At 42.3% G+C, this 143,328-nt stretch overlaps 11 protein-coding genes across 14 annotated transcripts; 7 read left to right on the top strand and 4 right to left on the bottom strand.

Annotated features, from left to right (window-relative positions):
• Positions 1-20,832: 20,832 nt before the first annotated feature.
• gata2a (GATA binding protein 2a) lies at positions 20,833-30,160 on the bottom strand. 2 transcript variants are annotated; one of them, XM_080026164.1, is made up of 6 exons: positions 30,106-30,160; positions 29,453-29,881; positions 28,127-28,675; positions 25,132-25,277; positions 22,722-22,847; positions 20,833-22,015 (listed from the first exon to the last, which is right to left on the bottom strand). In XM_080026164.1, the coding sequence occupies exons 2-6, from the start codon at positions 29,679-29,681 to the stop codon at positions 21,719-21,721; spliced, it is 1,347 nt and encodes a 448-aa protein (XP_079882290.1). In that variant the 5' UTR covers positions 29,682-29,881; positions 30,106-30,160; the 3' UTR covers positions 20,833-21,718. The 2 variants fall into 2 exon arrangements, with proteins under 2 accessions (XP_079882290.1, XP_079882291.1); XM_080026165.1 differs by lacking the exons at positions 29,453-29,881; positions 30,106-30,160 and adding an exon at positions 28,793-28,844.
• Positions 30,161-43,209: 13,049 nt separating this feature from the next.
• rpn1 (ribophorin I) lies at positions 43,210-49,004 on the bottom strand. The gene is made up of 10 exons (XM_080025721.1): positions 48,667-49,004; positions 47,895-47,959; positions 47,448-47,754; positions 47,148-47,357; positions 46,867-47,059; positions 46,231-46,330; positions 45,998-46,136; positions 45,431-45,550; positions 44,581-44,826; positions 43,210-44,193 (listed from the first exon to the last, which is right to left on the bottom strand). The coding sequence occupies exons 1-10, from the start codon at positions 48,904-48,906 to the stop codon at positions 44,011-44,013; spliced, it is 1,803 nt and encodes a 600-aa protein (XP_079881847.1). The 5' UTR covers positions 48,907-49,004; the 3' UTR covers positions 43,210-44,010.
• A 3,894-nt stretch (positions 49,005-52,898) lies between these two features.
• On the top strand, positions 52,899-55,374 carry LOC307249677 (uncharacterized protein). The gene is made up of 4 exons (XM_080026521.1): positions 52,899-52,965; positions 53,875-54,082; positions 54,236-54,400; positions 54,495-55,374. The coding sequence occupies exons 2-4, from the start codon at positions 53,912-53,914 to the stop codon at positions 54,774-54,776; spliced, it is 618 nt and encodes a 205-aa protein (XP_079882647.1). The 5' UTR covers positions 52,899-52,965; positions 53,875-53,911; the 3' UTR covers positions 54,777-55,374.
• A 1,917-nt stretch (positions 55,375-57,291) lies between these two features.
• On the top strand, positions 57,292-62,670 carry rab7a (RAB7a, member RAS oncogene family). 2 transcript variants are annotated; one of them, XM_080026432.1, is made up of 6 exons: positions 57,292-57,610; positions 59,235-59,297; positions 60,399-60,525; positions 61,203-61,421; positions 61,903-62,031; positions 62,146-62,670. In XM_080026432.1, the coding sequence occupies exons 2-6, from the start codon at positions 59,245-59,247 to the stop codon at positions 62,239-62,241; spliced, it is 624 nt and encodes a 207-aa protein (XP_079882558.1). In that variant the 5' UTR covers positions 57,292-57,610; positions 59,235-59,244; the 3' UTR covers positions 62,242-62,670. The 2 variants fall into 2 exon arrangements, with proteins under 2 accessions (XP_079882558.1, XP_079882559.1); XM_080026433.1 differs by having other exon boundaries at positions 57,332-57,394.
• A 140-nt stretch (positions 62,671-62,810) lies between these two features.
• hmces (5-hydroxymethylcytosine binding, ES cell specific) lies at positions 62,811-66,170 on the bottom strand. Of its 2 annotated transcripts, XM_080026431.1 has the most exons (7): positions 66,058-66,170; positions 65,717-65,934; positions 65,260-65,403; positions 64,910-65,134; positions 64,407-64,561; positions 64,133-64,325; positions 62,811-64,018 (listed from the first exon to the last, which is right to left on the bottom strand). In XM_080026431.1, exons 2-7 carry the CDS (start codon positions 65,903-65,905, stop codon positions 63,839-63,841), a joined length of 1,086 nt encoding a protein of 361 aa, XP_079882557.1. In that variant the 5' UTR covers positions 65,906-65,934; positions 66,058-66,170; the 3' UTR covers positions 62,811-63,838. The 2 variants fall into 2 exon arrangements, with proteins under 2 accessions (XP_079882557.1, XP_079882556.1); XM_080026430.1 differs by having other exon boundaries at positions 65,717-66,165.
• A 2,537-nt stretch (positions 66,171-68,707) lies between these two features.
• Positions 68,708-76,067, top strand: LOC307249752 (tubulin monoglycylase TTLL3-like; the record flags this gene model as incomplete). Its single annotated transcript, XM_080026605.1, has 11 exons — positions 68,708-68,879; positions 68,979-69,034; positions 69,194-69,322; positions 69,425-69,539; positions 69,636-69,740; positions 69,828-70,014; positions 70,120-70,268; positions 70,349-70,592; positions 70,908-71,167; positions 74,938-75,113; positions 75,198-76,067. The coding sequence occupies 11 exons, from the start codon at positions 68,708-68,710 to the stop codon at positions 76,065-76,067; spliced, it is 2,463 nt and encodes an 820-aa protein (XP_079882731.1).
• A 585-nt stretch (positions 76,068-76,652) lies between these two features.
• On the top strand, positions 76,653-84,453 carry uqcrc1 (ubiquinol-cytochrome c reductase core protein 1). The gene is made up of 13 exons (XM_080027033.1): positions 76,653-76,882; positions 78,133-78,273; positions 78,405-78,491; positions 78,872-79,001; positions 79,208-79,406; positions 79,585-79,664; positions 80,672-80,787; positions 81,013-81,156; positions 81,823-81,983; positions 82,074-82,159; positions 83,558-83,646; positions 83,789-83,864; positions 83,960-84,453. Exons 1-13 carry the CDS (start codon positions 76,820-76,822, stop codon positions 84,022-84,024), a joined length of 1,437 nt encoding a protein of 478 aa, XP_079883159.1. The 5' UTR covers positions 76,653-76,819; the 3' UTR covers positions 84,025-84,453.
• A 3,555-nt stretch (positions 84,454-88,008) lies between these two features.
• On the top strand, positions 88,009-88,377 carry LOC307249876 (uncharacterized protein; the record flags this gene model as incomplete). Its single annotated transcript, XM_080026763.1, has 1 exon — positions 88,009-88,377. One exon carries the CDS (start codon positions 88,009-88,011, stop codon positions 88,375-88,377), a length of 369 nt encoding a protein of 122 aa, XP_079882889.1.
• A 6,721-nt stretch (positions 88,378-95,098) lies between these two features.
• cidec (cell death inducing DFFA like effector c) lies at positions 95,099-101,620 on the top strand (the record flags this gene model as incomplete). Its single annotated transcript, XM_080025647.1, has 5 exons — positions 95,099-95,151; positions 95,268-95,421; positions 96,168-96,317; positions 100,619-100,809; positions 101,437-101,620. The coding sequence occupies 5 exons, from the start codon at positions 95,099-95,101 to the stop codon at positions 101,618-101,620; spliced, it is 732 nt and encodes a 243-aa protein (XP_079881773.1).
• An 18,402-nt stretch (positions 101,621-120,022) lies between these two features.
• Positions 120,023-121,567, top strand: LOC307249836 (G-protein coupled receptor 22-like; the record flags this gene model as incomplete). The annotated part of the gene is made up of 1 exon (XM_080026702.1): positions 120,023-121,567. One exon carries the CDS (start codon positions 120,023-120,025, stop codon positions 121,565-121,567), a length of 1,545 nt encoding a protein of 514 aa, XP_079882828.1.
• Positions 121,568-131,501: 9,934 nt separating this feature from the next.
• LOC307249751 (uncharacterized protein) lies at positions 131,502-132,591 on the bottom strand (the record flags this gene model as incomplete). Its single annotated transcript, XM_080026604.1, has 3 exons — positions 131,502-131,984; positions 132,079-132,243; positions 132,397-132,591. The coding sequence occupies 3 exons, from the start codon at positions 132,589-132,591 to the stop codon at positions 131,703-131,705; spliced, it is 642 nt and encodes a 213-aa protein (XP_079882730.1). The 3' UTR covers positions 131,502-131,702.
• Between the last annotated feature and the right edge of the window lie 10,737 nt (positions 132,592-143,328).

Genomic DNA, 143,328 nt, shown 5'->3' with positions numbered 1-143,328 from the left:
ACAAAAGCAGGGGAAAAGGGAGCCCACATTGAGGACATGATGACAGGCAGAGGGAGGAGCACTGATAACCTTGGTGGCTTAAAAGCTTCCTCCCGAGTCTAATCAGGCATCCCAATTACAAAGACGAGGCCCCAATGTCCCCCCTCCCCCCTGATAAACGGCATTATTAATTAAAAGGCTCCAATTGAATCTGTGTCTGATGGACGAGCCTCGGGATGATTAGCTACAAGACCTGACAGAGCTTATTCCTGCATGATGGAGTCTGTCGATAAAGGCTCAGGGACACCTCAACACAGCGATACAATGTCATACACTCTGAGAGGTGGACAAAACACACTGACAAAGCATTCGCTACAATACTAATGCTCCATGTGATATCTGGTATCACAGATATCATGAATATCGCATAAGAAAGTATAGCTTTTGAGAAAAAAAGGGGAAGTTTGTTTTTTCAGTCGTCACGTCTGAGGTCAGTAGTAAGTAGTTGCACAAGATTAGGCTTATTTTTTTGCCACTTTTAACCTCCATTTGACAGCTGATGGCAGAGATAAACGGGGAAAGAGAACAAGGAAGATTATATGTCAGAATCACACAGGGGACTTTGCAAATTATTGGTGTGTGTCTTAGACTACTAGGCCTCAGGGACGCCCCCAGTTCAGCTTTTAATAAAGTTATTTTATCAGTAGTCGGCCAAAGGTTGCTAGCTGTGTACTGTGTTGCAGATATACAGTACATCGCTCAAATGTCTAAAGTCACATCATTTCAAAGGCTCACTAATGAAAATACATGAAGGAAAATTTCTCAAAGATCTCATAAAACATCTTGTTTAAATATGTACAATTCTATGACAACTGGGATAACTCCATCTACTGAAGAGGATATATGTGCTACATTTGAACAAAATCTCAAAATCTAACCTATAGTAGCTGTTGGCTAATAGCCAAAATAAACTACTTCCCTGCTAATGTAGCAGTGTCACGGTCATTTGATACATCTGATGCATTGAATATTATGTTACCTGTTTCAAAATGCTTTTGAATGTTTCTAATATTTTATTATTATTTATCAAAAAGAAGAAAACTTATTTTTTTTAAAGACTTTGTATAATTTTATTATTGTCATAAATAAAATTTATATTTTTTTAAACTTTTGAAGCAGCAGATGATAGCCAGTCCTCTAATTAGAACCAACATCCATAAAAATAATACCAGGATCCATTAACAAAATACCAGGACTGTATCATTCTATCTGTGCTTTATACAGTACATCATAATGTTTTCACTACATGCTAAAGAAACACGCTAAAGACAAGTTCGATTTTGAGATCCTGGGAAGGTCAGGGATGTAATGTAGCACGGTATAACTTTTATGCTCTTTGCTTGAGTATTTCCATTTTGCGCCATATTTTGTTCTTACTGTTCAGAGGGAAATATTGTACTTTTAGCTCCACTAAATTTATCTGACAGCTGAAGTTAGAATTTATTTGGAAGGTCATTCAGTCTGCTCGCCTTATAAAATATGACCATTTATATTCAGTCACACACTCATGCATCAGTAATAATGTCATGTCATAATGTAACTGACGGGCCTATTTTCTGCTTATTGATCGTTTTCACTGATAATTTAGCTACATTTTGTTGCTAATACTTGCATTTTGTTGTTTTCTAAAGGAGGACTTTTCCTGTAGAGTACTGTTAACTTGCTACTTTTACTTGATTGTAAGTAAATCTAAATGCTTAGCCCTTTATGATATAAACAATCTTAAAACTGGTTAATCATGGCATTTTATGGTTAATAGACACAACTGGCTAATGGCTTCAACATCATTGAAACCCATCTGAAGACCCTAACAGGTTGTATTTCTGTGTAACATTCATACATTCTCACGGTTGGGTTGCACCTCTATGTGTGAAAGTTAAGCAGTAGCGGTTTATGGGGACGTATGCAGACATGGCTTGGCTTGGCTTGGCTGGGACGCCCAACCTCTACTCCTCATGCCCCCCAGGGAGCCTTGGGGGATCAGATAAGACCTGGTTCCCAGATCAGGGTCAGATTGACAGTTGAGTGCCAGAGGAAGAGTGATGGGTTTGGGATTGATATTGGGAGGAGGGTCCCCTATACCAGAGGGCCCCTTAAGGGACCACCAGAGCCAACAAAATATGTTGACCATAATGAGACAGATTACATGATTGGCCAAAATCACTTCACTTTGACGATTTAATAATAAAACATAATAAAAAAATAAAAATCATAATTACTGCATTGGAATTTTTTCAGAGTTTGGCTGTGTCTGGATTCTGTTGTGAAGCCGAGCTGTGGTTTTAATTTTTGCTAATTAGTTTGATTGTATCCAATTGGCTTAAGCTTGTGAATGTGAGCAATAGGATATTTGTTGCTGATGAGATCGGAGCTTGACAAGAAAACTGATTGTAATTGAAGTCTCCGGGGACCCTTCCTCTCCTCCTCCTATTCCATGATAGAACAAGATAGTTAGATAACGAGAGCTTTTTCACACATGCAGGTCCTTCTCATAATTAGCATATTGTGATAAAGTTGATTATTTTCCATGATGTAATGATAATAATTGAACTTTCATATATTTTAGATTCATTGCACACCAACTGAAATATTTCAGGTCTTTTGTTGTTTTAATACTAATGATTTTGGCATACAGCTCATGAAAACCCCAAATTCCTATCTCAAACAATTAGCATATCATGAAAAGGTACTCTAAACAAGCTCTTAACCTAATCATCTGAATCAACTAATTAACTCTAAACACCTGCAAAAGATTCCTGAGGCTTTTAAAAACTCCCAGCCTGGTTCATTACTCAAAACCGCAATCATGGGTAAGACTGCCGACCTGACTGCTGTCCAGAAGGCCATCATTGACACCCTCAAGCAAGAGGGTAAGACACAGAAAGAAATTTCTGAGCGAATAGGCTGTTCCCAGAGTGCTGTATCAAGGCACCTCAGTGGGAAGTCTGTGGGAAGGAAAAAGTGTGGCAGAAAACGCTGCACAACCAGAAGAGGTGACCGGACCCTGAGGAGGATTGTGGAGAAGGGCCGATTCCAGACCTTGGGGGACCTGCGGAAGCAGTGGACTGAGTCTGGAGTAGAAACATCCAGAGCCACCGTGCACAGGCGTGTGCAGGAAATGGGCTACAGGTGCCGCTTTCCCCAGGTCAAGCCACTTTTGAACCAGAAACAGCGGCAGAAGCGCCTGACCTGGGCTACAGAGAAGCAGCACTGGACTGTTGCTCAGTGGTCCAAAGTACTTTTTTCGGATGAAAGCAAATTTTGCATGTCATTCGGAAATCAAGGTGCCAGAGTCTGGAGAAAGACTGGGGAGAAGGAAATGCCAAAATGCCTGAAGTCCAGTGTCAAGTACCCACAGTCAGTGATGGTCTGGGGTGCCATGTCAGCTGCTGGTGTTGGTCCACTGTGTTTTATCAAAGGCAGGGTCAATGCAGCTAGCTATCAGGAGATTTTGGAGCACTTCATTCTTCCATCTGCTGAAAAGCTTTATGGAGATGAAGATTTAATTTTTCAACAAGACCTGGCACCTGCTCACAGTGCCAAAACCACTGGTAAATGGTTTACTGACCATGGTATTACTGTGCTCAATTGGCCTGCCAACTCTCCTGACCTGAACCCCATAGAGAATCTGTGGGATATTGTGAAGAGGAAGTTGAGAGACACCAGACCCAACACTGTGGATGAGCTTAAGGCCGCCATCGAAGCATCCTGGGCCTCCATAACACCTCAGCAGTGCCACAGGCTGATTGCCTCCATGCCACGCCGCATTGAAGCAGTCATGTCTGCGAAAGGATTCCCGACCAATTATTGAGTGCATAACTGAACATAATTATTTGAAGGTTGACTTTTTTGTATTAAAAACACTTTTCTTTTATTGGTCGGATGAAATATGCTAATTTTTTGAGATAGGGATTTTTGGTTTTTCTTTACTTTTTTGCCAAAATCATCAATATTAAAACAATAAAAGGCTTGAACTACTTCAGTTGTGTGTAATGAATCTAAAATATATGAACGTCTAATGTTTATCAGTACATTACAAAAAATATTGAACTTTATCACAATATGCTAATTATATGAGAAGGGCCTGTACATATCAACCATGGACGCACCAACGTGTCATCGAAAGGGTCAAAGGCTACATGCAAGGATTTTATCTTAGGAAAACCATTCTATATTGATATTGTTTTCTTTTCCCACATTACCATTCACACACACATTCATACACCGATAGCAGGCTAACTATCAACATTCACACAAGGCAAGGTGGGTGAAGTGTCTTGCCCAAGGACACAACAACCATGACACAGATGGCAGGGCAGGGATCGAACCTCCAACCCTTTGATCATCAGCCGACCTGCTCTACCAACTGAGCCACAGTCGCTCACAAATACTAATGGTTGATTCTAATCAACAACAATTTAACACTTAAGTCAATCTATAAATGTCCTCTTTAAAAAGTTGTGGCTTTTTTGAATAACTGCTTGTGTATGGTAGTTTGCTTTTGGTCAAACAACTTGTTTTAGATAGTAATTTATTGGCAGAAGTAGCTTTAATCAGCTTGTAAAATTCATTTGTACGGTATGTCATCTGATAGGAAAATGTGCTCTGTTATATTTAAAATGGAAAAAAAGAAGAAGAATATTCAGGGTTCCTAGAGAAAGAGGCGATGCGCTCTCAAGGGCATCAAGGACTCCTCCAGGGCATCTGACTTAACCAGAGAAATAATGTTGCTGCAGACACAGACTGCATTATTGTTCTTAGCCTGCAGACAACCTTTCACATATTTTCGCTTTGGGTTGATGCAGCTTTGAGACTCCATGTCTCTGCTAGACACACACACACACTCGATTATATACACACACCCATGCCCCTTACAACCGTGAACTGACCTATTAACCCAGTACACAGCACCATTGACTTTCAGTCACACACACTCAAGCATGATCACACACAGTCATATATTGAACCATGTATGCGGATGGAATTTTGAACGGGCACGTACTGTTTCTGTGTGCCACACACACAAGCAGAAGGGCACACGGTGTTGGTCAGTCAGACTAACTGGCTCTTGAGCTAATTGAGTAGAGTGTGTGGCCCTGTGTGGCCTCGGTCTGACCCCTCTGTAGCCAAGGACACCACTGAGCCTCTGCTTTGATACATTTGATACGGTTTAAGTGAGGAATGAAGACCTAAGCCTGTTTACATTTGAACTAGATTAGTGTTGGGGTAACAGTGCAGTAAGAGAGAGATGAGGGTGAGAGTTGGGAAAAGCAGAAGGATTGGAGGACTTGAAAAGAGGAATCAGTTGCCATTAGCAAAAATCTAACAGGTGGTATAGTGCCTGTTTGCCTTTGTTTCATATGCATTGCATTTAATCCAGTTTGTGTTCATGGTACAGATAGAGAGCTGTTACTGCAGTTTTTCCACACTTCAGTTCAGTTGCTCTCTAAAAGAAATAACGTTTCTGAGGTTTGTGACTTTATTACAAGTATAAGCAAGGCAAAACTTGCCTCTTCAGGACATGTATGTTGTTGCATCCAGCGCAATAACCCTTTTGGTCAGTGATTTTGTTTACTGTTTATTATGGGTAGCATTCCATTATGTATTAGCAAAATGGCTCCCTGCACATTATTGTAATTGAGTGACCGAGAACGGGAGAAATCTGATATCGCTGTCTGTTTCAGTGTGTGTCTTTCTCTTGTTCGTTTTCTCTCTTTGGCCCCCTCCGCTCCCCTCCCCACGCACCGCACTCCCCCCTTTTCCTGAAGTAATGATTTGATGTTGCTAATGGCTTCCTAAATTTTGTAAAAAGGGCAGAACCAGCGCCGTCTAGAATTTCAGACGTTGGAGGTCTGCCAGACGAGGAGGGAAAGTGAGGCGGTGTGGTGGGGGCGAGCCGAGGCTGGGGTGGATCCTGTAGGTAAAGAGGTCGAGTAATGAGTATGGGGATCAACTGGGTGTTATCCTTATAATAGCTTCCTTTCAAGATATCAATATTTCCTGTGAGCTGATGTCCATATGTCACAAAATGGTGAAATCCCCCCAAATAAATCAAAGCATTTGAAGCTTAAACCGTCTTTTTTTCTCAGAAATATTAATGGCAATGGAAAGTGTCAAGGGACAAACCATAAAAATACTTTGGATCGCTCTGATTCATCGCCAGGGTAAATTAACTTGTCATATGAAAAAGACCAAGTAACAAATCCTAGATTTGGCAAGAGTGTAACTACACTAAGTGAGAGATAACATTTTGCCTCAAGGTGCGTCTGGCCACTGCCGGGACTAACACACATGGACACAGCCCTGCCGCTGCTAGTAAAAAGGATCCTATTGTTGGAGCGCTCTACTGCTCATTCAACTCTGCCCACATGAAAGAAGTCAATGGAAGGGAGAATGACGAATGAATGTGTTGGCGCTTGGAGTTTACATGCTTGTATGTCTGCTGGTGTGTGTGTGTGCCTGTGTGCGAACTCACTGCAGTGTGTTTGTGTGCGTTTGCTTGTTTGTCACATGATGTCCTGTGGCAATCCCTAACTAACCGTACAGGCGCCAGTAGAAGGTGGGGTGGGGGTGAGAGACGGGCATGAGAAGATGCAGAGGAGGGAAGAGGAGCTATGGAGCCGTGGAGAAGGGGGGGGGGGGGGGGGCACTCTGGCTGACTGCTGTCACATGATGGGCATATAATGAAGCCAAACTACATTCAAACTGTTGAATAACTGAGCAAATGACTCATGACCTGACTTAACACTGTGTAAACATGAGGCTTCAGCTCAGTCTTCTGAATAAACCCCCATATCAAAGGACACACTTCTTTCCACCACTGAGAACAGAATGAGCTGGTGTGAGCTGAACACTTACAGCAATTAGAAGAAGTTGAATGCAAAATGGAAAAGCTTGGAGGCATATTTTGCTCATGTTCTCACTGTCCATTGATACTGTGTGTGTGTGTGTGTGTGTGTCCTCGAAACTGGGATCTGCTGCTAGTATTCAGTATAGAGCCTGTAAAGTGTAATGGAGGTATTAAAAATACTTCGCCGAGGCAGAGCATTTCATCACTAGCCCCTTTTACACAGAGATTGCCGCATATTGACTGAACAACATCACTCCATTATGCCGGCTTTGCTTTCTTCTGTGTTATTTACACAGAACCAAGCAACGCCGGCATGTTGGCGCATCAGTAGCCTCTTTTACACAGCGTTCCGGAATGAAAGACGCTGTAAACAGCGTCAGGTGTGATGTAAACATTTAGCGCCCAGTCCAACATCACTGGGACTGTTAACCAAACTGACAAAATCAATCCGCTCACTGCTTCACCTCTGTGTCTGTGTGTGTGTGTGTGTGTGTGGGTGGGTGTGTGTGTGTTTGTGCGACAGGTTGGCTGTGAGCGAGTCTCTTTGTGAGGGCAGAGATCTGCCAATCGGACATAAACATACACACAGTGTGTGAAGTCACGTTACTGTAGACAGAAATATAGTGTGGATATACGCTCAGACTTAGGATAATAATAGCGGCGGCGATCCGGTCGCAGCCTAGCTTAGCCTAGCCTAGCTTTCCCATTGTACAACTTCCCCCGGGCAGAAATAGACTCATAAACTCCGCAAAATGAAGCATGGGGGTTTGGATTGAGCAGCGGACCTTATGACCAGCTAGATTATACGCCGTTCCTTTTATTTGGTGATTTTTACATGACATCAGGCCGCCGTGATTAATGTTAAACACACGTCCTTCAACTGCTAACATGGTTGCATGTTTAGAACGTAGGCTATGGAACGTCAAACACCCCCCTGTTCCGCAACAACAAGCTGGCCGCATTTATACAGAGAGGAGGAACTGATTGTGTCGGCAATCTTACTACCCCCCGAGGTAGTAAAATTCCCGGAACAATCTCGCGCACCTTTCTTCCCTCGTTCCGCAACGGACGCATTTATACAGCAGGGCGGAGGGCCGAAATTCCGGCATATTCCCGGCTTTCACTGGCTGTGTAAAAGGGGCACAGTCAAATTAAAAACTATACATTATGCCATGTGGTATTTCTGAGCAAAATGCATAGCTGGCTTGATAGGAGTCCCGAGTCAGCGAACGGACAAAGGATGGACACAAGCGACAGCCACAAAAACAGACGAGAGGAAACGGATTGGCTGTGTGTGGCTCTTTATAACAGAGGCTTAGTAATGCTGTCATATCTAATGCTCACACTCCATTAATCACACAGCCTGTATGTGTGACTGCGGCTGCGTTTTGGATGGCACTTTGGGAGGGTGTGTGAGACTGCATGTAGCCGAGGTGGTAGTGTTTACCCACTGCACACGTAGCGGTTGGCCGCAGGCCTGGTGCGCCTGGCCATGATAGGCCACTGTGTAATGTGGCTGACAGGCGGCCTGTTGCCCTCTCCACTGTTATTTTGTGTGTGCCTTTGTGTGTTTTATATATAGTCTGCTGTGTCTGTGCATTAGCATGCAAGTATGTATCCAACTTATATGTATTTTTCTTTCCCACACAGTTGGCATGGACAGATACTCTGTGTCTTTAATTTAAATATATATGTTTATAATGTACTGATCTGTATGTCATTGTACAGAGAGCAACCACTTTTATGATGCTGAAGGAAACAGTAGCCAAGTAGCTAATGGTTTTAGTTACAGAAGAGAGGAAAAGAGAGAAACAGGGAATGGTAATAGGGTGGGAAAGGGGAAATGAATCAGTGGAGGGCCCTGCCATCCTGGCTTATTCAGCAGGCCTCTCTCCCCTCGTCTTTCGCCTATTTTTTCCCTTCTTTTGCTTCTTGAGCTCTTGATCACTTCTCTTTCCCCTCTCCGCTGCATTCCACACAGTTTTGTCATTCTGCCAAGGAAACGAATCAGAGAGCCCTCTCTCAGCCACCACACTTTTCCTTCGTCTCATTCTGCCTTTGTCTGCCTCTGTCCGCTCATAGTTTGGTCTGCACCCTACTGTCTCAGTACGCTTCACTTTGACTCCCCCCGCGCCCTGCACCGCGGCCTATGATGTCATCCTCGGAGCAAGGGTCGAACTAGCTTGCGTCCAGCTAGCATTTTCTGCAGTATGAAAAGGGAGTCGTAAACTGCTCATTCTTCCCTTTCAGGAGAGTGCTTCCCTTGTTTGGAGAAAGTGTCTCCTGTTTCAAGAAGTCTGTCCTGCCCTTTTAAAGAGTTTCAAAGTGGCTCCCTGATTCCCCTACTTTTCTTACAAGCTAATTTGATGTGCCTGTACGTGCCAGTTATTATGCTACAGAGCTTGTTATTTGCACCAATAATTGAATGAAGCCATTTACATCGCTGACTTTTAATTAATTTCCATGTGTTGTTTCCTTTTTTGAGATGATCTCCAGTGAACCATGGCAGTGGCGAAATGTTTCAATCAGACGGGTAAATGGAATAATTCCATCAGTCAATTTGGTCTTGTCTTTATTTTTACATGGGTGATTAACCATGTTACCAGTTGTTCAACTGGCAGGGTGGATTAGCTGGATTAGATGCTCTGTATTTGTGTGTGCCTATGCATCAGTGCGTGCGTGTGTGTATAGTGTGTGTTTATGTGTGTGTGTGTGTGTGTGTGTGTGTGTGTAGAATGCCAATTATTGATGGTTTGGCAGGCTAAAAGTCAATCAGAGGCATAAACGTAGCACAGAGAAAGAGACCCAACTTTACCAGAGGAAAAGAGCAGATAGTACACCTGCACACAATACATTTGGTCCCTTTAGCATCCTGACCTCCCAGGAGGAGCAAATGGGAAGTCTGAGATGTTAGAGAGGATCACTTTGAATATTTGTCGTTCCTTGCCTGCATGTTCACCTGTGTGTTTTATTCAGTAACGGTGTAGCCAATGTAATAGCTGTCTATGATACTTAAAGCCTCTCACCATCGACTCTGTCTATGTTCCTTGCAACCTTTAGTGCCGTGAGCAGCTCAGTGGTGTACGTGTCACTCTGCTGTCTCTTTCCCAGCTCTTATCAGGCCAGATAGTCCTCAGATAGACACTCGTACCCGCACAGTCAGAGGCTCTGCTAGCCACAGCAACTGATGGAGCTGATGCAAGGCCGCTATGACGACAAGAGGACAGGGCTTTATCGGTCGTCATGGTAATGGCCAAGATGGAATGATGACAATCTGCTCGTGGCTTCGTATTTTCTTACAGGACAGCACGACTGCAAAAAAATGTACACCTGTGCAGGCATGTGTGCACAGAATGATCAGGTGTACTGCAATGTCCACACGGCTGCAAGAAACCTGCAAAGACAAGCGCGTGACATCGTGCGTCCGTAACCGTGTTGGACGTGTTTGTCTTCTCGACCAGGGATTCGACGCAGACAGGAAAATGATCACGGTCATGCAAAAACCTCAGAGGAGCGAGTGTATGTCGCTGGTCCGTTTCTTTGACTCATCGTGCTCTCACCGCGGTGTCTTTTCTTTCCGACAAATATGACAGATGCATATCAAGCTGTGCAGTCTGCTCAGGGGAGATAAGGGCCAGTTAGGCGCTGGGGTTGCAACATCCCACTGAGCCAATGAGTGAGCACAACGCCTTTTTCATAGCGATCCTCAACAGATAGGCCTGCAGTGCGTGCGTGAATGTGTATGCGTGTGTGATGCCCCTGATAATTTCTGTCTCCACTGAATTCTGGCATCTACTGCGTAATGGTAGCAGGTATGCACACGTCTCCTGTCCTGACGCTGGTTTAACGTCAAACAAGAATTAAATAAGGAAACAAAATTGAAGAACAGTCCAGTACATGGATGTTAAGGTTATTGAGGTAATAAATACCACAGTGACAGTAGTCTTACTGACATTGCTTATTAAAAAGAAGAGGTGTCAATTGCAAAGTGCTACACTTCTGATCACTCTTACAAAAGAATAAAACCTTTATACATATAATAGTTATCACAATCGTTCTTTCTTCCTTTTTGATCTGCTGGTTTGGTCTGATAGAGCTCTTTATATCCACAAGTTTGGCCCTTTTGGAAATAGCACTTTCATCTTTCTCATCTCTCTCCAAAAAATGTGCCTGTGGTCCTTTAATGGTTTAATCATATTACCCTTTTTTTAAATGAAGCACACTGTGTTTCATTGATTGTTCCCTCTTTAAAAAGGGCCTGTGTGTGTCTCCGTCTGCTATCTGCATATCTGTATTAACCTGACAAGTATGGCATAAACAAAGCCAAAGACACAACAAAATCTGGCACTGACGATGAACACTAAGAAAAGTCGTCTAGGAATGCCCTCACCTCATGCAGTGTTCCTGCATGAGTGGCAAAATGAGCGTGGCTGAAATGAGGCCTGACTGGCTGGCTCCTTCTGTGGGATTTGGCATCATGTCAGCATTTCTCTGGTGTACCTCAGTCTGCATACAGGCAAACTTGTGTATTCTGCAAGCAAGCATCTAAAAGCACGTATTCCTCAAAACATTGAGGGGACTTGCAGACTTGCCTTGTTTTGTTTGATTGAAACAAACTCTGGTATGTTTCAAACTTTACTGCGGTTTGTTGCACAGGTGAGAACAAACGTTTCCAAACTAACTCTGGTGCGGTCTGTTTATGGTGAGAACGTAATCGGAGTCCAACCCAACTGCAGGAGGCACTGAGTATTTTTGCACATCCCATAACATAGCGTAGCCAGCCACGCTATGTGTTGGGATTAGGAAAATGATCTACTTCCTTTAGTTTCTTTCTGTAGTTTTTAGGTAATTCTGACCAGTTGTAATACCCTGCAAATCCAGACTTACCGCTAGCAAATTTAGATTTTCTCCGCATACTCCGCATACTACTCTGGGCACGAACATTTGGAGCTCATTAACTATGACCAGTGCTGCGCCTGCGCCGTTGAAGTAGTGTTAGTAAACAACAAAGATGGCTGCCGCCGTATATGTTGTTTGAAACAGGTTTACCAAATTTTGGTATGGAAATGTCCAGAATTGGGATCAGAGGTCACCTACATAGACTTCTTTTTAGTAAGACAGCTGGAGGTGAGCTCCTCAGTATTTTTCTTTTAGGCTTTTACACAATGGGTTTATAACAAAGCACTTGTTACCCTTAAAAAGTGTGAAGGGAAAGCTATAGTTTAGATTGTTGTTAGCTAGCTTACTAGTTGTTGGACGGTTGTAAGCCTTGATGCTAGCAAGAAAATCCAGTTGGGGCTGGTCGTCACATTTTCTTTGGGGTTGGTTGTCACCAGTGTTGGGAGTAACGCGTTACAGGAAGTAATGCATTACTGTAATGCATTACGTTTTGCTGTAACGCGGTAATGTAAGGCATTACAGCAAAAAAAATGGTAATATGTAACGCGGTACATAGCTCAGAAACGCGCGTTACAATGCATTTTAAACCCGAAATTGACTGGTTTGGTTTGTTTTTATACAAATTGGCCAACACCGCGAGTTTCGCAGAGGAGAAAAAACCCACGCTAATGTTACTGCTAGAGGAGGAGAAAACTCGATTTGCTGCTACAATTGATTCCAAAGATGCGCTAGCCTACTGGCTTCCATCTCACTGCCCAAGTTATTGAAAACTTTTGTAGTGTTTGGAGACTCTGTGCTCAACGAGCAGCGGGTGCTGCCGCGAGCCCCTCCCCGTCTAAGGGCACTCGGAGGCTGTCAGTCTCGGAGCAGCCCCTCGGAGCGAGTCCCAGCCTGCTGTCAGAGCAGAGAGGTGACACACCTCCGCGTACAGGCTGCAAATGAATCGCGCTGTTGTTAGGTGCAAAATCGGAGATAGTGTGCTACGAAGCTATTTATGCTGAAGCGGTATTGCTGGATTTAGGAGTTATTTAGAGATATGGCAAGCAAAAAGTTGACGAGTAGAGAGTTGGTGTTCACTCTTTCTACGGCCCCGGTCACGGTGCGTCCATGCGCAGCAGTGGTGCAGCCATGCGACGCAGCATTATATATATATTAATATTATCATATTATAATGATAATAATGATGATAATAATATTAATGAAGAATAGAAGAAAAATGAAATAAAAATGGTGGTGGGTAAAAAAAAATCATAAACGCCTACTGTTTATATGAGTTTTGTGGTGTGTAGTTCTAGTTCTAGTTTACAACTGTTGGCTTACAACAAAGTGGACATCATTACAAATGGATGGAGGGGTGAATCTGATTAAATAAGTTCAACTCTCTTTCAAAATATCAGGTATTTCATGGAAATTACATAATAGCCTACAACATGGCTTCCACCATATGACGTCATAATATGCTAATTAGATGGGAAAATTTAATCCCCAGATAAACTTTAGGTCATTCTCAATATTTGTCTCATTTACACTTTGTCTCTATCTCAAACCACTTTCAATCCAGAGCCTTCTGAAATTTAAGTGTCAAAATCTAGTATTTAAAAAAATAAAACCCGGCGCCTAAAGGGTTTGCTTTGATGCAAATTATGAAATGAATAACGGCGGCAATGATGGTGCGTAAAGGACAGCGCAGTTGGCAAGCTCTCCTCAGCACTAAAAGTGCTGCAGCAAAAAAGTCACAATAAGAGTTGATCGCTTTGTCGATTCATGCCTCTGACACACACGTCGACTCCCAACATAATGAGTGGATGCTTTGAATTAGCAAAGGAGATATAGGCCTATATTTAGGCTACTATTGTTATTATAAAATGTCACGCAAGAGAGACGATAAACAAACATAATGGGCTGTTATCCTTTAGATTAGATGGCAAGATGATAAGGCAGATTCTTTGGAACAACTAAAAAAGGCAGAAGTTGATGATGATGTGAACAACTTGTTTGTGCTTTTAAGTCGCCAGAACGCAAGAAACAAATCTTTGAGGCTCAATTTACTTTTTCAATCTACAGTAGTAGGCTCTAGCTCTATTGATATTAATATAGGCTAAACAAATACCTAAAGATGCAGTATTTCTATTATAAAATGTATTGCACCATGAGCCATAACTGTGACCATTATATTATATAGCATAGGCCTACTTGTGTTAGCCTTAAGCCTAGCTCAGTCATTATGCCATACCATGTCACCTCCTGCTGTGTAATGAGCTGCATTGAACACAAGAAGATCTATTGAGAACACCAAATCCATATTTCATGTTATTTTGGTGAAAGTAATGCAAAAGTAATGTAAAAGTAGTGTAATGCCTTACAATTCAAAGACAGTAATATTGTAATGTAACTAACTACTTTGAAATGCCAGTAATAAGTAATAAATACCGCATTACGCTTTTGAAGTAACTTGCCCAACACTGGTTGTCACATGTTATCCAAAGGCTCCAACCAGGAAAGGAACCCAACAACGAAAGAACATGTCAAGCTGTATCCTCACTGACACTCCAGAGAAGGAGAGAATAATGCAGGAAAAGGCAGCTAGCATGCAAAAGAAAAATAGGGCAACAAAATCAAAACAACCCAGTGTATCCCAATTTAGACCAGCTGCCAAGGCTACTCCACCCCAGCTGGGGAAGAAGAAACATAAGAGAAAGAGACAGGAGGAGAAGGCCTCATCAGATGAAGAGGATAGTTTTAGTTTGGTTCGTATGGAAACATTCTCCAATAGCCTTTCAGGGGAGGTATGGGAGAAGTGTTGGATGTTCAACCAGTGGGCACACAAGCTCAAGTTGGAGTGAGCAGACCCTACATTTGCCATCACTGTAACTCAGATAGTGAATGTGCGTAGCCTAGTTGAGTAGGCTATTATTCTTAGACCTATTTGTTTTGTTCTTCATGTCGTCAACTTGACAATGCAATTAAAATTTCAAATTTAGTTCTGCTTTCTTGCCTTCTTTTTAAGATTTTTTCCAGTTTCCATTTTTAAGATACCATTGTGACAAGCAACCCCTTGATGGGGTTGGTTGTCACAATGTGTCAGAGTGTCTTTGATGGTCATTAACGTTTTCATTACAATGAGTAGGAAAATGAGAGGGATACACATTTCAAGCCAACACTTTAAGCTTCAATTTGATGTAGGAATGACTATTGAGAGATGTTTTGTTGATGAGCAATTACAGTGAAAAATGTGCTTACTAACCCCATTCTCCCCTATCCTTCATTGGTAAGAAAGAAGTATTTAGGGCGTGGGGGTGCTCGTGGTGTAGTGATCAGAGCGTCCCCCTAGAGGCCTATGCCTCGCAACGGACCTGGGTTCGAATCCGACTCGGGCAGTTCTCTGCATGTCTTTACCTCTTTGCCCCATTTCAACTCTGTCTCTCTAAACTTTCTAATAAAGAACAAAATGCCAAAATATGTATTTGCTGTTTTGCCAACTGGATACGGCAAAAGTTTAATTTGCTCTGAATACCTCACCTTGTTCATTGCTCTGATTGATCATAGTCGGTAGTGCTATCCAATTGTGTGCAGTGGTATTTTGTAATGCATGTTTGTGCTGCCCCTTAAGTTGGGAAGGTCTATTGCCATCGCCTAACCCTGCATTGTTCTAGATGTGGGTCTGGATTTCAAGGCTATAGTTGTAGAGCAGTTGAGGAACAACATTATTGCCCCCCTACTAGACACATCAGACCAATGAGTGAACAGAGTTCCTTATGTTGCTTATGCTGCTGCATTTTGGTTCGCTTGGAACCAGAGGGAACTAAAGGTGTGAAAGAGAACCCAACCTGTTAAAAAGCAAGGAAGCAAACTAGAAGCAAACTAACAGGTGTGAAACAACCCTGAGAGAAGCTATGCTTTGTTGAGAGGATAACTTGAATTCAGTGAATTCAGGGCAGCCACAGAGCAGCTCTGTCACTTAATCCACCACACCAGCAACCATGGTTAGTCTACAATAGCAGCTGAACAGCTTGGTATTCTGAGCAGTGCACAGCAGGTCTCTGTGGGCTTCTACTGTCCTCCACAGTCCTCCTGTTCTCTGTCTGGTCATCAGTCCCTGTGGGAGAGTCCAGAGGAACCATCTAGGGGTAGGCACCTGGGTCTCATCCTCTCACTCCTGGCCATTGGCCAATGTGCCCTCAACTCCCCCACTCATGCCTTTCTCCAGTTACCTGCCAGTGAAAGCGAGTGGAGCAGGCGGGGGCTGGGAATAGCCAGGGACATTATATGGGCGCGGAAGAGGATGGCAGGTCCAGACGCCCTCTCCCCTGAGCCCTCCCAGGCATTAGTACTGTACCTACCCCCCGGTTTGTCAATGGGAACCTCCGAATGAATGGGCTCATTTGTCCTCAGACAGTGGGGATGAATTTGTCTGTCGGAGCAGGTGAGCATGAGCGCCTCAGCACAGCAGAACATGGTATGAATGAGAGCTGAACACTAGTGTCCCAGGTGAACATCCTGAATGCTCCCTGTCCCAGGTGAGAGGAGACTGACCTCCTTTTCAGGGTGAGTGGAGGGAGGGGTGCTCTGCATGTCCACACCCTCTTTCTGACAGCTACTTTTTTTTTTGCAGATTACACCCTCGACTGCCGTAGAAAAGATTGTGTGAACTGATCAGTATGGGGAAACCGTCAGGTGACTGATTCATAATGGTGTTAGTTTCAATTGCAGCAAATTTGTGTGGTGAGGGGAGTTGAATGGTGTGAGGATTTTTTCATCCGCCTCATTTCAGCAGGGATTGTGTGCAAACAGAAGAACCCAGACACATTAGCTTGGCGGCAACATCCCCGTCAGAGTGAGGCAAGGGGATACCAAGAGGGGATAATCATTTGGGAGTACAACATGGCAACCACAAAGACCTGTAACTCTATGCAGTCATGACCCTCTTTCATAATTACCACACTCTTCTCAGAAACCTTTTCAAAACCACAAACAGTGGCAATAAGTTCTATCTCCAGCCACCGATGAATGATATGAAACACTCTCCCTGTCTTTCCCTCTTTCACTTCTCTACTTTCATAATAACAAACTAATCCATGAATACTGGTGAAAGTAGTATTCTTTCTGAAGGTAAAACCATTTTTAAATTAAGTTGACATTTTACGTAACATTTACTTATTTTTTAAGCATTAGCTGGTGTAGTAAAACAATTATTATTGTTTTTTTTAGCAGTGGGCGCTCTTACTGCAAACAGGAAGTTACCCTGCAGAGAATTACACTTAAATACTGTATAAACCTTGTGCCCCTCGTAATCAATCTCTTTTTACTGTCTCTGTCAGACTTCTAGGGTCTTAATTGGTCTTAATAGTACAACATAAGTATTTCCTGTTTGAACTTCTCACTTCCTGTTTTTCCATTTTTCTCCACTGCTTTGAAAAACCATGCCCTCAGTCAAGCTGGGTATGCAGCTGTAACTAACTACTACAGCAGCCTCTTCATTTTAGGTTTGAAGTGGTAATAATATTTTTTCTTAAAATGAATTTGATGAAACAGTCCAGGGTCACAACGGAAACACTTTTGACTTTTTCTGACTCACTTCTGACATTTGGAGAGATCATGATTGAGATTTTGGCGTTCTGGCAGGTCAGGATGCGGTTGTTTCCTGTCAACAGAGGTCATCAGTGATTATCAGCTCTGCTTCTCACTGAGTGACAGTTATCACTGTCAATGCTTTGCTGGTCACATCATTGCTTCGTGGAATGGTTGATTCATTTTCAAAGTATTCAGAGTTGTTCATGCATCAAATGATGTATCTGCGGTGGTTTCTATGAAAAGTGCCCACCAGGTGTTTTACTGAATATACACACTTTTTTCCTGTCAGAGGGGTATTTCTATGATTTTCTCTTGATCCATGAAAAGAGGAAGTTCATGTGTGGGTCCTCTCATAGAGCACTCACTTTGACTCGGTACCCATTACAATTTCAAGCAGTTGAGAGCTTAGTCAAAGCTTCATTGATGCATAGCAAAATGTAACTTCTGTTTTTGCTCAGGTCACCTATTATGCAAAATGCACCTTTTAATGGTTTTTCAACACATATGGGTCCCCGTTGCGACAAGAGACTCCCAAAGTATGAGATAAAAAACGTCCTCTCTCTTATTCTCCACCCCCTTTTTGAAAACCGGTGTTCAACCTAATTTAAGACTACCTCCACCTATGATAAGCACACCTCCAGATCGGCAGTTGGATTCAGGGCCAATCAAAGCCGACGGGCTTTAAAACGGAGCGTTTTAGACAGAGGCTGGAAAGAGCAGATTCAACAATGGCTCTGTGAGAAATATGTTTTAGTGGTCTCAAGTTTCGAGTAGAACCCAAATTACAGATTTTATTCTGAAAATTAACATAATATCTGACATTTGCTTAACGTCAACAAACCAACAACTTAGTAAGTGACTGAACCTTACGGCAAATGAAAGCAGAAATATTTGCCATGTTTTTACTATCCAAATACTGTCCCGTCTTGCAGCCTTAATATCCCTCTAGGAGTCTAAGGAAGGAGCGATGCTTTTTTTAGTTAGGCCCAGGCAAAGGTCAACCCCCCCTCACAACACACACACTCAGAGACCTGCATCTGAACTGCGCTCCACTTCCTTTCATCTTCTGTGTCTCTCTCTCCCTAACTCAACTTTGCGAGGGGATGGTCGGGATACCTTTTGATTCCGCTAATTCAATTTGATGGAAAAACAAATACACTTGGGGGAGTAGGAGACAAGGAAAGAGTGGGAGTAGTATGGAGGGTGGGGGTTGGAGAGGGGGAAAATGAAGAGATGGAGGGTTATATGGAGCACAAGAGAAGGAATGAGCGTTGGTGGTGGTGGTTGGGGTGAGGACAAACGGAAGAGCGCAGAAGGAGAATTAAAAGGGGGGTAGGAAGTTGAGATGAGTTGAAACATCCAGTTCCAGGTTGAAGTCGTAAACCTACCCGTGCTCTGATCTAGGTGGCCGCCATGTTCACCCCCCGCCAACGCATCTGCGATCTCTCCTCTTCACTTCTATGGAACTCGACTTTGATAGTGAAGATAAGTAACATCCTATTTTACAGCTCTTTTGGTGTCACATAACTCATGATGTGAGTTAGGAGGGGATGTCTTGTTTAATGCAGCCGGTGGTCTAGAGAGGCCTGGTGAGTTTGTATGAATTTAATGAGCTAGAAGATGGAGCAACGGTGGCCCATGCTGACATAACACCAAGGAATAATTTCGAGTGCAAGTGTGCATGTCATGCGGCTGCTACCTGCTATGTCTTCTCAGTCTGGCCTGATTCCCACAAACACAAACTGTGCCTCTGCGTCAGACATGAGAAGCTTTGTCACACAACCATCCCTGTATGTGTGTGTGTGTGTGTGTGTGTGTACACATGTCTCCATGTCTGCATGTGTGTTGCGGATGTGTTTTCAGGCGAGGGCTGCTCTGGGAGTCGCTGGCCTGGCAGACTGCTGTATTATTTTTGGGAGCGCTGCCCTTTCCCTCTGGAGGGCCTCATTGAAGAGCGCTTGCTCTCTCTGTCTCCCCCTCTCAGGCTCCAGGAGTCCGGCCAAGCCCGGCCGAGCACACAACCTGCTGGAGCTGCGGTCTGTACACACGGCCCAGCACCCACAGAACTACGCTACACACAGATGGCTAGACTTCTTATTGGCAGTCGAGCGTTATATTTTCACTGGTGTTTCTGCAAGTGGATCAGGGGAATCCCACCCCCTCTCTGAAAATGGACACTCACATACAGTCAGCCAGTCAGTTTTGTGGCTGCTATGATGTTCAACAACACAGTGCTCCAGTTTTACTGTAAACAAAAAAGCACCTACATGCATTCCTGAATACATCTTATTTCCAATTTGAACTGATCTAGCCTGTGGGAAACCCCAGCAGATATAACCTCCACAGCAGTCCAGCAGATGTGGGTTTGGTGTAGGGTTCAGGGAGGGGTAGTAGTCCACTTTTAGCTTGGACTGTGTAATCGGATGGTTTTGTGCCGTGGGTGTGTGAGGGTATGTTGAACTCAGTGATGATGACCTCCAATTGGCCCTAATCGAGTAGACTCATTAGTGGCTGGCTCTGCTTAAAGTCTCCTCAAACCGCTTTATTTTACACTAATCGTCCAAATGGGAGGGAGGGACCGAATGACAGAGAGAGAGAATAAAGGAGGATAAAAGGCAAACAGAACAAATGGTAGAGCAGAAAGAGAGAGTGTAAAAAACAAAACAAAGAAGAACAAAAAAAGAGGACGAGATGAGGGGGCAGCAGAGTCGACGCCTGCTTCCTGGCAGCCTCAGCTGCGTGCACATCTGTGTGTGAAGGGTCTGAGCAGACCCCCACGTGTTTGCTCAGGTCGCCTGATTGCCTTTCCTTCCTCCTCTCTCTCTCTCTCTCCCACTAACCACCCACTGTCCTTCCTCTCACTCCAATCACCGCAGCCAAAGACAGGGCCACTCCGACAGACACAGGGAGCTAGAAAAGCTCCCGCCAAACAGCACTCATGACTCAGTAGAAATTGCTAAAAAAAAATACTAATAAAAAAATATGCCTGTTAGACATTATAAAAGAGAGACCTTGCATGGTTCATTGGGGGTGTGAATTAGGTTTTGTGTTTATTTTTTCCCCGAGCGTGTGTGCTTGAGCATGTGGGTTTTTGTGCATATGTATGACTGTCTGTGACTCCGGAGCCCTTCGCTGGAGCCTGCTGTCTGGGGTACAATGGTCCAGCCCGGGGCCTCTGCTCCACAAAGAGGCCTTCTCTGAACAACACGCCATCACAGATAGAGGAGGGGCCTGACCAAAGCATTACCACGCTCAAGGGATCACAGAGCTTCCCTCGATGCATCTGATATCACTTATGAATTTAATAATCAAGCACTCCTCATTAAAAGGAGAAGTTGTAGGCTCGTGCTTTGTGTGTGTGTGTGTGCGTGCGTGTGTCCGTGATAGAGGGACAGACAAAATTTACGAGGCACGGAGAGACTCAACTTTAGTATTAAACTTTATTTCCTTTACTTTTGTGAGACGGACAAAATGATAAAAACGTACAGCTCAGGGACTTTTCATCTAAGATAGGTCAGTGTTTTTCTTTTACGTAATAACCATGAAATCAAAATCATTACAGTTTCCATGTGTCTTTGACGAAAGCTTAAAGAGTGAAAATAAATTATCGTAGCAATAATTATAACATCAAATATAACAACAATAATAGCAATTAAGCATTTATAAACACTATTTACTGTGTCTTTTTTCAATAAAAGTCCATTATTAAAAACAGGTGAGCATTGTGGTGATGTACAATCCAGCATGTGAGGAGGAGAGCACTGGTTTGTGGGTACTGTAGTCTGCGCCTGACTGGTTTCGTAACAGAGGTGTTTTTCGGCTGCAGTAGCTGTCTCAAGACTTGCAGCACTGAAGAGTTTGTCCGTCAGTCCACAGCAGTTGTGGAGGACAGCCTGGGGGGATGGACAGGGTGCACGTTATCTCAGTATATAATGAGATGGCCGTAAGGTGAAAAAACAGCGGTTCTTTTTAAGACCTCTTGTGAGTCTCCTCTTACAGGGTCAAGGAGAGGTGGGTACCAAAGTGACTTAGTAAAAATAAGCAAAAAGAATGACAAGCGTCTCCATTCACTCCATTCCTGCAAGCCTCAGTCACCCGGGGATTAGCAAACCCCTCGTCGCATTAGCTCTTCACAGAGTTCGCTCAAGTCCTGCTCTGCAGCGTCCCACCAGTGAGGTCAGGCATGACGCGACCTGCAGTCATTAAGTCCAGTTGAAAAGTCTCTGCCCTCTGACCACTGTACATGACGCAATAATGTATCGCTCAGCTTTTATCGACGTGATGTGGAGGCCATTTAGTGTTCATGGCGATGCGGTGGCTCCTACAGGGCGCGGGGGAAGTCTGGGGTCAGGAGCGCTCTCAGTGAGGCTCGGCCCAGACCGGCGAGCGATTGGAGTGGTGGGGGTGACCGAATGAAGGGTGGATGGGCGTGGGAGTAGGCAGCATGTGTCCGGAGTGGCTGAAGGGGGGCAGGTGACCCATGTGGGCCATGTGGCTGGTGAGGCCGGGCGCACCGCCAAAGTGAGACGTCTTGTCCTGCATGCACTTGGAGAGCTCATCGAATCCGTCCCCCCCTCGCTTCCTCTTGGACTTGCTGGACATCTTGCGGTTGCGTGTCTGGATGCCTTCTTTCTTCATGGTCAGGGGTCTGTTGACCTGTGGAGAGCAGCACATTATAGGTCAAGGCAAGTCGGACAAAAGCTGCCCTGACAGTGTGAATGGTACATTATAGTGGTTAAAGGTTGAGGCTGCTGTTCACTTAGGCTTGTTTACCAGCTCATGCTTTAGAAATTGAAATCTAACATACTTGTCTTGTTATTTCAATAAAGGATTCATATGCGTTTCTTCATAGCTAGCCCAGTAGCCGATCATGAGTTACACCAGTGTGCAATAGATGCTATAAATATTGAGCAGCTGTTTTGCATACATAGCTCCATTATTAGACCAGTCAGGGGCGTTTTTCAGCTTTTGTCCAATTTTAAACCAAACAGAACCTTGCTGGTCAATATGAATACATGGGGATGAGGGCAGGCTGGAGCTGAAAAGAACAGCTTCAGACAAATCCTCATCAGTGTAACCGACGCCGTTACACTGAATGACAGTCCCACCCTGCAGCCTCTCCGGGGAGTTACGCCCCCCATTGAAACAACGATGGATTAATAAAAAAGAGGCGACTGGTGGGTTCTGCTCGACAGGGTGAGCAGGCTTTGCCTTCACACTTTCACAGTTTCTCCGCTCCTAAATCGATACGAGCTGTCCGCCCACTTGACCAGTTAACGACCAACACTGCCCCCCCCCCCCCCCCCCCAACAAAAACCGCACTTGAGCTTTTTGGTTATGTTTTTTTTTTCAGTCTACTTACATTGTGCAGTTTATAGTAAAGGCCGCAGGCGTTACACACCGGGTCTCCGTTCCCGTTGCGCCTCCACAGGGTGGTGGTGGTGGTCTGGCAGTTTGCACAGCAGGTGCCGGCACGTCTAGCTGCGGACTAGAGGAAGCAGAGAAAATGCATGGTGAATAATGACCCATTCACGTGTTGTAGTGAGGTCAGCGCGGACAACGAGCTGCACAAAAAAAACATTGTAAAATATCACGGTTCTTTAGTCTCCTGTTGTTGGATAATCATTTCGCATCTGCACGCAATGACTTTGTTATTTCTGCTAGGAGAGATTTTTCTTAGATTAAACGGTGGCACGTGGAATTTCGTGATGTCTATATAGGCTACTTTAACCGCAAAACCATGCGCAGAAAAGCATCAAAAGAAGCGACAGTCGGAGCGGAAAAAATACTTTACCCCTCTATTAAATCAATTGCATGTAGCCTGCACAAAGCTCCAACCATGATCACATTTTCTATTTTGAGCAATAAGATACGGGAACATTTTTCTAGTGACTGCCTGCTTGTGTAGGCTACACGCCTGCTGGCATTTATCATATTTAATTAATTAAAAAAGAAGCACGGTGGTGTTAACTGTTTATAAAAGCAGGCCTTGTGTAAACCTTCTTTGTATTCTGATCCAGGGAAACGGGTCTACAAAGTCGTGTAAGACCCGGTGTCCTGCCTGGCAACGTGCTCCTGCGTCCATTGCGGATCAATTCTTCACACATAATAAGAAACATTAGCTTTACATGCAAGACCCCTGCGGCTCTTTGCTTTGCTCCAGCATCAAGCTCTTTCTTTTAATTAATTTCAGGTGGACTCGTTGCCGTTTACCTGGGGAGCAACAATAGCTCTGGTCATTTTTGAAGATGAAATAAATACTGTGTAGGCCTAACCTTTACATTTTAAAATAAAAAGCCGCTGCGCATTGAGACCGAGTAGCCTACAAGAGAAGCACATAAATCCATTTATTTTCCAATGGCCGCCCCTCGCGGTCTGTCTCTTCACACATAAGCGGCTCCTCCAGTGTTGTGATAATCTCTTTACAGTATATGTCAGTGTGGCCACAGAGAATGCAGCGCGCTGGTTGAAGGCGGAAACAGCCGGGAGCCTGACTTCCTTATCTGAGCCGTGCAGATATCCGGATAGGAAACAACTGGATGCCCCTTTGAACACAACTCTGAAAAACACTTGAGCTGAAAATGCAAAAAGCTACCGCCACATGGGCCGGCCCAGTGGAAAATCTTATGGACGTTTGACGACGACGAGGAATGATGTGGAGGTGGCCACTGAACTTCACCATCTCAGACCGCATCAAAAAATATATAATAGGCTTTAATAGGCTATTCCTTTTTTGGAACGAATGGTCCATCCACAATGCCTTACCGATCGTTTGATGGCGGCCAATTTACTTAAAAGTCAAATTATCAGCCAATATTAATTAAGACCATTAGACCCTGTATGCAGCCTCCCCTATCATAATTAGCCTTGGAAAATTAGAAGATAAAAGGTAACACCAGTTGGCTACTAAACATTTTATTATTAATATTATTATATTAACATAATTATTATTATTAATATTCATTAATTGGTTATAATTTGGCCTTTATTCTTACTCACCTTTTACTTATTATTTCTGACCTTATTGCAATTTATTTCATTGCCAAAACACATTAAGTTAGAAATGGCATTCTTGTCTTAATTTTTATGCTAAACAATTAACCATTCACAGAGACTAAAGTTTACATTTGTATAAACGTATTTTTATTTGGGGCTATAACTGAATTTATGTTCTAAAGTTTGTTCTAAGGTTCAAAAGAAAAATACGTTAGTTTTGCTAAACTATAAAAGAATCAGGATTGTCGGAAAATAGCAAACCTTAAAAACAATAATACAACAAGGCTATAAAAAAGAATAACATTTATGTTCAGATATCGATTTTAGAAGATGAAGATTAAAAAGTTGTTATGAATGCCGCAAAATAAATAAAGGATGACACAGAGTGCTGTGAGCTGCTCCAGTAGGGTTAATGTCAGAAGTGGATGTGCAGCTCTGGAGCAGTGGTACACAGCCAGGACAGGAATGTTATGTGTCCACGCTGCTTTTCATTTACTCAAGCATGGTGTTAACTAAAGCAGCATGGGCATTGGTATCAGTAACAGTATCAGAAGTACCAGCAATAATGATAGCAGGAACAATGGCAATAGTAGCAGTATTGTAACAGGCCATGAAGGCGGATCATCGGGGGGTGAGAGGCACAAACAATACCAGGAAGATCATAGGGAAAATATAACTTTCCTGGAATTGTGCTGCCGGCATCTGCTTTGTGCTCATATTTGGGGACCTTCTCTCAGAGCAGAAGAAGGCGACGGAGGGAGAAGTGTGGGACTCACCAGTCTGCGCTTGGGCTTGATGAGTGGTCGGTTCTGGCCGTTCATCTTGTGGTACAGGCCGCAGGCGTTGCACAGGTAGTGGCCGGTCCCATCCCGTCGCCACAGTGGGGTGGAGGTGGCACCGCAGTTCACACATTCACGGCCCTCTGCATAGAGTTCAAGAGGGGGGAGAAGAGAAGAAAAATTTATATAATTAAAAAATTCACCCTCTGACAGAAGCAAAACAAACAACACAGCAGCTGTCCAGCCTGATCGGGGGGAACCGACACAGTGCCTGGTAACCCTTGACGGCCCTGCCTGTAACGTGAAGTCAGAATCTGTCTTGCGATGGTTGACAATCCATATCAGAGTGCAGGTGTACCAAGTGAGCACGGGCTGTCATGGACACAGACACCTACGTGTAAAGTGATCCAGAGCGAGGAGGCCAGATACAGCCAGAACATGTCCAGAGGTGTCCAACATGAAGAATGAGACACACCATCAAATTAGGTCTACATTATTCATCGACTCAGTGGGCACCCATGAGAGGAAACATAGGTGTGTGGTGGTGATGGTATTAAATTTGGCAGACATTGTTGCAGTCTTTAATAAGAAGCTTGCTTGCCAGTTGGCTGCAATTAATAATATGGAAATGGTGTTCAATGAGGTATTATTTAGATGAACGTTGTGTTATTCCTAAATGGCTGACTGAATCTGAAATCATGTGCATTTTAGTGCTGGTCTACAGAAAAACCTGCTTTTTCCCCCCATTGACTCCCATGCGCTTTCCTCTCCCATTCAAGTTTGACTGACTTCAAACAGCCCGTTGCTAAACCGACCAATTCATTTAATTCAAGTATCCCTCTCTCCCTAGAGCATCATCTCATTATTCCTCTTATAAAACCACCGACACCCACTGTCCCACCCTCGCTCTACAATGGAATTTGACCTGAGGAAAAAGCTATGTTCCTTTTGAAATGCATCTCACCGCTTGCCCTTTTCTTTCTTTTTTGTAACTCCCTTCTCTTCCTCTCAAATGTTTAGCACAGCAACCACAAAAAGGTGGTTCATTAGCACTTTGAATATTCAACAGCAATGACTGATGTATATCATGTCTTATGCAATGTTTAGTGTTGAAATAAGAAAGAATATATTTTTGTGAAAGGTAGTTTAGAGGAGGAATTCTGGTTTGAGGCTAGTTCAACAGAAAGCTACATTACAGTATGGTATATGTGCTGACAGCTGAAATGTCATTGTGGCATTTTATACAACAATCAATCGCCATTACTGGCACTGGACACAGACTTTGATATGATAAGAGTCCTTTTTAATGCCGTGGCTGATATGTTTGAGCTACTGATTCCGGCCAAGTCTGGCCAGCTTCTTTGAAATGTCACAGTGTAACATTTCTCTGCCACATCAGCTTACATTCACTCAGATTATCAGCCAGTGAGCATTCCCCAGGTGTATTTAAAAAAGCATGGGGGACAATGGATGACAATACTGGTCATTTCACAATTTACCTTTGGAGCAACTTGTTAACAGCCTACTGATGTCTGCTCTTTTTTCTTTTTTTCCTTTCTTTTTTCTTGTCCATTAATTCAAAGAACAGCAGCTGGAACAATGTAGGGAAATTACCAAGCCATTACCAGACCGAGTTGTTTTTCAAATGTCTGCACATAATTGTCAGACATAAAGTCTAAATTTCCCCCCTAAATATTACTCCCAACACATGCACTCTATTGAATCAGGTGCTTATCCAGACAGTCAGATAATAGAGTTAGTTTTATTATAAACAGCTTTGAGATTATTGAGTCAAAGGGAAAACCAATTAGGTGCATTGTTAATCAGGAGTTTTGAGATGATGCACATCGCAGCAGTGTTAACACTGTTATTAAATACACTGTCACATGGGAGCCGATCCATTGTGGACCCTTGTTGCCTGCACTCCATGTCAGTGCACTGGGCCAAGGCCACGCTTAAAAACACAAACAGCAGGGCTCTGTCGCCTGTGCTTTGTTAGTACTGGGGAGAGCTGTGGGCGGGGTGGAGGTCGTGATTTGTTCACTTGGAGGTATACAGGATATGGCAGGAGCCAGGGCGTCGTGACTCTTTCATTTTTAAGTGCAATAAAGGCCACATTTAAAAGAAAACAAGTCAGTGGCACGAAGAAGCCGTTGTGACTGTCTGAACTTAGACCTGTGCTAATAAGGCTAATTGTCGATGTATAATTCTCGTGACAGATTATATATTATAACACTGTGTCACATTATTTGAACTCTGTTGAGACTATGATCATTGCATTCATACTTTTTTATAACAATAAAAATGTTTTATATGAGTAGCCTAATTGATTGGTTTAATTAGGCCCACATCTAATCTCGCCTTTCTTTATTTTAGATCGCCCCCAGAAACGTTTCATCATGCGCACAATGGCCCTCGCTGGACATATAGTGAATAGTTGACCCCGATTAGTTTTATGAGTTTCATCGAAAGCCTTATTCCTCTCTAAAGTGAAGCCATTTTAAGTGGACGGAGCTTACAAGTGGCGAGGAGTGCGATGGGACAAGGATAAGAGCTGTCAGGACACGTCTGGAGAGGACAGAAGTGTCCGATATATGAAAATGATGATCACTCTTTTTCTAAGTGATCCACTACTAGAGCAACAAGTCTTGCTCATAAATGTACCGTAAGAAGTGAGAATGATCGTCCTGTAAGACAGAGCAGACTATTACAAATGACTAAAATTTAGAAAGAAAGTATTGTAGTCTTATATGGATGACAAATCAACAGCAGGCTATGATAATATTAGCACACGGTGACAAGTGAAAAAAACATTTATCTGGATAGTGAGTGACTGGGTAATCTATAGTGTGTAACGCTTCACGGCTCTGCTGAATAAACCATAACAATTTAATTAGGGCCTTATCCATTTGATCTGCCATCTGACGTGCGTAAGGGAGAAACTCAAACACACACACACACACACACACACACACACACACGTGAGACTCACCTGAGCACGACCTGGCTTTGCTTTTGCATTTGGGCGTAAAGCTGGAGGAGGATCCGCCGAGCAGGCTGCCAGGGTGGAAGAGGCTGCCGCTGTACTCGTGTGGTTGCAGGGAGTAGGTCGGGTAGGTGGGGATGGGATGGTGCGTGGCCTGTCCGTTCATCGATGCAAGGCCGCTGCGGAGCGGACTGCAGCTCTCCATTTTCATGCCGTCCGTCATATGGTACTTGAGCGACTCCTTCTCGTCCATCCTGGTGGTCGGAGACGTGGGGCCGGGGTCCGGGGACACGTCCTTCGGAGGGGTGGGAGGGAAACTGTAGAGGTGCGGGCTGGAGTGGGACGCCGGGGTAAGCGACGACACTGGGGCCGTGCCGGTGCTGCTGCTGCACGGGTAGCCGGAGCCGGAGTGCAGGCCTGGTTTGCTGAAGTGGCTGACCGCCCATGCGTTGTGGTGGTGGGCAGCGGAGAGGGCGGCTTTCCCCGGGTCCAGCCACGGAATGCCGGGGCTGTGGATGAGGTGTGGCCGGCAAACCTGGTTCCCAGCTAGGCGAGCTGAAATCCAAAACGATAATGTATTCAATATATAGGCCTATGTTTTATTTTAGAGCTTCTTTTTTGACACACAAGTCCTGCCACCAGTTTTCAAAAAAGAAAAAACCTCCCCCTTACCTGTTAAATACTCTGATCTATTCGATTCCGACATTTAGTTCCAGCTGTAGCCTTGATAATATACTATAGTTTAGTTAAATAAATTTGATAAGATTTCTTACCACCTTAGATAAAGAAATAAAGGCCTGTTGCCTGCACAAAAAACAACAACACAAAAAGTAGCCTGTCGTCGGGGCAGTATCTTTTCATCGACTGCAGATCTCGGACTAAAGATTGTTATTAGTACATTTGCGGTTTTTATTTTATATCCGGGAAGTGCCTCTCTCTCTCTTTTCTCTCTCTCCCTCCAGAAACCCCTGCCCCAACAGAGAGGGGTTAAATGACATACTTCCCTTTCCTCTCGCTGTCATTTGCTAGAAATTCCTTTTATGTTTAGGTCCAGAAAAGACAAGACAGACTTTTGAAGCAAATAACTGTTGCACACTGCATGAGGTATTAAGCTGATATTTTCACCACTAACTTAAAATACAATATTCCACAGCCACACAAACACACACTCGTATAAAGCAGACTGTGTTTGGTCATTAAATAGCTACAATTAGGCTATGAAATTTATATCAAATCATTCCTAGTTCTTCAATACATTTTTATTTATATATTACGTGATCTCCATCTCTCATCACACTTCCCAGTCACTGTAAAAGTCTGAGCGCATCTCACCGTGCGCTTGGCTGTATGTGACCCTTGCCCGGGAGTTGGTGTAGTAGGGGTTCCCTTGAGAGTCCAAGTGGTTCAGAAACATGTCAACCTCGTCCTGGGGCAGTAAAGGCGCCATGGGCTCCATGTAGTTGTGGCTCAGACTGTGGTGGTGAGAATCCGGGTGCTGGCCGTTCAGCACTGCGTGATGGTGCGCCATCCACCGAGACTGATCGGCCGCTGCGACCTCCATGACTGAGCTGGCCGTCTCCTTTCCTCTCAAGGCGGCTCTGTGTGTTGGGATACTTTTGGCGCTTTATGTTTACCTCCAAATGGAAGTTAAATCCTCCTAACAGTATAGTTCCTGAGCTGTGAAAGTCTTTCGCTGTGTTTATTTAGGGCAGAAATAGAATCCGTAAATAAGCAGATCTCCTTCTTTCTCCCCAGTTTTACCTGCAATGAGACGAAAATAAATTGTTAAAATATGTCAGATAAAATCTCCTTCCCTGCGAAGAACAGGCATACTTTTGTATTTGACCCAATCATAGCAGCTTTTAAGTGAAATCAACTCTGCGGTCTTAATGAGTAAAGGTTGAAAACAAAGCTGTCTCAGTGTCGAGGCAACGCATCCCATCTCCGCATAAAGAAAAAAACATACAAATGTTTCCAATGGATACCTGTTGCAATTTCGATCAGCTGACGGCAAATGCAGCTTGGATGTGTAAACCTCCTGATCCATGCAGTGCTCTCAGCCTCATTAATGAGATGTGGCGCAGACTGATGCGGCTGGCGCCAGTAAATTCCCATATCAAGACACGTGGGGGCGGGGACTCGGTGTGAGCCAATCACAGCCAGCCCTGCCACAATTGGCTCGCTGCATCCCTGCTCCCCTTCTTTCAATTTCCATTTTCCATGCGCCGAAAAACTAAAAGACTTATCAATCAGCAGTGTAATTTCTCGGGAGTCTTTCTCTCTCATGAAGCTCACACTGAATGAGCAATCGGCCCCTGATAATCAGCTTTTTTTAGCGGCAGCCCTAAGCCTAAAGACAGACATCTAACGTGAAAGGAGAACCATGTCTGCACAATACACGGCTTACGATATGATTTCGAAAGATAAATCTATTGCAAGTCGCCTTCACCTGGATATCCCCATTTGCAAAACATTTAAAAAATTAAAATTGATTTCAGACACGTTTAAGACTGTTAGTGTTTTTTGATTGTTGTTACTACATTGTATTTTCTTTCTCTTAACAGTCAAAGTGGCGGCTTGATCTTTGCATTACTTACTATAATTGTGAGTGTTATTTAATTGTCGCATATAGCTTACTGCTGTTATGTAAATAAACAGCGTTTTTAGCACCTCTAAAACCAACAGAGGAGGAGTCGATTTATGACCCCGAAATTGGCCCCATTGTTAGGAGCGCCTAATTGTCTTTAATTAGTAGCAGAGCATTCCTCTTGTGAAAACAGTGGTTTTGTCTCGGGGACAGGGCAATCAAACACAGTTTGAATACTAATGGTGCCTTGTTCTCACTTGGTGACGCCAGGGATGGGCGCAATAGGCCTCACCTATGAAAACCAGTTCGTGGTCATCAAAGCGTCTCCGAACCCCCTCAGACAAATCTAATAATACAAATCTAACCCTAAATACTGTAAAAGTATATTGATTTATATGTATTATCGTTAATATTATAATATTATTATTAGCTGCCTCGTATCAAGCATGTTTTTGCCCATGTGGATTTAAAAAAAAAAGTCTATTATAGCGGGAAAACATTTCTTGCTCTAGCAAGAAGTCCGTGCGCACAAATCTGTTGCTGTGCCCATGCAATATATATTTGTGTGTGTGTGTGTGTGTGTGTGTGTGTGTGTGTGTGTGTGTGTGTGTGTGTGTGTGTGTGTGTGTGTGTTGTGTGTGTGTGTGTGTGTGTGTGTGTGTGTGTGTGTGTGTGTGTGTGTGTGTGTGTGTGTGTGTGTGTGTGTGTGATTGACAGGAAATAATTGGTGGGTCCTCGGAGCCTAGACTGGCCGCGCCACACTGACGCCTGGGCTTGACGTCAGAATCACGGGGGGTGGGAGTTGGCGGAGTGTGTCACGTGAAGCCGATACCTGGACAAGTTCCCCAGGTAAATGACCCCTCATATCTCTGACGACATGTTATCCCCGATGCAGGTCAATATGATGACAATCACTCTCTGATCTGATGTTATACCTGCTGTGTAAATGCCTGTGTGTGCGTGTGTGTGTGTGTGTGTGTGTGTGTGTGTGTGTGTGTTGTGTGTGTGTCTACGTGCGTGTCAGTCATCGGTCATTAAATCACTGGCATGTTGCCAGGGGCAGCGAGTTGATGAGCCCTTTGAGCTTGTCAACTCCTAAAATCAACAAATTAGTGCATGTGGGGAAGCAGAGGACCAGCTACCTGAATAACTGACATTCCTGTGAATAGGAGCAGCACAGTGGGCAGGTGGAGTTAGAACTTTACCTTAATATGCTTGTTCCTTGTCCTTTCAAACATAGGCTATAGTATTAATCCACACTGGACAAATTATCAATAAATACACTATTTGTGTGTGGCATAAAGAGATGCTATTTTTTACTGTAGAATAATTGCTGTTACACATTCTTGAACCTGGAGCAACAACGACGCCCTCTGTTTGAGCATGAATAGATGACCAGCCAGCGATGCTCTTTTTTTCCTGAGGCCAGTAGTGAAAGGACATTTATTTCTGCACACTGTAACATGTCACGCCTGTGTTTCTGTGCTCACCACTGAGAGAGCGAGAGTGGGTCATGCTCAGGCTAGCTGCTGCAGCATGCCCCATTGTTGTTTGCATGTTTGCCAAATGGATTACTCAGCAGGATTTAGCCCTCTGTAATTTATACCTTCATTAATCCCATTTGTATCTGTGCTGGAACAAAAGATGGGAGAGGGGGACTGGGTTAGTGGAGGGTGTGTGTGTGTGTGTGTGTGGTGGGGGGGGGGGAGGGGCTGGGTATGTTTCTTTCCCTCTGTCTTTCTCAAGGACACAGCTGCATTGTTTCAGCCAGGGATGCTATCCTAGGCCAGAGAACACGATCCCTCTCACAACACCTCATGCACTGGGTGAGAAGAACTGTGTGCAACAACTGTATCGCTGGGCAGCCGCACAGTGGCTAATGAACAACAAGATTATCATTCCGATCCATGCTGTTATTAAACGGGATTGGCTTTATCTACCTGTTTGTTCCCATTGAGCACGGTCATCCATCATTATCCACAGTGGAGGTGTGTGACGGTGCAAATGTGTGCGTCAGACTGTGTGTGTGTGTGTGTGTGTGTGTGTGTGTGTGTGTGTGTGTGTGTGTGTGTGTGTGTGTGTGTGTGTGTGTGTGTGTGTGTGTGTGTTATGTGGAGGGGGTAAAGAGCCACATAGGGGCTTGTGAAGATAAGCAGAGCCAGAGAGAAGAGAATGACACAAACCAGCTGAAGCATTATTGTCCCCTTTACTCACGGCTAATTAGATCGAGCCAGGGCACTGGGGGGCTTTATAGACCCAAACACCCAGACACAAGACCATATAACTGCTAAAGGGGCCTGGATGCTGCTATGAGAGCAGCACTCACTCCCCTTTAAGCAGTTTGAGCTCAGAATAATAACATTTCAGAATAGGGCAGCAGACAACACACGGACTGCACACTTTCCAGAAAAAGGTCAGTGATTCTGGAGAATGCTTTTGATGAATATCAGTGCATATCCTCACAATCCGCTGCCTGTCCGTACTGCGTGTGCGCTGAAAAAAATTCAGTATTAAAAACACATCCTAGGCTATGTAAATGGGCATGTTGTAGGCCCCCTTTGTTTACAAACCTGTTTACAGAGCCTTGGCTGTGTATTAACTCCAGATTTTTTTTCCCAGCGCACACACAGTATGGAAAGGTAGCGGATCTTGAGGAGATATTCAATGATTTTGACAAAAGAGATTTTGACAACAAACGTTCTCCAGAATCACTAACTTCACCTTTAATGCAAAATCCCCTTATTGGAGCTATAAATACAGAACAGGGAAAAAGTATCTGGCACAATGCATTAAACGTTATATATATAAACTGCTTGATATGAAGTGCAACAGCTTCAGATCCATTCACTGAAAATAACCTCAAGTAACTTTTCTTACTCTCCTTGCATTAACCTACACATCTATGCAGGCTGGTCACACTCTGTATCTGTGACTTACACAATGCTTCACTTCACATCATTTGAACTAAGAGTCCATAAAGCATCATGCAGACAGCAGCATCACAGGTAAGACAGAGAGACAGGTCGGTGTAAGAGAATCCGTGTATTCACTGCAGCTCCTGCATGTCTGTGGAGACCCCCAGCCCGCCCCTGTCTATGCTCCACCATTGTAGCGATGTGATTGCTCTTTCTGCTGCTGAGGAAAGATTCTGGCTCAAGTCATTTATGCGTTTTAAAGCGTGACAATTGAATACCTTTGTCGTCACTAATATCATGCTGATGATTCACTAATCCATTTCGTGATCGAGTTTTTTTTTCAGGAAGAGAACACCTTGCCCACGGCAACATATAGTGATAAAGTGCGCTGCTCTAAAAATGATTACTGAAGTATTAACGTGATCGCATGGATTATTTTAAATTTGAGAAATAGCCCATTGATAAGAGCAATCAGTTTCTGTTTTTATTATTGTTCACGTATTAAGAAGGTTCGTCTATCTAAACAGATGAGAAGAGAAGCACTCTGTGCCAGTGAATAAAGTATAGCCCAATCTTTACAATGGAGGAAACTGATGTGCTGTACAGGTTTAATTCAATCTTGTGCTGCTTATAAAATGTTATGGAGGTTTATAAAGTTAATATCCGAACATATAGTAGTCTGAATGAAGGTCAATTTAAGCTGCAATAATGCACAAATCAAAACCAGCAAATGCCATTCCTTAACAGTCATTAAAGCTTTAGCTCATTTTTGTAGAACAATTACTTTATTTATGTTTTTATTTATTTAATTGTATTTATTTATTTTACATTTTTAGTAGGCTACAATGCATTAATGTTTTTAAATAATTATTAGAGCCTTCCTAGGCTAAAGCCTTTGGGAACGTATTATTTACATTTTTAAACGCAAAAAACAAAAACAAAAACAAACAAACACAAGATGTACGGATGGCAGAAAAATATGAATAATTCACTAACCTGCTCCTATGTGATTAAAGTAGCGCTTTACGAGTCAAACCAGAGAATGTGGGTCCATCGGACTCCCCGCTTCACAGCTTCGGCGCTTCTCTCCAGAATAACGGCGCAAAATAAAAGAACAATGCGGGAATGTGTCCAGGCGAAACTTTGCTGCCTTTTCAAAAATGCTGTTGATAAAACAGAGAACACACCGTGCTCTCTGTCTCATCACCCGGCGGAGTTCGGAGTGTGTCTGCGCTCAGCGTCTCCGTGCTCTCTGGCTCTATCCAAACCTCTCTGAATATGAGCAACAAAAAAAACTTGAGTGGCCGCATGAGAGGCTGCAGCAACATAGAAACGTAATGGCACGTCAGCCAAGCAGCCTGTCTTCCGGGTCCCGGTTAAACGGACAGAACCTGGCAACAGTACCTGCTCCTTAGAGGTGATCAATAACTTGAGGGTGCCAGTATTTTATAGTGTGTCTTTCAAGGACTCTGGGTTACACTCAGAACCTGTCACTGCAAAACTCATTGAGTTTTGGTGCTGGTTATCAGTGAATGCACATTTGCGTAAAGGCCTACAAGGTGATGACATTATAGCCTACATATTTAACTCCATAGGACCTTGAGGAGTTAAAGATGAGTCTAGGTAGCCTTTATATAGTTAAATAAGATTTGAGGACTCTCTGTCTTTCAAGGGCCAATGGATGTTCCTAACCCCCACTTATCCCTGGTGCAAGATAACGCACGGGTAGTTTAGAACTTTTGATACACTTTCACATCTTGTAGCCAACAGTGAAAACGCTGTGGCTGAAAGAGAAATTTGCATTGATATTTGTCCAAGACAATACACAGCTATATGCTACACGTTCTTTATAATATATGTAAATCTTTCTTTCTTTTTTCAAATGTCTGACAGCCTCGGTCCTGATTGACTTCTCCAGATTTTTGCTTCATGACCCCCCGTCCCCCCTCTCCCCCTGTGATAGATTTGTTTAAAAAAAAACACACATCTCCCCTTCTCCCCTTTCTTGTGCTTTATATCCCACATAGTAACAACAACTTTGTAAAACATGCAAAGCTCCTCAAATCTCCTGCACGCGACCTGGGCTCGTGCGCGGCTCCGGAGCCAGGCAGGTGCAAGGGGCGCGAGGACCCTCTGCAACTCAGGGCTCGTGCTCCCCAGAGTGCACACGCACACAAAAAGGAAAGAGAGAATAGCAAAAGAAAAGAAACAGAAATGTGAAGTCTGACTGGATAAATAACAATTGTTTCAATGTTTGAAATCAGCAGAACGAAGATGTGAGGGCTCAAAATATCGATGTTTGGCATCCATTGGTCGTCCACGCAAATATAACTTTTTGAATAACCAGCCTAACAGTTTTATGGCTTCTCAAGATATTTTGAAATAAACATCCTACAATAGAGGCTCTATTTTTCGCTTTTTCAGGGTTTTTACAGTATTTTGTTATTGTCTGGACGGTGAAAGAAATCCATGCTATAGAGCATCATTTTTGACTTTTGATTATTTGGTTTAAGAGCTTCATTCTTACAAAGGTGTAGACTAGTCTATGTACGAAATAATTTGCAATGACAATACATTTGAGTCAACATTTATGCCTTTTAAAATGAGCGGTTCATTAGAATATTCTTATAGTTGAGGTTTATGACGAGTCAGACTTAGTTTTTTTCTTTCAGATGCGACACACATTCACCACATCAATCAGGCTCAAAGCACACGGCCAAATAAATAAATAAATACAAGTTCATACAAATGCTGCATTAACCATTAAATTAAAAGGACTGCAATAGAATAATTATCACTTGAAATGACAACAACTATTCTATTACGCTATTATAATTATTATTGTTCTTGTTATTATAATTAGTGTTATTATAGTCTATTATTATTTGAATTCTTGTTATTGCATGTAAAAAAAACAGACCGAGTATCTCTATCAATAAATCAGATTCACCACATTATAGCTTAATGTTATATTTGCGTCTACTTTGCAATTGTTTTGTTAATACATTTTCAGCATATTCTGCACGAGACTCCGTGCGCGTGCAATGTTTTCGCCAGGGACGATATAATATGCACACTGCATAAAATGCCAGGGCCCCTCTCCTTCTGATTATTACCAGGGGTAATATTTCATCGGCACCGCGCAATCTTTGTTCTCTGTGAAGATAATAAATGGCCTAATCGTTATCAGTAAACTGCTGGGGGTGTCAGCACCGACCGAGGCTGGGAGCGGGGTCCAAAGTGCTGCTGAATAAATTGGTGTTCCTTATCTCTCACTCCCAGATTATCGCCGCCTTTTCAAACTTGCACAACAAATACATTCAATGCATCTAATGCATCATTTGTGGAGGAGTGGGGGCGGGGGGTCCCGCAGGTTGATAGAGACAGATAGGCGCACGGAATGAGAAATATTTACACGTTTTACGCGCTACTGCGGTGCTGCCAATATAGGCTCTATTTGGCATTAGATGGAGTTTATTGGCCAGATTATTGGTAGGCTATACACACTTTACATATCAATACAAGCTATATAAGATCCGTGCGATATGATGCCTATCTGTCTGATTAGTCCCATTACTGCTCGAGGATGTGCGGCCTCTTTTAAATTTGCACCACCTTTTGGAGATTCAAATATGTTTTATGAGACTGCTCGTTTTGATTTTTTAAAACCAGAAAGAAAACCCCTATTTCAAACATTTACCAACTCAACAAACTCACGCCTGATTAAGATACATTTTTAAATTGTTCTTTTTATATTTTTTAAGGCTATCTGTAGATAACAGCATAAAATACAGATAACGCGATAAGCTCCATTTCCAACTATAATTGCACTTGTGAAAATGATCCCCTCCTAATGAACGCATCGCAACATGATAGCATTATCTTCAGCTTCACAACAGACTAAGCCGCTTAACATGCACCGTTAGTTTTCTCTGATTTGGTTTGCTCTGGTCACTGGGCCTACTTCTCTCCGGAGTAAACAGGCCTCACATTAGGCCTGCATTATCATTTAAATAAACGGCTGTGGTATTTGGCTACGGGTCCATGTTTGCTACAATGTAACACATAGAGTACCTAGGCGACTACATTTTCTCTTAAGTTTTCCGGCGAGACTAGTGCAGTTAAATTTAACGAACAACGAGCCGAGCATGTCCCTCTCATTCACTGTGCTCATGTGTGACCTTTTTCTATTTGTTCAGGATTTAATTTATTATTTCTACATGCTGAAAAAAAGATAATGCAGGTCAAACGTGGCAGAAAAAAAGGTTGTACTTCCATAATGCTGTATTTATGAGTGACACAAGAAGAAAAAAATCTAATACACACTCGCGCACAAACACACATAGGCCTGCACACACACACACACTCGCGCACAAACACACATAGGCCTGCACACACACACACACACACACACACACACACACACACACACACACACACACACACACACACACACACACACACACACACACACACACACATTCTCTCCTTTTAATACCGTGGCATCTCCACCGGCCCTGGTGCACTGATGGTCTCCTAGACAACCGAGATAACGGTGCAGCAGTTTTCCATATCGGTCCCGGAGTCTATTATAGCTCGGGATTAGCTCTCTTTCCGAAAAGGTCACACACAAAGTCACCAAACCCGCTTTTTCCACCCCATATGGCCCCTGCGTCAAGGCACACTTATAAACATGCATGTGCCATTTCATTTGATGCCATTACCCTAATGGCACAGATGATTTTCCTGCGCTAAAAAAAGCTAGTTATATAAATGAGAGCCTCCTCGGGAGATGGAATAGCCCAGTAGTATCCCCCATCACGTAGGCAGAGTTTCACACTGCAGGAGAGACGCAGTCACTTGGCACGCAGGAGAAAATATGCTGTTATGTATTGCCCCCTGGCGAGGAGAGGAAGCAACAACACTAAAAGAGTAGAAGTCCTGTGGGTCTGCGTTTGCTACACACAGTGTATTTGTATGACTGACTCTTGAGGGATTGTCTAAGTGAAATTTTGAGATAATCATTGCTATAGATGCTTGCAAACAGCCCACAGAGGGAGGGAGACTGCACAGCTGGAATGTTCCAGCTGGGATTCCCGGTGGCTGAACAGGAAGTTAGAGGAGCTGGGACAGGAAGTGTGTTCTCAGTGAGGGCCAGCTTATGGTGAAGAGAGAGAGAGGGTGATGTTTCCTGTTGGCTCTCTCCACATGTTTAGACGCCTCACTTATTCAATCCCCCCCTTTTTTTCTGTGTTCTCCTCAAACCCAAAACGAAGACATAGCAGTGTGGCAGATGCTTGTAGCAGCAGCAGCAGCAGCAGCAGCATCCGCCTGTGCTCGTAGGCAGGGTCAAATTATAGGAATGCTATTAGGGAACAGTGGTAAGCCAAAGCAGTAGATCATGTACACAGGGTAGGATTGTGTCACAGGATGCAGATGTCACCACATGAAGTGAAGTTTCCTGCCTATCAAAGCAGTCGGTGCCAGTTTAATGGACTCACATTCAGCAGCCCACAGCAGAAAGGGAGTACATGATCATGGAAATATGGCCAGAAAATTCAAGAGGGAGAGACGGAGGAGAGGACGACGGAGCAAGTGGAGGAGGGAGATCGTTGGTGCAAAGATGTGATGGAGCGATATGTGGATTGCAAGAGGAAAAAATCTCTTTGTCTCTCCTGAGCTCAGTGGACAATCAAAGTTTCCTATCAGCTCTGGAGTAGGGGAAATTGGCTGCCCTGGGAAGGAGAGGGCCACTCTCACAGCCAATGGGAAGTGCCCCTGTCACTCTAATCAGGGCCAATGTAGGAAATGTGCGTGTGTGTGTCTGTGCACGCGCTCAGACAGGAGTGCTTTTTACCGAGAGAGAGAGAGAGAGAGAGAGAGAGAGAGAGAGAGAGAGAGGAGCTTTGTTTTCACTCGCCTTCATGTGATCCAAGATGATACAAAGTCTAAAGTAGCGTTAGACCTTCATATGCTGCTTATCCCCTGCACTGAGGGACATATATGAGCCAAAACTTGCCCTGAGAGGCATGACCATCAGTGCTTTGATAGAGCGCCATGTGGCAGAGATCAGTACAGGGTTTTAGTGGGAGCTGTGGACAGTTGCACACAAGGCCAGCAAGGGAAGAGGATTACTGTCTCATCGATACAAATCCATACAGAGAGGGAGGTTGACATCAATATGCACACACACATAGATATAGGCAGAGCACAGAGGCCTTGAGCAAAAGTGTGCGCGATGTAAACATCTGCATGCGGAGGAGGAGTAGGGCCGTTGGACTTTGATGCTTGTTTTTTTTTTATGTGCCGCCTCCTGCTCTCCCTATCCACCCCACAGTCCTCCTCAGTGCCAGACAAGAATGTGTCTCTCTGCACCCAGGGCCCAAATCCTCTGTTTGAAGTCCCATCTCCATCTTTGCGCTCTTCCCCTACGCTGTCCAATGCCTTCCTTTCGTCTTTCCGTCTGACCGTCTTATCTGTCAGCCCTGCTCCTCCCCCACAGCTGCAGTGTATAGGGCCACAGACGCCTGCATTGTCCTCCTCTTCCTCGCCCTCACGCTTCTGCACCCGGCCCGATCACACCTGCCACCTGCAACAGGACGCGAGGGTCTCGGGACCTTAGCTGCCGCATGCTTTCATCCATCCCTCACAACTCTCATCCCCTCGTCCCGGCAGCCTGTCACTGAGGAATGGCCGGTGCATAGGGCCAGCCAGCAGGGCAGAGCCGGGAACACAGAGAGGGCTGTTGTGTTGTGTGAGGATGTGTGTGTTTTAAGCTGAGCCAGAGGGAATCAACACAGGTGAGGTGTGTCTGTGAGGGCCAGTTTTTGGAGTTTAGATTCGAGTCATATTTCGCCTTTTGCCGATGACATCCTTTTTTGGCTGGGCTAGAAGGAGGATTGACTGAATTGAATGAGCGTGTGTCTTGAGGGAAAGGTGAACCTCAGTTTGTCTGTGTGTGTACTGTTTGTGCGTGTGTGTGTGTGTGTGTGTGTGTGTGTGTGTATGTATGTGTGTGTGTGTAATAATATGACAGTGAGGGTGGGGGCTCTGTCTCAGTGATTTATGAGAGTGTGCTGTGAAGGGTCTTCTGAGCAGGATATTGTTCCCTGACTGGTGACTTCTGCCTCTCTCTCTCTCTCTCTCTCTCTCTCTCTCTCTCTCTCTCTCTCTCTCTCTCTCTCTCTCTCTCTCTCTTTGTGTATGTGTGTGTGTGTGTGTGTGTGTGTGTGTCATTGTGTGTTTATCTTAGAGCAAGAAAGATTAAGAGGGAGAGGTACTGCAGGTGAGACCTCACTGCAATCAATCACCACCACGTCACACGACCCTACCCCTTTAACTGATACCTAGCTTGACTCCATTTTTTTTTGCTTTTGCATAATCATTCTTTTTCTGGCTGATAAAGAAAGAACACACTCTGCATCATTGCAATACTTCAGAAAAGGAAGATAATAATCAACTTCATGCCTGAGGGAGGAGGGGGGATGAGGGGTACAGCTCAACCACATGGGCACAACCAGTCCAGCACCCTGCACTAAACCACCTCATACACCCCGAGCACACACTCACTCACACACATACGCTTTGCCACATCAGGATACAGTGTTGCACACGAATTCCGGTTCAAACAGTATTCTGCTCGGCTTACACCAACAGATAAACCGCAGTCCTCCTGCGACCGGTAATAACATCCTGGGCCCGAGCACAGGCCCTGGAACTGAAAAGGCTGAAAGGCTAACCAACCAATAACCAATATCACACAAGGCATTGCATTGCCATGGTAGAACAGACAAATGTCTTTGCAAAAAGCATGCATGAAGAGTTTAGCCTCAAGGTCCAGCTACTCAATGATGACCATTCACTAAACAAGGTAATAGGGACCCTGAAGGGCTCTAAAAACTCATTTTATTCTTGTGATATTGTTGTTTACCAACTCCAGTAGCAATGAACAAAAGAGCTAAACAGTATCTAATGTAATGAATGGAAGGGGGGAGGGGGGTGCTGCTGAAGAAAACACATCATAAGGGTAATGTAATACCACAATGACAAGTGTAGACAATGAATACGCATGGGAAGTGACAGCTACCAAAATCAATGCCAGCTTTACTCCTGTACTAGTTTTACATATTGATCACTATGACCAAAATGATATTGTAGTCATTCAGAAACATGTCTGTCTCTGGACGGCAGCCCTCTACTCTTAACTCTCAACTCAATGGACTCATGAACCTGTCTTGAATTTAACTTTGAAAGGTATTTGATAAATAGCTTTGACTTACAAACTTAAACGGTAGGGTTATGATTAGTCCAAAATCTTAAAATACTTTGGGCTGTCTCCTTTGCCCTCCCTGGGTGACATCGACAGCTCTCTATGCATCTCCAGAACATGTAAGATCATCCGCGACCACCTGGCTCAGCCTGCTGTCCTCTGGTAGGAGTTACAGGAGTATAAAATGCAGAACATACATTGCATACACACTGAAATACAGCTTTTTCACACTCAGCACCCACATGTGACATTAAACCGACATTTGAATGTGCAATACCTCAAAATTCAACATGTGCATTATACCCATGGCTCTTTACCTTTATGTATTATCTATTTTTGTCTACTTGTCCTGATTTTTGTCATAAGTGTTTTTCTTGTAACGTCTGCATTCTTACTTTTTTTTTACTTTATGTCCAAGGCACTTTCAGTTGGCACTTCCAATTTTGTCCAACCTCACAACATTCAACCTCACAGTGACCTTATATCATTCCTTAACGGCCAGCAGACATTAGTGAGCTCAGTGGTTTGTTGGAGGTGGACGTGTGCGAGCAGCAGACGTCCGTCTGCTTTGCTCCGTGGTGGGAATGAGACTAGGCGGCTCTCCGAACTCTCACTGCTCGAATCGCCACTCTACAAGTACAAACACACAAACAAAAATTGTGCCATTGTGTGGCCTTTCACCAGCACCGAGCATCAGTGCTAACAGACATTGTCTTTGCTTTCCCCCTGCTGTGTATTTTCAGAATGATTATTGTATGGGACATACAATATGTTAACATTATCATTGTGAGGGGAATGAGGCCTGTTATTATGGAGCAGGAAATGACCTGCCAGGACCCCTGGTGACCTCAGAGGGAAAGCGATGACCTCAGTCTGACCCTGATGTTTGTCCTGGGCGCAGACTGTGATGGAGGCAGATCGGAGGCAGATCGGCTGCTCTGCTGACTGGGGAGGATGATAGGTGGGGTTATTCTGAAACAAGGAACGCAACAATGTGCTGGAAATTCCCTCTGAAGTGCCAGTTTTAAAAAGACCCGTCATAAAGCAAATATAGATGTTTTTTTATTGGGATGCTGGGAAAACGTGATTTTATATGTATGTCAGCAGAGTCTTTAATGGCACTGACAAATAGCACAATTTTTCTGTTGAGACAAAAAGCCTCAAACCTGATTGATTGTGGTCCTTGACACAAGTGCGCCCTCTTTTGAATAAACAAGGGTAGTGCTTTCCAAAATCACACCACTCAAAAAACAGAAATGATCTCTCCCCAATTCCTCTGCTGTTATCTAAAAAAAAAATTAAAAAAAATTCTCAACGATGAGTTTCTCACAAGTTTATTTCAAATTTGACAGCATCCCACATTATTGCCCATATGTGTTCCATCCCTCAATGTCTTTTCCCACATACAACGTAATCTCATGTATTCACTAATCTCATGGTCAAAAAACACCACACAAAAAAAAGAAAATCATACAAAATGTAGAAAATACGACTGATGAACATAAACAACAAGCGTTTGGGATGATACAGAATCAGTGCTTCAAATTTGTTCACATATAAGCATCAGTCAGGGGCGAGTAGAAAAATGTTGTAAGTGCAAAAGAGAAAAGAGTGGAAAAAGACTTCCACCTTTGTACTTAAGAACTAGAAATGACCAAATCTTAGAATACGGCATATGCGAGTAAAGACATGGGACCGAATACACTTGGGCCCTTCAACTATTCATTCAAACAAACAAAAAAAAGTCCCATAACCATACTGAAGAGTGAAAAAATAAAAAGTCTAGATTTGAAGTGTAGCTCAATAAACTAAAAAATACAGACTAAAAAGCCGAAAGATGTGACATAACTGCTGTGTGGCTGAGCACGCAATGACCTCGAGTTTATCACAAGGCACAAAGGCACTTGTTTTGATAAACTACCAGAAGATGAGATGTTAACAGTCAATGTCCGGGTTCAACGATGGTAAAAATAAAAATAAAGAAATGTGAAAGGATCTGTCACATTTAATTTAATTCTCATACATACAAATAGTCGGCTGTATGTTGTAGCAGGGGGTGGTGTGTGTGTGTGTGTGTGTCTGTCTGCCTGCGTGTGTGCTAGTGTGTGGCAGGAGTAGTTTAGAGGGCATCCAGCAGACTGTCGATGCGGCTGACGAGCTCCTGTCTCTTTCCGGTCAGAGTCTTCTCGCTCTCGATGTAAGCCTCCTTCTTGACCTTACCGGCCACCAGACGCTCCGCCTCCTGGCAGGAGCGGCACACCAGCTCCTTCACCTGGCCGTCCAGCTTCTGCACCTCCCCGACCTGAGAGCATAGAGAGAGGGGGGGTGGGGGGATAATTCAGTTCATTTCATTTCACTTCACAACGATTCACTCTCACACTTGGCCCAGTTGATCTGTACCCTGTTTAAGTGCTATTGTACCCCCTCCTTCCTTCGCCCCTGGCCAAGTCCCGGGCTGCACTCACTATATTCTTGCCATATGTCACCATGTCTTAATTAATACGTGCGTGTTTGTATCTGATTGTTTTTGAATATTTTCATCCAGCCAAATATGATGCCAACATTCCACTTCCACATCATACCAACTCGAACCCTTGGGCAACATGCTCGACTAGACTTTATCCGCCAATCTTTTCGGGCACGGTACTAATGCCTAGTGTAAGTGCGCCCTCAAACACACGTCACTCACCTTCTCAGCCAAGTCGGAGCCCTCAGCTTTGAGGCGTGACTGCAGTGAGGTGATCTCGTTGGTGAGAGCTCGGTGGTCAGCCTCCAGAGTCTTGCGGCCGCTGTTCAGCGCCCCGGTGTCGCGGGACTGCTTGTAGCGGTTCACCACCTCGTCCATGTGTCGGTACAGACCCAGGCGCTTGTTGACCAGAGTCAGCACCTGCTCCGTGATGGAGGCCACCTTCATACGCACCTCAGCCGCAGGATCCTGAACACAGAAGAAATACATAGAAACAGATTTGAAACTGGTTCACAACACACTTAAAAGGTGAAGTAAGCGGTTTATTTATGTTAATATAAGTGTAAAATCGCTCTTTATTCATACAGTGATCACTTACATAATGTGCGCATTTCATAAAGCCGATCTCTCAGTCAGCTGCTTTGCATGTAATCGGCAAATAAACTTATTGGAGTATCCCGAAATTTTTATCCTATCAGAAGAGAGAACGCTACAAACCGACACTTGTCTCAGTCATATATAGTATATACACTCCATGGTCTCACTGTCGGTGCACGCCAGAGCAACAGATGGGTGAATGTGTATGCGCCTACAATGGCGGAGCAGGTAAAAATCCTTCCCAATGTCTGTTTTGATGGTTTTTATCATGTTTTATCACACTTATAGATCTGAGATGATGCTAGATAACTTGCTGCTTGAAGACCGCAGTGCATTAATGTGGTGACGTAGGGACGAGCGAGGGGACTGCTAACTGCAGTAACTGACAGGAAGTTAGCTAAAAGAACCATTCCACTTACAGCAGTAAAAATGAAAAGAAAACCAGGCTCCCTTCATAGAAAATATGTTGTCATACCTTTGTGATTGCAAAGTCCAGGCGGACATAGATGATGACTGTGAAGAAGAGGATGTAGAAGGCTGCTACAACCAAGAGAGGCTCCTGCAGCATCAGGATCTTATTGAAGTTATAATGAACCTGGTAATCACAGAACAGGTTTATTAATTCAGATTGTAATGCAATTTCACAGCTCGTGTCAAAATGAAGCAAGTCTTGTGAGGAAGTTTACACAGTACTAGAACAAGGGACATTGGTGTTAATAGTCTGTGTATTAACTGATAAGCTATGGGGGCACCCTCTGAACATGGACTTAAGAGAGCTACATGTCCCAATGTGTCGTGCTAAAACAATAATTGTCATAATTTGTTAGACAATAGAATCACTCATTTGATTATTTATGGATCAAGTCTTTGGTAGATCTAGATTCCACATATCTTGCTATGTGGTGAATAACACGGCAGTAGCTACATGTTATGTTAGTCAAAGCAATCTTCTTCAAATCAATAACCACTGGTAAATAATGCACATAGAAGTATACAATGCAGCATGCCCACATTCCCCTTCCTTTCCGCCCACTCGCCTTACCACAACATCCTGAATGTGGTGCTCCACCAGGTTGTTCTTGGTGGCAACCAGCACTGGTCGGCCAAAAGTATCCAGGTATGTATAGTGCAGCTGGTTGGGCAAGCGATCAATTTTGTAAGGGGTATCCACGTGGATGTTTCTGATAAAAGAGGACAGCGGAAATATGCAGAAATCAGCATCAAGAACATCAAACATCTCAACCTAGCACTGTAGATCTGCTTGAAAACACTGACCTGGCCCCCTCTGGCAGGATGATTTTCACAGTCAGGGAGTCGATGACCTGGTCATCATACACGTGGTCAACTAGTCTCATCTTCAGTGCATACTGGTCACCTGGAATAAGAGGTTATGTGATACTTTAGCAACACACACACAGAGTTCACATCATGAGGACAGCAGGCATCTGCCCCGCTGAGCTGGCCCCTGAGCAAGGCATTGATTTACTCTCAATTATCCCTGCGTTCCAAATAGCATACTATTATTATTTATTTTTACCATTCTACAGCTGGCCATCAAAACAACGTAGTTAACATGCAGTAAGCACTCAATTGGGACATACTAACTTATTTATTGCATCATAACGTTGTGCCGTGAGCTGACCCTCTTTCTTATATATCTGTTGCATTGCTGGTTGTTTTTACACATAAGTCTGTCGATGTGAGGTAACACCCTATACGCAGTGAATTGTGGGTCAGAATCGCCCCAAAAAACATGCTGATTTCCAAACTTAAAATCCCGACCGGATGTAGGAGGGAATCCAGGTATTTGCATGCTGCATCAGACTACATGTATTACCATACTAAATACTAAATAAATTAAATAGTTTCTCCCGTGTGTGGATTAGTTAGGGTTACCAGAAGTCCACTCACCCAGAGTGTAAAGGTACTCGTAGCTGGGCAGATTGTAGCCGAGCATGTAGTGGGTCTTCCAGCCTCCGAACAAGGGGAAGCGAGGGCGGATCTCCACCTCCACTGAGTCCTCCAGAACATGCAGATGGGAGGTGGAGATGTTGCCGATCTCATCTCTGTAGTAGACGTCCTGGGCCGAGGCGGGAAGGATAGTCTGTTGAGGAGAGAGCATAGTTAGTAATCACCATCGCCTAAACAGTAAAAAGAAGTCAGACAAGAGGGGGTTGTGTTTGATGCAACACCTTGAAAGACTTGACGGATGAGATGCCGCTGTCTGACTGTCGCTGATAATCGTAACGTGAAAAGGGCCCCTTCAGGACGGCTCCTGTGTGCCTCAAGTCGATGGTCTCCTCGACAGCAATGTTACCCCAGTGGGAGACCTCAATGGTACGAGTGATGCTGCTGATGGTGAGGAAGGGTGAGTTGTTTTCATAATGGATCTTCATTGTATCCTGGACAGTAGGGAACATACAAAAACACAGTGTTAGCAACTTTTTCGCAGCCTCGCTTGATTTTATCGTCAAATCTGCCGAGAAGCGTACCTCACTGAACGGACCCACGTCACGGAAGGGTCCGTACTCAATGATCTCATCGTTCTTGCTGGGGTTGCCCAGCTTGGTGTAGGTCTCCACAGTCTTGGAGGACAGGCGGACACGTGTAGTCTGGCTGCGGGTGGGGTACGGGGAGTACATGTAGTGGTTCCCCTGGTAGACAACCAACTGGCGCTCAGCCTGGGTGACGTGTGTGGGGAAGGGCTGCAGGACGTGGCTGAGTGTTATCTCCGCCTTCACCTTCAGCTGAGCGCCCGCTGCCAGACTGGAGGGCAGCTGCACTTTGTAAAACTGCCCACTGTGCAGATGAGACAGGACAGAGAGGAACATGGTTTAGATACATTTGCATAGTGATGTCAATGATGCTGCCGTAACACATATCTGATTAGAGGTCAAAAAAATACAATTTAATAGCAAAGCAGGAGTCTGATCTCTTACCTTTGGCCCTTTATTGTTGTCAGTACCAGTTCAAGTGTGCCATCCTCCTCCTCATCACCCTTCACCTGTGGAAACATGGCAGTTTGAGCATATTATATATTAGGATTACGCTGAAAACACTTTCAATACAGGATGATTTAAAGGTTAATAAAGAAAATTGCCATATTTAAAATAACCATGTATAGATTATTGTTCTGGCTAAAAACAGCATTATTACATACGTACATAGTGGAAGGGGCAGGCCTGCGCAGTCACACACGGAAGTGAGCTGCCCAGCGCATACGTGTCATTCAGTCACTGACAGAGCATGCAACGCTGCGGAAGTTCACATCCACTTACGCACATCCTCAGCCATTCAAAATTAATTTATCTAATCCAAGTTAAGATGCTCGGTGCATTTCATCTCGCAACAAATGAGCCGATGACAATACCTTGCATTAAGCGACATACATCATGTAGTGGTAGCTAACTGTAGGTGTTTGACTAGCTAGCTTGCAGAGCTGCACGCAGGACCACACTGCATCATATCACATAACCCAGCTAGTAGCTGTGTTTCCCATGCAATCAATGAACACAATGTAAACCCGTACGCTAGCATGCTATATGTATGTGCACTACTGGGGCATTTAATCTAACGTAGAAAAATGCCACATTTGAGTGCAGCGAGAATTCGCACAGCATAATGTGTAGCCTACTATCAATTGGCTAACAGGCTAAAAGCTAACGAGCCGGTAAGAGGCAGCGTCTACTCCTTCACTAGTTTTTGTCTCACCGAAGCTCCGATGTACGCCAGGTGTGGGGCCAGGTCAGCCTCCACCGCTAATATAAAGTTGCTGACGGCCGAGTGTCCCTGGTTGGACAGCAGGATTTCCGCGGTGATCTTGGCCAAATGAGTGCTCAGATCCACGGTCCTCTTCACGTCCTCGTTCACCAAACCGTCCGCTAAGACCTCCGAGCTCAGAACAGCTAGGAGCAGCAGGCACACAGCCACAAGTGGCGACTTTCTATTCATGGTTAAAGACTTCAGAAGAGCTGAAACACCGGGATAAGAGCGGAAAGCTTGGGGAAATGTAGAGCAGCAAAGAAAGGCCGCCGTGCCGCTCTACATCAGATAGGATGACGCTTCATTCAGTCCGGCGTGATGACGTCATGACGCGCGCTTTGGACGCACGCTGGCTGCGCGTCGTTGGATGCGATTGCGAAATCTGACACAAATAAAGTCCGTTTAAAATTATTTTAAAAATATACAATTACTAATGTATTATTATTATATAAGACAGCCCGTGAAACATTTAACCTCTGTATTATGCTCTAACTGAACCGGTCTGACCATAATTTATACTACCGGTATACAGGGGCGTAGCACCAAATTCTGGGCCCCTATACAAAAAGTCCTGATGGGCCCCCTGAAAGGCGGTCTTACAATACACATGGCTCTCTGAGCCAGACAACTCCACAATATTTCATTTGATGAATGACCAAATCATTACTTTTACCAGTGTTTCCCCCAGAAAATGTCTTAATGAAGGTGGTCACTGGCCAGGATCACAGGAGGCGCGGCGCGTACAGTTTGGGGGTATTTTGCTCAAAGATGCCAATGCGCATTATAGAAATAAACAACTGTTAATTTTGAATACAAAAATACAACAGACACTGACCTTACAGTTGTGCATAGCCATCACTCTCATGCATTCATCAGACTTTTCTCTGCGCTGTCTGAGCTAATAGATAGGTTGTGTTGCCACAGTGATGTGGAGTCTTAAACTGTTCTAGCTTTGCCAGCACTTATTTCTGTACAGCTAAATATCCCCATAGAAACATCGCTGCGTTTATTATCGCCACCAGTTAAATTTAATGTCGGCTTGCTCCTGCTTACTCTCCCGCACACATGCCTTAGTCATGCGCAGGCCCCTGATCTCCTTGCAAGGCTCAGGGGCCTATCATGAGCCAGTCAATTTTTTATTTTTTTGGAATGGCATTGTTCAGGGCCTTCGAAGATCGGGGGCCCACATTTAGCTTGTTAATTATTTTTTTATGGGCCCCCCTCTGTCTTGCCCCCCCCCCCCCAAGACTGTCACACTTTCCCCCGCAGTCCGTCGGCCCTGCCGGTATACTACTACCTGTAGTTTGATTCAAGTGCCCCTTGTCGCTACAACATATATACGTCGCTACACGAAGTGAGGAGCCTGCACGATATGAGTCGCGCATGCACAAAATGGCCGCCATCTTTAACAGCCTGCTAAGTTCAAAGTGTTTTGGAGAGATACAGACTGCAATGAAACAGACTGTAACTCGCTCAATTCTGAACCGATTTTCATGCAATTTAGTTTGTTATGAAGATAGAAAAATTAAACATGATACTGACTACGTGTTTGAATTAAATTCAGTTAGGCCTACGGGACCGCTGATCCACGGACTTTGTGTGTGTGTGCTCACAGGGAACTTTAGGGGGGAGAGCGGTGGGATGAGGACGCTGACGTGCGTTGCCTAGGCCAGTGGTTCTCAATTACTTTCTGTCATGCCCCCCCTAGGGGACAGAAATGTTTTCGCGCCCCCCCTAAATTGAAATACTGTTGAGAACCTGCTAATATTTATTTATTTATCTGTACAAAACCACTGTATGAGTTTCTGGCACAAGCATTCTGCATACAATCAACAAAAATTAGCTGAGATAACTTCTGCAGCAAAAAAATTCAAAGTTCAGTTTATTAGCTCAATTTGTAACATTTAAACAAGACTGCTCAGTCTGTGTGAATCTCAGGACAGAGAAACAAGAGCAAATGATTCACTGAGGTTTGCATTTTATTCAAAACATTTTTAAACTGTAAACATAGTTAAGGTGGTGTTTTTTTATTATTATAGGCCAATAGGCCTTCTGTGATGTGATAACCTATAATTCATTAATGGTATTATTAGTCTACTAACTTGCTTGATTTATTTTTAAATAGCCTACAGAGACACTTGGAGAAACACGTGGACAGTTATTTACTGCAAATTGCGGCCTTTCGCGCGGATATGACCATACACAAGCACACATCGCTAGCTAGCACAAAAAATAAATAAAAAGTAAATTTTTTTATTTATTTTTTGTCAGTTGGAATTCAAGGCAGCCCGCGCCCCCCCCTGACAACTCACGGCGCCCCCCCCTCCCCCCCATTTGAGAAGCACTGGCCTAGGCGCAGGGCCGCCCATAAGGGGTAGAATGTGGGAAAGCTTTCTCGGTCCCAGCCACCAGGGGGTCCCAGAGAAAAAAACAAAAAAAAAAATTTTGGAGTTGACTTAGCCAACCTTTATTATGAACGCTATATTCGCAAGAGAACTTTCTATAATAAAATACTTTTTTTTATTCATTGTTACTTGGGTAAAATATATCACATTTTATATTGAAAAATTAAAAATATCATGGGTCGTTTTTCCCCCCTCAAAACTGTTGCATGCAGCAGGTCAACCAAACAAGCGTTAGCTATGTATTGATGGTGAGCAAGCTAACCTAGCAAGCTCAGTGATGCCAGGACCTGGATACAAATCAGGGTACCAGAAAAGAAAGGAAAAAAAAGAGAACTTTCAAGGGCTTTAGACCCCCGGAAAATTCCTTAATATATCAGTATTTCTGCCAGCAGAAGGGGATTTTCAATTCGGAGATACTGTGATATTTCATCAAGTTTTGAGGTGTCTTTGTGAGGGTGCTCTGCAAATTATTCTGTATATTTTATCTATTATTTTCTAAGAAAATGACATATTTAGCCTTTAAACGAAGGTGGTAGATGGTTGTTATACTGATGAGGAAAGCTTCTGGTAGCAGTGCTATCATGGTAAACCCCCCCTACAGCATTGCTGTGTCTAAAAGCTTACATTACAGTAAATGTTACAATAAATGTGGCAAAAAGCAGGTACAGAGATCTTGCAAGGGCAAAAAAGCTACACGCGCTCTCACATCGTAGGTAGGCTATCTCTGCCCACTATTCTTTCAGTAGCCCACCCTAACCTAACTGGCTAAAACCGGCCCTGTATTTATTTAGGAATAAGTGCATCATGCACATTGATACAAGTTCAGTATGAGTAAAGGGGGCCCAATGACTGGACCTTTTCAGAGGCCCAGTCATTTAGGCGACTGCGGGCTTTCCAAGATGGCGGCCGTTCTGTGCATTCAGAACTCCCCGCTGGTTCACAACCTACTTACCGGCTATGTGCATCGCAAATTCTTAGAGCAGGGCTAAACGTTTAACCCTGCCCACATTTAAGATAGATTTAGCCCTCCTCGATCTGCGAGCTGCAGTCAGGGCTTACTCGTTTGATCTGGCTCTGTGCGAGACTAGACCATTTAACATGTGTGCAGTAGTGACCCTCTCTTGCCTCACGATGGCGCTAACCTAAAGGCCTTTACTCGTTTGATCTGGCTCTGTGCGAGACTAGACCATTTAACATGTGTGCAGTAGTGACCCTCTCTTGCCTCACGATGGCGCTAACCTAAAGGCCTTTACTCGTTTGATCTGGCTCTGTGCGAGTCTAGACCATTTAACATGTGTGCAGTAGTGACCCTCTCCTGCCTCACGATGGCGCCAACCTAATGGCCTAACAGTAGGAGTAGAATGTAGGCCTACCGCCTACGTATATATTCTGCATAGCGTCTAGTAATGTGTGTCTGGCCGAAATAGCTCAGTTGGGAGAGCGTTAGACTGAAGATCTAAAGGTCCCTGGTTCGATCCCGGGTTTCGGCAGGAGTCTGGTTTTTGATCACTGCATTTAAAATGCACTGAAATTCTGGATGGATCTCTGGAATGCGAATCCATTGAGGAAACCAAAGAAGACAGCAGGGATATTCAATTAGTGTGGTTTGGGAAATCTGCAGAAGAAAAATCAATGAGGCAATCTTTCTACAGCCAATGAAATGGCTAGTCAACTCTTTCAAGGGCCAATCAAGTCCCGACGCCATTCTTTCAGGGGCGGGCCTTTCTTTCAGGGACCGTTGACGAGCTGTCAATCACTCACTAGCAGTGGGCGAGAGATGCGAGAAGAGAAGAGAAGAAAAGAGAGGAGAAGAGAAGACGGAGAATAAAGGGGAAAGTAAAAGGTATGTACAATTATAATGTTCAGACGTGAATAAATGAATGATTATAATCAGACGTTACAGTTTGATATAATAGGCTATCATATGTTTATTTGACAGCGAACTTGTTACTGTCGCCGTTTGGTTTACACACGGCAGTGGCTACTGTCGCCGTTAAGTTTACACACGGAAAAAAAATTAAAAAAGTCTAGGTAGGCTATATCGTATTAGCTACGTTACAGTTTTGACAGCAAACTTGCTGCTGTCGCCGTTTAGTTTACACACGGTTGTGTTAGGCTACAGTGTTATAGGCTACATGTCGCTGGGTCAAACGCTATAGGCTACTATCTATGGGTCATCATACCGATACATTGCTGCGGCTCTACGCATCTAATCCTCTTTTCAAACGCCCGTTCACGGTGTTAAACATAACATAAGTGACCATTACTTCTTAGCCGATTGAATTTATAATGTAGGTAGCGGTAGCCTGATAAGTGCTTTTCTTCCACACCCAGATATCTGGCTTTCCTAAATGAAAACAGCTTAATATTTAGGCTACGATAGTAGCCTAGGTCTGCATTAAGTTCTGCTATTGGTTGGGAAAACGAAGGCAGACCTACTCTCGTAATTATTAAGCTATAGCCTACCTAACATCACTAAACCGTTAAATCATTGTCCTCTTTTTGAGCGGAAAAAAAGAACTGTGTCAATATCATACTAGAATAATCATACCGTTAGGCTACTGTGGCATGTTATTCTTATTCATGTATTACACACTGATCTCACTTTAGTTAGGGTTAGCTGATTTAGACAACACTGTATTTCACTGTATTAACATTGCCCTCACTGGAGGCTGTATATTCAGGTGTAATGATATTTAGTGGTTAAACGTTTGTTGGTTTGTTATAAATGACACTTCCATATTTATGGTAGATGGCTTCAAAACTCAAAAAGCACAGAGCGATGGGGAATGAGGAGTGGATGCTACGCCTGCGGAGGTTTGCTGCCCTTGGGGTTTGGCCCTCAGATGCAGGAAACAGGCCGGCTCCTGGACGTGTCCGCTGTGATGACAACAAGCTCAGCCAGCAATCCAGCTCTCTCCTCCGCATCTGACAGTACAGAGGCCCCTGAGCAACAACTGGTAATTATTCTTTTCATATGTTTTATCATACTGTGACAGTGTGCACACCTGCTCATGATGTAATCAAGTATGTAAAATGTTTATAAGGTAATATGTAAAAATCCTAAGAATGAATAAAAGCTTAATAAAATAAAATCTTATTGCATTTAACAGATCATGCCATCGGTCTGTGCCACCCCTCCTCCTGTGCTGCCAATGTACACTCCTCCTCTTGTGCCTCCCACTACCGCCATCTTACCGGCCCCTCTCCCCATTGCTCACACTGATGGTCCCTCTGGGGCCGCGGCTAGGACCCTAGCAGCACCTGAGCAACAACTGGTAAGTCTTCTTGTGACACTTTACACTGCAACAGCTGTGATATTGTGTGTTTTTGTTTTGTTTTTTGATTGAAATGTACTGTGACATTTTCCAGGCTGTGGATGAGCGTGGTGTCCCAGGGATGGACAAAGTGGACAGCCTGGCACAGTACTTGGTGGGACTGAGGGCTGAACCTGGCAACACCGTCAGCCCACAACAGGTGGGGACCATCGTGGCTCTGTGGCAGGACCTTCTGCAACAACAGGCGGCTGAAGAGGCAGGACCTCAGCATCCTGCAGCAAGGACTCAACCTTCCTCCCCAAGTACCTGTTGCTCCGGTGCCTCTCCCACCTCACAAAATGAGGCCCACTACTGCTCCTGTACATCCTGGTCCTAAAAAACAATACAACCTGCAGAGCACAGTAGGGCAGGCAGTGGACAGGAGGAAGACTGCGGCTCCCCACCTCCATCCCACCCAGTTGCCTGTACAAAGGCAGCTTTTTGCGCTGCAGCCACCTCAACCTGCCTCTACCCCTTTTCTTGTGGTCCCAAACCCGGTTATTTCACAACCAATTTTTTTGTTCCCACAAGTCCCGGCCCAGTATCCTAAAATAATTGCCCCTTCTGCTCCCCTTCCATCCCCACCAACTGTCCGCAGACCCTACATTCGCACTGTAGAAACAAACCAGTGTCGCCAGTGTCACCAGCCCCGTTTAAAGGAAACTGGACATGGCCAATACTACGGCCACATCTACTGTCCTGTCACAGCAACCAACACATTAGAACAGTGGCAGGAGGAAAAGAGGAGGGAGAGGGCAGATGCCAAAAAATAATCATACACTACACACAAAACATTTCATATAGTCAGTCACACAACACACATACATTTAACTTAAAGTTAAGAGTTACAAAACTCAGTGTATATATATTTAGCCTTGTTTTAACTTTTGTATTTACTTGTTTTATTTTTATATACATTTACTTTCTTATATATTTCTTTGTGCTGTGTTTTTGTATTTATTTCATTTATTGTACTATTTTATTTGATTATTTATTTGTGTGTGTGTGTGTGTGTGTGTGTGTGTGTGTGTACTATGGTGCGTGTGTTTTGTATTAAATGTGCACACTATTTCTACAACAGTGGTATTGACTTTTTATTTATTTAATCTTAAGTAGTATAATATCTAGTATTATAACACATTTTATTCATTAAAGGGCGCTTTTTAGGACACTCAAGGACAAATAATAGAAGATAAAAACTGATGCACAACAATAAAACAACAGACTAATAGTCGAACAAGTAAATATAAAAACATTTCACTGACTAAGCCAATCTGAAGAGCTAGGTTTTTTTGGGGAGAAAGTCAGTGTCACGGATGGCTTGTTGGTGAGAGGTCCAGGGACAGGGGCTTTTTGCTAATTGAGGTATTAAATGACAGGAATGGAACAGTAAAGCAAATTGTTACCAGTGTTTTCAATACTAATTTTAGTTATTGTAAATGAGTAAAGAAAATGATTGGAGACATTACAGTCACAATAAAAAAGAAAGGTAACTTTGTTGTGATCAGTGTTCAAAGAAAAAAAACAAAGGTTTAATCAAAGGTTTTACACTCTTTAGATGTGAGCTTTCCCCAGGTTATTTACCTGTCGTAAATCAAGAGGTGTTGACAAGGAGGCAACATCTTGAACTTCCAAGATCAGAGACACTCTTTGATCTCTGAATGCACTGAAATTCTGGATGGATCTCTGGAATGCGAATCCATTGAGAAAACCAAAGAAGACAGCAGGGATATTCAATTAGTGTGGTTTGGGAAATCTGGAGAAAAAAAATCAATGAGGCCCTGATCATGGAAGAATTGTGAACATTTTTGGTCCAGGCTTCCTGGCGGGTTATTCTCGCAAACCAGAAAATGCTAAAAGAAATTCCACATTTTATTTGCATCAGCCAGACTGAAGGTGAGTCTCTCAGGATCCACACTTTCTAAATTTACTTTACATTTATCTGATATACTTTACAAATTAAGATTTCCGCACACAAAACATATTAAGAGTTTATAAAATAGTGTAGGCCTATATACCCAACAGTAGCCTATAGAGGCCTACAAGCAGATAAGAAACATTAGTCGTTTAATCGATAACTTGACTGACAAAAATGAATTGGCTATTCTGATAATAGTATTTTATAATGCAAAAAAAGCATGGTTCCAGCTTCTCAAATTTGAGGATCTGCTGCTTTTCCTTTTAACCATTGTAATCTTTACCAAGCAAACAATTTATGAATTAAAGAAAATTAATAATATTTAAACCCACAATGAAAATGATTTGCAGTCCAAAAAATAAAAAAATTAGCTCTACCTCATACTGCTACAAACACTGCTTTATCATTGCATTGGTAATAATAATCTAATATATAATAGCATAAAACAGTCACTTCTGCATTGAGTAGGCCTAGGCTACTTTTACTTTTGAAAATGGAAGTACATTTTCCTGATAATATATTTAGCCTACATAGGCTACTTATAGGCCTACTTAGGTAACGTTTCCAATGCAGGACCTTTATTTTGTAACAGATCATTTCTACAGTTTGATGTTTGTACCTTTACATCTTTGGCCCTACATTATATAGGCTACTGTATGAGCTAAACCTACTTTTAAAATCAGATGGACTAGCCTACTTTTATCTTTTACTCAAGTGGTAGCCTATTGTAATTGACCAAGGGGACTTATAACTTGTCAAGGAGTCATCTTTTAGTAAGGTAGACATACACTCAAGTATGTTTTTCAGGTACTCTTTACACCAATGTAAACAATGCAGAATATTCTGATATGTTGGTGTTGTTGTGAATCCTCAGGAGCGAGGCGTGTCCAGCGCGTGACGTCGCCCTCACAGACAGATCTTGTTTTGGAGGAAGTGAGCACAGCTCGGCTAGCAGCTAGCAAGTTAGCTTCACAGAAAACCCCAGCGTCAACTGGAGCAGACCATTGTGCCAAATTGCTTCTGTTGAACGAAGGGAGGTACACGTCCGCAGTGGCAGTGTTGATTTGATGAGTTGAGTTAGCAACGAGGCTAGCCATCGGAGGTTATTCAGCTGTCGTCGCTCTAAACGTTTTTTTCTTCACGTCAGACATTTAGGGGAGCTGTTAGCAAGCCTGTGCGTTAGCTTACGCTTCCGACCGAGGCAGAGGAAAAGTCCACTTTTGATATTTTCTTCCCGCAGGATCATTGCCCAGGTTAGTTTGTGGTGTTTTAAACCATTGGGTTTATTAACGCTATATGTTAACGATAAATATGTCGTTAACTTAGTCGTACATAAAACATCTTGACTTTCTAACTAAAGGTTAGCTCAAATTAGGAAGTGTCACTGTTGTGCTAATTGTTAATGGACACGGTATCTTAAACGTCCAGCTTTAGATATTTTTGAAAATATTCTGTATGTATCAATAATATATTCCCCATCGCGTTCTTGCATTAGCTCACCTTGCTATGTAGCATAGGAGCCCCTAATGTAATGTTTGTTCTGCCTTGCTAACCCGTGTGTGTTTAATGTCCTTTTTGCTCATTTGGTAAAATGTTGAGACGTGGCTCTGCTTGTCTTTAAAGTGGAATCATATACAACCGGATACATCGACAGATTTACCATAACTGTGAATTATATCAGCGTGTGTGTTGAGTCAAACTAGAGAATTTGCTGTGCTAATCATGCCTGCCAAGTCATGGTTCCGTTAGTCCTGTGTTTTAGAACCATGTGATCTGTCCCTGACACAGTGTCATGGGGTGCAGATTATGAGAGCCGCACCGATAGCTCTATGCTACATTTTACCTCTTAAATACACTGATATGCTTTCAAGAGGTGGCTTTTCAGTCACTTAGGGGGCTGTAGATGTGAGGATAAAACCTAAGACTATTTTTTTTTCATTTCATTAGTGAGTCCCTAAGGTTTAACTTGAATGGAGGGTTGATTTAAAGCCCCTCGGTAATAGACTTTGGACTTTGGTCATGACAGCTGTACGAGGTGGTTTATTATTACACTCAGCCAGGGCAAGAGATTATTGATGACTTTATTGAGCAGGCACAAAGAAGAGTTTGATTTGATTATTGAAGTACAACAATTATCTGTGCTTCTGTTGATCCAGATCATTAATTAACAGAAACATGGCACATTTCTGCATGCCATCATGTGTATTTAGGTTTATTTATTAGGGATCATATATTAGGATATGTGAATGATGAAAGGAGGATAACATTATCGGAGGATATTTAGGTCCTATACTATATGTAGCAATTTTTTTCGAAATCTAACTAAATACGACGTTGGAGCTGTGTAATTTGCTAAAATATATGAGGTCTGTGACTATATAATGAATAAAGTAGGATAAACCAATCTCAGTCGAGAAGTCACCAGGGTTCGTGTAAAACCTCTGGTGGTCGACTTTAGCATGTTATGGAGTTGAATGGGTGTGTCCCGTGTGCGTTTCATTTCGGTTTTCTATTGAAAATGAAGGATTGTGTTTTTTCCCACCCATTGGATTGTCAGCATAATTATTATATCACAAAGTCAGTGTTTACAGTACAAAAAATGGCTTTGGGGACAAAAATGGTAGACGCCATCTCGGCTCACAACCCCAACCCTGCATTGTTCACATATTTTGAAAAAAAAAAAAGCAAAGTAAATTGTTTCAAAATTTTTATTTATTTAGGGCCCCAGGGTACAATGAGTTGCCACATATTGTTTTTCCCCTGCCACTGTGTTTTTCTTTGTGAAGTGAATGGTATTCAAATATGGGAAATAAAAATAAAATGTGTCCGCCCGGTCATGTGTTTTCATCCCTCTAATATCCAATTTTGTCTTTACAGCTGTGGCACAATGACGTCAAGAAAGAAGGTCCTACTCAAAGTCATCATCCTGGGAGACTCTGGGTGAGTCAATGAAACAATGTTCAATGGTTGATTTGAAAGAAAACACATACACTCAACAAAAATATAAACGCAACACTTTTGTTTTTGCTCCCATTTTTCATGAGATGGACTTAAAGATCTAAAATTCATTCCAGATACACAATTGTACCATTTCTCTCAAACATTGTTCACAAATCTGTCTAAATGTGTGATAGTGAGCACTTCTGCTTTGCTGAGATAATCCATCCCACCTCACAGGTGTGCCACATCAAGATGCTGATCTGACGTCATGATTAGTGCACAGGTGTGCCTTAGACTGTCCACAATAAAAGGCCACTCTGAAATGTGCATTTTTTTGCTTTATTGGGGGTCTGGGGACTCAGAACCAGTCAGTATCTGGTGTGACCACCATTTGCCTCATGCAGTGCAACACATCTTCTTCGCATAGAGTTTATCAGATTGTCAATTGTGGCCTGTGGAATGTTGGTCCACTCCTCTTCAATGGCTGTGCGAAGTTGCTGGAGACGGCTTATGGTGGAGAAATGAACATTCAATGCAGGAGCAACAGATCTGGTTGACATTCCTGCTGTCAGCATGCCAATTGCACGCTCCCTCAATGCTTGTGGCATTTTGCTGTGAGACAAAACTGCACATTTCAGGGTGGCCTTTTATTGTGGACAGTCTAAGGCACACCTGTGCACTAATCATGATGTCAGATCAGCATCTTGATGTGGCACACCTGTGAGGTGGGATGGATTATCTCAGCAAAGCAGAAGTGCTCACTATCACACATTTAGACAGATTTGTGAACAATGTTTGAGAGAAATGGTACAATTGTGTATCTGGAATGAATTTTAGATCTTTAAGTCCATCTCATGAAAAATGGGAGCAAAAACAAAAGTGTTGCGTTTATATTTTTGTTGAGTGTAATTAGATGACTAAATCTAGTCCCATGTTGGTATGCTTTCTCTATCGCTCTCTCTCTCTCTCTCTCTCTCTCAACTCTTCCTAATATAGCAAGCAAACTTTTTCGTGCTTCACCCATCACAATGACTTTACCTGTTTCTGCCCATCATCTGACAATCTGTATGTTGTCCTGTGTCTTGTTTTTTTCCCACCTAGAGTTGGCAAGACCTCATTGATGAACCAGTATGTGAATAAGAAGTTCAGTAACCAGTACAAAGCCACAATAGGTGCGGATTTCCTGACGAAAGAAGTCATGGTGGATGACAGACTTGTCACAATGCAGGTACTGATAAGATAACACTCTAAAGAATGCCACACTGACTTATCTCCCATTTAAAACAAAGTGTATAATGTATAAAACCACCTCAGGATTCAATCAAAAGCTAACAAATGTAGTGATTTCTTTCTGTTGCTTTTCTTAAAAAGCAGTTAATCCAAACAGTTTTCATTCGTTGGTTTCCATCAGTATTTCTATTCTACATATGCATCACAGACTGAAGTTTTTTTTATTAACAGAACAATGGCTAGTGATACAGATTTAATATATTTTTTAAATCTGCAAGCAACAAAACCTTTTCTATGGTCTTTATTCCTTTTATTTAAAGATTTATTTTGGCCTTTTCAATTATTATATTGATAGTACAGAGATGAAACGAGGCAGGAATGACATGCAGAGATTTTAACAGACAGTACATAATTATTTCTTGGAGCGAAGGAACTACTCAACCCACAATCTGTTGCAATTCCCTAGCTTTTTCCAACATGGGATTATTACTTTTGCAACCACACTGTTGAGCTCTTTTTTTTTTTAGAAAGTCTGAACTATTTGGTTAAAGTAAACCATGTTAACTCCAAAGCTAAAGTTGACTTTCCTTCTTTATTAATAGTAATCGGACGGTTTGGTTTTGTGCACATAAACCCATCCCATTGACCTGTACTTCCTCTTATTCTGCATCCCAGATCTGGGACACAGCAGGTCAGGAGAGGTTCCAGTCCTTAGGCGTGGCGTTCTACCGCGGAGCAGACTGCTGTGTGCTGGTGTTTGACGTGACGGCACCCAACACCTTCAAGACCCTAGACAGCTGGAGGGATGAGTTCCTGATCCAGGCCAGCCCCAGAGACCCAGAGAATTTCCCCTTTGTGGTGCTGGGCAATAAGATTGACTTGGAGAACAGACAGGTGGGTGCAGATGACCACACCAAAAGCTTCATGAGCGGCAGTGGCAGTCATTCATTTTCAATGTGAGCCTGTGACCAAGGGCGTCTGGCACGTCAGCTGCGGTGAGAAGCGCAACGGCAGCGGCACATTTTTCTTTGGAAGTTATATGTGCCGGAAACTGCATAGCTCTACTACAAACTTTATTGACTTCTCACAAACTGAGCAGGATGTCTGTTGCGCTGCCAGCACAATAGCAGGGACCTGAGCGCTCTCAGGTGTATTTGACGCTTTTGGTGTTAATGGAGTCAAGTATGCTAGGGTTGGGTTGCCGTTATATTAACCATTTTATTTTTTCCAAAAGCAATACTGTTTTGGTTTATCCCTTTTGAGGCATATTAAAATGTTCCTTAGACTTTAGGGTACTTGACAAATTTTAAAGATGGCTCCCTCTGTGTATTGTGTCTGATGTTTCAAGTGTAACACCAAGTCCTTTGTGTTCCAGGTAACAACCAAGCGAGCACAGGCTTGGTGTCAGAGCAAAAACAACATCCCATATTTCGAAACCAGCGCCAAGGAAGCGATCAACGTGGAGCAGGCTTTCCAGACCATTGCACGCAATGCCCTCAAACAGGTAACGCACACCAGCAAGAGAGCAGCCTGTTCAATGCTCAGAAATTACACGTTTCAGCATGAGTTTCCGTGCAAGCTGGGAGATACATGCTCAACTCAAAACATTTCATTTCAGGAGACCGAAGTGGAGTTGTACAACGAGTTCCCGGAGCCGATAAAGCTGGACCGGAACGAGCGAGCCAAGCCGTCAGCGGAGACCTGCAGCTGCTGAGGACTCTTGAGAATCTTCAGGGGGGGTTGTTACTGCCCTAACACTACCCTGTCTTGCCTTGTCTATATATCCCCACTGTGTTCATCCATAATGCCCAACATTCAAGCAGCATCCCACTCATAGAGTAAACTACTACACACAAACATGCTGCATTCACCTCCTTATGTATACAAAACACACATGTTCTATAAAACACGAGTCTCCTAGCCCAAAGAACATCTTGAGGAAACATTATGGAATTTACTTCTATGATGCTTATAACTTCCCTGTGTTTCCCCATGTACTTTGTCATGGCGGTGGTGGTTAGGGCTGATATCATTTTTGTTTCTGTGTATATTGCTCCTTCCACACCCTGTTTTGGTTCCAACTGCTTTTATTTGGTGAAATATGTCTATACTTGTTTGTATTGAGTAAAGTTAGAAAACTGTTTCTTTTGGTTCTTTTTTTTTAAATCAAAGCTTCTCTAGCGGTGATGGGTTTCTTACTTTCATGACCTGCTACTGCTGCATGAATGGATGAAACGCTGCTCCCCCCGTTTTACTCATTTGTGTTGTAGCTTAAATTTGTGTCACTCTCAAAAACACTTGTTACCATGGTTTCACTTTACCTCTTGCAACCTTAAAAAAACTCTACCTAAACAGGGAGTCGGAAGTGAAGTACCACATTAATACGCTGACTGCTGATTCTTGTTAATTGGCGCAGAGTTGATCCAGTTCCATGACGAGTCCATCAGACGTGTACAGGTTTCTTTTTTTTTGCACTTTGCTGTCATCCACAATAACTGAAGACTTGTTCAGTCATCTCATTTTTGAGCCACAATAAATGCAATTGTAGCTCAGGTTGAGGACGTGTATCCAGACTGAGGTCCTCGAAGTTAGTGCTATTCCTCTGTTGGGGAGAGACGAAGGTGATCGTATATCTTGGTACAACCTTTGACGTGGGAATGAACCAAATCAAGGCTGCAAGTCAATCTACATGCTAGTCCTGGAGAGGAGAGAATTTTCTCAAGTATGAATATCATTCATAACAGTACTATTAGCAAGTACATTTCTTTATACTGTCAACTATTGCAAGACTTTGTATATTTGCAAACCTCAATCATTATGTGGGGCAAACAGTTGTGTTGTAAATCTCGATATCCGCCAGTTGCTCATGTTGGCAAACGATTTAAGTGCTTGACATTTCTTTTAACCGATCAGATCTTAAATTGTCTGTATTATGTTAACTTTGAAATGCATTATAGATTACAAGAAGATAGCATACATACTATAACTTTGAAAGAAGACTAAATGTGGTGGGGGGAGGGAGTACTGGCATTCATCATTATAGTAATATGATAAATGCGTAGCATCTACATTGTTTCAAAATGTCTTTTAAGTTTCAAATAAGGATAATAAATATCTTGAATAAAGTATACTGTGTCTTTTACTTTTTTAATAACATTGTGAAAAGGAAATAGTATGTGTAGCATAGGTGTATATAATAAAGATCTACTAATACAAAAAACCCAACCATTTTCTCATACCTGTCATAATGATTAAATGGAATAAATAAGGCCTAAGTGGACACTGCCGAGTTCTTAGTACAATGTATATCTTCACGTGGTTCTTGGTCTCTTATTGGCTCCCTGAAGCCACTGCTGAAGGGCTCCTGTAGACTTGCCCTTTCTTTCTTTCTCTTCTTTACTCTCGCATGTGCTGGGCTCTTTCCTCTTTGAAGGTAAACCGCTCGAAAGCCAGCTCATCATCATCTTACTGCTGGCTGTGGCCTTGGGCTCCTGGGGGACAAGGGGTCACATTTGTAAGCTTTAACACGCTGTACTTACCTACAACACTCCATATCTCTACATTTTCCAACCACAGTGAGTAAAATACCACAGCAGATCTTATACCTTTTTGCTGTTAGGATCCACTGGCTGGAGGCACTCCGGGGAGTTGTTGCGTGAGTTGTTGACTAATGACGATACAGGGTGAAAAGTCAAAATGTTTTTGGACTGGAGCAGTTTCAAGGCCTCTAGGGACTTCACCTCTCCATAATCCAGCCATCTTCTCACTTCTTCCTCTCCATCCAGTATTGCAGGCATCCTTAAAGCAAGACCACACAGTTATTTATAAATTCCAGACACTAACAGGAAAAAAGCATGTTTCCCTGATAACTATGCTCACCTATCGTGGATACTTTCCAGGTTTAGAGAAGCATTCACAGTGATTACACTGTACGTGTAAAGAGGTTCTCCACCACCTGGAGGTGTCCAGCAGTCAAACAGTCCAGCAATAGTCAGTAACTTCCATCCAGTCCACTCACCTGCTGCTTCTCCTTCCTGACCAACACACACCAGAGTAGAGGGGCATGACACTAGTATCCATTTAGTACTAAGTGTTGTCATATTTTTTTCGTAAAAAAATAAATAAAAAGCTTGTTAGTATGGTTGTAACTGTTGACAGTACTGAACCTGGCACTAACATCTAAACAAATGTACATGCAGCATGACATTCTGAATACTAAACTAACACCTGGTGGACACATGCACATTTTTGCTTTGGCTCCTCTACCACACAGGATATTCTCAACCATGCTTATTTCCGCCACAGCTGCATTCTCTATACTGTTCTGGATGAAAGCACATGCTCATTGTGCTGATATTGCTGTAGAAATCCCCATAACAAACCTCTGTCAAGTCCGGGGAGGCCTCTTCTGGAGGGCATGCTGTCTCTGAATTCTCGTTATTGCAACCTGAGGTTGTGGGGTCAACCTGATCCTCTGTTTTCTCTTGACTGGGTTCTTGGGTCTGAGGGAAGTATATGAAGAAAGGCTGCTTGTCTTTTTCCTGCCTCCTCCACTCATAAAAACCATCAGCAAGGATGACGCAGCGCTGTCCTTTTATCAGCGGGTCCTTTGAGGGGATAACAACGTCATTAGACACGGTATGCATATGCCCAGCACTTAAAGCAAGACATAAAAACCAGGATATATAATATACTGTTGCTTAGCACTAGCAGTGCCTCAAACTATATGCACCTTGTAAGATTTCTTCTCCAATATACTCTCACAGCGGCAGTTGTTGGTGCTGTATTGCATCTTATTTGGGTCATTCTCTTTGAACCAGGCAGGTATCAGACCCCAACGCATTGAGGCCAACACACAGTCATCCACAGGAGCATTCTGGAGACACACAAGGAGTGAAAACAACAACTTAATAAATTATGTTAAGTATTGTTGAGACTGTGACAGGGACGTGTTTATGATTTATTATGTCTGTGGTTTATTCTTTGGCTGTGGTTGAGCTGTGGTTGCAATTAAATTAATAAGCATTTTCACATTTAAAAAAAAAAGTTTTTATTATCTATATGAATCTAGTATCTCCCCATTTCGCCACAAAATGTAATCTTAACAAAGTGTATGCTAACTATTTGGAGTCCTTCGCTTGAAACAATTGCTGACCCATGCACGGAGCGATGCATGCAGGTGTTCTTACCTTATCAAAATGCCTCCTAGACAGCAGGACAGGACTCAGAGACTGAGGGCTCTTGTTGTACGATGGTCGGTATTTGTCCGCATCTCCATCCCTCCAGCGGGGCTGTCTCCGCTGCCCCCCTCGGTTTCTGTAGATGCAGGCTCGGCTAACCTCGTCTGAGGCAAGAGTGCACGCAGTTCTTCCACACATGTTATGGCTAGAGCGGAGGAACTACTCATCTAAGAAAGAAGTTCGACGTAGTTTAAGCCAAGTAACGTCAGCCGTTAGCATGTTAGCTTTTAGTTAATGAAACACTTCTTCCCTGACTGTAAATACACCAATTTCAGACACTGCTAGCCTACCTGTTTTGAGTGTTATGATAAATATATCGCGAAGTTGCACTTATGGGTATTAAGTTATGTTTGTGGATGTATATAATTGTCACAGCTCAGCTGTGTGTGTGTGTATCATGATTTGTATGCCTGACTGCTGGGATTTGCCTGGACACATGCTGAGGAGCGAGCTCGCACCACGTGACACCTGACGTAGCAAGATGGCGACACAACAGAGAGATAACGAAAAAGAACATTGAGAAATGAACAGAGAAAGGGGTAAAAGAACATTGAGAAATGAACAGAGAAAGGGGTATTATCACTATGCGTGAATAAACAGTGCATTTTTAAATTATTGAAGTAGCATACAGCAGAATTATAGTTTTTGAAAGTGAAATACACTTGTGTCCTTCCATAAAGTTAGGGATAAACTAACAAGGAGTTTAATATTTCCTTGACACGTAAAGGATAAACCACCTGGAGTGTCTGTTAAAGTTACACCAAAATAATAAACGCCATGGGACTCATATAAACATTATAATTTGTAACCCCTACTACCTAACCCAACCCATAACTCGCCGGCAGGGGTTTAGCACCATGGTTAGCGCAAGTAGCTATCTAGCAGTTGCCATGGTAACAATAAACAGGTCGGACGTACCGTGAGTTCCTCCGGTGAAACTCAACCGGCACCGGAGTTGATAAGCTAAACCTGTGGACCTCAGCCGGTAAGATCAACAAACATTAAGGCAAGATGTGGACATTTGGCTTAACATGGGATACGCTTAGCCTACTGTAACATAGGCCATAGGAGACCGAAGTTACAAGTTAGTTTTTAAATTACAATGGCAATGTGAGGCTGCGGTTTGTTTGAGAGAGTTGCCTAGCCTAGGCTGTGATGTGCTGCTTGTCAACTAATGAGTGGCTTTATAGCAAAAATGTTATAGCTAGTGTTATGTGTGTGATGTGCATAGGCTGATGTGAGGGATCTCCATGGAAAGATCCAGGATTATAAAAGTGGATTTACAAGGCTAACTAAAGGAAATCAGAGTGAGCACAACCTGCCTGGGGTGTTAGGTGCAATGCTGACATGTTTAGCCAAGCTGTCTCCTGCACAGCAATTTGACCCACTTTACAGTCCACTGGCTGCACTTGGCTAGACTGATCTACAAGACCACTAGCCACGATGCGTGACACCCACAATTGTTTAGTCTACAGAGTTTGAATATTGAACATAAAGCCATAGGCCTACACTTTATTTGTGTAATATTTTTTGCACACCTTAACACTTTACAATTGTTCACTCATAGTACATACTGGAGTGTGTCCTTTGCAGCAGTTTGTGTCAACCAAACCATGAAGTAGGTGCAGAAGAAAAGGTTCTCCTGTAGAATGAGAGTTGGTATGGAAGCCACCGCGGTCAGACAGTCCATCCAGCTGGACCAAGGGGGAAACCAGGATACTGATAGATGCTGCACACCATGCCCAGACAGTGGTGAGAGACAGAGAGCAACAGAGGAGACACTGTCCCTGTCTGAACTCTCAAGGACCAGAAAAATAATGCAGGGAATCACTAAGGTGTATTTTCTTCAAATCAATAAATCTGATCAATATAATTCATAACACAAGATTGGAACAATCTACACTTCAAAAATTGACTGACAGTAACCTATATTTTAATTGAGGACTTAAAATTCGTATTTATGTAGTTTATGACTTTACATTTTTATCTATATTGTACAAAATGGGGATTGTGGCTTTAATGGGGAAATTCTGGATGCAACTTGCTTAGGGATCCATTTCTCAACTGAAACAAGAAAAGTTCACAGTTCACACCCTCAAAAGACTGTATTCAAAGTATCTGCTTATAGAGCTTGCATCCTGAATTAATCATGACGTCATGCTCAGGACAGGTTGACAAATGTTTTAACTCAGAGGCAGTGCATTAAAGTGTCATGTCTTTAATCTTTCTGGCTCTAAGCTGAAGAGGTCAAGCCTTAAGCTTTAGTTACATTGTCTTCGGCTTTGTCATCCCTGTGGCATGCCTGCCTTGTAAACTTATTACACCTTTGTGTTGTTTTATGCATTTTGAGCGGATATCTTATTCATCAGCCAATTTGTGTCCATTTTGTTTTTATAATAGATATATTACAGTTTTGCTATGCTTCATGATGCAACATAGGATTTGTTCACTGGATGGGATTGCTATGTGCCATCAGATTGGCAAACTTATTTGCATGAGCCATTTTAATTTATTTAGTAAGTGTGACAACAATCCTGTTGTTACAGGTACTGCAGGGGAAACAGGAGGCCCCTCCCAAGATCAGAAGGTCACAGGTGTGGTCCTGCAATGCAACCAAGATGAAGCCAAAAACCAGCAAACAAGTAAGTATACCCTGAACATGGACGCTGGTCTCTTGAGATATAAAGACATGAAATAGTGCAGAACAGAATTGCAGACGTAAAGTTTGATTTTTGTGTTTGTGTGTGTGTCAGCTACATCTCCTGAGGGCAGAGTTCGCCGCAGTTTTGTCATTCAACCTCATCTTAACCCGGAGAGACTCAAGACAGCTAAATTCCTTGCTGACAAAGCTATCAAGGTGAAGTTACATTACTGGATGTATGCAAAACAGTTATGTGGCCGTTGTCAATCATGTTGGTGTTTACTTTAATTTATTTTCAGATGCATAAGATATTCTCTATCCAGGGCCCTTACCCTGTCATCAGGGGCGCATTGATGGCCAGAGGCTGGGTTGAGCAGCGTATGCACCGCCCCATCCGCAATGTTCATCGGCGTCACAGTGACGAGGGCCTAGCTAGCTCCAATGATGCTGTTGACAGCGATGAAGATGATGGTGGGCTGGATGCAAATGTGACTATTACAGAAATCGTAGGCTTCTTTCCTTTTTAGATACCTACCTCCATTGATTAACATCGCTCCTCCTTCTTCTCAGACAACTCAGACGATGTCGATAAAGACCAGGATACAGAGGGACTATATGATCTAATGGTAAAAACAACTTTTAAGGTTGCAGGATAACGTGATGCTGAGGGGACCCACATTGCTGACTCTGCTAACAATGCTTGAAATTTAAACGTCATGCCAGCAAAATTCAACAGAATCCAAGATTCAGCACAATCTCATCCTCTCCCTATTTTCTTTCTACAGTCTCGTATGGTGCGGAATGAAACGGTTTATTTTTACTGGACAAACCGTAGGGATGCCATCAACAACAATAGCTTACAAAAAGAACAAATTTCCAATCATTTTGCAAAGGCGGGCATTTTCACTACCAAGGTGCATTTACAGTATATTTTGCAATTACTTCTTACAGCAATAGACGCTTCTTCATTGGTCCCGTGTTACACCACACATCAATATTTGTCTTTTGTTTGTTAGGTAGGGTTGTGTGTTAACCTGAGGAACCTGCACTGGTTTGATTCAGCCGACCCCGATACCTTCTTCCCACGCTGTTACAGACTAGTAGCGAAAGATGAGAAGCAAGCTTTCCTTGGTAAGATATGACTTTACAGCCCACCATACTAGTTTAGACTTTCTACTATCACATAAGTGTACAATATTTGCCTCTCTGTCTATGTCCTTCATGTAGAGGACTACAGGAGGACAGCCTGCACCAGTCTTCTGAAGTTCATTGTGGAGAGGGAGAAGGGTCTTCAGGGAGAAGGAACGAGCCACAACACCAGGGCTGCTCAGGGTATGACCACATCTCACATGACTGTGCACTCACCTAGTGTAAAATCTAAATCAAAAGAGAGACATAATTTTCTTGCTCCATCATCAGATCAGAAGAGACGAAGAAGACAGCAACCGGTGGTCCTTTCCAAAATGATTGACAGCGCACTCAAAGTATGCCAGGAGTTCCTGGAGAGCCTGGAGCACAGAGACATAGACAAAAGCCTGGCGACAACACAAACACTTACCGAAGAGGAGTGGGCAGAGTTTATTGACAGTTACTACCTTGTTGTTCAGTGAGTACAGTGCATGCATGTGAGAGGTAAAGGGAAACAAGACAAGATGCTCTTCAATATCTCACTACGGTCCCTACCTCTCTTAATCTCTGTTCCATTGCTTAGTGGCGGAGCAGAGATCGAGAACAGCGAATGCTTCGTGGCCGGCTGCAAAGCCATGCTACAGAGGATGGTGAAGGTCAGTCCACAGCTGGACATAGACGGCTTACACAACATCTGGATCATCAAACCCGGAGCTAAGTCTAGGGGAAGAGGTGCGATGTCAGACACAACAATGTAGTCCACTTAATATCTGCCATAGTCCTCCTGACTGACCTGTCCTTTCAACTTCTAGGTATCAAATGTGCCAAGCGTCTGGATCAGATCCTCAAGCTGGTGTCTGGTGATGTAACCCTCATCAGGGAAAGCAAGTGGGTGGTGCAGAAGTACATGGAGTGCCCCTTCCTAATCTATGGCACCAAATTTGATGTGCGGCAGTGGTTCCTGGTCACCGACTGGAACCCTCTGACCGTGTGGTTCTATAAAAAGTGCTACCTGCGCTTTTCTACGCAGCCTTACTCGCTAGACATACTGGACAGGTAAGGCTGTCATACTGATAATGGAATTGGAGACTAATCAAAGAAAGCAAAATGTAAAACAAGATTAATGTTAGACAAACAAAGTAAGAGTTTAAAAAAAAAGGCAACACAGGGTACACAGGGAGATCTGATTCTGATGCGTGGCATGAATCTAGCTGTTATCCTGGGCTGATATGGACAAATCTCTGTCCTTTCTATGACATAAGCAAAATTCATCCAACTCCATAGTTGCATTCTGCCTCTAAAATAGAATAATACTGAGTGTTTCTACCAAAGTTGCACCAAAGTCTTTCTGATCTTTGCCTTTCCTTTCAGCTCTGTCCACCTGTGTAATAACTCCATCCAGAAGCACCTGACGCCCTCCAAACAGCGCCATCAAGGTGTCCCAGAAAACAACATGTGGTCAGATGAGCAGTTCAGGACCTTTCTGTCCAGCCAGGGCCGGGAAGCTCAGTGGCACTCTGTTGTAGTCCCTGGGATGAAGACGGCTGTGATCCATGCATTGCAGACAACACAGGATCTGATGGATTCACGCAAAAACACGTTTGAGCTCTACGGTGCTGACTTCATGTTAGGTAGGATACTGTATCACAGTAAATGAAACTGCCTATTTTCAGGGTGCCTGCAAGAGGCCACTAGCCTGGAAATCCAGACCTGCCACTGGAAAATTAAAATTTGCTTAGCCTGTTGGTCTGGACATGATCCATTGGAGCTCATTAACAACTGTATGTCAGAAAATTCTGACTTACCAATCAAATCGTTTTATCTGATATGGGCAGGTCGGAGCTCTATTTATACGCGTAGGTGTCGCCCCTTGAGTTGGGAAGGTATATTAATCGTGGCCAGACCCTATATTGTTCTAGATGTGGGTCTGGATTTCCAGGCTAAAGGCCAGGACACACCAGTCCGACACGTTCCGACTACCCAAAAACTGGAGTCGCCGTTTCAGGAAGCTCCAGTCTTTCCGTCGCGGCCCAAAAACACACCGAGACGACTGCTTATTTTCCGTACGTCCCGCGCTTGTAATGTCTCCACAACAGCAGGCGGCGCTAATCTGTATTGTGGCCCGAAAAAATACGAAAGCCGGAAATGATGGGACAGCTCTCTAGAGCATAAACATAGATAGAAATACGTATTTATATTTATGGACCATAAGAGCACAATTTTTAGCAGAGAGTGTCGAGCATGGTGTCGAGCAGTCAACAAGGGTTGATGCATGTGAGTACTCGCAAAACTAAACGAACAAACACATTAAAACGATGGCTAGCTGTTGTTAGCTGTTTGTGCTACCCGCCTCACTTCCGGGCTTCACTGATTCGCTAGCCCTCCACCAATCAAATTGCTCCAAATGAAAGACGGTCGGCCGCCGATTGAACAAGGTCAATCGGCGGCCGACAGGCTCAAAACAAGCCCGACGACCTCTACGTCGGCCGACGTCACGGCACACACCAAACAGATTCGTCTTTTTTTTTGACGACGGCGATTATCGGGCTGGTGTGTCCTGGCCTTAAGAGGCCACATTAGTCAGCATACATTTACTGCCCTAATAGTCCCGCACGGTGTATCACACACAAAACCAAATGTGCAGCTCAGTCAGGACTTGCAGCTATGACTTTTTGAGAAAATCTGAAAAAGATAGACACATTTCAGGGTTCAACATAAACCATGGCGATATGCAGGGGAGTGGATTGGCGTCTAACGTCTTGTCACAGTTTGTGCGTTTTAGTAAAATACAACGTGGTTAACTGTATATAATTTGTATCAACATTTCATCTCATGAACTAAAAGAAAACAACCAAATCTAAAAGGGAAATTCAATGCTGTACATAGTAATCACCAAAATTCTGAAAAATGTTATATCTTTTGGCGGGCCAGTGAAAATATACAAGGGGCCAGTAAAAGGCTAATCTACTGGCCAAGCGGGCCAGTTGGGAAAAAATGTTACGTTGACATTTTCTTCGCTGTCACTTGCAAATACTTTATCTTTATATCAAAAAGTAGGAAATCTTGTCCCGTTTGCACTTGTGACTACTGAAGCAAACAGACCTACACATTTTCATCTGTGAGCTTCCAAGTGACAAAGTCCATGGAACAACTTAAGGTGCGAACACACCACACCAGCCAGATCAGGTGCATTGGGTGCGGTGGCCAATGCGCCCAACGCACCTGATCTGGCGCTTGGTCATTTTGTGTAAAAAAATGGTTCAACGCGCCCAACGCACCTAAGCAGCTAGTCTCCCCCCCGATATATTTATTCCCCTAATCAACCATGGCTGCGATCAGACCCGACCCGACACAACAGCGATCATGTCCGCACAAAAACAACAACAACACGGCCAACAATTGTGCCAAAAGACAAATAAACAGCAACTGAACGGGACAAATAGCCTTAAAACAGCATTGCAGATTCACGCTGCTCGGAAATGAACACAAACAGCAAGGCAGCACCATACCAAACACATTTACAGCAGCATTGTGTGCACGGCAGTACAAAATAAAGGCAAATAGCCTACATTACCCTACCTGGCTGTGACAGGACCGTGGCTGGCGTAGATATAGGCATAAACACCGGTGCTTCGCTGTACTCGTTGTGAAAGTTCCCCGGACTTAGCCATTATGTTTGGGTTCATTATATGGAGGTGGTGGCCGCACACAACCCGGTGAGTTAACTAAATGCTATCCGACCAGAGCTAACTTGGTTTATCGGCTAAAGCACAGCCGCACACTGAATTAACCAGGAAGCCCATTCTCCTGGCTCACTTTCCCCACGTTTTCTAACCCCGAGCGGCTTCATGCAGCACCAGCCGCCCGCAATAATACAATTTCCTCCTCTGTGTTTCTCAGCCTCTGTGTACAGTAGCCTACACTGTCCTCCCACCGTGCCGATGTCCGAGACGTCGGGTCATTCTCCAAGGCTGATTGGCTAACGCGGCTAAACGTCACGCGTTGGAGCAGAAAAAGTTATTTTTTTTAACTCTGCGTGATGGTGCGGTGACGCGGCTACCGCGCCGAACGCACCGCTTTACCGCGCCGAACGCATCATCGCGCCTAAACCAATGGTTCCCTATGCAAAAATAGGATTTTTTAACGCCGCCACCGCACCCAACGCGTTTGGTGTGTTCGCACCTTTAGACAGTTCGCTTTCCATGAATTTAACTCATAGATAGTATATTTAACTCTGTTGAAGAGCAGCCCCTCCCCTAACCACTCTCCCTGCTCATTAATCACCATAGCAAACAGTGCCACTCACACATGCAGCTTGGACAGCGGAAAGAGGAGGGGCTGCTTTCATACACACACTTCACTCTGCAGATCTCTCAAGGTGCGAACACACTGCACTCGACGCCGGCTTGATCATATTGAGTCATATTTGCCAGACGCTGACGCCCAACGCTGTGTCTGAGATCAGACCCGGCTCAACTGTGCACTGTGTTCCCATGACAAGCTGTGCCGAAAGACAGATGTAGTTGGCAAACACGGACACACAAGTAAACAGCAACTAAACGTACAGAACAGATTTGCATCGGTAGGCTACACTGTGTAACCAGCGGCAGTCGCGGCATTAAAACAGCTCGCAAATACACACAAATTAACAGCAAGTCAGCAACATAGGCCCACTAAACACAGCAGTGTGCGCAGCGCCAAAAAACAACGGCAGAGCCTACCTGAAAGTGCAAGTGTGCCGGGACTGGCAGAGGACAACACTAGTGCTTTGCTGTACTTCTATTGGAATTCCACATGGACACTGCAGTTATGTTTGGGCTCATATTATCCTCCGGAGCAGCACACAGCCGGGTGAGTTTCGCTGTGCTGCTAATCGGCACTAACTTAGTACAACCGACAGCTAAACAGATGCAAAAGACAAATATTCACAGAAGAATCAAGAAGCCAAGTGTCCTCATCACTCTCCCCCGCTCTCCCCATGCCTACCTCGTCTTGCAAGACACCGGGCAATCTCAGCACTGTTTGGCTATTGCGGCGGGTCGATGCTTAAAGTTAAATATTTTCAACTTCTGCGTTCGACGCAATGCAAATGACGCGTGGCATACGACGCGCGTCAACTCGCCGCGCGGTGCCCGATGCCTGGGGTCAACGCGCTTGTACATTGACTTTGTATGTAATCTTGACGCACGTCAGTGTGCAGTGTTTTCGTACCTTTACAGCAGCCAGCTTACAGTATCAGCTTAATATTACTAGGGTAAGGATATGCATAAAGGTTACGCACATTCAGAATTTCCGTAGCTATTTTCTAGTTTGTCTTTACCATGCATAATTTTCTAAAACTGATTTTTTTGCCTACCAAAAGACAATTCACCACTTATTTATTTTGTTCTGTGTTTCTCAGGTCGTGATCTGCGTCCGTGGCTGATAGAAATCAATGCCAGTCCCACTATGGCTCACTCCACCCCTGTGACAGCACGCCTTTGTACTGCTGTCCAGGAAGACACAGTACGAGTCGTCCTGGACCGGAGAGCAGACCGCACTGCAGACACTGGAGACTTTCAGCTCATATATAAGCAGGTGAGGAAAGTTTTTCCCTTTTCTATTAAGCTTATGGTGTACATTAAAATTGTGAGTGCTTTAGATGTCACTTTTTGTCTTTAGGCAGCAGTAGAAGTGCCACAGTATGTAGGAGTCAACCTACTCGTTGAGGGCTTCAAGATCAAATGCCCCGTCTCACTTCCTCCACTGAAGTCCTCCAACCACTCAGCACAAAAACGACGGAGCCCTGCCAAGGAGAAGGAAACTGCAACAGATAAAGCAAAGACTCTTCTTAAAATGACCCTGAAGATTGCAGATAATCAGCTCAAAAACACCAGCAGAGATGTTCTGCTGCCGCCTGCTCCTCTTCCTCCGACAAGCAGCAGTGTTGTTGTGACTCCTCCTACACCTCCTCACACCAGGAGCAGTGTTGTTGTGACTCCTCCTACTCTTCTTTTGGCCCCTCCTTCTCCTCCTTACATCAGTTACAGTGTTGTACGTCGTCCTACTCTGACTCCTCCCCTCCGTCAGACCAGCAGCAGAGTTTGGCTGCCTCCTCCTGTTACTCACACAAGCAGCAGTGTTCTACAGCCTGCTCCTCTTCCTCACACAGGCCGCAGTGTTGTGCCACAGCCTCCTCCTCTTCCTCAAACCAGTAGCCGTGTACTGCCGCCTCCTCCTCCTCCTCTTCCTCCTCACACCTATAGCGCTTTTCTGCCGCCCCCTCCACTTCCTGCAGAGCAGCCTGTGTCCATCCCTATCGAAAATTTCACACTTCACTTGCCAATGACTGTGAACAACTCCATCCGCCTGCCCACCAATGCCCAGTCTCAGGCTGTATTTTTTTGGAATAGGAAATCGGAGGCGTCAAAAGTCTGCTCAGAGAAAGTCCCACCGTGTAGCACAAAGAAGCACCTAAGTCCTCCACTGCTTCTGGAGATTGATGTTACAAAGAAGTCAAGACAAGAAGCCTCCAGCACTTTGAGTGCTTAAAAAAACTTCACTTTGATCTTTTTTTTGTTTGGCTTTTTACCTACCTCATGATAAAGTCAGCATTTAATAGATTCCCCATGTCCCCTTGTTTTTCATGTGTGTATATATATATTAATTTATTATTAATAATAATATTAAGAAGAAGAAGAAATCCTTTTCGAAGCAGCTGTCAGTATGTTTACACTGAATTTGTTTAGCAGATCAGATGCAGATCGTGAAGAGATATTCACTGATTCACAAGTGATTTTGTCAGCATACATTCTCCAGCATCGCTGACCCCCCTCCTTCAATAAGTAGGCCTGTCCCATCACTGAAGGGACAAATTGATTTTTGTCTAGAAAATAGCAGGGGGGAAAAGGAAAAGTAGATGTGCAGAAGTTGACAGTATGGCTTCGTGCAGGTGGATAACACTACTGACCAACATAAGTAACATGTGTAGGCCTACAAGAATATGGGTCACACTCGCATTTGATGTTGTAGTTAAGCCAGTGACGTCTAATAATTTTATAAGGAGCCTTTAAAACTTGACAACATTTAACTACAACAGTCAACGAGAGAAGCAGGAATTCGGATTTAATCTTCAACAAAAACTTTAACAAAGTGGTACCACACTCTCACTCACGGACTCACCCATTCAACACTTGGCGGCGATATGCGTTTTCATTTGACAGCGAAGAAGAAGCCATACACGAGAGCACCAGAGCACTGGCTGGCAGCAAAGACCGCCCTGTTCTGTAACCCCATACTGAGAAATGGCGTCGTCCGTTTGCCGAGTCGGGAGTACCGTAGGTCGTACACTCGCCAAAGCCCGCAGTGTAAGTTAGCATTTGATGTGTTTGTTTGATATGATATGTATTAGCTTGATTCCGGGGCTGTACTCATTTTGGCTCAAAGTTTAACGTTATCGAAAATGATTCACCGCAAGTTAACAGGTTAGCGTGCTAGCTAGCTGAGCTGTAGTTCAGAAAAGGAATAGGTTAGCTAACCGGTTAGCATTTGTTAGCCAGCAAGGTCAACTGTTAAATGAGGCAGTATGTCTTGTAGAAAACAATTGATGTGTGGTATCTACTTCACGTACATGTTATTAAGATTAGCTGGGCGTCTTTGGTTGTTCACAAGGTCAATAGCTGTCATGTTTCTCACTTGTCCTCACTTGCCCTCGGCTAAGATACTGTGCTAGCAGCGTTAGCATGGTGAGAAACAGGGCTGAGGAACAAGGACTTTAACCGTAGTTTTAGTTGAGTTTCCAACTCTTTGAATGATTCCGATCCTTGCAAAACGTATTTTAAACACTGTACTAGAGAAAGTATTTTATCCTAGATTGCACTCTTGACATGATTCAAAAAATGTACAACACAGTGCAATGTCATGTAAATGTTAACACGTGTTTTAATCTGTTTAGACCTGATAAACTCATTGTTTTTTATTGTTTATTTTAGTCTTTGCATAAGGTGGCAGCGGTGTCAATGTCTGCTGCCAGCCTTAACTTGAGATGTTGTCCTATGTTACAATAGTTCTACCCTTGCTTTGCATATGTGTAACAACAACAGTACAGTCCGAACCAGATATACAGACAGTCGACTCATCATATTAAGCATCCCTTAGCAAATGTTTCTGATTCAGTCTTTTAAAATTATGTTTTAATTAATAACAAGACGTGTATAAATTTGAAATGTGCCTCATATAACTTTGTGATAGCAAATATGGGCTGAATGTGCAAGATTTTGAATATGATCATGTACTCTTTTGTGATACTCTGAGCTAACTAATAGAAACAAAGAATAATAACATGCAGTTGAACTATCCAGCAAGCTACAGCTCATGTTAGAAAGGCAATTAGAGCCAATTAGTAATGTGCCAATAACGTCTTGGAAGTCTTCATATGAAGGAGGATGGAAATATGTAAAAGTGGTTTTCTGGTGTTTTTGATGTGAACTGACTTATGTACCCCAGGAATAATAGCTGTGGCTATGGCTTCAGCTAGTGGGCATCCCAAACATTCAAATCAAACTGAAATTTGTTTTATAAAAATGTTTAAATGTGACTCCTGACTCTAACCTTCCAGCCCATCCTTCTGTCTCTGAGGCGTGGACAAGCCTCTGTCAGCTATGCCCAAAGCCTGCTGGGAGCCCCTGAAACGCGCCTCAGTGCCCTGGACAATGGTCTGAGGATCGCATCTGAGGAGACTGGACATGCCACTTGCACTGTAAGAACACATTGATTGGGGGTCACTTTATAGCCACACCATTTTACTCTATTCATCTTATGGTATGTGATAGATGAAAGATGGTAATGAACATTTCCCCCATTCTCCACATATTTCTTCCCTTGTCATAGGTTGGACTGTGGATCAGTGCTGGCAGTCGCTATGAGAGTGAGAAGAACAACGGAGCAGGCTTCTTCCTCGAGCACATGGCTTTCAAGGTTGACATTAGTAGACTTTATGACCTCAGAGGTACTCTGTGGAGGTTTCCTGTTGAGAAATAATTGTTTTGGATTCAGTGTTAGTCACTTTTACATTTATCCTGGATGTACATTGCTGACATCCATGTTTACAAGCTAGAAAGCCTCTTGCCTCCCTTTGTTGGGGCTTTTCCTAAACCGTCACCTGCAGATCAATTGAAAAGTGTGAAACCATTGGCATGACTGTATCCTCTCATATACAACGTGGTTCAGATTACGACCACAAGTCGAAAGCTGCTTACCTTAAAGTCTACCATGGGACTTTGCAGCTTTGAAAGCTGATTGTACCTAATATATATCTACATTTTTGACAAACGATGCCATTTCTTCTCGTCCCCCAGGGAACTAAGAAGCACCCTCAGACAGCCCTGGAGCAGCAGGTGGAGTCAATGGGTGCTCACCTGAGCGCCTACACCTCCAGGGAGCACACCGCATACTACATGAAGACGCTGTCCAAAGACCTACCCAAAGGTGAATTAAATGTTAACAAGCAGTGAAATTAACTGATTATCCCCTAGTTTTAACAATAACCTGATTTAGAGCCATCCTTATAAAAGAAAACACCCTGTACACTTACACTGTATGGGGCAGCAGTAACTATGATCTTCCCGTTTCTTAACACAAAGTTTATGTATATCCTCTGTTAGTGGTGAACAATAATGTTTCCTGTGTTTCAGCTGTGGAGCTGCTGTCGGAGGTGGTGCAGAACTGCTCTCTGAGCGAGGCAGAGATTGAACAGCAGAGAGGTGTGGTGCTGCGTGAGCTAGAGGAAGTGGAGGGTAACCTCCAGGATGTCTGCCTGGACTTGCTGCATGCCACAGCCTTCCAGGGCACTCCCCTAGGACACAGTGTGCTGGGACCCTCAAACAATGCCAGGCAAGACATTATATTTAAATGTTTTAATATGCTGATATAAGAATCGCAACTCTCACAATTGTTCATGTTGTTACTTGAAATATTAAATTATAATTTAAGTCTACATACTTGAATAGTAAATCAATTCTGCACCGCGGTTTAAGTTAGCAGTAATGATATTTGTATTCAATTCTCCCAGGACTCTGACCCGTCAGGACCTTGTCGATTACGTCAACAGCCACTACAAAGCCCCTCGCATGGTGCTGTCTGCAGCTGGAGGTACGTCCTCTTCGTCATGACACACTGTGAGGAGGCCTGCTTGTTAGGCCTGTCACGATAACAAATTTTGCTGGGCGATTTAATTGTCCCAAAAATTATTGCGATAAGTGATAATATTGCCATTTTGAGACCATTTTCAATTAATATAATGATACTGGCACAATAATGCAAGTACACCGTTTCAAAGATCAATACCAGGGCACCAGACAAACTTGTTTTACTAGTTGCACTGGCGCCCCTAACTCAAAATGTTAAGGGGCACAAGCAGAAAATGTAGGGGCACATATTAAATGGATACTTTGTTGCCATATAACTATAAGGTTAGCTTTATTATAGATATGCAGTGGCCTATTGAATGTGGACCTATAAAACTATTTGCTGTACAAACGTCAACTGGCAGCTCTTGTCGGCACGGTGCTGTCTGTCTGCTGGCTGCTGCAGGTTGCTTGGGGCTGCCCGATTGAGTGAGGGCTGCCTGTCAGCAGTGAGGATACGCCAGCCGTTGCTACTCTGCTCACGTGAGCACGGTTAAGAAAGTTGCTAGATTTTACGCTGGTCTTTAACAGCCTTATCGCTATGGCGGAAAGTCGGCAAATATAGCGGCAAAGTCGCCAACATGTTAAAGCACGACTAGTCTACAGCGAGACACTTCAATGAAAGTAGCCTAGCTGACTTTATCCGCGCAGTTGATCATGTGACTAATCACTCGCGGACTCTCCCTTCTCTCTCCTCTGTCTCTCTCTCTCTTTCTCACACACAAAGCGAGATGGCCGATACACCGGAGTGAAAACTCTTGTCCTCCAGTCTCTTTGATAGAGAGAGACACGAGGAAAACAAACAAGCTGCAAATGTAATTTACTGCGGCCGGCAAAAAATTATCGGTCAATTTAATTTATCGTGCAATTAATTGATTTATTGCATATTGCGACAGGCCTACTGCTTGTAGCCTGTCAATGTCTTCTTTTCCTGCAAAGACTTAGCATCTATCTGATGTATTTCCTCTCCAGGTGTTAACCATGACGAGCTGGTCGGTTTGGCCAAAACTCACTTCAGTGGAGTGTCCTTTGAGTATGAAGGAGATGCCGTCCCTGTATTGTCCCCCTGCAGATTTACTGGCAGTGAGGTGAGAGGTGTTGAGAATGTTATTGTCTGTCTTATTGTCTGCTATTTCACAAAACCATTTTGGAATCCATTGTCAATAAAAGTTAGACAAATCTTCCAAATGGGACCTTGCAGTTACAAAACCGTTACAGACGAATCATTTGGTAACAGTTTTTATTTTCATATTGTATTCACCGTCATGGTAAATAGTTTTATTGATGATTTGTTCCTTTCTGCCTCCACTCAGATCCGTATGCGTGATGATGCTATACCTCTTTGCCACGTTGCTATTGGTGTGGAAGGGGCCAGTGCTGCCAGCCCGGACATCGTGCCACTCATGGTGGCCAACTCCATCATCGGCAGCTTTGACCTCACCTATGGTGGTGGAACGGTTGGTGAAATGTTTTAGTTTATGCAGTTAAATCAGCAGCTGAAACTCATACCATCCTAAAGTCAATTAATGTTATTGGTTGAGAAGTTTCCCCTTTTAAGCTTTGCCCAATTGAGATTGATAAAGTGTTGAGTGGCCATCTTTGAGGGGTAGACTATATTCCTCTCTGAAAACCTGGGTCAGGGGCCTCACCCCTGCCTCTTGACCTGTCGAGAGGAACAAGACCTGAAATAAATAGCAGCTGCTAAAATAAAATTGATTTACGTCATGCAGTTGTTAATAGCCATTTTAAATATTAAATCCCTTTTAATTAGTTTGAAAATATTAAAAACATGCTTATGTCTTATTTGTATGTTTTGATTATGGTAAAAAGTTATATTAAGAGCTGTTTCACCTCACCTGTTGCTCCATCTCATTTTGTGGGTACATATTGAATGTTATGGATTTCAACTTTAAATTCAGAGGACTGGAAGATAAAGAACTACACGTTTTTTTATTGTATCATCAACTGTACTTCCTACACAATGTACTGCTTTAATAACCTTCATATATGAATAGCAGGTCGTTTTAAAACCACAACTATTTATTATGTTCTGGGGTGATTATAAATGTACTTTGATCGTGAACAGTAGAAGTTCAATGCCTATGCCTTCTTCTCACCTTTAGAATCTGAGCAGCCGTCTGGCTCGCCTGGCAGTAGAGAATAAACTGTGTCACAGTTTCCAGGCCTTCCACTCCTCCTACAGCGACACCGGGCTGCTCGGGATTCACTTTGTGGCTGACAAGAACTCCATCGAAGACATGATGCACTGGTCCCAGAATGCCTGGTCAGTAATGACTCCTGGACACAATTAAATTACGTAATTATAGAACAATGCACATATTTCTTCTAATGCCCTCCACTCTCCTTTCATCAGGATGAACCTGTGTACCACAGTTACAGAGAGTGATGTTGCCAGAGGCAAGAAAGCTCTGAAAGCCAGCCTGGTTGGACAGCTCAATGGTACCTAAACCCTGTATACCAAATCGCATACTCTTTTTTTTTTTTTTTCTATTCTACATTATACTATAAAAATAATCTAGTCAGGATGCAGTAGGCATACAATTGGGACATACGTAAACTTATTTATTTCTAGTTCTGGCCCGAATTATTCGAATACTCAATTCAGTATTCGGATTTTCTATTTTTAGTTTTTTATATAATTTTTTTTTCAGAAGTATTTTAAACTGCACTGTATGTTGTCAGCAAATAATAATATTCAGAAAAAACACGTTGTATATACAACAATTGTTAAAATACAAATGTATTGCTCTTTTAAAATAAGTTATCAAATTATTTGAACTTTGACCTAGTTGGCCGCTGACCTTTCAAAGCGCAACCGGTGATACACAAGCTGTAGGCTACTGACGTTGCCAGAGCGAAGCAAATTAAAAGCAGCACCAAGTAGGGAACTAGAGATGGAGGAAGAATATATTATTTTTTCTCCTTAACTTTATAACCACAAGATTAGCGCGATCTCGGAAGGAAAAGCAATGCCCGGCGAAATGCTAAGGCTAGTTTAGCTCAGCTGTTTGTTTACATTCCCTATGCAGCGCTGCTATTGCCAATCAACAGTGACTGGCTTCCGCTTGCATCATGGGAATATGCGGTCAATAATGGCTACAAGATGGACAAAAAAGACGATCAAATAGTGGATCTTTGCATGGATTTATAAATCGCCGAAAAGATGCAGGATGAATTGATAAGCTCCTGTAAGGGTTACGGTGACAGAAAGGCCAGCTGATTTGGAATGGAACAACAGCTGTTCGCTTCCACAGGGAAAGTAAGGAACTCCGACTTTATTACCATTTGAAAGTTATTTAATTATTAACAGACTTCGCAGCTGACTGTCTCGTGGCACAAGCTTGGTTTTAGGGAGTACACTGGGATTATTAATGTTGTTTTTGATGGTGCTTTTTTAGACGAGAATTCGAATACTCGCTCAGAAAATCCAACGGGTATTTGAAGTCTGTAAAATGGTATTCGGGACAGCCCTATTTATTTCATCATAACATTGCGCCTTGATCTTGCCTCTTGCTTTTATATCCGTCGCATCTCTGTTTGTTTTCATATGGAGGCTCCGTCGACGTGACGTCACTTCCGGTGCGCAATGGATTGTGGGTCAGATTTGCCCAAAGAGGAGGCTGTATTCAACTCTAAAAGTCTCGGACGGATGTAGTAGAAATCCGGGTATTTCTAACCATATTAAATCTGGCCGCAAGAATCGTGACATCCTAAATCTTTTTTCTACCTTACTAAATAGTAGATAGTATGGGTATTTGAACGCAGGGAAAGTCTCTGCTATACAAACTCGCATAGAAACTCCTCCCAATCACAAGTAAACTACCTGTTTCTCTTTAGGAACAACACCAATTTGTGATGACATCGGCCGACACGTCCTGAACTACGGGCGGCGCATTCCCCTGGCAGAGTGGGATGCTCTGATTGATGTGAGTGTTCACTGAGCCACAGATCTGCATTGGACTTTTTGTAAAGTTGAATGAAAAAAAGTCTACTTAAAGCAGTGCCTTTTCTAAACCCGGCTAAAGTTATGTCAAGAGTTCTGACTTCCCTCCACATCTCTTATTTCAGGCTGTTACCCCAAAGATGGTGCGTGACATCTGCTCTAAATACCTCTACGACAAGTGCCCTGCTGTTGCAGCAGTTGGTGAGTTATTTGTGATTTAAGTCCTTTTGCAGCAAAATCAGGGTCTATGGCCATGCATTCATTTCTCGAATGAATTCCTCCTTGCTCTCCACCAGGCCCCTGTGAGCAGCTTCCCGACTACAACAGGATGCGCAGTGCCATGTACTGGCTGAGGTTTTAAGATCAATTGTTGTGTTGCTCCAAGTATCCCGTGTTTTCTCTTTTACTTCCTCTTCAACCTTACCCCGATAGCCTCCCGTCATCACTGCGGTAGTCAACACCGAATTGACAGAACAGACAGCCATCCATCCATCCTCTGTCTTCTACCAGCCTCCCTCTGTTATCCCCCCCACTGATCACTCTTAGTTAGGCATGGGGGGCAGCCAGTCTTTACTCGTAGGATACCTCATGATTGTATTGTACAGGTACTGACTTGGGAAAGTGGAGGGGAGAGAGGTTGGACTGGAATAGTAAATAATCATCTACTGGACACAGTACTGAATACAAACTGTTTCGGAGCAAGAGTATATTTATAATTTCTGTAAGATTTGTTTCTGTCCTCTATTGTACATAACAGAAGCTCTCATTCTGACAAAATAAAAAATACTGTAAAAGATTTTCCCAGTGTTTTTCCTTATTCATATGATAAAGTACACTGCTCAAAAAAAGAAAGGGAACACATAATCCTAACAATGCAACTCCAAGTCAATCACACTTCTGGGATATCAACCTGTCCAGTTAGGAAGCAACACTGATTCTTAAACAATTTAACCTGCGAATGGAACAGACAATAGGTGTAGATGAGAGGCAATAAGCAAGATAACCCCTATAAAGGAATGGTTCTGCAGGTGGTGGCCACAAACAATTTCCCTGACCTCATCTTTTCTGGCTGATTTTTGGTCACTTTTGCATTTTGCCAGTGCCCTAACTACTACAGGTAGCATGAGGCGGTGTCTGCAACCCATAGAAGTTGCTTCCGGTAGTGCAGCTCATCCAGGATGGCACATCAATGTGGGAAGAAGGTTTGCTGTGTCTCCCAGCTCTTGACACTGCTGGGCCAGCACAGGAGGTACTGGGAGGAGGTCCTTGGTTCCTTCTGATGCATGATAATGCTCGGCTTCATGTGGCTGGAGTGTGTCAGCAGTTCCTGCATGATGAAGGCATTGATGCTATGGACTGGCCTGCCCGTGCCCCAGACCTGAATCCAATCGAGCACCTCTGGGACATCATGTTTCGTTCCATCCAGCGTTGCCACCGTCGCCACGTCACCCCACAGACGGTCCAGTAGTTGAGTGATGCCCTGATTCAGTTCTGAGAGGAGATCCCTCGGGAGAATATCCGTCGTCTCATCAGGAGCATTCCCAGACGTTGTAGGGAGTGCATACAGGCACGTTGAGGCCACAGAAACTACTGAGCCTCATTTTGAATTGTTTGAGGAATTGCCACAGAAGGTGGATCAGCCTGTGTGATCTGATTTTTCCACTTTTATTTTGAGTATGATTTGGAATCTAGACCTCCATGGGTTAATGATTTTGATTTCCATTGATAATTTTTATGTTATTTTGTTCTCAACGCATTTCACTATGTAATGAATAATGATTTTCAACTGTAATATTTCTTTAAGAAGTTGTTAAGTGTTCCCTTTATTTTTTTGAGCAGTGTATTGTTTATCTATACAGTAGTATGTGGTATTGCTTTCCAAATTTTCGCAATTTAAATTTCATTTTTACACATTTTAAGCACACCATTCATGAGCCTTGGTCCATTGGAATTTTATTTTTTGGTCATTGCTATAATTGTTGAACTGAGAAGCTGCACATCAAATACCCATCAAATGAGCAACTCTGGCACTGAAACAATTAGCAATGATTTTAAACCTTTCTTTTCTCATAAGAATTGAAGCGTGTTGCAAACTTCAATGTGCATTACAATCCGATCAACTTCACTGAACAAATTGCGTTGAGATGCTTTCTAATGCATTGTGTTCATTATATCCAACCTACGTCAGCAGCTTTCTTCAATGATAAACCATGACCTGCAGTAATATGTTGTATATTATCATAGAGATGACAGCCTCTTAGATCCGTGTGTAGTCCTGCGTCATGCTGTATCTTTGACGGTGACGCTACTGGTATAGGACAAGGACATCTCTGTTGCTGTTGATGTCATTTGTGTGAGCTGTGTTTATTTATCTCAGAGTAACTGAGATGGCCCGTATTGCTGAGGGTCCCCTGAGGGCCAAACTATCCTGATCCAGCTGTACTTGTAATATTCATATCATTATTTAGATGAGTGTAAGTCCCTTGATGGGCTGGGAAGGAGGTTACTCAGGAAACGAGGTAGGCTTTTTCTTGTTCAGTCTCTCTCCTGGGCCTGAAAGCCTCTTCCTTCTTGTGGTTTTCCTGGGGGCTTTTTCTATGATAGCTCCTCCGTATAACGTCCCAGCATCCTCTTCTCTATGTTCTATAAATAGAAAGATTTTTATACTCATACATCATGTTCCCTTAAGTGGCAACAATACAGTGTCCAGCCTTGTGATGGGATTTTGCATATACTGAAACATTTCAAGATGATGCACAAGGAGACACATAGCTGTAATAGCTGTTATTACATAAAATCCGGTCTTAGAAGTTAACAATAATTAAAAGAGCTGATACTTACTGATTATACTTAAATTAAAACACCCAACTTCCATTTTAAAATGCAATTGCCTCCCCAAACTCTTAATCACACCAAATATAGTGGATGTTATGCCAAACAAATTACCCTGGAATAATTGAAATGCTGGTACAGTAATGTTAAAGACATTTGCTGCTCTTTCATGCATTCACAAAACAAGTATACAGTGTATGCATGAGATTCACATGGCCTAGTCACACCCTTTGCCCCATATTGTCTCAAGGCCATTATACTGTTAAACTGGCCACTTTCAGATCTTTGGTGGACCTCTGTCCATTCAGCATTGTTCCAGAGCAATCCAAAATCATGCTTCTTTCAGTCAGTTTGTTAGTTTATCATGAATGTCTTATTTTAATTGTAGAGTTATGACCCTGTTTTTTTAAGGAGAAAGAGGACACCGGATTTTTGATTGATCCTTGAACAGCATTAGTCCCCAGTGGTTACTGAAACAGGTTTGATCACTATGTGTCCTTGTGCCTTAATAAAGACAAATTGGTAAATGTCAGTCACTTTACGATTATCATAACCTGACAGTAGGATGACAAATATTGGATAGAGATCGTTGGTTTCAGTTGTGCTTTGACATCAGAACCTATCCCAATTCAACATTGGCAAACTTATCTGACTACCATTGTGTTATTTTTAGAAAGAGAAAGACATCAATGAGTGTAGAGGAAATGAGATGAAATGAGGGGAGGGTGATGGGATGTAGAGATGTAAAAGATAAACAGAGAGGGGAAGGGGCAGTGTCACTGTGAAGACAGACAGTGGATGAGGACAAAGTCGTGGACGAGCAGCCAGGAGTCTAGTTGAACATCAGACTGCGTGCCACATAGGTCGCATCTCCAGTAGATCTACAAGAAGAAGAAGCTGGAAGACAGAAGACAGCATCAGAGGATATCTGAGGGTCAAAGACAGGAGATCATTACCCAAGCCCTGCTTTGAAACCAGAGGAAGGAGACGTGCCTTTTTGTCAAGTTACCAAGTTACTTTCCACAGTAGTGACACAGAGTAAGTATTTATTTGGATTATGACAGTTGATAATGCTTACCCGGGTTTATTTGTACATATGTCAGGAACATGGAAAAAAACTCTGGATAATTTAAAAGGAAGAGTGCACAGATTATTGGAGAACATAATTATCTGCAGGAAACAATATAACTGTCAGTGTTTCAACATGCTTTTCGTTATTTGTTGAAACTCAAAATCGACGAATTACAGCATAAGTGCATGGATCTTTTATTTTTTAAAAGCCTCCCGTTTTGGTTTTATTAATACTCACCTGATGACTGAAGTGGGATTTTCTTCTAAAATCAGTTGAATGGCAGCATAGCAGATGGTTTGTTCTTTTGGTCACATTATTGCAAGATAGAAAATTCCTGATGCATGCATGTCACAGAGAGAAGCATTGCAATATCACAGTTGTGTAATTGTGAGCGACTGGCTGATCTGTTGGTCCTTTCTCCCTGCAGACAGAGTCCTGACCATGACAAGTGTGCGTGCTTGTTTCTGCCTGGCTCTGCTGCTGCCTTGGTGTGTCCAGAGCCACAGGGGCCCTGCTCTTGCCAAACTGGATGAAGACACACAAAGGGACGTGCTGGCTTTCGACATCCTAGACCGCAGCGGCATATTGAACTCCTTGCTGCGATCGGAGCGTCACTCTTTGCTCCGGCGGGTCCCACGCCCAGCATCTCACATGCCAAAGAGAGCACAGCAGGGGTCCCGCTTTAACCTGTCCCTCGATGTTCCCACCAGCATCCTCAGTGTCCTCATAGACCTGGCCAAGAACCAGGACATGAGAACCAAGGCGGCAGTCAATGCAGAACTGATGGCACGAATAGGCAAGAGGAAATAACAAGGAGCTGTCAGGGGCTCGAAGGACAAAACTTTACCTAACAGAGGAGTTTGAAATCTTTCATTGTGGCACTGGCACTTTGTTAACAATGTTAGTTCAGGTGAAAACAGTCATTGCTTAGAGCTTAGTTCTGCTTTTACTTTTTTATTTGTATTAAATGAATTTATCACCTCACTCTACCAAACCACTCCACTGGGCCGTCTCTTGAAACAGAAGTAGTAGTAGAAAGAATAACATGAAGCATAAAAGGATACTGCAGACAATGTAAGATGAAGCTGGTCTTTTGTCTCCAAAATGATTAACCCATGGGTGAGAAACTGTGATCAGGTTTTGAAATCCGTAACTTGTGTTTGCATGTGAAATCTTGAATCGAAAGAAGAAGGTTGTTCAATTAAATCTAATATGTTAAACAGTTTTTTTTCTCAAGTCTAATTAATTTATCTCTGTGTTATTATAATTACATGCATCAGCAACCCTTAAAGCACAAATGAATGGGTCTGGATCAAATAAGCCTGCGTCACCCACCGCAGGGTATGATGTTTGATAACAGGACAACAACATGGGCAGGATATCGACTTCTGAGAGAAGCACAGACCCTTTCCATAGACCTTTGTTCACTAATACATGATACATTTGGCAAAGCTATTTTAGGTCTGATGCATTATCTGCTCCTATTAGACGGATTAATATCTGTAGCATGATTCATCTGTGCTCCTGCAGTGAGCATGAAATGTGAAGCAACAGAGTGAAATAAATTGCTCATCCGATTTACGTTTGAGTTTGTTCTGTTTTACACAGGTCATGACATGGAATTATCTCTTCAAGCTGTGGTATTCACAAATGTATGATTAGTCAAAGCTGTACAGCTCCACTGTGAGCATTGAGGCCACTGTGAAATCAGTATCTCAACCGCTCGCAAATATGGAAATAATTCAGCAATTATTCAGACGTTTGATCCTTGCCCCAACTGGCCTTGAGTGCAAGGGCTGTTTATATTGCCATAAGAATATTATAAAAATAATCAAGTTATGGAGGAGGTGTAAATGGTGCTCAGGCTTTTGTTACAGCAATTATCACAGGCAATAAATAGGAAAAGAAGCTATAGGGTTCATGTATTTTCAAAATCATGATGTAGGCCTATACATTCAAAATAAAGAAGGAACGCTTTCCCACCACACAGAATGCTTGTTGGCAAAATCTCTTTTGAGTCAAAATCGGTTAGTATCTTTCACAATCCGCTACCTGTCCGTAGGCTACTGTGTGTGCTATGAAAAAATAACCAGCGTTAATACACAGCCTAGGCTCTGTAAACTGTCATGTTGCTATCTACAGTGGACCCCCTTTGTTTAAATACCCGTATACAGAGCCTAGGTTCTGTATTTACAACAGATTCATTTCAGCTCACACAGGACGAATAGGTAGCGGATTGTGAGGAGATGTTCACTGATTTTGACAACAAGCCTTCTACAGAATCACTGACTCCACCTTTCAATACATGTTCTTATAAACACACAGTCATCATTAGGCAGTTGTAAAAAAAAACATTTAATCAGAGGCTTCTCTGTTTTATGTAATGAGCACTGTCCTCTGTGAACGCATGATCTTTATTTAGCCTTTTCAGTTTGGGTTTAAAGCTGTTTCACAGATTTGACTTGACAAGAGTATTTCTGCTACAGCTGCGAATGTTGAAACTAACTTGGACCTAAGCCGATATCAATGCCAAAAATTCCACAACATTTCATAAGAGAAATTATTGTCCATGTATGATTGATTATTCATTAAAAATTAGATAGGCTACTACTTTTTTTATAGACTAAAATACCCAATACGGTTGGTGAATCTCTCTCTCATCACACCATCACATTCTTATTAAATGGGCAATTGCATAATGAGTAGCCTATTTTACCTGGGATAGGCTACATTAAGTTGCTATTTAGTTGCTACTTTTATTGGACACATTTCATATTTTATTTGCCTTTGAGAAGGCCATTAGGCTATATACAGTATTGTGCTAAAGCTGCACTAATTCAAACTATTGTACCATCACTGTATATAGGCCAACATGTGTGTCCTATGGTACCCGCTGCTGCTTGAGGCGTCAAACTGAAGCAGTTCGTCGTTTGTCCACGTGATGTCCTCATTGGTTGCCCTCTACCCACAGACAGGAACTTAACAGTGGGTTTAATTAACACGCTGGGCGAAAGAAGGGCTGCCTATGTCGTCAAATAGGCTATATTCTTCATTTTTTCCACACTCCTTCACTGGACAGCCTGTTGTTGAAACGTTCAAGAGCTCAAACGGAGGAAGATAAAGGAGCCAAAATGGCGTATGAGTGGGCGTTAATCAGTCTGACGCAGGTGTTGTTAATTAGCGCTGAGGCGCGAGCTCATGTCACTTCACTGCACGAGCACACAAGGGAAAGTAAGTCTGATTAGTTTACTTTTGCCACACTTTTTTTCGCTCTGTTTTTGGTTGGGGTTTTATCATATTTTGATCTGCTGATGCAAAAATTTCATAAAACACAATTTACATAAAATTTAGCAATCGTGTATGCTACCTTTGTATTCACCTTTAGACTTATGTGCTGATGAGCAGCTACCGAGGTTTTATAGGCCTATTCTGGTGACTGAATTCAAAAATATATATAATTGACATGGTAAAATAATTGTTACACTATTGTAAATGCAATCTTTCTCATTCAGCATTCTGATACACTCCTCTGGGATTGTATAGCCTATATCTGAATGCTGAATGCATTTCCTTGAGTCTGTTGTCTGGAACCCTTAATCCTCTTTAGGAGATCCCACATTTTTATTCAGACTCACTTTTTCTTTCCTCCAGTTGTTATGTTTCTGCTTAACAGAACATCTTTGTTTGTTTGGCTATGTTAATGGAGTTACATGAAACATAAAAAGAGGATTAAAGTGGTGAAACAATATGCTTAACCAAAACGTCAGGACTGTTTGTGTTTTACTTCCTGCTCTCTCCATTCCTAATGCCACAGCTGTGCAGGAGGCTGCTGAGTGTTAATGATGTGCTCAACTGTGTGTATATGTACAGACTGTGTGACGTATAGCTGCTGGCAAAGGCATTAATAAAGTCTGTATTATCTGGCCTTTTATCTCAATTAAAGTTTATGTAATGTAATTTGGGCAGTATCTCTTAATGTCGCTTCTGATCCACAAAAAGAAACTTACTACATTTTTGCAGTAAGAAAAACTTTCAGACATTTTACTTTCCAAACCATTTGAAGAACATCAACAGGGAAGGATACATTTTTGATACTCTTACTCCTAAAGTGGTCCCTGGGTAAGATTTCTGTCATATAATTTTCAGATCAATCTCTGGGTTTCAATAAGTGACGTGAGTGTAACCAGGTGATCTCAAACTACCTGAAGCTTAAAGCTCCCATATTATACACTTTTCGGTTCTATTATACACCATATTATATGGTCTTAGTGGTCCCTAATACGTTTTTCTTCAATTGTTTGCTGAAAAAAACTTTCAGAAAATTTATTGTACTATGCTGATGTTCAGCTAATCTCACAATGGCCTATTTTTAAAAAAGAGCTACAGCTCCCCTCGTAAATATACAATCTTTGAGCTCCCCCCGCCCCCTGTCCGGAAGCGAAGCCCGATACGCCTCACCCTCTGTCTGTTTGTAAACAATGATGACGTATAGCCTGTTAGCACAGTTAGGTTTAGCCTACCCATGAGAAGAACCAAGTCTAGTGCTAGTAACACACTTTGAACAGTTTGACATGACCTATCCTTGTCTACATGAAAGACTATGTTCATACAGACGCACTGACAGCCACACGCTAATGGAAACGGCATGTTCACAATAAAAATGCTGCAAAAGATGGTGGCTACTGCGAAGCTATAGTTCGGGAGCTAGCTGCTAACAATACCACTAAAATCAGTGAAAAAATTATCTTCAAAGTCAGACTTCTTCAGTATACCTTCCAATCCTTTGTCCTGTTAAAAACGAGGCATTTCCAGACTGGTGTGGGGAATAGAAAGATGTTTTTATAAGCTGAATGTTTGTCCCAAAGCTAATAGCTATACACCAGTCAGGCAAAAATACCAATAAAAACATTTATTTCAGTGTCACTGTTTGAAAAAAAGCACAAGTAGCTTCCTATCCGTTGTGTTATTAAAAACAAGGCTGCTGTGGTTAAGATAAATTAGTGGATTATGCAACATTCATCATGTTTTTCCGTACTACAGGCATCTTGTCGCTTAGCAACAAGCAAACAACATGGGGGTGAAGGAATATTTTTCGAGAGGATCTCCCAATAAGAAATAGGGGGGTGGACTGCACAGTGGAAGCTTCTGGCTTTCCAGTTTTTGACGTCAGAAACGGGGAGAATTCTGACTGGAGTATATTGGGTGGAGAGGTGGAGGGTTTCAGAAAAGGGGAGAGTGAGAAAAGGAGAGAGCTTTCTTTTTTATTATACTTTGGCAGTCTGTAGGCACACCGTAGACTCATAACTATGTTCAAAAACATCGGAAAAGTGCATTTGCACAATATGGGAGCTTTAAGTTGTGTAACATTATTTGATGACACAGGGAGGTCTGGACACTCCTGTTCAGGGCCGCCTTTATGCACGGACTTACCTGGGCTGAAGCCCCAGGGCCTACGAAGATCGGGCCTCTCAAAAAAAAAAAAAAAAAAAGTTTTTTTACTGTGTCAATATAGGCCCCTGATCTAAGAAGGCCCCGAACATTGTCATTTAAAACAATAAATTATTGACTGGCTCATGATAGGCCCCTAATCTTCGTAGGGGGGGCTAACGGAGATCGGGGGCCCATCATGAACCAGTAAAGAAAAAATCACATTATTTTTGGCCTATGAAGATCAAGGGGCCTATCATTCACCAGTACATTTGTTATTTTTGTTTAAATAACATTGTTCGGGGCAACGCAGATCAAGGGCCTATATTGAGTTGAGCCATTAAAAACAAAACAAAGAATTCAAAGAGAGAAGTAGCTTTAGGATAAGGAATTATTTAAAAAAAAAATTGAATGCTGACTGACTGGATTTTTTAAACCTGTATATTTTTGTTTCTGCTTTTTGGTATTTCTGTGTCTCCAAATGATTCCAGAAAATAGCTCACATAGGACACACTTGATTTAGCCTTAGTTTTCTTCTCAAAGTGCACCAGATTGATGCATTTTACTTTAAAAGGTTCACATTTTTCTTCCGGGGGGGCATGCCCCCGGACCACCCTAGAAGGTCCTGGGTCCCCATCGCCGTCTCCTCAATAACTTGGAAAAACACTGTGACCAACCATGTGTGTTTGGTTATTAAAAGTCATTAGACCAGGAGGGGGTTTATGTACATGTAACCTTAAGTGATTTTGTATTTCATCAATAGAGATATTGTGGTGTAGACAAACATGGCTTTAACGCATCTGTAATGTAAGACCGCCGCCCGGGGGGCCTACGGAACCTCTCAGCCCCGGGGCCTAGTGGCAGGTAAAGGCAGCCCTGCTCCTGTTCCACATAAGCTGACACACCAGTGTTTAAGCTATAGCAGACCTTGAAGGATGAAATCATTTGGGAAATTTTCAAGATCTAAGCTTTTTCAGCAATGGTATCAGTGTCACACATTGTCATATAGACCTTTGACACACAAAGGATAAGGTGCAAATAGTTGTTTATATGAAAGAACAGCCGTAGTTTTTCGACTTCGAAATCAGGAAATGTTTTAAATACAGTAGCCTAGCTGACCCATTCCTGTTTCTTTTCAATAACAACATTGTTATCCTTTTTTTGTGCTGCGTTAAATTGAGAAAACTCAACAAGATAATGGAAGATAATATATTTTGGCCTGATGGCAAGAATATGTTGGAAATCATATTGAGGCCTATTCCACAAATGTGTTGGAAATTAACTTTTCACTAATGTTCATGCTCATATGTGACAAATCCACTCTCTTTGAGCTCCATGAAACCAAATGTATACATCATTTACTAAGACTTTTGGTAATTTTATCACTTTGTATTGTCTTTTTCAAGGGCTCTTTCACCAAAATTACACACTGCCTGTTTTATGTGTGTGCAACTCAAAGTGTTGAACAATTTAACTTTAATGTCTTTCCAATAACACTATCCAGGTCATTCTAGGTTATCCACATAGCTCTTTCTTCAGTACAGAGTACTGCCAATAAAAAGCGTACACTTTAAAGAAGGTTTTAGCTATTTGGCTGAACAGGCACTTAAGGATTCTCAGTTTATGTAACCGTATTTCTGTTTATAACAAACTGGTATCCAGGCTTTCATAGGGGAGGATAAGTAGGAGTGTTCATGTAGAATTACTCAATAAAGCTGACGAATTGCAACTAGCACAACAGTCATCAGCACAAAGTTCAGTGACCAAGTGTGACAAGGAAATCACACAGCCAGTTATCAGAGAGGTTCGGTGGTCGGAGCAGCACTTTGGTATCGGCCACTGTGAGGATTATATTCAAACACGGTGGGGATAACAGCTGATAAGTTGCCTTATTTTTTGGGTTATTCTGAAGTGTGTGTGTGTGTAGTTAAGCAAAGAAAAAAGGATTTGTTTAATGTCTGTCTTATTTTATTATTACATTTTTACTTTAACAATTATATTCACTATCGGCTGCTACTTGCTTATTCTGTGAGTAACCCTTTGCTAGTGATTAATTCTAATTGTCTAACCGATGCTACTTCCAGGCAGGTGGAGGCGCTGACAGATGGATTACGCCATGAAGTCCCTCAGCATTTTGAATCCGTCCTCCCTCTCCAAGTAAGTGCACGGCTCCACGAGTCGGAGGGGATGGTCAACACTGTCCCCAGGTGATCAACTTATGCGCATTATGTCTAATTATTATAAGTTCACTCGGGTCATATATTTGTTCTCAGGTGTGTGACAGCCAGCGTCTCTGCCAGCGCCTCCATGACCCAGCAGCTGCTGTCTGGTAGAGCCCCTCGCCCAAAGCCCTTCAGGGTCGCCAATGCTGACCGCAGTGTGAAGAAGGGCATCATGGCAGAAGCCCTCGAAGACCTGACAAACAAGGTGAGAAGGGGATGTAGTGGTCGACCGACATGGGTTTTTCATTGGCCCATGCCTAAACTGATATTTTAGAGAGCAGGTCGTCCAATGGCCGATATATAATGCTGAGAAACAAAATGTAACTTGCATGAACATTGAATAAATAAATCTAGACAGAAAAAATATTTGAAAATAAAAAACAGTTGCATTATCTATTGCACTTGGCCTTCCCTGGTGTTGGCTCTGTAAAATATTGCCATAAGGGACTTCTGGATTTCTGTTCCTATTTCTTAAAATATAAAAAAGGTTAATATTTGGGTTAAAAAGTGCTCCACAGCAGCCATACTGGCGAGGCTGCCTGCAGTGACAGCAGACATTATTTATTAATTCTTCTAATCGGCCCTGTGAGCATAGATATCGGCCAAATATCTCAAAAAGCCATTAATCAACCAACCTATAATGTGAAGTGGTAAAAATTGGTTTGAGGGTGGATGATAATCTCACTAGACTAAAGACTAAGCGGGGAAGCAGGGTGATGTCATCGTATGTATATAGTCGTAAAATGACTACAAACAGACTGGCTTGTGACTAATTTATTGCTTTAACACCTGTGGTGCACTTACACATTTTACGTCCAATCTGTTAAAAGTTGAGGTATCAGTGTTCTATCTTTGTACTATGGACAAAATCTGAATTGAGCGACCGGCCCACATACCCTGTGACAGTTATTTACCAAGTGTTTCGATCCTCTCTATCCCCTGCTCTCTCAGGCCAGAGACTCTTTGGGTGTACCGTGCGTCGGTGCTCTGGTGCTGGATGAAGACGGGACAGGGGTGGACACAGAGGAGTTCTTCCGTTCGCTGCCGGAAAACGCCACGCTCATGCTACTGGAGAAGGGCCAGCAGTGGACCCCACATCCAGTATGATAGTGTTTGACTCTTCTCACACCCACCACTAGGCGACACTGTTGATCAGCTGCACAGCGTCATGCCAAACACACTGCTCGTCTACTTTTATTCAGTGTTTGTTATGCCTAGGTGAGTCAATCTAGGAAAAAAAAGGGCTTAACCCCAAAAAAATTGATACAAAAGGTTTTTCAATGGATTCCAGTAGTATTTGGTGTGCTGAATAACATACTAAAAGTCTACCAAAATCTACCCCCCAGAAAGCCCTCATTTCCAAGATGGCGGCCGAAATGGCGGCCGGGAGCTTGAAATGGCTATATCTCAAATTGAAAAAATGTTGCAAAGGAATTTTCAACTGATTTTGGTACCTCTGGACATGCTTACAAACATACTAAAAATCTAGGAAAATACACCTTCCGGAAAGGCTTAATTTTCAAGATGGCGTCCAAAATGGTGGCCGGCCAAGCTTAAAATGGCTATATATCTCAATAGAAAAAGATTATTCGAATGATTTTTAACTTGATTCTGGTACCTGCAAATATGCTTATGAACATACTAACAATCTAGGAAAATATACCTCCCAGAAAGGCTTCATTTTCATAATGGCGTCCAAAATGGCGGCCGGGAGCGTAGAATGGCTATATCTCAAATGGAAAATGTTACAAAAGAATGTCAACTGATTCTGGTACCTCTATACATTAATAAAGTGCGACAAATCTAGGTAAATATAACTGCTAGAAAGGCATCATTTTCAAAATGACTGCCTGTAAGCTTACATTGGTTAAATGGTTCAAATTGGTTACTATTCAAACTAGAAAGGTGGTGTTGTTGTTGAATAACATAAATGCCACACTTATTGTGGTCTTTATTCATCATCATCTTCGGGCTCCTCTGGAAGAAACTTGTTAAGTGGATTGTCACATTCCTTAAGTTGACATGGTCCACAGACAGTAGTACAAGGTAGTCCATATTTTCTGCAAGAACAGCGGAGTGTCTTGCAGGCAGTGGTACAGTTACAATGAATGACCTTCAAGAGACTGTCTGGAGCAACATTCGTTGTTGACATGAGTGGGACAAATCTATTGTCCTGCAGGCTCCACCCCCAGTTCAGGGCATCCATACCATCTTCTGTTCCCATCCAGACCATGACCTGGTAGTACGCTCTACGATTCAGTTGGTGGCAGACGTTCAGGCGTTACAGTTGATGAAGCTGAGACAACCTTCTTGCTGAAAATGTTATATCGCATTGCTGCAAGGGAATCTGTGCACTTTCCACCAAAGAGGACAGCCATTACTTGGCACCCAAGGTCATCAATCACCTCTGTGGTCTGGTTTGGGACAATGAATGCATTGGCACAAGATCGAAGGACGGGATCCCCTTTTACAAGCTTCTGGAAAGCAGTCTTTTTGCAAACCCCGAAGATCCGAGAAGTTGTGTCACAGCCAGTGAGAGCATGGATGAACATCAACTGAGAACACACATCATGTCCAAGTACTTCTTTTAAATGGTTTACGGCATACACTTTAAAACTGCCATCAGCTTTTGACTTGTCTGATCTGAAATATACGCCCTTACTATCTCTCTGTGCATAGTGAAGTAGTAAGACAAGGAGATCTGTATCTTCTCCAATCAGCGTAGTGGTGTGAAGAAGAGATGATTCCACTGCGGCCCTTACGATGTCTACATCAGCATCTCCAATTGAATTGACCACAGTGCAACCCCTTTCTTTCAGTTCATCGCTTATCATTTGGATCAGCCTTTGTTTATTCAGATCTCTTGACATGAACTCCTCCTTCTTACCTGAGAACTCTGTCTCAGCAGTGAAGTTGACAATGGGATGAATATTGTTTCCTCTTCTTTGATGTGTGTTGTCTTTAATGGATGGCCCATCCCCATAGCCATCGAACACAATGGTTGTAGCTGAGCCATAATGTTGGATGGTGAAGTCTGCATATGACTGCACAATTTTACTATAGCTTTGTCCGTGCTTCCATGGTATTCGGTGAAGGAGTGAACCTCCATCAAGAACATAATGATCTGTTTCTGGTACAGAATCTAGGATTGCATCACTTGCATGATCACAGATTGCGTGCGCAAGTTGTGGTTTATCAGCCTTGCGGAAGATGTTTCCAGCTTCAAAGAGGGCAGGAGGGAAAGGACTGAGTTCGTAACGCATAACCTCCTCCAATGATAGCTCTCCAGTTTGGGAGACAATCAGGAAACGTTGAAAAAGAAGTGCAAAATCAATTGTTCGATCAGGAGCAACCTTGATAGACGATTTTTGTCCAAGGGTTATGGCTTTATCCTTTCTACTAAATGAGAACGTGAATGCAGGCTGTCCAATCATTTTGTGCATGATATTGCGTCCAACAGAGTCATAATCATGCACGTTCACTCCGTCCTCAGCAACAACACCTGTAACAACATTCCTTAAAGAAGAGTCTGGAGAGAAAGGTGACCATATAGCAAGTTTTGAAGTGATCTTCTCCAGGTCAGCAGCATCCCTTTTCATCCTTGCCTCTGTTGAGTCCTTGTGCTGTTCTGATGTTGTGTATGTCTGGTTTGTGAACTCCTGCATTGCGGTGTTGTACTGTGATGTTATGCACTTTGACATGGTCCAAAGGGCTCTCTGATTGTCAGTCATTCCACTTCCATGCGTCTTCAATGACCTCATCAATGTCGTCTCGATGACAAGATCTGAGCTGAAGCCTTCCACATCAACAACGTTAACAGGCAGGATATCCCCGGTTCATTTTAGCCGTAAAGCCACAGGGCTTTTCTGTGCGGCGGCTCACACTGGCGAGGTGTCACTGTGAATGACACCGTTACCCACCGTCACGGAGTTTCAACTGGCAACTCGCTATTTCGCTCACGCAAGGCTTTTGTGTTTCGATTTAACATCAGTCTTGGGCGAGTACTTTAACTTTATGCTGAATAAACCATTGCATTGCAATCGCTGAAAGCGAAAGTGTTTGGGTGGGGGCACAGAAGGGTTCGCTGCATTTACCACACAAGACACGGCGTGCGACACAATAATCAATTTATTACGATTATCTTGTTTTCATGATCGAGGGACGCCAAAATCGTAATCGAAATTGAATTTCAATTAATCGCCCAGCCCTCCCCTATACCATCAGGCAGTCATTTTGAAAATGACGCCTTTCTAGCAGTTATATTTACCTAGATTTGTCGCACTTTCTTAATGTATAGAGGTACCAGAATCAGTTGAAACATTCTTTTGTAACATTTTCCATTTGAGATATAGCCATTCTACGCTCCCGGCCGCCATTTTGGACACCATTATGAAAATGAAGCCTTTCTGGGAGGTATATTTTCCTAGATTGTTAGTATGGTCATAAGCATATTTGCAGGTACCAGAATCAAGTGAAAAATCATTTGAATAATATTTTTCTATTGAGATATATAGCCATTTTAAGCTTGGCCAGCCACCATTTTGGACGCCATCTTGAAAATGAAGCCTTTCCGGAAGGTGTATTTTCCTAGATTTTTAGTATGTTTGTAAGCATGTCCAGAGGTACCAAAATCAGTTGAAAATTCCTTTGCAACATTTTTTCAATTTGAGATATAGCCATTTCAAGCTACCCGCCGCCATTTCGGCCGCCATCTTGGAAATGAGGGCTTTCTGGGGGGTAGATTTTGGTAGACTTTTAGTATGTTATTCAGCACACCAAATACTACTGGAATCCATTGAAAAACCTTTTGTATCAATTTTTTTGGGGTTAAGCCCTTTTTTTCCCTAGATTGACTCACCTAGCCCCTGATTCTTTGATGTAGCAAGCGAACAGACGGGGGAGATATGTTTCTCTAATGCAGCGGCCATGAATATGAATGGTATTTCTCTCTGTAGGCTAAAGAATCCAACATTGACTATTGAGTGAAATTTAATCTGCAAATGTTTTATGCTTCAAACTGAATAGTGGAGTAATATGTCAGTTTTAGTGCAAAGGCAGAACGTGGGGTATACCCGAGAGAATAGTTTCTTCATAATTTTTGGAGAAACGAAAATCAAAAGGCTGGGATTGAATGTTAATCAGACCCAGAGGTGTCATCAAATTGGAATGGTGGTCGCCAACAAGCAATTAATTTCCGTAGAAATTGATACATTCTGTAATTTGCATTCTCCCCACCCCCCTAAAATGTTTAGCCCGTCGACCTGACACAGACCTCGCTTCATTGTCATCTTCCTTTCCCATCTTCCTTGGCGAGAGCTGTTCGGGTCTGTTATCCCCACACCAGCGTTATGTGTCTGTACCCTCGTGACCTGACTCATGTCCCTCTTCCTGTCGCCTCACAGAACAGCCCCCCCAGAGATCAGCTCAGTGAGTGCAGGCCGCAGCACCGGACAGATGTGGCCAAGGTGACTTTTGACCTTTACAAGAACAACCCCAAGGATTTCATTGGCTGCCTGAACGTGAGAGCGACCCTGTATGGTGTTTATTCTTTGTCCTATGACCTGCAGTGTCACGCTGCCAAAAACCTCTTTAAGTGAGTATAAGAACTGCCAAGTAACTGAAATCCCCTGATTTATTTTTAATTTTTATGCTTTCGTGTTTTAAATGTATGTTTTCCATCTCAATAACATTATTTTCTGGTGAATTTTCTTTTCCATTCAGCTGCTTTTCTTACATATAAACGCCAGTACAGTATTCTCCGTACAATCCCTTTACATGTGAAGTCTAAAGTCATATTTTGCTGTGCGAAGTCATGGAGTTGAAATGATCACAGCGTAGAAGAACAAAAGTTAGATTTTACAGAGATTAAATTTTGTGAGGAGTTATGTCATCGCTGCTGAGATCTGCTGGCTTTCAGCTTTGGCACGGAGCTTCAGCCAGAGAGGATTACATTTTGCCGACTTGTCAAAAAAGAGGCTTTTGTGCCTGCAGTGCAAAAGTCTGTTTTCTTACAGTTCATGTGGGAAACGTTCATTTGAGGTCATTTTCTTTGTCTGCTTGAGCTGGTCCCGCCTTATTTCATTTTGAAGATATGACATGTATTTTATGATAATATTCATATAACATACATACATATGTATAACACAAGTTACGTGTGTGTATAGCTGTCTCCACACATGAGTACTTGTTATTTCTGACCCCTTTCGCTCCGTGCTTCTAGGGAGGCTCTGCGATGGACGATCTTCTCCATGCAGTTCACAGGCCACATCCTGCTGGGCTCCTCGTGCTACATCGAGCAGATGCTGGAGGAAGAGGAGGAGCGAGCTGAGAAGAGCCTGATGCTGCCACAGGAGAGCAGGATCAGGCAGCTGCAGAGCATGCTGCTGGGAAAGACATCCCACTGATGTTGGACAAGATGACGGTGGTGTAGCTTACGAGATGTCCACTCCTATATTTTGGGGACACAGTGTACATGAAATGGGTGGTCTCTGTCTGTACATTTCAGTTTCCACAGACTGTAATGAGACGCTTAGCTTATATCTGTTACATTTTGAGGCACATGCACGTAAAAGCCGAAGGCACAGAAAGCACTTTTACTTTTCCTATTGTGTCAATTGTTCCTATTGTAAAACTTTGTCCTATGAATAAATAAATACTTTTTATTTTCTCGTTGCTGGCAGTCAATTAAGTCTACATACACTCTTATATGTGCTCTGTGTGCAGTGTCAGCCCATTAAAGCTGGCTGTGTTTGTGTGTGTGTGTGAGGGGAGGGGGGGGGGTCCTAGTCCTAGTCGATGTAATTGGCGACAGGTCCAGCTGTCCCTCCCACGCTTCCCTAATTGTCCCCTGCACTGTCCTGTCAGCTGCAGCCTTCCTCTGCCTCAGGAAACCAGAGGAAAAGAACCAAGGAAAAGCAAGCAGCTGCAAAGAGGTGAGGGGACGGAAGCAAACTATTACAGTGAGAAGGATGAGTGCTTCAGCTGGTAGTAGAAGTGCTGCTTTGGCCATCTTTTGTCTTGGTAGATGGCAGTGTAAAACTATGGACAGATTTGAACCAAATTGGCTGGCTAAAGTATCCTGAAGAGGATAAATGTCTGAGGTATAGATTTGGTCAGGAGTCAGAGTATTACTGTCTTATCTGCTTTCTTACCACCTCAATTTCTCATTCTGCAGAAAGTATAATAAGTAGAAACAGAGGTTGTCACTTCTGATTCAATGACTGTCATGAGATACAATAAGAGACACAATGTAATAGTTTTGTTTGCTAATGCATTGAGGGATAAGGATGGTGTGTAAACATGAGGTAGTTTGACCCATTTTCCCATCTTGAATTTGCAGTGCATCAATTCATCGCTATCTCATATGAATGCATGATTTCCAGCTGTGCACCCCCATGCAAACGTGATATGAAAGTGTGCAGTATATTTCTTTTTCTGTCAGGGTTCATGAGGTGCACATTGCCTCTCATGCTTTAATCTACATTTGTTGTGGTTCACCGTATATCTAAATGGCACTGTTTGAGTGTATTGAACTGTAGCCATAAAATTGTCTGCATTGAGATTGCTTTTGGCAGTGTAGGTGTGTTGCCGGTTTGTGGAACAGGTTTGATTTGTATTTCTATTCAACTGTGCCCTGCTGTTGGTTGACCTTGAAGATTGAGCTAGAAATGACAGCAGTAGGCTATTCCGTGGTCAACCTCTGGGCCAAATTTAAACATTGCCTGCAGTAAAAAACGAAATGCATCATTGGAACCTTATTATGATCATTATGTGGTTATTATTATTATTTGCACATAGCAGGAAAACAGGTCTATAATCATACTGATCAGTTAAAGGCCTACTTCACCGGATTGAATATGAAGGTGTATTGAATTCTGAGATCCTATGTAGTATAAATGTGCGAAAAAAATTGAAATCGGTTCATCCTAGCCTGAGAAAAGGCAGAAAGAGTGTTTTTTTTAACCCTATATTTCTCTTTCTCGTGACATCACAGAAAGAGAAATATGGGGTTAAAAAAAAACTTACTTTGTAAATATTACTGTGATGTCTTTTACTGTGACATCAGAGTAATATTTACAAAGTACGTTTTTTTTTAACCCTATATTTCTCTTTCTGTGATGTCACGAGAAAGAGAAATATAGGGTTAAAAAAAACACTCTTTCTGCCTTTTCTCAGGCTAGGATGAACCGATTTTAATTTTTTTTTGCACATTTATACTACATAGGATCTCAGAATTCAATACACCTTCATATTCAAACCGGTGAAGTAGGCCTTTAAAGCAGCTCCGAGTAACATTTAAATATCCTTTAAACAGCCTCATGTTTCCTCACATAATCATAAATGACCTTTAACAGCAAACGAGACCTCCGTGAGAGGTGACACTGCATCAACTCATTGCAATCAGGTGTGTGTAGCACTGACTGGCATTAGTTGATGCTGTGTCACTAACCACTCTCACGGAGCCGAAAAGAGTCCGGTGCCGTCACACTTTCAACACACGGACATGCACTATATTGCTTCCTGATCATTTGAATATCGCACGCCTGGCACGAGCTAGAAAACAGCTTCACGACAGCTCGCGTCGTAAAAATACTACCGCTTTTGTCCAAAGGGGACGCCAACGTGCCATGTTACTCATAGTGGCTTTAAGCATCACACTCGTGTATTATTGTTGGATTTGCAATGGATTAAAAAAATCATAAAAATGGAACCAGAGATATATTTTTTTAAATTAAAGTGTTCTTCCTTATTGAAAACCTGGTGCCTATTACATTGCCTACAATGCAACTCGAGATCGATCAAGCTGAGATAATAGTTGAATCCGTGTACCTTCCGTTCAATCCATATCCGTTTGGAAATCAAAACACGAAAAACGAAAAAAACTGTTTGATTTAATTTTTTAATTATTTGTTTCATAAAAATAAAAAAATTACTGTTTTATTCAAAATATGCCTCTAAAACATGAATTGATTGCCATTTCTTATTTTTTATTTTCCATGTCACCCTTTACATACGAAAATGGGAAAGGAGACAAACAGAAAATGTAAAAAATTTGCATTTTCATTTTTAAAGTTCCAAATAATCATTTATATTAATCAGCGGGCTACTGTGTCCAATGACACGAGCTATGTGTGGCCGTGATGGCTCTGACCCGACTGTTTTCTGACCGTGGCTATCTCCATCTTTTAAGTAGGCTAAAGTCTCTTGTCGGTAGTGGAAACGCATGGCAGATCTAGTAGGGTAACCCTGCCGAACCGTGCCGAACCGAACTGTGCTGCTCAGAGGAAACGAGGCATGATCTAAATAGCGACAGACAGCTGTTGATCCAGATCAAAACGGGACAAACTACCAAATGTTTAATCTTCATTGAGAGGGGAAACATATTTTGGCTGGCTGCCAAAGGCTGCTATGTCATTGTCTGTAATAGGCTACCATCAAGAGCCTTATTTTACAAAAAGCTCAATTCAGATAGCCCATAGCCTAAACGTGGACAAAATATAGCCTAGACAAGTTTCTTATTTCCTCGACACACACACACACACACGCACACACGCACACACACACACACACACGCACACACGCACACACGCACACACACGCGCGCGCGCCCCCTTAAACTGGGCGATTGCCCACTTTGACTCGGCAAGTGAAGTGAAGACAGGGAAAAAAGAGAGAGAGACTACGATCGCCTCAGACGCAATTTTCACTCGTGGACCTAACCAATACAAATGCTTTCATATGCAGCTGTCTGCACTGGGGCTCATGGCTGATCACGAGTATCAATAACATTATCAATAATGTAGGATGTGTCCCTCAGTTCCCAGTGCGATGCTGACGTCCGCACGTAATCGGTGATTAATGAATGAAGAGTAAAACAAACATTTATTAGATGATTAGGCTATGAGACCCAAGGCAATTGCCTACCTTTGCGCAATGGTTAGTTCGCCTCTGTGCGCGCGCGCGCACACACACACACGCACTTCTTTCACTAAATTGAAACATGTATTTTTCAAAATCAACATGTAGGCCATTATTCTCATATTTGATATCCTGGTCATGAATTGTGATTAAAAATGGATAAAAACGTGTTTTAGTATAATATATAATGTAGATGAGAGGATGATTATTAAAAAAACAGGTCACTTGCGTGTTTTGATTTCCAAACGGATATGGATTGAACGGAAGGTACATGGATTTAGTTGGCTACATAGTTCTGGTAACTCACTTATTTCTTACTTTAATACCGTTTTTTCCCCCACTCTCAAACTTTTCTTCAGCCCCAAACGATGCTGATCAAGTGATGTTACTTGAATATTTCCGATTTTGCTCAGCTCCCCCTGGAGCTACATAGGCCTAGGCTAATATTTTTAGATTTTCAAATGTAAAGGTAGGCCTATGACCTGTAAACAGCAGAACAACCCATCCACTTTAGCACTGTGAATATTTATTAGACCCCCAAAAAAAAACTCGGACAGGGGCTTTAAAGTTCAAAGAAAAACAACAACACCATAACAGACACGTTTTGAGTTTTGAACATTGCATTCTCATCACTTCCATAATAGATCTAGCACTTCCCGCCTCCTTCAGTCAGTCAGTCTCGTTGTCTGTCCATCCGTATGTCCGTCCCACTGAGCCGAGTGTTGTCAGTGGCTCCTGCTGGAGCTGCTGCTGAGCATGTGCTCGGCTGCTCCACATGACAGAAGGGACGCTTCCAATCAACACACAGGTTGCGGACATGGAAGCTGAGCGCACGGCGTTGACTTAAGAGGTAAATGTGCATTTTTTACTCCTTAAAAAAATCCATTTGTGTTCTTATATGTAATTAATACTTTTCGGGGCAGCTGTTTCTGGAAAGCAGTCAAGTGTAAGATTGGGCAGGTATCCTCCACCAATCCAGTCCATTAAGTTAAAATGCCAATTAAAAAAAGATAGTTCTTTCATTTTTCGTGTGTGAAAGCTGTGTTCAGCTCTTTAATGTCTTAGTTGAACTTTTACGCATCGTATTTTAATACAATTAAGGGTTAGGGTGAACACTTTGTTGATAATTCACATGATATCCAACTTAATCTTTATTTTATTCGAGGGTGGGTATCCTACTTGCATTCCTCTCTTGCAGTGCTTACATTACATAGCGCACCGCTCGGTTTGCTGTTGGCACTTGGCACACAGAGCCCAACGAAAGATCTATTTAGAAGAGGAATCTATAGGTTTTATTAGAAACCAAGGGCTGCATGTGGGAGTGGGTGCTTGACATAGTAACGCGCTCTGAGCTTGTGTGTTTCTCCCACGCTCCCGAGGGGAATCCACACACTGCAGTCCGCTGGAAACATCTCACCATGCACACTGTTGAGGCTGGTAACACTTTACAATAAGGTACACAACAAAGGCAACAAAGGCAAAGAGTAGTTACTGTTCCAAAAAAGAGTAGTTACTGTTTTTAAAAGAGTTACTGTTCCAAAAACAGTTGGAACAGTAACTACTATTTTTAAAACAGTAACTACTCTTTATAAAACAGTAACTACTCTTTTTAAAAAACTATCTATTATGTACAGTTTTTTTTGACTGATTGAAAATGCTTGAGGGCGGCTGCATTATTTCTGTATCATTAGTACAAAGTTATACATTACTGTATGTGGGAGACTGATTGCAAGAGATTGGACAGGATTCACATTTACGCCTTCACTGTTTGTTCTGTAATTTGTTGACACACCATGTCATTACGATACAGAAAAGAAAAAAGAAAAGACACCACAAAGGGAAACAAATACAACATTAGAAATATAAACACTCCTTAAGAATTGAATTGAATTAGAATTTTTATTTTATTTCAGACTTATCAAAAACAATACAAAACAAATGAAAAGCATAAAAATACAATAAACAAAATGTATGTTTGACTTCACAAAAAGAAAACAAATGATCTGTATTGATGTGATATGCCTGAAAAGGAGCAGGAAGAAGTATACATTTATTTAATCCTACCCCTTTTCCATAGTGAAAAAAATAAAAATATTTCTTATATTCGCTTCTTGTATTCCATATAATCTCTATACCAGGGGTTTTCAAAGTGTGAGAGAGTGAGCCCCCCCTCGGAGAACAAATTTCAGCGTGCCAGTACATCATCATCCCCTCTTTGTCTGCCTTGTCAGTATAGCTCACACACAAATGGATGAATTGTCTTCTAATTGCCTCCTTCTGTGGTTAAGTAACCTCATCACTTTTCACCAAGTGGATGTCTGTTCAGCATGTGGCAGATGACGAACACTCCTTTTATCTATCTATACTACCCCCCCTCCTCTCTGCTTCTTCCCTAAACTTGGGTTTTCAATGGCCGGCTATTTCATGTCCATATTTAATCTTGGCAATAAATAATTCAGCTAACAGGACAACACACAAGGTCCTCAGAGAAAGCCTCAAACCTGACCTGCCCCATCGAGACAGAGTCCGTCTGAATAATGGATTTGTTTCCTAATACCAACTGTATTCTGGTCAATGACTGAGATGGCAATAGATACGCTCACTGCGTGTGCAATTTGTCTCTGAGATTTCTCTCCTCTGCCGTCATTGAAAGATACACATACATAAAAGATGAGTCTCTGAAGCTCAGATTTTTGCTTGTTTTTACTCTCCCCCAAAGCACTCTATATTTCTCCACGTTACATGCCGTCCTGCTCCTAGGCTGCATTATGAAAATGAGACACAAATATTCATGACTTTGGATGAAAATGATAATTGGATTGCACCACAAAAGAAGTGTCAATGCAGCTCTAACAACAGTCACATTTAAAGGCTGTGAAAGCAGAGGGTCAATAAAGCAATCAGAGTAAAGCGGAGTGGACTGTGCCCTTGTGTGTTAACACAGACAGCGGTGAGGCAGTGTCTGGAGGCAGTATTTGTTTGTGTCAGTCATGTATGTGTCACATACAGTATTGTACATGTTGTTTTGTCTGGAACTTACTTTTACCATTGTACTCTAGATAGTTTCGAATATTTTGGAGCGCATAAGCAATCAAAGTCCAACAGAAATGTGAATGCTTCGCTCCTATACATTGCAATCTACAGTAACACCACAACATAACAGTGATAATCACCAGTCCACCTCATCGATAAATGTGAAAGTTCATTCCTAACCTTGGAAATAGTGTTTGACAAGGCAATCTCAACTCAAAGTCCACTTTATCTTGGCTTTATCTGGCGCTTTTACCGTATTTTCCGCACTATAAGGCGCAACGGATTATAAGGCGCACCTTCATTGAATGGCCTATTTTAGAACTGTTTTCATATATAGGGCGCACCGGATTATAAGGCGCATAGAATAGAAGATACTGCAGTCAAACGATTGACTGGGGTTGCGTAGATGGAGCTGTGCTAAAGGGCATGTCAACAAAACAGCCCGAGGGGATAGAAGCCGAACTGCCCCGCTAGCTCGGCTGCTAACCCCGTGAGCCTGTCAAGCGCTGCCTGGGTAACACCGGCTCGACTGCTCTGTCAGCGGCGGTATATGATCCTCTGCCCATGGTGCAAACACCGACAGGTCTGTTACCGATGGGTTTCAGTGTCCGAAATGAACTTTGATTATCACACAAGCGAGAAAAGCCTGGTGCGGTCGGGCGAAAATAGTGTGATGGAAGCGCAGCGGGGCTAGGAACTAGGAAGCACTTAGTGTTTCTGCTTCAAAATAAAAGTTTACTGACTACAGTAGCCGTAATGCTCCAAGCTTATAAGGCGCACTGTCGTTTTTTGAGAAAATTAAAGGCTTTTAAGTGCCCCTTATAGTGCGGAAAATACGGTACTTGCATCACACATTCTTCATCGGTGGATGGGATTTATCCTGTCTCTGCTCACATGAAGACAAAGTGATACAGTTGAAAGCTCCACAAAAAAATACAATTGGGACTTGAGTTGGGGACGTTTTTTGTAATTTTTTCGTCAACAGATTATTACAATGTTAATCTCCACAGTGGTCAGTGATAATGATAGATTTTATTAATTTCACAGATGTCGTGTCATGTTATTTACACATTGTTGTGTCCGGCCAGTGAGGGCCGGACACAACAATGTTCAATGTACAAATTTCTGCAAAGTAAGTTAAATACGATGTGCCACATTTTGCTGAACAAATACACTTTACACTCCAGTATACCGAGCCGCACAATGAGGAATCGTGATTCACTGTGTCCATAACCATTTTCTGTTGGCATGTTGTTGGCGGTACAGATTTACATTTATTTACACGTAGAACATCCATTAATCCTAACATGATGATACTAATCTTAAAAACGGGAAACATGACGTCACTGCAGCCGTCGTCCAAAAAGTTGAAGGTGACACTCACAACCTTGAGAGCTGAAGTTAAAGGCAGACCACCAGCAGGGTGTTGGATTCAGTGTGGAATTCTGTATTCGTATATTTGTTACATTTTATCTGCTGAGAGAGAAAATAATCCCTAACATTTACAACCCTGCAATATACTCCCATGCTGCTTGGGATGAGGCTTCGGTCCTCTCTGTATTCATCTAGCTACAAGGCCACTTACACTCAGCAGGTGTCCTCTTGTACAACTGCATGTGTGGGTTTGTGCACGACCGTATTAGTGTAAATGTGTGTGTCCTGCTCTGTCATGCCGACTATGCTCAGGATGTGCAGTGGCACAACATTTTGTCTCCATTGTGTCACAGTGACTGGTCTTTTTTTACTCTTATGGATAACCACACGGTGGGTATGTATTGTATAGAGGGAGGGTACAAGGTCTATGTCCTTGTGTTGACTTCAGCCTTTTCTATCTCAACCCCTCTACAGACTCTCAGGCTTGAATACTGTAATTTGTATTCTTGTGCACTTTGTTCTAAACTCTGCCATGCTTTTTTTCTTCTTTTCCTTTTGGTGGCATCATCATGACCAGTGATTGACATTGCCTTTTTTTTTTTTTTTTTTAAGATATTTTTTGGGCATTTTTATGCTTTATTGATAGTGTAGAGACAGAGTTGAAATGGGGCAGAGAGGGGAGTGACATGCAGAGAACGACCGCGGGCTGGAATCGAACCTGGGTCCGCTGCTGGCCGAGGCCCATGGGGGGGAGGCCCTACCAACTGAGCTAAGGGCGCCCCGTACATTGCCTTTTTAGCACAAAATTGGGAATGATCATATTCCTGGAGGCCAAACACTGAAGAATTTTTTTCCCCCTTAACTCTCCTATAAAGGTATCTGTCATGGGATTAAAATGCCATTACGTACACATAAGAATAAAATGTTATAATTTGATGCCCAGCCCAATACCGCCCTTACTTCTGTCCTGCCAGTGCTGTCTGACTCTAGCACATTATAGAAATATTATACAACACCTCACAGCTTCCCTCGGTTGAGTTGACTGATTAGATTTTCAGGCATCTTGCTGCATAACTTTGCATCCTAATGAAGAAAAACTGATTTACTTGACTTGAAAACAAACTGCTATGACCTTGGGATGACTTCACAAGTTCATGTCAAAGCCTGTGTGTTTGGGTCACTCCGTGGTGTAGTGAGAGTGCCTACAATAGAGGCTTAATCCTCATCGCAGACCCATGTTCGATTCCAGCCCAGGTCATTTACTGCATGTCACCCCCCTCTTTTTTGCTGTCCTGCAAAAGTTTCAGATTTGTTCTGAGTTTATTGGTTGATTAGATTACTAGTATGCAGGTTTAACAGAGGCACAAATCATGGTTGTGTGCTTCGCCCTTTACTGTTCGCTTTGGCTCTGGAGGCACTTGTAAAGACCATTTGATGCCTTCCTGATACAAATGGATTTAACACAGAGTACACAAGACATCCTTGTATGCAGATGATATGTTGTTATTTATATCCCAACTTCAAATTACTATGCCGAATATTTTAACCGTAATTGAGCTATTCAGAACCTTCAATAAATGTAGGGTTAATTGGGGTAAAAGTGAACTGATGCTCTTAAAGCTAGAAGATTATGATTGACTCAGGTCACTCCCTTTAAAGATAGCATTGCAAAAATTAACCTATCTGGGAATTGTCATTACAAAAAACCTAGCTCTCTTTCAATATCCCCACTTGGCAGTGTGAATACCATAACTGTCCCACGAGTAATTTACCTCCTACAAAACATACCAATGTTCCTTTTTAAACTTTAAAACATTTCTTTAAAATGTCAGATTCAATAATGCAGCCAATTTATCTCCAATTCCTCTTCACAGAATATATTAAAAACAAAACCCGGTAATACATAATACAATAAGGATTTGGAAACAGATGTCGAAGCACTTTAAACCCAAAACGATTTCTCTCTGGCTGCCAATAAATCCTCCTTTTTTGAATGTCTTTTTTTTAGTTTGTGTTACTTTATTTCTTTATTTTTTCTCTTTGCTTATCCTTTTGATATTTTGTTTATATATTAGTAATGTAATACAATAAGGTGGCTTGCTTTTCTGAAATTACACTTCATAATAAAGATATTTGAAACAAATAATAGAGGTTATGAGTGACTCTTGCTAATGTCATTATCCTCTCTACCCCATATATCTCTTTCTCTCCAACTTGTCTAATAAAGCAAGACATGCCAAAAAATAATCTGCTGCAGGTACATAAATCCCCTTAGGAATGAATTGGTCTAACTATTACTAACTCATCTGACCTTTCATCTATTGCCATCATAATACTTTGGTTTATGAATTAAAAAATTACATCTGCATTAACCTCAGTGGTACTCCAGTGCTAATGCACAGGTTAGCATGCTAAACTAAAATGGTTAGTATGGTGGTATCTGCTTAAAACTTGCTGACCTTAGCGTTTAGCGTTAAGCACCACTGTGCCTGAGTATCCTCACAGAGACACTGGTTAGTCATGTTACATAATTCATCACACTTTTCCAACAGAATACATTTGAAAAGTAGCACTTCCTCATGTTCTTAATCATGCCATTCTATTACTCAGTGGTGTGTCTTAAGTTTCCACTGTGAGGAAAGAAAAATACAGTAACATTGTTTGATTTAAACATGATTTTTTTGTATGGTGGTTAATAGAAAATTTAATTTTTCACAGTATTAACATACAAATCCCATTAACATGTATAACCCATTACTATTCATGTAATACTCCTCTGCATTCCTGTCGTCTCAACATATTGTCATTTTGACAACCTGTTACATCAGCTTTTCTTGCAGGAATAAAAAGATTATCTTCCCTGCCATTAATTTTTCTTTTAATCTTTGTGCTGCTTCTTCTGGGAAATGTTGATGGTACCATAGGTGTTCAATTATACATGCTATACAGTCTCATGTCACATAGTTTCTGGCTTTCTAAACTGCAGGGGAAAAGGCTGTGGAGCATCACTTATAGTCCAGGCAAAATAGCGTTTTTCATAGAATAAATTGTAAAATAATTTTTTTCAGCTCAGATAATTTCTATGAGGTGTCCAGAACAACATACTAAAAGTACTAAGAAATCCTAGTTGGGGAAATATGTTTAATTCTCATCAATCCGAGATGTGTGCCAATAAGGCGAGACACCAATAAATCCCAATGGGGCTATTTTTTTCCTTTAGTCCTATCAAAATGAAACTTTACACAATGAAAGTATCCATGAAAATTTTAATGTTTTGTATTACAAGTTTCTTTGAAAATTTATTTTAATATGCAAATGAGCTATACACTAATCGTACACGCCCAAAATAAACCCAAATAGGCTTAATTTGTTCCTTTACTCCTACCACAATAAAACTTTACATAGTAAAAGTATACTTGAAAAGTAAAACATTTTGTATTACAAGTTTCTTTTTAAATGAATTTGAATATGCACACGAGCTCCACACTTATTGAATATCCAATCATCGTACTGCCAATGGGTGATGGCAATGCTGCTTTTAGACTGGCCTCTAACCTGAAAAACTGCCTGGCTTACTTATAACAGGTGCCTCTCATGAATTAGGTCATTTTTTACTTTTTTCAGTGCCATTCCCTTTCCAATGCCAAATAGACGAGACGTAGAATCACAGCCTGAAATGGCATGGAGAAAGAGGAGATTGTCACACACTTTGGGACCAATTAACTCGCCTTTTGGAATTTAATTTATTTTGACTATCATTAATTAATTTTTATCAATACCAGTATTTTTTATATGAAATAACAGATTTTTGTTTATCAATTCCACATTTTTCTTTACCGGAAATCAATTGTTAAAACTGATAAAAAATAAATTATTTGACAACTTTTGTATGTGCAAAAGTTTGTGAACCCTGAGCTGCATTGCTTAAATGGAGCAGGTAAACACAATCAGGTGGGCCAAATTGAGTGAAGAAATGGACCAATGTAATGAGAGATCTTTAGGGAAGTAATTGGGCGGCACCAGATAAAACAGAGATAAAACCAGGTCAGTGTAGGCCCACCAAAGTGAACCCATACAGATCAGACATGCCAAAAGGGAAAGACAATCTCAGAGGATCTCAGGAAGAGAGATGTGATGTTGCACATTTGTCTGGGGACAGCTATACATTAATTTATTTGGTTCTTGTGCCATAAACAGCTCGTGTGCATTCAGATCAGCATGATGCAACAAGAGTACTAACAAGTCTGTGTCATCACCTACTGAGACTGTGTCTTTTGTTCTGGCAGAGGCAATCGCAGTTTGGACAATGAGCACATCTGCATCGTCCTTTGCATGGTTTGTGATACACCATTTTTTGTCTTACAAGTTTCTTTGAAAATGAATTTTAATATGCAAATGAGCTATGCACTAATCAAATATAGGCTACCCAAAATATATCTGCATAGGCTTCATTTTTACCTTTACTCCTACCACATTAAAACTTTACACAATGAAAGTCTACATGAAAAGTAAAACATTTGTATTAGAAGTTAACTTATAATGGTCAAGGCTTTCCAGAAGGGGTTGGTCGAACGTCAGAACAGGGGTCACATCATACTGCAGAGCTTGAGTTGCCACAAACCTCAATGTTGAGTATATGCAGGATTCATCACTGGGATCAAGATCAATCATTGGAAGTAATGTTACTGAAGCTCTCCCAGGGTGTTCATCTAGAAGATGCAGGATCTGCATCATACCAGACCATGATGGCCTTTGAGAGTGAAGGAGTAGGGATGTCTTCCACAAAACATCCAGCTGTGATGTTTTGTTATCTGCTGGCAACAGAGCCAGTGGCTGATACACAATAGGTTCACGTATAGGAGGAATCAGAAAGTACTGAATGTGTATGTGACCAACCGCAGCAATATCTGCAGCAGTCACTTGGATCTTTAAAGGAAAAAATGAAGCCTATGCGGATATATTTTGGGTAGCCTATATTTGATTAGAGTATAGCTCATTTGCATATTAAAATTCATTTTCAAAGAAACTTGTAAGATAAAAATGGTGTATAACAAACCATGCAAAGCACGATGCAGATGTGCTCATTGTCCAAACTACCATTGCCTCTGCCAGAACAAAAGACACAGTCTCAGTAGGTGATGACACAGACTTGATAGTACTTTTGTTGCATCATGCTGATCTGAATGCACACGAGCTGTTTCTGGCACCAGAACCAAAGAAAGCAACAAAAACATGACGGATATGGTGCATAAAGTAGACAAAGGAGTTACTTGGTCCCAAGGTGTGTGACAATCTCCTCTTTCTCCATGCCATTTCAGGCTGTGATTCTACATCTCGTCTATTTGGCATAGGAAAGGGAATGGCACTAGCCTGGAACTCCAGACCTGCCACTAGGCGCTGGCAAATTAAATGTGCTGCGCCTGTTGGTCTGGGCACTCTCCATTGAAGCTCATTAAATATGTCAAGAAATCCTGAGCTGCGTTTTAATTGGTTCTATCTGATATGGGCGGGCCAGAGCCCTATGTATGGTGCTCTGGGGCCTCGACCCTTTACAATTTGGAAGACGGCACTCAAATCTTTCATTAGCAAGTAAGAGGAATGTTCTGTTTTGCCGACCGACCACGGCAAAAGTTAAATTTAACAGTTAATCCCGCTGTTCGCTAAACGAACGGGGCTTAATACGTCACATTGTTCATTGCTCTGATTGGATGTAGTGCTATCAAATTGCGTGCAGTGGTATTTGAAGAGACAAATCTAATTCATGAGAGGCACCTGTTATACCCCTGGCAGGTAAGCCAGGCAGTTTTTCAGGTTAGAGGCCAGTCTAAAAGCAGCATCGCCATCACCCATTGGCAGTACGATGATTGGATATTCAATAAGTGTGGAGCTCGTGTGCATATTCAAATTCATTTAAAAAGAAACTTGTAATACAAAATGTTTTACTTTTCAAGTATACTTTTACTATGTAAAGTTTTATTGTGGTAGGAGTAAAGGAAAAAATTAAGCCTATTTGGGTTTATTTTGGGCGTGTACGATTAGTGTATAGCTCATTTGCATATTAAAATACATTTTCAAAGAAACTTGTAATACAAAACATTTACATTTTCATGGATACTTTCATTGTGTAAAGTTTCATTTTGATAGGAGTAAAGGAAAAAAATAGCCCCATTGGGATTTATTGGTGTCTCGCCTTATTGGCACACATCTCGGATTGGTGAGAATTAAACATATTTCCCCAACTAGGATTTCTTAGGACTTTTAGTATGTTGTTCTGGACACCTCATAGAAATTATCTGAGCTGAAAACAATTATTTTACAATTTATTCTATTTTTGGCCCCAAAATGCCTTACTTTGCCTGGCCTATTAGACCTGTGTGTAAATTGGCAGCTCTGGATGTGGCATTTGTGAATTACAGCGAAAAATAATCCGTTATATTTATCAGATCACTCTCTGGTTTTAGGGAGTTTTGTGATGAAGTGTTGTAATTAAAATGTCTATTGCACTTTTCCTCAATGTGTATTGATTACTTACGTTCCTCAGAATTACTTTCTACAACCGCAGGGACCAGGCCTAAATTATTGCATTTAAGTCTGACTGCTTAGGTGGGGAAGCCGATAGTGATAAGCACATTTTGAAGCTGGTGCTAGTCTTATGAAGGGATTTCTCCATGTTTGGTTGTTGTCGGAGCTTCTTAATTATTCTCGATTGTCCAGAAGAACGTTGGCATTAAACAAGATCCAAAAGCAAGAAAACACGCATCCATGAACTCAGGTTGAATCAAAAATCGTAAAATATTAAACATTGTACATATTTGCATATAAATAGAACTGAAATGAGATTATACAAAAGACCAAACTGAAGCAAAAACAAAGGATTAGGGATTAGGACCCTGATGTGATGTCAAGTGCTGGGCAGAATTTTTAAATTTCTGCATGATGCACTGAAAATCTCAAGCATCTACTGAAGCCCTAATGTGACCAAGAATAAAATCCATTTATTATCAGATGTGCTCAGATGACGAAATCCACTGACCTTTAAAGCCCACTACTGCTACATGTTGTATCTTGTTTGTGTAAGCCGTACAAAGACTGTGGCGTAAATAAGCAGGAGGCTTCTAACAGGAAAATAAAGGCTGGAATATTTGTTTTCATAAACAACAAAATCACAACCTTTCTTTTCACATTTCAGTCTTAAATGCTGGGCTAAGCTAACCAGCCAACTGTTGTGTGACTCACAAAGCAAATAAGTGCATTTCCTAAACAGTCAAAAGTGTTGCTTACACTTCAGGCTCTCCAAAGGCTCTGAGTTAAGGTTTCAAACTGGAAGAATCTGACCTGATGATCAGAAAACTCACATCCCATCTCAACATCCTCATCTAATTTTCAACCTTCCATGGAATTGTGTTACTGTTCATCATATTCAACCTTGTTATTACATTGTGAGAAGGTAAAAGGTGATGTGACACATTTGACTGGTCCTCGGTGTGTCATGGTGTAAGTGACATAATTGCCTTTTGCAACATGAGAAAATGGTCACACACACATCCTGGAGCAACTCCCTGGTGAGTGTCTCCCAAGCACAGGAGATTTAATTAGGAAGCCATCCTAAGAAATGCTGGTTTCACACTCCTCTGACTCACAGCTAGTTATCGGGAGTGCTGCGGGGCCAATTTCTGATAGGGTTTTTATCTGGATTAAGAAATTAACATAGCCTCCCTTAGGTCTAACCTGAACCAACACTGAAGTCTTTATATTCAGGTAGTTTACGGACAGAAATAATTCCTATCAACCTTCTTGTGGAGAAGGAACAGCGCAGGTTCAACCGTGAGGCACTTGGGTCAAAGTAGGGTCATATTGATTGATATTTCACACTTGTGCTTCACATGAATGTCCTTAGCATTAATCTCACGTGAATAAATCCCTAAAAACATAGCGAATAAATCCAGCCAAACCATTAATCCTTGTATCACTGGAAAACCGAGTTATCACATGGTACTCTATTCTCCATCAGTTGCTGTGCTATTCTACTACCAGATTGCTTTTGTGCTGCAATTTTTTTTCCCCGACCAATGGCTGTCCACCTTTCCTGTGCTAAGCATCTAACCTGTGCACTCATCATGCAGCTTTTCACACAGCCAATCATGAACCAGTATTCTTTGGGGACTGAAGCATTCTGTTGGGGACTGGAGGAAACCAGGAAACAAGCAGCAGCAATTAGGTGGGAGGCTGATGTAAGACTTAAGAGTGGAAAAAAAAGCTGCCACCTCTGCTCCCAGGGACATGTTGTTTACTAGTGCTGCTGGCTTGTTCTTCTTTTTCTACTTACTTCCCTTACATTTTACTGTAATCTGTCAGCCGCTCCCAAGCAGACCTTTCAGAAGTCCTACTTCCAGGTGATGCGTGCCGTCTTCTAAATGAGTATAGATGCCTTACCTTCATTCTCTTCCACTAGCAGCCTCTGGCGACAATCAGACTCTGAATCAATCAATCAGAAATCGACATCTGCCAACTGCTTCCTCACTAACTCAGGCAGTTCTGTAGAAACTTGCCTCTTGTTTCCATGTGTGTACATTACTGAGAATAGTTTAAGGGATGATGTGTTGATCTCAGGGGACTTCCATTTCCTCCCTCACTCTGCTGTTTACAATGCACAAGGAGGGCAGGAATACGTGAAAGTTGACGAGAGACGAGCCGACACCTTCCTATTGACATTTTGACTCACAACTCAGCTGACAGTGCAGTTGTATGTGATGAGTGTGACACTCTCTGTTCTGTAGATGAGAGATGTGTTAACTCTACTACTACTCTACTACTAGCTCAGTGTCACACCCATGGCACCTTTGTTCTCATTAGTGTGGTTGCCCTGACAACAGAAACTGGGAGAAAACAAGTCCATCGCTCAACTGGATGTCTCGTTGTGACTTGAAATGTTGTGTTGTTTGTTTCCAACTCCTTGACTATTAACACTTGATGCTAAGATGTTAACTTCTTGGTGACTTTGGGCGAAAAAAGCTGTGATTTTAACCACTCCATTGATTTCCCGCAGGTGCAATCGGTAGCCACTTTCTAATCAATGACAAGCGACTGTGTTTTACACATAACCTTTAGAGGTTGTCAATACAACAGTGAAATACAGAACGAAACTAGAACAAAAGTCAACGATGGCCTGCAAGCTGTTAGACTGACTGTTGGGATGCAGATATCATGTGGTCAGTGTAGTCAGTGCTTATCAAATATACAGTGTGGTTTCTGTTCTCCATGAAATGCCATATGTAATGTTACTAAAGGTAAAGTTAAAGGCAATTCCAAACAATGGATTGGATCTAGCCTGGCAGAACTAAGCATCAACATTTATGACACATCCTAAAAGGTATAGGTATAGATATGTTTTAATTAAGCTTATTAAACTCACCATTGTTTCCTTTATGAATCACTTAATTGGCTGCAGCCCAAATTTAGAAGGCACTTTCACTGGATTAATTTATTTTCAAATGTGTTCAATTAAAATTTCCTTCCAACTAACCACAGTTTTTGGTTCCATGTACTTACATCTTTATATCCTCATAGACACATGCAATATTCCTTTTTTTGTGCCCAGAATATTCAAGGAAATTGGTAGCAGGTAATTTAAATACAAAACTCCATCTTACTGGGATAACCTTTCCCTGTCTCTGAGGTCAATTACCTCTTTCCACTGCTTCAGGACATCATTATTTCTTCATTTGAAAACATCATGTTCATGCTTTTAATATTACTATTATCTTCAGATTCTATTTTTTGAGGACTGGGGATGTGGGAGGAAGAGGGGGAGTGAGCTGGACGTATTTGTAATGTTTTATGTAACTTTGTTTTTCTTGTATGTGTTGTATAATTCTTATCTGTATATATTGGACCCCCTTGAAAATAAGATGCCTCATCTCAAGGGGCTATCCTTCAATAAATTCAAATACATATTGTGGTTTGCTGCAGCATGCAGCTCATAACCAAGTTTGTGTAATTTTCCCAATGCGTTGTTTTTACCGATCCGCTGAGAGGGCAGTTGATTGCTGGTCTGAATAATTAACTTCATCCAATTTGCCCATTCCCTTGAGTTCCAGTACACATAAGTGATGGCCTATTGTGGCGGCCTGTGGTTCTGACAGCTTGTATGCAGGTCTCTGGTTGCTGCTGAACCAAAAGCGTAATCAGAGATACTGAGAGGAGACAGATTAAAGTATTCATGCATTATGCAGCACCTGTTCATTCTTCAGATTGTGGAGTTGATGCATGTATTAAAATGAGATGGATGGATGGATATAGATAGATAACATTTGATTTTCTCCTCCACAGTTAATTTCTCATTTGTCTGGACTGTGTTCTTGTCTCCCCAGCACTGTCACCAAGCTGTTATTCATCCCTGCATCATGGAGGCTCAGCCTGGTGCATCATGGGGGCTCATCAACAAAGTGACAGATACAATATATGAGGGCTGAGAGGTCGTCATGGAGACTGAAAGCTATACCCCAGGCCCAGACAGCGCTAACTGGGTTGGTACGATGGCTGGCCTGGAGGGAACAGGAGTCCTTCCCGGGCAGGGAGGAGGGGGCCCCTCGTCCTGGTATATGCCCTACTCGCTGGGTTTCCAGGTGTCGCTCACTGCCTTCCTCATGCTGGAGCTGGTGTTGGGGGCCAGCAGCAACATAATAGTGCTTGTGCTCTACTGCTCTCAATCCAATTTGGTCGACTCTGTGAGCAATATGGTGACCGTCAACCTACATGTGCTGGATGTGGCGGTGTGTGTGCTGTGTCTGCCCCTCACTCTGGTGGTCGTGCTGCTGCCTGCCGGACCAAACCTGGCCCTGCTCTGCTGCCTCCACGAGGCCTGCATCACTTTTGCCAGCATAGCCACAGCCATCAACATCCTGGTCATTAGCCTGGACCGATATGACATCTCGGTGCGCCCGGCCAACAGAATGCTGACGACACACAGAGCTACGCTGCTCCTCATTGCTGTATGGGTCACCTCTGTGGCTGTATTTTTCATCCCATTCTTGGAGATGCAGTGGTCCAGTGGAGAAGGAGAGGAGGAGAAAGTGGGGCCGGTGACCCCCTTGTCGTTGTCCTCGCTAAGTATCAGAGCCACAGTGGTGCCAGAGTGGCATAACCAGACACTGCTGTGTGTTGGCGGGCAGGGCTTCCACACAGGCCTGGGAACATATTACCACCTCATCTTGCAGGTGCCCATCTTCTTCACCACCGTGGCAGTCATGCTGTTCACCTACTCCAGAATACTGAGGGCATTAAACATACGCATTGGCTCCCACATGAAGAAGGGCCAGCGGTTCAGGGGTCCCTCCTGCAAAGGGCACCACACGAGACTGAAGAAAAAGTGGCCAGGGGTCAAAATTAATGGTGGTGATGTTGAGGCAGGAGGGGAGCAGTGCACCACAGATGGTACGAAACAAATGAGCCATCCTCCCCTCATACCTTCGCCCTCCCCCACTCCCACAGCTACTTCCCCCCCTGCCATGTCCTCTACCGCCCCGCTCATCACCCCTCACATCGGTGCTGCAACCCCCATGCCCATCACCTTGGGCGTGCAGGCCTCTGTGTCCGCCATCATCGCCCTGAGGCGGGCGGTGCGACGACACAGGGATCGGCGGGAGCGACAGAGGCGGGTGTTCCGGATGTCCCTCATCATCATCACCACCTTCCTGGGATGTTGGGCTCCCCTTTCAGTGACCAACATGCTAATCCTGTGCATAGGCCCCAGTGATGCCCTGGTCAGCCTGCGCCTCTGGTTCTTAGCCCTGGCGTACGGCACCACAGTGTCTCATCCTTTGCTCTACGCCTTCACCCGACAGAAGCTGCGCCGTGCCCTGCATTCCAAGGTCAAGAAGAGAGTGGTATCCCTGCTCCAGGTAGACCCTTCTCCCGGGGGCACCGTCATACACAACTCCTGGGTGGACAACAGAAAAACAAACCGTCAGCAGGTGAGGCTGGAAGCGAGCGGAGGAACTGACCGCTGCTTGAAAGAGGTCTTGTGAGACTGACACACCTGGGACCCCGCTAGTGTGATTTTTAAAAAAGCTAACAAATGGATAGTGCCACAGGTGTGTTTAATTATGGAAGTAACTGGTGTGAAAAGCCAGTGTAAGAAAGGGGAAAAACACATTTCCACCTCTGGGAGATTTATTAATGTAACCACCAGCAATCCTATGCTAAACACAGCTAACGTTCACCTCAGGCAGCAGTATGCACAGACCCTGCAGCTGAGGAAAATCATACAGCAACAAACACACAAGAGTATACTGTAATTTGAACTCACTTTCACTGTCATAGAGGGAAGTCTGTTTACAAATGGAGTTTAATGATAGAGCCTCCTCATACTGTTGCTTACCTCACTGCTCCAACGAATGTATCAGCAGATGATCTGATCTGCCACCCACTCAGTTCAACTGTTAACAATCAAACAACTCCTTGAATGTATTGAATATTGTCTGTGTCTTAATTCTGCTCTGAATTTTTGCCCTATGGGATGCTAGATATCCATGTTGAATATTTACATGTGAGTCCTACATGAAAACTGGGGATGAAATGTCTTAACATGTCAGTTTTTCAGAGTATAAGGTGAGGAACAAGTCAGAGCACCATTTAAGGCTAACTGGAGATGTTCAAATCAGTTTTGCTTTAGCTCAAATAGTTATTAACCGGACAGTGTTTATATGAAGTCTTGCAAAGCTCCTTCATGTAAATGCAACTCTTTTACTCCCCAATTTGTATAAAATGGTGCAATATCTTTAATTTTTTGCACATGCTGTTGGGAGAAAGTAAGAAAATTGTTTAATGCAATAGTTTGAAATTCTTTGAAATAGGCTTATGGATTTCTTGTGGGGAATTACACTGAAAGAAAGGTACCACTGTAATGTTTGTAGCGAAAATATGAAGGTACAGCCAGCAGCCGGTTAGCTTAGCACAAATACTGGAGACGCCTCGGTTGGCTCTGTCAAAAAAAAAAAAAAAATACAATACACACATTTTTTTTTTTATGTAACATTCTCTCAGAGCCACACTTGTTGCTGGGATAAGCTGCTGTAAGTAAATGCAGCTTCATATTTAGCAAGAAAGCAATTTCTTTCACAAATGGTCAACTAGTTTGAATGGTAAAAAAACATTCAAAAATATCGTGATTTGATTTCTTAAATGTTGACAGGATTGTGGAGAAATTCAGAAGTAGCTTGTTGGGATGAAACTGTAAAATCTAAAAGGTGATGGACAAAACAACTAGCCCGTCTACCTACTTCTGCCCGTCTTCCTACTGTACTTCCGCTCAATTTTCATTTCCCTTAAGTAGTCAGTCTGGGTCCGATCCCACAGCCCTTCCTGAAATTGGCGATTAGGTTCAGGCATCACAGCTGGCTGGTTAAAGTAAGAGGACAGGGAGAGGTTGGAATAGGAGTGAAACACACACACACACAGACAGACTGGGAACATTGCACCTCGGGACTATTGAGCCCTGGGAACATTGATACGCTCCCCTTACACCCTCATGAAAATAGCATCAATTGCAGCTCTTTTGTGTTGGATTGCATTCTATTTAAGGTGACTCTGTGGTTCAGTTTAAGGGTTTGGGCGCGCGAAAAACCATTCTGTTCTCTTAAAAACAAACATTTGTGAACACGCTGTAAATACTGAACACATCTTAATTAATGACATGTGACATCTACTGTAAAAATCACTTGATGTGCATGTGAGTATAGACTGACTTTTCTAGATCAGGAGTGTTTCAGTTTGGGTTGGGTCAACTCAACCTTAGAAGGTATAACTGTGAGTACAGCTCGACACAGACAGAATTGGTGAATTTACTCAATATTATAATTATTCTTATTAACAAGAGTAGTGTTTTTGACTTTGTTCTACCTGCTTGTGTGTTCACTGCTGTAATGATGTATTCACTCTGGGAGTCCATTTCAGAGGCTATGTGATATTGATGCATTCTTGAATGTAAACACATGAAAAAGATGTATATTATATGTGCACCGAGAATATGCTATCTTTATAGGTTTAGTCCATGGTGTTGTTTTTATGTGAATGTGTCACCTTGCAATGTTGAATTAAAACAATAAATAGGAAATACTGAGGTCCGGACCTTTGTTCTGTGCTCATGCCTGTATACATGAATGTGCACTGTCTGACTGCTATGAGTTTGTTGAATGACACTGAGGTACTTATTATATATATATACTTGTATATAACATATACAATACAAAACATGCTTCTGTTCTGACCCAGACTATTTGAGGATAAAGAGCCTCTGGTGTAGCTTCAACAACTGCACTTAACTCATGATGAATTTGAGTTACTAAACCCTGCTGTTAGGGGAGCAGCGCGAGGACCATGTCGCCTACAGCACTGTCCATAAAACTCACATGATAATTCGTCATCCAGACGGACACACAGCGGTAGCCTATGTTCAACTGAGCTGAAGAAAGCCACGTTCTGGACATAACCGTACATTGTTGCAATAAAACAAACATAGACAAGACATTCATGTACTGTATGTCTTTGATGAACAGTATTTTGTTCATGATAAAAGCCTACCAGCAGTGCACTTATACAGTACAACAACGAGAAAACAGCAAAAATAATGCAGTGAGGTGGTGCAATGTGTGTTGATTGGAGCATTTTCCTCCAACTGTTGGAATTGTAGAAACAATCCTCTCTACTGAAGTGTCTTTGTGTTATCATCCATCCTTCACTGTTGCAGTGGGTGAATCCATGTTCAGTATGGCACTAAGGGTGTATTCACACATGGAAAGTCCGTTAGTTCACTTGCTTTGGTCCAGACCAAATAGAATTTGGATTTTTTTGTTTGGTGTGGTCCACTTTCATATTGCCCCTTTTGCAAGTGAACCAGCATTACGAAGCAAAACCACACGTGATCTAAGGTCATTCATTCATTGGACAGACATTCTGGGGTGGAGAGAAGCAGGAAGAACGAAGTAAAAACTGTGCATTTATCATTGATATAATATGGAGTTAAAAATAATAAAAATGCCTACATCTAGCCTATAAATAAAGAAGAAAAAAATCAAATTATTGTTGTTTCATATGTTTATAATATGTAGCCCTATTATAATATAATAATATAATATTATAATAATAATAATATATTATATGACAATGCCACGTTATGTGGCTTCTAGCCTACGATGTGAAACATAATTTTTACTGTATTTTTGCTGCTGGACGCGCGACTCGCGTGAAGAATAGGCTCAAACTGAAACACAGCTGATTAAGCTGTGTATCAGCTGGGTGTCAGTTCGGCGCAGTTCAGCACCAAACTGACACGGGGACAGTATTGACGGTCCCGTTGGGAAGAACAATAAAAACACACACTTCATGCAAAGCGCAGCGTGAACCTGTTGGCACTGTAGGCTACGGGAGACGCTCCTCTCCATCTGATCGCTGATCCGCACGCATCATTATCAAATGTAATATTTTCGCTCGGGGCTCCCGGTCAAACCACAACTAATCTTCCTAACAATGGCGACAACAACACTTTCCCATAATGTGAAGCTGATGGCGATTTATTAAAAAAGAAAAGAAAGAAAAGGCGCAGTGCTTCCTGCAATTGGGTCGGATCGAGTCCGGCCAAATTCACACCACAAACGAACTGCAGCAGAGTGCGTTTTGAAGCGCATCGAGACTACCTCTTCAGCTGGGTCTCGGAGCGTTTGTTTGGTCCGCCCCCGAGTGCGATTGCTGTATTCACACCTGTCTGAAAGATGCGCACCGAAGGTGGAAGTGCACCTGAGTTCGTTTCAACCGAACTAAACACAGCATGTGTGAATACACCCTAAGTAGCTCCATTAGGCCTACCTGGCAGCGAGCTGTAGCCTACTCTTGTTGACAAAGCTGCCAGCATGGTGTTTGAAAACTTTGCGTGGGCTTAGCGTTGCGTGGGAGTGAGGCGCTGCAGACCTTTACAGCATGGGAAAAAGAAGGTCATTAATGTGGGAGGAAATCTGCAACTAGGTTAATATAAGTATTTCTGCGACACTTTTCAATTAAGCCTTAGGGCAGGCCTATAGCGAAAACAATCAGACTTTTTAATTTTCTTTATATATAAAAATAACATTTAAAACCACAAAACGGTGTGAGTAAAAAATTACTATTTAGATTGACAGAAATATATTTTTTAATGAATTATTGTGTATTACTCAAGGGGGGCCCCTACCGTTATAAAGGCATATTGCACAACTATTATTTTACAGGCCGAAATAGCGGCACTTATAGGCCTTTCACACCAAAATGAACCAAGAGTCAGTTCCAGGCTGGTGTTGGGGTCAGTTCAAGACTGGTTACAGCCTTATCCCAGTTATGAACCGGTTGGTTTCACATCGACCGGAGACAGCCATGGAGCCGGCAAGAGAGCAACGTCATGACGTCACTGTAAACGTGTGTGTACGTCACCCGACGCCGCTGCTCTTGTGGCTAACGCTAAAGCTACCGCTAGCTTTAAGCACAACAACAGCGGCGAATACGTCTTATTTTTACACTTGTTGGCTCTCGCTTTGCTTTCTTAAGCAAACAGGACCCATACAGCGTATTCTCGCCGGTCAATTTGATCGCTACGTTCGGTAATTATGTTATGTTTACGTCTCGTAGTAGCGGTGTTTTTAAATATGGCGGGCATGAGGTTTGAGTTGCTCTGGTTGGTCAGGATAATCCCTCCCCCAACCGTTCGCGCAAGCAGTTCTTATCAAACCCTGCTCAATCCTGGGGTATGAGTTCCCCCGGTTTTTACGGCCCGGAGCAGGCTCTCTGGCGGTGTGAAACCAAAACACTGGCTCTAACTCCGAACAAGCCCAGAACTAGCTCCGATTTTGCGGCGGTGTGAAAGGCCTATTAGGGAGAGCGTTAGACTTAAGATCTAAAGGTTCCTGGTTCGATCCCGGGTTTCGGCAGGGATTCGCTATTAGAAAAAATCCTACTGTTCCATGTTTCGCCGATAGGCTACTATCAGAGTAAAGATAGCAAGAATTTACATCCAACTTACAGTTTTTCACAATTGTTTAAACACATTTTTTGGAACATCAGACACAATGTGCACAATCTGTAACTAATTTACCAACTGCTTAACCAATTCTGCTGAACTCCAAACACATTTCCTGCCTTAGACTCATATTCCCTTTTACCTAGGGGGCAAAACCCCTTTTTTTTGAAAAACAGACATGGAGCGTTGTAAAAGGTTGTTCACCAGAAATTATATCCAGGACCTTTCACGATCACAACCTGGGTGGACAACCTTGTCAACAAGCTGCTGGAAAGCTACAGCGGGCCGACATAAAGCAAATCAGAACCACTGTTTAAGTGAATGGGGATGGGCTAATAGGGAATTTTTTAAACTTATAGATATCATTATGAAACTTTGCCAGTTGATTACTGACATTAAAACAACAACTTTTTGTATTACAGTATTTTCCAAAAGGTTTGAATAAATATGAAAAATCATCAATATCTTACTAATGATGCGTAAATTTGCATATCTGCAAAGCCCCAAAATCTAGATGTTGGACAAAAACAAAGTCAATTTATTTTTAAATTTTGAGAACAAAACAAGTGTCCAACTGCCTGAAGCCTTTCCTAATCACAGTTCAAATTTGATCAATAACCCATAGAAAATGAATTTTTTACACTGTTTTTTTCAAGGGAATGTCTAGCCGTTTCCTAAAATACCAGCTGGAGACTCCAAAAGGACACTTTTGGTCCATGGCACATGAAATGTAACTGTGTAAAAAATGTATTTTCTATGGGTTATTGATCAAATTTGAACTGTGATTAGGAAAGGCTTCAGGCAGTTGGACACTTGTTTTGTTTTCAACATTTAAAAACAAATCGACTTGGTTTTCTTCCAACATCTAGATTTTGGGGCTTTGCAGATATGCAAATTTTTGCATCATTAGTAAGATATTGATGATTTTTCATATTTATTTAAACATTTTGGAAAATACTGTAATACAAAAAGTTTTTGTTTTAATGTCAATAATCAACTGGCAAAGTTTCATAATGATATCTATAAGTTAAAATAATTCCCCATTAGCCCATCCCCATTCACCCCCATTCACTTAAACAGTGGTTCTGATTTGCTATGTCGGCCCGCTGTTGCTTTCCAGCAGCTTGTTGACAAGGTTGTCCACCCAGGTTGTGATCGTGGAAGGTCCTAGATATCATTTTTGGTGAACAACCTTTTACAACGCTCCATGTCCATAAAATCACTTTGCCCCCTGGGTATTTCCAGAACACACATTTTTCACAACATTACACACAATTTTCTATATATTGCACACTCTTCCTGAATTATCTCTCTTGGTGATCACACAGAACACACAGCCAATCAAATTTCTAGACTCAAAAGGCTTTTGTGCACTTAGCTATAGAAGGGTCAGAGATGAGCGCCTGTTTGCTGTGATTTACAGTAGACTGCACATGTTGGTACAAATACAGTTTTTGCCGAATACTGTAAACACTAAAAGTGACTGCTATGACCACAGCATCACAACCTCTAACTTTTGTAACCATGCTCTAAACCAAAGCTCCAACCCTACAAACACGATAAATGCTTTGCTCTGTGATTGAAATTCTCCAACATACTTCTTGAAAAAAAATTAAACTAATTGAAAACCAATCAGTCTAAACCTTAGCACTACAAATAGACCCCAGGTGAGCTCAGCTCCTTTTTGAGACAGTAAGAGTCAGGGGAAGAGGAGGAGAGAGAGCGACAGGAGGACGAGGACAAATAAGGCAACAGACGGAGACACATACACCAGGGACACTATAGTGGACTATGTTTTAGATCATGGCCTATCAATGAGGGAGCCTGGACAGAGAGTGCAGCCCAACCTGAGTCGCTACATAATTAGGAGATGTGATGTTGATGAGGCGATGTGGCCAGATGCAAACAGGAGGCGGTATCCATAAAAGGATTCATAATCCAACCACCCAATTCCTTACAACACTGTTTTTTTTATTCTACTGTAATTGTTTCTTAGTTTATGATGACACACTGAATTGCTTGAACTGCAGTCCTACCTATTCATTGTGTTTGTTTGAAATGGCAAAATAAACTTTTCTGCAACATGTGTGTTAGCATTTGGCAAAAACCGTAAAGTATGTGTTGTTACTATAGGTGAAAGTGTATGAACATGCAAAGGCATAATTCTACTGATAAAGCATTCATATAGTGTTTTGCATTTATACTACAGTGTTTTCCAATCTGCACACCAGTGTTCAATGAGTGCTAGAAATGTCTGGTCATATGATGTATGTGTTTGTCATTTGAAAAGAAAACACCATTTAGTGAAGAGTTGACACTGTTTTGAGCGTAAAGTGTGCTTTTGCAAGAGAAGTGAAGGATTTTGCATTTTGTGTTTGAGTTTTGAAATTTGGGTTTAGGGTTTTGAAAAAGTGAGGTAGTCTATCAGGAAATGTGTTTAAGCAATTGTGAAAAACTGTAAATCGTGTACAGTTAGCTTTACTGTACACACAAATACTTTAATATTAAAAACATTATCCTACTAAATAATTTCCCAAAAAATGTTTTAAAAAATGCTGAAATAAATAGGCTGGTCTACACATTTAGCCTAATTAAAAGATCAGACAAATGTAGGGTCCCAGGTCATGGCGCCCTTGGACACATGTACAGATTAGGCCTACATAAATATCAGAAAAACAAGAGATGTAGGCTAGCTTGTCTTCACAGAATCCTCCTACCGGTACATTTATTCACATGTTCTTTACTGTAGGCTACTGTTTAAAGGCCTACTTCACCGGTGGGAATATGAAGGTGTATTGAATTCTGAGATCCTATGTAGTATAAATGTGCAAAAAAAATTGAATTGGTTCATCCTAGCCTGAGAAAAGGCAGAAAGAGTGTTTTATGGTCTCACTGTCTAACCCTACATTTCTCTTACTGTGATGTTTTTGCACATTTATACTACATAGAATTCAATACACCTTCATATTCCCACCGGTGAAGTAGGCCTTTAACTTCACATTGCCCATTTAAGTATCATATTACTGTAGGCTATTTATTGTCTCTGTAGACATATTTGAAATGTTCTTTAAACACACACAAATATTATCAATCCAATAACACACACATTTTGACACAATTGTTGTTCTTCATATCGCTAGTGCCTCTTCTAAATGAACATTTAGTCAATAGTGCAGCTTTAATGCTTAAGATAACATAGCCTAAGTGTTTACTGGAATTGTATATTTCACCTTTTAAATATACTTTAACTTAACATTTATTTTTTTTTAAATATATTTTTTTGGCATTTTTACATTCGTCCGTATAAGGGGGGGAAGAAGGGGGAAAAGAAGGAAGGAGAAAAAAAGGAAAAAGGAGAAAAAAGAAGAGAAAAAAAGGAAAAAGGAGGGAAAGAAAGAGGGCGTCCACCCTCAACTACAGGGTCGGTGGTTCGATCCCCCGTCCCCCCGACACATGTCCGACAGTCCAAGTGTTCCAGGGCAAGACACTGAAGCCTAAATTGCTCCCGATAGTTAGTTTGCACCACAGATTGTATACAAAAGATTTGCACCCTGCATGGTAGCTGCTGCTATCGGTCTATGAATGTGTGTCACTCTGGATAAAAGCGTCTGCTGAATGACATGTAATAATAATTAACTATTAAATGAGATATAAAAAATTTACTACTTTGTGTGTTTGTTGTTAATGTAGACATTTGACTGTTACATTAAATAATAGGCTAGTTATTACATAACTGCTAGGGTGGTCAACCCTTAACTGCAGGGTCAAGAAAGGATGAAAAGCAATCTGAAAATGATCAAAGATCAAAGAGTGTCTCTGATCTTGGAAGTTCAAGATGTTGCCTCCTTGTCAACACCTCTTGATTTACGACAGGTAAATTACTTGGGAAAGCTCACATCTAAAGAGTGTAAAACCTTTGATTAAACCTTTGTTTTTTTTCTTTGAACACTGATCACAACAAAGTTACCTTTCTTTTTTATTGTGACTGTAATGTCTTCAATCATTTTCTTTACTCATTTACAATAACTAAAATTAGTATTGAAAACACTGGTAACAATTTGCTATTCTGTTCCATTCCTGTCTTGTCATTTAATACCTCAATTAGCAAAAAGCCCCTGTCCCTGGACCTCTCACCAACAAGCCATCCGTGACACTGACTTTCTCCCCAAAAAAACCTAGCTCTTTAGATTGGCTTAGTCAGTGAAATGTTTTTATATTTACTTGTTCGACTATTAGTCTGTTGTTTTATTGTTGTGCATCAGTTTTTATCTTCTATTATTTGTCCTTGAGTGTCCTAAAAAGCGCCCTTTAATGAATAAAATGTGTTATAATACTAGATATTATACTACTTAAGATTAAATAAATAAAAAGTCAATACCACTGTTGTAGAAATAGTGTGCACATTTAATACAAAACACACGCACCAAAGTACACACACACACACACACACACACACACAAATAAATAATCAAATAAAATAGTACAATAAATGAAATAAATACAAAAACACAGCACAAAGAAATATATAAGAAAGTAAATGTATATAAAAATAAAACAAGTAAATACAAAAGTTAAAACAAGGCTAAATATATATATACATTGAGTTTTGTAACTCTTAACTTTAAGTTAAATGTATGTGTGTTGTGTGACTGACTATATGAAATGTTTTGTGTGTAGTGTATGATTATTTTTTGGCATCTGCCCTCTCCCTCCTCTTTTCCTCCTGCCACTGTTCTAATGTGTTGGTTGCTGTGACAGGACAGTAGATGTGGCCGTAGTATTGGCCATGTCCAGTTTCCTTTAAACGGGGCTGGTGACACTGGCGACACTGGTTTGTTTCTACAGTGCGAATGTAGGGTCTGCGGACAGTTGGTGGGGATGGAAGGGGAGCAGAAGGGGCAATTATTTTAGGATGCTGGGCCAGGACTTGTGGGAACAAAAAAATTGGTTGTGAAATAACCGGGTTTGGGACCACAAGAAAAGGGGTAGAGGCAGGTTGAGGTGGCTGCAGCGCAAAAAGCTGCCTTTGTACAGGCAACTGGGTGGGATGGAGGTGGGGAGCCGCAGTCTTCCTCCTGTCCACTGCCTGCCCTACTGTGCTCTTTGGCAGGTTGTATTGGTTTTTAGGACCAGGATGTACAGGAGCAGTAGTGGGCCTCATTTTGTGAGGTGGGAGAGGCACCGGAGCAACAGGTACTTGGGGAGGAAGGTTGAGTCCTTGCTGCAGGATGCTGAGGTCCTGCCTCTTCAGCCGCCTGTTGTTGCAGAAGGTCCTGCCACAGAGCCACGATGGTCCCCGCCTGTTGTGGGCTGACGGTGTTGCCAGGTTCAGCCCTCAGTCCCACCAAGTACTGTGCCAGGCTGTCCACTTTGTCCATCCCTGGGACACCACGCTCATCCACGGCCTGGAAAATGTCACAGTACATTTCAATCAAAAAACAAAACAAAAACACACAATATCACAGCTGTTGCAGTGTAAAGTGTCACAAGAAGACTTACCAGTTGTTGCTCAGGTGCTGCTAGGGTCCTAGCCGCGGCCCCAGAGGGACCAGCAGTGTGAGCAATGGGGAGAGGGGCCGGTAAGATGGCGGTAGTGGGAGGCACAGGAGGAGGAGTGTACATTGGCAGCACAGGAGGAGGGGTGGCACAGACCGATGGCATGATCTGTTAAATGCAATAAGATTTTATTTTATTAAGCTTTTATTCATTCTTAGGATTTTTACATATTACCTTATAAACATTTTACATACTTGATTACATCATGAGCAGGTGTGCACACTGTCACAGTATGATAAAACATATGAAAAGAATAATTACCAGTTGTTGCTCAGGGGCCTCTGTACTGTCAGATGCAGCTGCAGTCTGGAGAGAAGCTGGGGAGGAGAGAGCTGGATTGCTGGCTGAGTTTGTTGTCATCACAGCGGACACGTCCAGGAGCCGGCCTGTTTCCTGCATCTGAGGGCCAAACCCCAAGGGCAGCAAACCTCCGCAGGCGTAGCATCCACTCCTCATTCCCCATCGCTCTGTGCTTTTTGAGTTTTGAAGCCATCTACCAGTGGCGTGCACAGGTAGACATGAAGTGGTGCTGAAGCACCTGCCCTTTTCCCCTGGCCCAATCAAGTGCCCTTTTGAAAAAAAATATATATATATATATTTTTTTACAGTGTATGTGGCCCATGCCGACATTATCATCTATGAATGATTAAAAACGTTTGACAATAATGCCCCAATAAATATGCCCCCCCTCCTCCTCCGCACACACTGCCTTTGTCAACGTGAACGAGCAGTGGACACAAACGGAGGCGCGTTGCCGCAGCAGTTCACAGCTGCTGCACACACACCTACTCCCCGGCCTGCCCTGCCCCACCAGCGAGGTAACACATACATGAATGGAGTCAAGAGTGTATTGTTTGCCCCCTAAGCCTCAGTTGCCAAGCTATAACTTGCATTTATTTGTCTCTGTTTTAAAGTAACCTCTATCATGCAGCGCCACACAGCTGAGCATAAATTAGCCGACTGTCCTGCTTAACAAGCTAGCCCAAAAATAATATTGATATGACGTGATGAACACAACTAATGTCGGCGGAGTTTGTCATTGGTACAGCATGTGAATCTATCAGTATGCTGAATATTTAGTGTTGTTTAGGTTTAATTTAGGCTATATAATTAACACATGCTGTAATTTATTTGCTAAATGACAAACAGGCAATTCCCAATTGTCGGATATTCCCAATCGGACATATTGTGTTCTACACAATTCACAGTAAATGTGCCAAAAATCAGACGCAGAGATCTTACAAGGGCAAAAAATGTCGGCTTGCGCGCTCTGCGCGCTCGCATCTTCAGTCTCTCTGCCCAGTGTGCCCACCCAAAATTTCTACAGGCCCACCCAAGTCTGACTGTCTAGAACCGGGCCTGTTTAACACTGTGAACGGGCATTTGAAAAGAGGATTAGATGCGTAGAGCCGCAGCAGTGTATCGGTATGACCCATAGATAGTAGGCTATAGCGTTTGACCCAGCGACATGTAGCATAACACTGTAACACAACCGTGTGTAAACTAAACGGCGACAGTAGCAAGTTTGCTGTCAAAACTGTAACGTAACTAATACGATATACCTAGACTTTTTTCATTTTTTTTCGTGTGCAAACTTAACGGCGACAGTAGCCACTGCCGTGTGTAGCCTAAACCAAACGGCGACAGTAACAAGTTCGCTGTCAAAGAAATTATGATAGGCGATTATATCAAACTGTAACGTCTGATTATAATCATTAATTTATTCACGTCTGAACATTATAATTGTACATTCCTTTTACTTTCCCCGTTATTCTCCGTCTTCTCTTCTCCTCTCTTCTCGCATCTCTCGCCCATTGCTAGTGAGTGATTGACAGCTCGTCAACGGTCCCTGAAAGAAAGGCCCGCCCCTGAAAGAATGGCCTCGGGACTTGATTGGCCCGTGAAAGAGTGGACTAGCCATTTCATTGGCTATAGAAAGATTGCTCTCGGGCCTCGAACGGAGGCAAAGTGAGAGGGGAGTGACATGCAGAGAAAGACCGCGGGTGGGAATCGAACCCGGGTCTACTGCTGTGCCTGGCCCGGGAGGGGGACGCCTTACCAACTTAGCTAAAGGCGCCCCCTAACTTAACATTTTTAACATATACACTTTCTTTACCAATACATGTTAACTTTATGTTAACGTTATGAATTTACATTACATTACATTTTAACTTTACTCATGAACTTCAACTTGCATGTCTTAACCCTGTTTTTAAACAGTAGGCTATATGTCAGTGCCATACAGAACCTATACACCTTTAAACATTATACAGTAAGTCAAGGAGTGAGGGTCTGGGTGAGCCATGTGTGTTGTTATCCACATAAAACAAAAGACAAAATGTAGAGATAAGCGTGATCTTCCTGCTAGCAGTAACAACACTTGCAGTGCCGTCATTAGCCTACACTTCTCTCGGCAAGCATCGGACCATTATAACACATTAGGCTACCTTAATTTCCACACTCATACTTTACTGAAACGGTCTCTGCACATTTCCCGTTCAGTTACATCAACTTTTCTTACTAAACACAGTAGGCTACTCACCTGAAATTTCAGAAAACAATGATAACACGAGAGACGTCGCTTGTCTTCAAAAACATCCTCATATGTTATGAGGCGCTCACGGGGATAGGCCCACAATACAGGCTAACCACAATCTCATGTGCCTCCTACTGGCAGGATAGTGTAACTGCATTGCAAACATTTAATGTACATCACACAAACATGCATGATTATAAACGAGTAATGTAGTATTGAGCGGCAGCATCTGGGCCCCTGACTGACCAGTTTCAAGATAAAATTTGAATATTCTGATGTGATATTCCTAACTTTCACAAGTAGCTACAACTCAAGGTCATCAACACTGAGATAGCTCTGCCTCTAATAAATCTAACAAGAGTTAACAACAGCTATTTTGGGTCAGAACTTAAAAACTTCACCTTTATTTCCTTTCCACACAAGTATGGTTATTCTTAATGTAGCCTATGTGCAGGCCTGTTTAAAACCAGTGCTGCTGCTTCTTTCTCTCTTGGCTCCAGCTGTGGATTGTGCTGTCACTGTTTCCAAACTGGTGAGTAGCCTATTAAATTAATGACAAATAACTTTTTTTTTAATCCAAACACAACACCTCAGGATTTCCTGTATGAACCAATATTAACTAATATATGTGTAGGCTACATAAAAAAATAAAATAAAAATAGTTCTAAGAATTGGATTTTTTTGTATCCCTGTCTTGATTTGTATGCCATCAAGGTAAGGTTAATTGCATGTACTGTATTTAATGGATGAAATTACTATGAAGTTTTAACTTTAACCTTAAACAAGAGTTCAACATTAGGCTATCATGTGTGAGTTTATTTGTGGTGAACTGGACCCTGCTCTGCTCAGAGACTATATCTGAAACCCAATACTCCCCCATGAAGGCCAAGGCCTATGTGTGAATTTTGAGTGAATGTAAAAACCTGATCAGCATACACCACACGTTAAGTGCAACATGAGTATATATCAACACATTTTTTGAAATTGTTTGCTTTTTAAATTCATTTAATTTAGACACTAAGCTACATTATATTTTCCATCAATAGTGAGGGAAAATAATGAATAAGTATCCATTAGAGCAGGGGTTTTCAAAGTGTGAGAGAGTGAGCCCCCCCTCAGAGAACAAATTTCAGCGGAGCCCCCCCCCCATTTTTTTTTTCAAAATCCCTGTGTGTTTTGAAAGATTTTATCATTATTTTACACATTTTAAACATATTTTTGAAACATTCTAAACATCTTTGTGCGTTTTTAAACACATTTCTTTAAACATTTTAACATCTTTATCGAAGTATGTTTTTGTTAAGCTTTTTTAAAATACATTTGAACATCTTAATCCAGTGGTTTAATCCTATCCCTTTGGATAGTAGTGACTGAGTGTGCAATGGAGTGAGAGAGATAGGCAGAAAGACTTGCCAAGATGATTGACTATTGTTAAATGCATTCACCCACCCAGTGTTTTTTCGCTAGTGCCTCCAATGTCCTGCTGGGTGAAATTGGTAGCCAGCAGAGATCCTGACCCTCCTAGGGTGGTCCGGGAGTATGCCCCACCGGGAGATTTTTTTTAACCTATTTGAAGTGAAATGCATGAATCTGGTGCACTTTCAGAGGAAAATAGAGGCTAAATCTGAGGAATTTTGTGTGAACAAATAGTTTGGAGACAGGGTCGGATGAATTAGAAGCTATTGAAGAAAGACACATGGATTTTCCATAAAAATATTTATTTAAAATAAAATATTATGCAGGGTCCTCTGGGCTGGGCTTGGAGCTCTTTTTCTTTAACGAGACATATTTCTCTGTAATATAGGCTAGTGAATGCATTTAAATGCAGTGAGAGGAACGAAGCAGAATAACTCTTGTCCAGCTATCTTTATTTCCACAGACAAGGCTGAAATAGGCTATAGTCTATAGCCTACACAGTGCATGGGAAACTGAGGGCAGCCCCATTTCCAAATGTTTTAAAATAAACTCAATACACACTGTGCATGGACGTGAATGTGACGTGATCAGAAAACCTCGGATTATCTCCCCGATGATCTGATTTAATTATTAGGCTATTAACTATCTAGACCAAAACATTGTATTCCTTTTTTGTAAGATAACTTACATTTGCTTAATATGATGTTAATATCAAAAACACAAACACAAACTGTTTTTTTCACATATTCATCCGCGCCCCCCCTGCCCCACCGTTTGAAAACCACTGCATTAGAGCATAGTGTCTGAAATCCTATGCTAGATCGACCTCTCGTGGTCAAACCTCGAAACTGCACATAGAGCCTATGAATCCTCCGTTAGTCTGTATTTCACTTCCAATCAAAGGCCGAGATCCATCTTTCTACAGCCAATGAAATGACCCAGTCCATCTTTCACGGGCAAACCAAACGGCAAAGCTGTTGTTTTATTCAATGTCTATCTTAAATGTGCTACGGAAGCCGAAAAAGCTCAGTTGGGAGAGCGTTAGACTGAAGATCTAAAGGTCCCTGGTTCGATCCCGGGTTTCGGCATAACTTTATGTTTAACACGATATGTCTTTGGTACTATGAATCAAAGACTGACTATAGGTGCATAGTATGCAGAAATACACGATTAAAACATTGCATACTGTAGCCTCTTTCACTTCCAAACAAAGGGGGAAAAACTCTGTTCATTACACATTGTCCATAGCGCATGTTTGTTTATGCATATTATGAATTTAAATTCTACACACTGTTAGCATCCCTCCATTTGAAAAAAGAATAATCACAAAAGTGCTTAGCAACAAATCATGATCAATGACATGGATGGCTGAGTGATAAAAACAATAAATAAATAAAATTTGTTTGAAATACAATAGGAAAAGAGCATAAGTAAAATTATACATGCAATCATGCAACAACGAGATTATCATTCACATCAGACATGTGGCCATGCCAGGAGACCCTTAGCAGGACTGACGCAAGTTTAAGCGACCTCCTTTGTTAAACCTGGAGGTTCTGGCTGTGTCTCAGCTGTTCTAACCCGACTGCCAGCCGAGGCTCGAGAGGCAAGACAGCCACAGACCAAGTGAGCAGGGCCGGGCCACGGGGCACCCAACAGGTCAGCGATGTGCGTCATTCCTATTGAAACCTGATTGAATGGCCAACCCGCTCTCTGTGGTGATGTGCTAATCAGCAGTGCACTGATAATGAACTGACAGAAAGCAGTTCAGAGAACTAACAACGAAGGACAGTGGGAGGGGACCGAAAAGATGCAAAATGTTCCAGTGTGCTGAAGAGGCTGTGAAGGAACAGTGTGTCTGTGAGGCTGCAGACTTGCCTACACAGTTTAGGCCAGATCGGAAATTGCATTAAGAATATAACTGCCTTCACAATGACACAAATAGTTTATCTCTTTCATGTAACTCACATGCTTTCAAAGTAGGAGTTTTTAAAATAGCTTAATAATAAGTTCAAGATACATTTGATCAACTAAGATCAGCAGCAAAATAAACAGGTAGGAGAGATGTGTGCCATTAACATCAAATTTTAGGAATTTTTGGGACGCTCACCAACAACAGCACCCCCCCCCCCCTTTTTTATAGAGCAAAATATGTAAAAGAAAAATCCAAATTGTAACGTACCTGACCCATCACAAGTTTGGAGCAAAATATATAGATATGTTCTGTTGTGAATCATACTCTCATGTTTGTTGGTGTGAAGTCAGAAATTAGAAGTGCCACATTAAAAACAAGCATACAATTACTACGCAGTTATCTGGAGGGGGAGAGCTATTAGTTGCGGTAAGAAACAAAAACAAATCTTAATCCTCAAATTGATATTTTTGATCTCTATCCTCCAAAACCCTCCCACGGCAACATCCTTTTTTCATTTTATTCTGGACATGAGGTTGTTTAAATACCATAGTGTAACATTTTAAACAGACTGTTTTATGTTTTTAAGGGGGATGCTGCTGGGGTTATAATGTACAACTCTTGTGTATTTGAACTCAGCACTGGCTGCTCAAAGCACATCCTGCTTTCTCATTTGTTGCCATGTAATTTGTTGCGGTGTAATATCCTGTGCTGTTGGTTATGCAAGAACTCTCTGTCCCCTTTGCTTTAGCCTTGCCTAGTGTGTTTCCACTGCTGCAGCTTGGTTTCCTGGTGGCTTTGTTCCCACTTCTCTTGGAGTGCTAAAAAGAATGTTTGAGGATGCCAGTCAAGCTCAAAACCAATTCAATCTGGTGGATGAACGAAACCCACAGGTGGAGAACCTCCCAGACTGCTGTACGTTTGCAGGGAGAAGATGTTTCGGCTCTAGTTAATCAAAACACCATTCAGTCTGTCCAGTTCCAATTCCAAGAAGCTCCAACAGACGTGCTGGCATTGCTAGCATGGTTGCATAACTGGAGCAGCAATGACTTCTACCCAGCAAACTTTCCCTCTGTTTCTGTTTGACTTGCATAACAGGTTTCAGCTCTACAGTAAGTGGTTGAGTGGTTGATGTGGTTGTGCAGGCCATATGGAGTCTTTCCTCAACCTTTATGTAATATACATAAATAATAATTGCAGCCACTGATCACGCTTATGTCAAATACATTTAAATCTGCACTATCAATTCATTTTTGTATTATTTGGAGTTGGCAGAACAAGCTGTACACACAAAATTGACATATTCTGGCTGTATAAAGTTGATATGATGAAGGTGTTAGCGAACACAGATTTGTGTTTCTTGCCACCTGGTAAACCGAAGACCCATATTCACCCTCCTTGACGCTCTGTTTAGGTCTCCTAAAACTGCTGAAAGAAATATTGCTATAAGATCTCCGTTCATCTGATCAATGCAACTGAATATTGTAAATTACTCACTGTATGTTTCACCTCTTGACCAGCATAGCTATATATGCAGTAATGTAAAAATACATGCATGCAAGCCTTTTTAAACAGACTGTAATAGTTTGTCTGTTTTTTGGGGGGTGATGCTGGGGTGATAGTATACATCTCTTGTGTATTTCAAATCACCCCTGCTTAAAGCAGATTATTGCACTACGAAACTGAAAACATGCTAAAGAACCATTTTATTTGGTGACAACAATGATAGATGACACGTCACAAAATGCCTATGTAAATCTGTCTCAACACGGTTCTGTAGTTACAGAAAACATAGCAAATGACATTCATTAGTTGTTACATAAGTGTGTCCCTAAATTGGAGAGATCTGGACTACACAAGAGAGGCATGCCAGTTTGTCTAAGATGGGTTTGTTGTAGGGCTCTAGTGACATAACTCACCATGATGCATGCAGTCCAAATGTGACAAGGGAAGGTTGTCTGAGGGTACAGAGTATGACCTCGCTTTTGTCCTTCGAGACACAAAGGAGGCGTTGTCTTTTGTCAGACTGACTGAGTAGAAAGTAACGAGCCCACTCACTGTTCCTTGAACAAACTCCAAGGACAGTGGGGTTCTTGTTTCTCAGCGTAATCCGTGTAGATGATCCCGTTTAGATTGGTGTTGTTCTTTCTCCCCACTCTGACCTTTGCAAATGCCTGGGTGCTGATTTACGTCATTAAATGAAAGAAGCAATTGAGAATAGTTTGCTATCATTGTTCTCTTTGCAGAACAAAATGGTGGTTGAAATTCTAGGACTTCAGAAAATAATTATTGTCAAGTTGTTTGTCCTTCTAAATAAATAATTATGCCCATACATTAATGTGGGAAAATTATTTTTTTCTAAGTACAATAGTAGGTTAAGCATGAGGAATAAAAAAATTATATACTGCATATGTATATTTGTATATTGTCACTCTAACTACTCTGCTCCCTGCTCAAATTCCCCCATAGTTTAGCACCCAGAATTTAGTAAATCTTTACTTCCTCTGTTATTAGCTTCTATCACTCAGTTGAAGCACAGAGACGGTATGAGCAATGAACTGTCAAACTGCTTGACATGTTCCAAGTCAGAGAACACTGATCTCAGCTACTGGAGATTGACACCACCAGGTGCATCGGTCCAGTTTACGTGTTCTACCACATCTCATTCACTGTCACATCACATTCTTATGCTTCTGCATTTCAAATCCTTTCCCCCTTGCCTCACAGAGGTCCCAAAGGTTAATGAGTGAGGTTTTGCCGGTTACCTAATGCACTATGCCAACATGTGTCAGCAGAGCAGTCACTCTTTTCAATGACAGTAGGCCTAGTGTTGTGTTTGCCATGCTGGTTCTTTCCGTCTTTGGTGCATCATTGTTGGTGCACGTGTATTTGAGCATGTGTCTGTCTTTTCTCACACCGGTGATGCATCTCTGGTTTTCTCACCCTCTGCCAAGGGCTTAATACATGAGCAAAGGGCCTAATAAATGAGCAATTTTAAAATAGTAGCTGCTTATATGCTAGGAGAAAAAACTGAGATGACAAGTATCCTATGTTGGGTAACGACGTCCATAAATGGTAAATGGACTCCACTTACAGGAATATGGATAGCGCTTTTCACAGACCCAAAGCGCTTTGTATTGTACACATTCACACACTGATAGCAGCAGATGCAAGCTCACTATCGGGAGCAATTTGGGGTTTAGCGTCTTGTCCAGGGACACAGTCTGTAAAATGCACCGACCTTGCAACACATTTAGAATGTGTAGAACTAATCTTTGGCTACGGGTGAACGGTGGATTAAAAGGTAGGTAGGCCTATAGCCTACTACAATGTTGAATGGTTTAGGTTTCTTTATTCAGTTATTATAATTTTTTACAATTCTTTGACCTACGACCTACCCCCATCCCTTTGTTACCATGGCACCCAATCGGTTACTTCCGTAGCAGTGGGCCAATGAGAGTCCCCCGATTGCCTGAACCGGAAAACAAACACTTGTTACTAGATTTGATTGCGAAGCATGTTGCACACTTTTATATAGGCTACTATCCATAGTTGCAAAGTAGATTCTAGATTCCTTGCTTCTTCATGAGGAGAGAGGAGGTAATGTTTTTACCTACTCTAAAGATGTAACTGTTTGGATACTTTAATGCAACCGCACTGCAAAGTAATGGCAACATCTAAATATGCATCGTAGTACATTATATGACAGAGAAACATGACCCGCCACTTGAACCAAGGTTACGATAAGCCCAAATACAGTTTATGTGCTAGCGCTAGCCAAAGTAACAAGTCGGCCGTACTTTGTGCTACGTTTAGAATCAACAGTCAGCTTTTTTAGTTTATAGTAATAATGCAGTCTGAGAACGGTTATAAACAGTGTATCAGAACTGGAAGTTATAGAAGAGGGGCATAGAATAAACGTCCCAAATAAGTAGTTGAAATGCATTCATGGTTAGTTAGCCAAAAACAAACTGTAGTTTATAACGTGAAGGTAAGACAATAACCACTTTCCTCAATGTGGATATTGAGGAAAGTCTTTGTTAAACTTTTACTGAACCTTTAATAGTTACAGCCGCATTAGTAGGCTACACTAGGTTTATATAAGTAACAGTAACATTCTTTATTTGATGAATTCAGGTGCCTCCATATCAGATAAATGTATGTGTTACGGTGACGACAGGCAGGCAGGCAAGCAAGACCCAAATGCAAGACGTTACAAATAAAGGTAATTTATTGTCCAAAAACACAAAAACTCCAAAAAGGCAAAAAGGCAAAAAGGCAAAACGACAAGGCACATGGAACACAGGGACGGACTCACCAACAGGAACAATGCAAAGACACAGAACAATGACACACAGGGAGTTAAATACACACACAAGACAGGGTAGACAACGAGGGACAGGTATATCACATTAGGGGAGGGAGCAGTAATCACACAGGAGGGAAACTTGACAGGACATGGGGAGGAACAAGACAGACATACCAAAATAAAACAGGAAACATGGGGAACCACCAAAACAAGACAAGACAAAGACAGACCATGACATGATGCATTACTTTCCTTTAGTGTGTTGTGTGCCATATGGAGGAAAAATTAGGTTTTGATATATTGTAGTACAGTTGGCTGGACTATTTTACCTGAGTCGTTCTGCTACTTGTGTCTGGGTGTTGTTTTATGAATTGTGAAAAGTATTTGGACCCCTCAGGTAAAACAATAGGTTTACCTTTTGTAGTTCTTCTACATTCTCATAAAGTGGCCAGGATACTCTGTAATTTCCCTGCGTCTACAAACAGGTTTAAATTTGTAACGTGCATTTTTGTGTTAAAGAATTTCCCTTTGGGGACAATAACGTCTAAAGTCTTTGACCTACAGTATGTCTTCAGGTTCACACGAGCAGCCAAGTACAATTTGAAAAAGGTTCCATGAGCTGCATGTCATACTGCACCTCAGGGGCTGCCCGCAGCATATAGTCGATATCTGTGATGTTGTCCTTCGTTGTTGCCTGCTCCTGTCATAGACATAGTGAATACTAAAGAAGACCAATGTTATGTTGTAGAGAGTATTAAATATTTGCGTGAGTGTTAGTGTTACAATAAATTGGTAAGTAAGTCAGAAATGTGCTCCTATTTAAAAATGTATATAATAATTGAAGAGACGTTTTTTCTCACTTGAGCTCCTGCTCCCTGTCACTTCACGTCCCTGCTTGATAAGATAGTTAGTCTCTCTACAAATACATGTATCTGTTTATTTAGGGATGAGTGCACACACACACATTGATGCGAGTAAAGCATGAGTAAGGGGGGCCCATTGGCTGGAGGTTTTCAGGAG

Source organism: Ammodytes marinus (genome assembly GCF_949987685.1).
Source record: "Ammodytes marinus genome assembly, chromosome: 4".
Taxonomy (NCBI): Eukaryota; Metazoa; Chordata; class Actinopteri; order Uranoscopiformes; family Ammodytidae; genus Ammodytes; species Ammodytes marinus.
This window is presented reverse-complemented; position numbering and strand designations above follow the sequence as displayed.

Coding starts and splice junctions, on each gene's coding strand:
- rpn1 (XM_080025721.1), bottom strand. CDS start 48,906: ATGAATAGAAAGTCGCCACTTGTGGCTGTGTGCCTGCTGCTCCTAGCT. Junction 47,755..47,894: donor ACAACAATAAAGGGCCAAAG/GTAAGAGATCAG, acceptor TCATCTGCACAG/TGGGCAGTTTTACAAAGTGC. Junction 44,827..45,430: donor TGGACTTTGCAATCACAAAG/GTATGACAACAT, acceptor TTCTGTGTTCAG/GATCCTGCGGCTGAGGTGCG.
- rab7a (XM_080026432.1), top strand. CDS start 59,245: ATGACGTCAAGAAAGAAGGTCCTACTCAAAGTCATCATCCTGGGAGAC. Junction 61,422..61,902: donor TTGACTTGGAGAACAGACAG/GTGGGTGCAGAT, acceptor TTTGTGTTCCAG/GTAACAACCAAGCGAGCACA. Junction 62,032..62,145: donor CACGCAATGCCCTCAAACAG/GTAACGCACACC, acceptor ATTTCATTTCAG/GAGACCGAAGTGGAGTTGTA.
- uqcrc1 (XM_080027033.1), top strand. CDS start 76,820: ATGGCGTCGTCCGTTTGCCGAGTCGGGAGTACCGTAGGTCGTACACTC. Junction 76,883..78,132: donor CACTCGCCAAAGCCCGCAGT/GTAAGTTAGCAT, acceptor CTAACCTTCCAG/CCCATCCTTCTGTCTCTGAG. Junction 81,984..82,073: donor CACTGGTCCCAGAATGCCTG/GTCAGTAATGAC, acceptor TCCTTTCATCAG/GATGAACCTGTGTACCACAG.
- gata2a (XM_080026164.1), bottom strand. CDS start 29,681: ATGGAGGTCGCAGCGGCCGATCAGTCTCGGTGGATGGCGCACCATCAC. Junction 28,676..29,452: donor CACATACAGCCAAGCGCACG/GTGAGATGCGCT, acceptor TTTGGATTTCAG/CTCGCCTAGCTGGGAACCAG. Junction 22,848..25,131: donor TCAAGCCCAAGCGCAGACTG/GTGAGTCCCACA, acceptor TGCTTCCTCTAG/TCCGCAGCTAGACGTGCCGG.
- hmces (XM_080026431.1), bottom strand. CDS start 65,905: ATGTGTGGAAGAACTGCGTGCACTCTTGCCTCAGACGAGGTTAGCCGA. Junction 65,135..65,259: donor TGGAGAAGAAATCTTACAAG/GTGCATATAGTT, acceptor ATCCCCTCAAAG/GACCCGCTGATAAAAGGACA. Junction 64,019..64,132: donor TGGATCCTAACAGCAAAAAG/GTATAAGATCTG, acceptor CTTGTCCCCCAG/GAGCCCAAGGCCACAGCCAG.
- LOC307249677 (XM_080026521.1), top strand. CDS start 53,912: ATGAGGAGTGGATGCTACGCCTGCGGAGGTTTGCTGCCCTTGGGGTTT. Junction 54,083..54,235: donor AGGCCCCTGAGCAACAACTG/GTAATTATTCTT, acceptor TGCATTTAACAG/ATCATGCCATCGGTCTGTGC. Junction 54,401..54,494: donor CAGCACCTGAGCAACAACTG/GTAAGTCTTCTT, acceptor GACATTTTCCAG/GCTGTGGATGAGCGTGGTGT.